A 120,000-nucleotide genomic window follows, 5' to 3' on the forward strand; every position below is an offset into this window, starting at 1 on the left:
AATACACTCGAGCTAATGCCGTTTATTCCCACTGTGCTGCTTTTGGCACTGTGTGTGATGTTTGATCTTAATTGTAGTGATTTGCACTGACGAGGGGATCAGTGCCATTTGCTTTAAAAAAAAAAAAATTATGTGGACTAGGAATGACCAATCAAACTTACTTCCTAGTATGGTTCCAGCAACCGTGGTGCGCTATGATTGGGTGGCTTGGGTAGGATTTAGGAGCCATGCTGTGTTGGGTGTCATCGTGTGTGTGGGACGCTGGTCACTTCTAATGGACTCAAACGGGACCTATGAGCCATCATGTAGCAACGATCGTTAGTGCGTGTCTGTTATACTGCTGTCATGCCAACTGTACCCAATAGCAAACTGTCAGTTAGAGTGGAGTCTGTCCTTAGACTGAGCACAAACCCAATGGCAGCATGTTTGCCTTAACATAACACAGGGATAACACACACACACACGGATACATATACACACACACGTGTGCACGCACACACAAACACACACGGATACATATATACACACACACACACACGTGTGCACACACACACACACACACATACGCACACACCTACACATGCACACACACAGTCACATCTATGCAGTCACATAACATACCTGAACACAGTTCTTCTAATATGGGGGCAGTACTAATGTTGGACCATGGGCATAAGCCCTTAAAGGCATGAAAGAGAAAGGGACCAGTCACGTCTCGCTGTTTGTTTGTTTGTTGTTGTTGTTTGTTGCTCTAGCACAGACTCTGTCTGCTTCAGCAGTTACTCCCAACACAAAAGTGCTCACTAGCAAAGCATCATGGGAAAGAGGTGTACAAGTGCACAGAGGTGCAGACGGACAGACGTGTGGATTCATTAATACATCAGAATGTTTAAGTGATAAACCCACAATACCAATGTAAATCAGATCATATGGTGCAGGGGAAACGTTTTTAGAAATGTCATACGTTGTTGATAACTGCAGAGCGCCTGTAATCCTTGACAATGTCCATGGCTACCACAGCTAGACATGTGCCAAATCCTTGACAATGTCCATGGCTACCACAGCTAGACATGTGCCAGCTTCATGAAATATACAGAATGCTCTTTGGTTAGAGTTGGGATTAACCCTAGCCCTTGAGTTAGGATTAACCCTAGCCCTTGAGTTAGGATTAACCCTAGCTTTAACTTTTGGGGAAAATGGATGACAGCATTATTTCCATATGATGATGTTATTTCCATATGATGAAGACACTGTGATTAAACTGATGTGTGATTCACACGTGTAGCTGTACCTACACACTCGTGAGTATGTCATTAAGACATGTCTGTCCCACCATAATCACATCTTGTCTTTATTTCGTGTGAAGTCAATATTAGTGTTTACGCACAGGTAAGCGCGCGCGGGCTGAAGCGGAAGTGCTTTACCGCAGCCAGTTAGTGCGCGTGAGTGAAGAGATCTAGTAGATCTATTGCGGTCGCGGTATCGACAGCGAGAAGTTCATAATACGCGGCGATTTAACAAATGAATCTTCACTGTCGTCAGGATGTCCTAACGTTAATAACATTGACACTAGGCCTATATGAAAAGACGCTCAACGCTGTAGACTGTAGTAAACATAAGTCGGCCGTGATATATTCATGTGATCTCGTTCATTCCCAGATACGCTGCACTAGTGGTGCTCACACAACACGCAGAGTCCGACACCATCGGGGTTTAGACGGCAAACATCTTCACATTTATGAACAAAGACAAGAGAGCGAGTACTCACTCTCGCAGCGAATACGCGAAAAAGACCCGCTGCGCGTGCCAGGGCTCGTGCTGTGTCCGTCCTTCCGCCTTTGCGCATCCAGCACCCGCATCTCTAGCGAACATGGCTACAACACTGATGCTCTGATCTACTAAACATCTCCCCGCAAGGACGAAACCCCCAGTGGCGCTGCTGCTGCTCGCTGCTGCCTTTGGCCCTTGTGGGTCTCCACCTGTCCCGGTAATGCTGTGGTGCTTAAAGCGCAGCGCACTGTCAACACGGTCCCGCACTAAAGCAGCAGCATGTGGCCCAGCCCGGAGCTGACAGCGTCTCTGGAGTGATGCATCTTCTCTTCACACATCACCATGATCATGACCGCACTGGGTTTGGGCCGTACCACTCCACACATCACCATGACCGCACTGGGTTTGGGCCGTACCATTACGCTGATAGAAACGGGGTCCGATTGAGACGTTGGGGCGCACAGTGTCACGCTGGGGAAGCTCTTACTGAAGAGGCTGCTGATCTGACTCACTAATAGTTATGTGGCTAAAAGACGAATATTTAATTCCAGTTATTCCTTCGCCGTATAGTTCTTCTAAATGTTTACACAAAATTAGACGAGCTTCAGGACGTTCATAAGTTTATCCTTCTAAATAAATTTGGATTTTGTAGGGCTATAATGAAATTAGAGGTCACTGCTTTCAAAACCATAAAGACAAGAGTTTAAACTATCAGAAACACGTAGAAATGACAACAATATTAAGTGTATTTACATAAGATAAAATAATACTTTACTGTTATACAATTTCCATGAAAAGTGCCTCGTGAGATTCTTGTTTATGGGAACATGCTACAGATTCTTACTTCACATATACGACTGTTGGAATATTGTACATGAGGGTATGTAGACACCGTTCAGACAAGAAGAAGTTACAAGTTTCATCTTCGAATTTAATCACATTTGAGTGTCTCGTGTTTTGAGGGCATGTCTGAAATATAGATTCCACAAATAAGGTAAACCGGTTGACATAATCTCAAGAGGACTTGGAGAAGCTAACTACTGCCACCGTGCGGTTGAACAGTGTACGGGATGGATACTGGATGGTTGCTCGGTTGCAGGACGAACGAACGGACGGACATACCGGCAGGTATAGGACTAATATCTAAATGGCTAGATATGAAAGATTATATGAAAGACTGTAACAACTACGACAGGTGTATGTTTACTTGGCTGGGACTAAGTATATTCTCACATTATTAAACTTTAGCCTACAACTCACTCTCTCTCTCTCTCTCTCTCTCTCTCTCTCTCTCTCTCTCTCTCTCTCTCTCTCTCTCTCTCTCTCTCTCTCTCTCTCTCTCTCTCTCTCTCCATGTGGTAGATACACTTGGCCACCGCATGGGGGCGCATTTGCAACGTCACGTAAACTCTCTCGTTTGACACTTTCCCCTGAAACAGGAAAGTGGGACATTCACAAGCTTTATGCAAATATCATGTAAATTAGGCACACGTGAAACAGTGAGATCACTATTATTCACCGACCAAGAGCATCACCACCCCCCCCCCCCCCCCCCCCTTAACCCCGAACCTTATCGGCCCGATAACCTCAACGTTAGCGGAACTTTTTGCATCGAACGGTCTGGCATACAGCTCAACAGCTGAATATACACCGTCACCTCCACCCAGCTGGACACGCCCCGCCCCAGGTTAAATATTCCACCTGAACGTGCGCGTGCTGCAGGTCTGATGAGAGGGGCCGAACGGTTGTCGTCTATAAAACCCCGCGCGAGCGCCGCTGAAGTCACTTGGCCGGTACGGATGGAGAACAGAACAGCTGTCTTAATCCCCTGAGGTTTTCGGCAGTTGCAAAAAATACAACAGGTAAAGGTAACTTCACAGACTTCTGTTAGCTAATTTATTTTACTAAAATAATTCATTAACTTTTAGTGAAGTTGAAGTATTTAATTTATTACAAGGTTAACATGAAAACTACATATCAAGTCGGTATATAATACGTTATGGTAGTGTTTTACATCAAATGTAAATCCTTATTTATTAATAATTCTCAATTTTTTTTTTTTTTTACAGTTTAGCTCATGGAAGGAGAGTAATGACAAAGAAAGTCGCCGTTTATGGCCCGCGGACACCTGGGACTGTCGGTAATCACACCTGTGCTTGCTTTACGTTGAGCCACGCGCACAATACCTGAAGATTTCGTTTTGTTCGTTCGGCTCGCGTTACGCAAGTGCAGACTTCCTTCAATCCCAGAAGACGTGTTCACTGTGTTTTGGATCAAATGTGAGGGAATTATGGAAATTGTATTGATCATCTGAGATATATAATTTCAACAATTTTTTGTGATAGGGTAGGACTCTGTCACAGAGGGTCCAGCTCAAAATAAGAGTCTGTCATGCTTAATTCCTTTGTTATTAATTAATTGTAAATATAAAAAGGAATTATCGGGCTGCCTTGCCATTCTAAATTGTTTCTCAGTTACTTTTCCAAGGTACTGAATTAATTCTGCATAATGTGTCTCCGCTCATAAACCCTTCAAAAGGAGTTCATGTGTTCAGTCAGGTCTGCTGTGGGAGGGATAACCCTAACCTACACAGAACAAGTCCAGTTCACGTAACCCACGAGGCCTCTGGCCATTACATCACTGTACAAACACAGAGATTGTGCTTGTGTTTCTCCCTTAAGTGTGATTCACCCGCACATCCACCTGCAACACACCTTTGGAAAGACCTTTCACATCTGAATGATAATGAATCAGTGTGTGTGTGTGTGTGTGTGCGTGTGTGTGTGTGTGTGTGTGTGTGTGTATGTGACTTTCTTTCATCAAGAGCTGTAAGTGCAGATGCCTAGGGTTGCCATGGGGATGAGGGCTGGAGTGGAATTGTTGTGGGTGCCGTGTGACTAATGTGTAAATGACACTAATAGGCAGCAGGTAAACGATTAACCACAAGAGAGCAGCGTGTGTCCCATCAGACAGGCCATCTGGACTGGGCCTTTAGATGCTGTGGTACTGGTCCGAGTGCTCCGTAGTCATGGAGCTCCTATCTCTGAAGTCAAATTGATTCAAATGAATCACTCTTGAGCGCACAGTGCACACACTGGCATACAAACACACCTGTTCCAGAGTGAGGAGTGGATCAGCACATGTTTAATACTGTCCCCTCGCACAGTGACGGGTTAGATCAGCACACGCTTTAATACCACCCTCTGCGATGCTGACACTAGCACAAACAGGCAGTGATGGGTCCTTTTTCACCAATCAACAGTCAACTGTGTAATGAAACACAAACACACACTAAACTGGGAGCACTGGCAGAAGGTCATAGATACTCCATTAAGACTGAAATCAGCGTCCCTGTTTGTTTAATCAGATCAGCAGTTTCAGGTCTGTTCAGTGGGGGCTTAAGGCCACTGACTGTCTATCCTGGGCCATGTGCTCACGTTTCATAAGACATTTACAGTGTTGTTAACCAAGCATGCAAATCGCGGTAATCTCTCTCTCATGTGCAGGCTGCCGGGGTGTGTTCATCATTCAGTGGATTCTGGGTGGTCTCAAGGTCATTTCAATATGTGAGCAGGTGATTTTAAAGGTTTATTTAGCTTTAAATTCACGATTAGCAGCATACATGTACACACATACAAACACACACACACACACACACACACACACACACACACACACACACACACACACACACACACACACACACACACACACACAAGGCTGGTAAGGTGTTTGGTGTCTGGGTTCGAGTTGTTAGGGTGTTTTTTTGCACATGCTCAGTGTAGGATTAGTTGCCATAGAAACACTGACCATATGGCACAGGTAATGTCCTAGTACACTGATTATTCAAACTGCTGCTGCAAATCCAGAAGGGTGGAAACACAACAGAACAGACCACAACACAACACAACAGAACAGACCACACCACAACACAACACAACACACCACACCACACCACACCACACCACACCACAACACAACACAACACAACACAACACACCACAACACAACACAACAACACACCACAACACAACAGAACAGACCACAACACACCACACCACAACACAACACAACAGAACAGACCACAACACAACACACCACAACACAACAGAACAGACCACAACACACCACAACACAACACACCACAACACAACAGAACAGACCACAACACAACACACCACACCACAACAGAACAGACCACAACACACCACAACACAACACAACACAACAGAACAGACCACAACACACCACAACACAACACAACACAACAGAACAGACCACAACACACCACAACACAACAGAACAGACCACAACACAACACAACACAACAGACCACAACACAACAGAACAGACCACAACACAACACAACACAACACAACACAACAGACCAGAACAGAACAGAACAGAACAGAACAGAGCACAACATATTCTCATTAGTCTAGATCCCTTTACAACGATGAGGAAATATGTCTCAGCATGGAATATAGACACATAATCATAGGACGGCCATATGAATAGTTGTTAAAACCTTTCGTGGTTCTCGTGGTTACTAGGGCGACCATCTTGCCTCTTGATTTTGCATCTCAGATGGAATCACCCAGTAGAATGCAAATAAGACATTAGGCAGTAAAATACATGTAACTGTGTGTGTGTGTGTGTGTGTGTGTGTGTATGTGTGTGTGTATGTGTGTGTGTGTGTGTGTGTGTGTGTGTGTGTGTGTGTGTGTGTGTGTGTGTGTGTGTGTGTGCGGGGTGTGTGTGTGTTTGTGTGTGTGTGTGTGCGTGTGTGTGTGCGGGTGTGTGTGCTGTGTGTGTGTGTGTGTGTGTGTGTGTGTGTGTGTGTGTTTGTGTGTGTGTGTGCGTGTGTGTGTGTGTGTGTGTGTGCGGGTGTGTGTGCTGAGTGGGGCGGAGGGTGTTTGGAACATTACCCCGACCTTCTCCTTCTTGTGAAACAGTGATCTGCACTTCACCATGAAGCAGACCAAGGTAGACAGGCAAGCAGACAAACACACAGAGATACACAGAGATGAGCAGTTAGACAGACAGACAGACAGACAGACAGACAGACAGACAGACAGAAATCAGTTCTGTTACTATAGGTGAGATGGATTTACTAAACCTACCCCAACAAACCCACATATGTACATGTGTTGGGGCAGATACACACACACATATGTACATGTGCTGGGGCAGATACACACACACACACACATATGTACATGTGCTGGGGCAGATACACACACACACACATGTACATGAGTTGACTACTCTCTTCGACTGGAAACATCTTCGACATTTCGACATCTTAACCGAAGCTAAGTATTTCATCATGTCTGAGTCGCTTGTTGCTTGTGTTGAGTGTGGCATGTATAGCTACTCTTTTTCCGTCAGTAGTGATAATAATAATTATATTTGTGTGAAGTGTAGGTTAGTTATTAGTATGACGGAGAAGATTTCGCTTTTAGAGGAGCGCATCCAGGCTTTAGAAAGTTCTAGAGAGTTTGTAGCAGCTAGCACAGCTAGCGTAGATAGCGTAGCAGGCCCGGGTTGCACAGCTGTAGCTAGCGAGCCCTCAGCTCCGACATTAGAGCCCTCGCAGCGGGGCGAATGGGTGACGTCTCGGCGGCATAACCGTAGGGCTGAGCACCGTCCTTCTTAGGTTCCCGTGTCAAACAGGTTTGCCCCACTCAGTAATACACCGACTGAGCGACCTGTTAAAAGAGCTCTGGTGATAGGAGATTCACAGCTCAGACACGTGAACGTAGCAACTAGTTTAGAGACACCAGCGGCCATAGTCAAGTGTATCCCGGGGGCTAGAGCGCCTGACATCAGGGCTAATCTTAAGGTGCTGGCTAAACGTAAATATTCTAAGATAGTTATACACGTCGGCACCAATGATGTGAGATCACCAAGGATAATGTTAAAGAGGTGTGTGAGTTAGCGGGGACGATGTCAGATGCCGTAATATGCTCTGGTCCCATTCCAGTTCGGCGTGGCGCTGAAACCTACAGCAGGTTATGGGCGTTACACCGCTGGATGTCTAAATGGTGCTCAGATAACAAAGTGGGTTATATAGATAATTGGACACGTTTTGAGGGCAGGCCTGGGCTTTTGAAGCGAGACGGCATTCACCCCTCTTGGGAGGGTGCTGCTCTCATTTCTCGTAGTATATGCTAGACTTAATAGTGGTAGTGTAGGAGTAGTTAATGGGGATTGACAAACCAGAGCCGAGGCCAGGCAGGAGACAAACAGGCTAAACCGACTGTCTGCGAGCTGCAAAGAGACGTCACCTAGGTCACACCAGATTGAAACTGTGTCTGTTCCTCGATTACCAAAAAATAATTCTTGTAAAGTTAGTAGACAAAATTTAATCAATGTTAAATTCAACTATGCTCCCTCAGAGCGCGATTTAAATCTGAAACTAGGACTACTAAATATTAGATCCCTGTCATCTAAAGCATTGCTTGTTAATGAAATGATTACCAATCATAATCTATGCATGCTTTGCTTGACGGAAACCTGGACCCGACCAGACGACTATATGGCTCTAAATGAAGCTTCTCCCTCTGGCTATAGATATGTCCATAACCCCCGTCCAAATGGTCGAGGAGGTGGGGTCGCCACAATATATGACTCTGATATAGGCATTTCTCAAAAATTTGGCTTCAATTTTAATTCTTTTGAACACCTCATCCTCACTGTATCAAATGTTTCAAATTTAACAAGCAACAAAGTGTCACAGTCGTTTATGTTAATTATTATTTACCGCCCCCCTGGTTCATACTCTGAGTTCTTGCAGGAGTTTTCAGACTTCCTGTCTCATGTAGTGCTATCAGCTGATAAGGTGATTATAGTAGGTGATTTTAATATCCATTTTGAAAATCTGTGTGACTCTCTTAGCATTCATTTTCAAGCAATTCTTGATTCAATGGGTATCACTCAGAATGTGGTGGGTCCTACGCATAACTGTAGTCATACTTTAGACTTGGTCTTGTCATTTGGTATTGACATATCCAGTTTAGCAATTCTTCCTCAGAGTGAGACTGTTTCTGACCACAGCCTCATAACGTACGAGTTGTGTTTAACTGACTGTGTTCATCGGCCACCCCGCTATCAAATTAAACGAGCTATAACACCCAGCACCATAGCCGCGCTCACTGATATTTTACCGGGTCTGACAAACACTGATCCACTTGTAGCTCCGGAAGGACTAGAGCGTTTCACCGAGCACGTCGAGACTTCCCTTCATACAGCTTTAGACAAAGTTGCACCACTACGATATAAGAGAGCCACGGAGAGAAGAATAGCGCCATGGTACAATGAGCACACGCGTAGCCTCAAACGAGCCGCGCGGATCCTGGAACGTAAATGGCGAAATATGAAGTTAGAAGTGTATAGACTATCTATAGACTAGTGTATAGACTATCTATCATGGAAAAGCAGCCTTATTGAATATAAGCATGCCCTCCATACCGCAAAGTCCGTATACTTATCGGCCTTAATAGAAAAACATAAAAACAATTCAGGACTCCTTTTTAAAACTGTTTCCAGCCTTACGAGGAATCATGAACAAAACAATTCTCTTATTCCACTAGAGTGTAGCAGTAACAATTTTATGAAATTCTTTAATGATAAGATTGATAAAATTTGGGAAAACATTAGTAGTGCTATCTCAGAGCCTGTCAACATGCCAATGCACCTTGACAGCTGTCTGGTCAGCTCTGATGCCCTGTTAGAGTCCTTCTCCCCAATTGGTCGTGAGGAGCTTATTTCACTGGTGAAATCTGCTAAACCCTCCACATGCATACTAGATGCTGTACCAACCCATCTACTTAAAGAATTACTGCACAGCAATGTAGAACCGTTGCTTACTATAATAAATTATTCTCTGAGCCTGGGCTATGTGCCCAGATCATTTAAACTTGCGGTCATCAAGCCGCTAATTAAAAAACTTGGTCTTAACCCCCAGGAACTGTCCAACTAAGGGCCAATTTCTAATCTGTCATTCATATCCAAAATTTTAGAGAAAGTAGTTTCTTCACAATTCTCTTCCTTCTTACAGACAGAACATGTCTTAGAGTTATTTCAGTCTGGATTTAGAGCTCATCACAGCACTGAAACAGCACTAACTAAAGTACTGAATGATCTCTTAATATCCTCTGATAAAGGACACATTTCGTTTCTCATACTGCTAGACCTCAGTGCTGCTTTTGACACCATTGATCATAATATTCTACTTAATAGACTGGAGACACTCATTGGCATAAGAGGTCAAGCACTCTCCTGGTTCAGGTCCTACCTGACAGATCGTTACCAATTTGTGCTAGTAAATAACGAATGCTCTGAGCATTCTAAAGTAAAGTATGGTGTCCCACAAGGATCTGTACTGGGCCCCATATTATTCTCATTATATATGAGGGGTAGTCATGGCCTAGCGGTTAGGGAACTGGTCTTGTGACTGGAGGGTCGCAGGTTCGATCCCCAGACCTGAGGCCATGACTGAGGTGCCCCTGAGCAAGGCCCTTAACCCTCAATTGCTCACTTGTATAAAAAATAAGATAAAAATGTAAGTCGCTCTGGATAAGGGTGTCTGCCAAATGCCATAAATGTAAATGTAAATATATACTACCACTGGGCACTATCATTCGTAGGCATGGTATTAGCTTCCATTGCTACGCAGATGATACTCAGTTGTATATATATCTTCTAATCCAGATGATACCACCACAACTCTCAAGATTGAGAACTGCGTCCAAGATATTAAAAACTGGATGGCGTCTAATTTTCTTAAACTAAATTCTGACAAGACTGAGGTACTGATTCTTGGGCCTAAAGCTGTTAGAAGCAATTGGGCTGATATTCCCCTTACCCTAGATGGTTTTTCAGTAACACCAAAATCTACTGCAAAAAGTTTAGGTGTCACTATTGATTCTGATCTTTCATTCGACACACATGTATGCAATGTCACTAAGGCTGCCTTTTTCCATTTACGTAATATCGCCAAGCTGAGACACTTACTTTCATTAGCTGATGCAGAGAAGCTAGTTCATGCTTTTGTCTCGTCGAGATTGGACTACTGTAATAGTCTTCTAATTGGATGCTCTAAACAGTCCATAAAGAAGCTACAACTTGTACAAAATGCCGCAGCTAGAGTCCTAACCAAGGCTAGGAAATTGGATCATATTAGTCCCACTCTCGCCGCACTACACTGGCTGCCGATTAAATATCGCATTGAATTTAAAGTTCTCCTGTTAATCTATAATGCGTTAAATGGTCTTGCCCCACAATATCTGAGTGAACTCATTGATTACTACAACCCATCTCCCCTTTGCGCTCCCAAAATGCTGGATTTCTCCTAGTTCCAAAAATTAGTAAAACTACAGCCGGAGGCAGAGCTTTCTCTTTTAAAGCCCCTCAATTATGGAATAGCCTTCCAGCTCCAATCCGAGATTCTGACACAGTTCCAATCTTTAAATCTAGACCTAAGACTCACCTGTTTAGTCAAGCCTTCAGCTAAAATTCCCCTTGTAAGGTGTAGGGGCTTGGGGGCCCCCAGACATTGAGATTTCTGGTGATCTGAGATGTTGACTATGACTTGACTGGAAAGCAATGTCTTAGTGAGCCCTCATGCCTGTGGTCACCTCTGAACCCCTCCCTTTAGTTATGCTGCTATAGATTAGTCTGCCGGAGCCACATGCTGATCACTGGCACGTGAGCTACGTACATTTAAATCAATGGTGGTTTAAATTCATGTCCACTCAGTCTGTATTTCTATCTTCTTGCCTGGCTCTACCCAAGACGATTGGATACAGGCACCTGCAGGCACCTGGGGGATGGTCTGGCTGCCGGTGGATGTGCTGATGCCGGGGTTCACCTGGGGAGTAACACTGCAGTCGGAGCCTACAATACCAGCATCACTGCTCCGACACGGAATGAAAGCCTGGCATTCATCAACAGACATTTACAGTGACAATATCAAAACCCAGAACTTTCAATTCTACCTTTTACCTAGTCTGATTGTGTGTGACTTGTGTATTTCTGTGTTAACGGGCCGCCCAATGGAGGATGGGTTCCCTTTTGAGTCTTGGTTCTCCCGAGGTTTCTTCCTATTCCCCACCATCATAGGGAGTTTTTCCTCACCACTGTCGCCTTTGGCTTGCTCATTAGGGTTCTGGACCCATAGTATTGTTAACCTTGTAAACCCTGTAAAGCTGCTTTGCGACAACTTGAGTTGTTAAAAGCGCTATACAAATAAACTTTGATTGATTGATTGATTGATGTGCTGGGGCAGACACACACACACACACATATGTACATATGCTGGGGCAGACACACACACACACACATATGTACATGTGCTGGGGCAGACACACACACACACATATGTACATGTGCTGGGGCAGATACACACACACACATATATACATGTGCTGGGGCAGATACACACACACACATATGTACATGTGCTGGGGCAGATACACACACACATATGTACATGTGCTGGGGCAGATACACACACACACATATGTACATGTGCTGGGGTAGATACACACACATATGTACATGAGCTGGGGCAGATACACACACACACATATGTACATGTGCTGGGGCAGATACACACACACACACACACATATGTACATGTGCTGGGGCAGATACACACACACATATGTACATGTGCTGGGGTAGATACACACACACACATATGTACATGTGCTGGGGTAGATACACACACACACATATGTACATGTGCTGGGGCAGATACACACACACACATATGTACATGTGCTGGGGCAGATACACACACACACACACACACACACACACTGAGGCAGTGAGAGTGGGCGGCAGATGTGTAAACAACACTGTTTACTCAGTGGGTGCTCTGAATGGCCTGAGTGCTGGTGAGCAGATGATTATCAGTGCTGTCTGTGTGTCTGTCTGTGTGTCTGTCTGTGTGTCTGTCTGTCTCTGCCTAAGCAGCTGCTGCTCCTTTGCATATGGAGAAGACCAGTACATGCAGTGACCAGTGAGTTCAGTGAAAGTGACCAGTGAGTTCAGTGAAAGTGACCAGTGAGTTCAGTGAAACTGGCTCTCAATGAAATGAATGTCTGAATTAATGTCTAACTGGTCTCAGGTCAGCAGTCATAATGCTGCCTGAGTGTCTTCCTGAATCATCACCCAAGCAGTAGTTTCCCTAAATAATTTATCATAGTGGTTATTGCGTGTGTATGTGTAGTGTGTGCACGTGTGTGTGTGTGTGTGTGTGTGTGTGTGTGTGTGTGTGTGTGTGTGTGTGTGTGTGTGTGTGTGTGTGTGTGTGTGTGTGTGCGTGTGTGCATGTGTCTATGAGTGTGCCTGCTGTGTCTGCTTGTGTGTGTGTCTGTGCTTGTGTGTGTGTCTCTGTGTGTGTTTCTGTGCTTGTGTGTGTGTTATATGTAAACGGCCTGATGAAGGAGGCTCCATGTTTGCTGAGCAATAGAGTGACAACATCTGCCACTGAATACATTCATTCTCATGATGTCTATATGAACCCTTTCATAGGTCACTATAGATTTAAATGATGTCTATATGAACACTTTCATAGGTCTTTTACAGGTTTAAAGGATGTCTATATGAACCCTTTCATAGGTCACTATAGATTTAAATGATGTCTATATGAACCCTTTCATAGGTCAGTAGAGATTTTAAAGGATGTCTATATGAACACTTTCATAGGTCAGTAGAGATTTAAATGATGTCTATATGAACCCCTTCATAGGTCTTTTACAGGTTTAAATGATGTATATATGAACCCTTTCATAGTTTTTTCTCTAATACACATTCATTTTCATGATGTCTATATGAACCCTTTTATAGGACTTTTACAGATTTTAACAGGTAATATTTTTCTCAATAATCTCTATTTGGACTTGGGGCAACCTTCTTATTTAAATAAAATATGATATTATTTTTCAACACAAATAACAAAAAACAAATCAGTTGTTTTGCCTCTTAATGCCTCAAGGTGTCAGTAGAGGAATAGCAGTTAAAACTTACAACGACACGTTTCTGATAAATACAGCAAAGAAAAATGAAGTCAACTGCTATATATAAATTTTTGTAAACTATCACAAATGAATTTCGCTTAAAGCTCATATTATGCCTTGTGTGAAAACAGAGAAAAGCATGTCAAAGTCAAAATGTATTTATACGTTTTTACAATACAAGTTGTCAAGAAGCAGCTTTATAATCACATGGGTCCAGATCCCTCGTGAACAAGCCAGGGGTGAGAGAGCCAAGTAAACCCCCCCCCCAGGTGGAGATTAGACTCGGGAGGACCAAGACTCAAGCGGGAACCCCTCCTCCACTGGGCGGCCCACTAGTAAAAGTCCATATTTATAGTTTTAATATAGTTCTATAGTTATAGTTATAATTCTAGGCAATGTAGATGTTGAGCCTCAGGTAGGAGTCTATATATATATATATATGAGATTGCGTGTGTGTGTGTGTGTGTGTGTGTGTGTGTGTGTGTGTGTGTGTGTGAGTGTGTCTGTACATATAGGCTATATATATATAACACATGTGCTAGTAATTAGCATGTGGCTCCAGCAGGCTTATCTACAGCAGTATAACTAAAGGGAGGGGCCTGGAGGTGACCACACTCATGAGGGCTCACTGAGACATTACTTTCACTACATGTCAAATGTTTCCATGAGCATCAGCAGAGGGCAGTGTCTCGCAGTCCTATAGGGCAGTGTCTCGCAGGACGCAGGGTTATTAACTGTTCCTAGGATCAAAAAGATCACAGCAGGTGGAAGAGCCTTTTCTTTTAAAGCTCCACAATTGTGGAATAATCTTCCTGCCTCTATTCGGGACTCAGACACAGTCTCAATGTTTAAAACTCAACTAAAGACTCATCTGTTTAGTTTGGCCTTTGATTAATCTGTTACATATTTACTACATCTCGTGTCTTTTCTCCGAGGTTCACCTGGAGAGTAACATTGCAGTTGGAGCCTACAATACCAGCATCGCTGCTCCGACACGGAATGAAAGCCTGGCGTTCATCATAAGACATTTACATTAACAATATCAACACCCAGAACTTTCATTCTAATTACCTTATACTGATTGTGTGATTTATTTGTAACTTGTGTATTCGTCTGTATAATTTTTGTTTTTGTGTAATTTGTGTGTTAACGGGCCGCCCAATGGAGGATGGGTTCCCTTTTGAGTCTTGGTCCTCCCGAGGTTTCTTCCTATTCCCAACCATCATAGGGAGTTTTTCCTCGCCACTGTCGCCTTTGGCTTGCTCATTAGGGATTTGGACCCATACGATTGTTAACCTTGTGAATTCTGTAAAGATTGTAAAGCTGCTTTGTGACAACTTGTGTTGTGAAAAGCACTTTACAAATAAATTTGATTTGATTTGATTTGATTTGTCTCGCAGTCCTATAGGGCAGTGTCTCGCATTCGGACAGAGGTCAAGGACCCTTCGATACCTACTTTTTGAGTTCCAGAAGTTTCCACAAGATGTACCATGGGAAGCAAATTCATTTTGTTCTTGAGCTTTTGCCATTATAATGTAACGCTTACAGCTAGTCTGGACCACAGCACACTGGTCTCCCCCTCCCCAGTGTGTGGGTGGGGCCTTGTATACCCCTCCCAAATGGGTGTGGCCTCATCTCCCGCTTCCCAGCATGTAGGCATGGAGCTGGAAGTACAACAGCTGTGATCAGACATGGCAGGGCAAGTACAACAGCTGTAATCAGACATGGCAGGGCAAGTACAACAGCTGTAATCAGACATGGCAGGGCAAGTACAACAGCTGTGATCAGACATGGCAGGGCAAGTACAACAGCTGTGATCAGACATGGCAGGGCAAGTACAACAGCTGTAATCAGACATGGCAGGGCAAGTACAACAGCTGTAATCAGACATGGCAGGACAAGTACAACAGCTGTGATCAGACATGGCAGGGCAAGTACAACAGCTGTGATCAGACATGGCAGGGCAAGTACAACAGCTGTAATCAGACATGGCAGGGCAAGTACAACAGCTGTAATCAGACATGGCAGGACAAGTACAACAGCTGTGATCAGACATGGCAGGACAAGTACAACAGCTGTGATCAGACATGGCAGGGCAAGTACAACAGCTGTGATCAGACATGGCAGGGCAAGTACAACAGCTGTAATCAGACATGGCAGGGCAAGTACAACAGCTGTGATCAGACATGGCAGGGCAAGTACAACAGCTGTGATCAGACATGGCAGGGCAAGTACAACAGCTGTGATCAGACATGGCAGGGCAAGTACAACAGCTGTGATCAGACATGGCAGGGCAAGTACAACAGCTGTGATCAGACATGGCAGGGCAAGTACAACAGCTGTAATCAGACATGGCAGGGCAAGTACAACAGCTGTAATCAGACATGGCAGGGCAAGTACAACAGCTGTGATCAGACACAGTCTGACTCCTCCTTGTGCACCTGGTGTTTTTCCTGCTCACTGTTCCAGGCCTGCTTTAGAATTACGAACAAAGCAGACAACCAACTCTTAGATTCAAACACTGCCTGATGTTCAGCAGTCACTTTAGCGCCCTCTGCTGGCTAATATTGCAAAGTATGGAAGTTTCGTTGAGATCTGTCTTTAATTTAATATTGACCTTGTGAAATTCTACTGAATTCAAGCTTCACACCATGTTACATTAAAGTAACAACTGCAGGTCAGAGCAACAATGCAGAGTTTTAAAAGAACAGAGAGATAGAGACAGACAGACAGACACAGTGCACGGTTGAATGTAAGATGGACACAAATTCAGTATTATATCTCATGGATTTGGCGCCCCCTCTAGTGCAGCGCCCCTATGCGTCGCATACGCTGCATTCCCCCTTTTTGCGCCACTGTTCACAGGAGCGTGCAGACATTAACACATCTGCTTGCCATGCTGCAGGGCTAATTACCATTTCAACCCCATTAAACAGGAGAGTTTAATCAAGGCCAAACAAACAGGTTGACTGCCCCCAGGTACCAGGTATGTGCTGATGATATGTAGGCTGTTGTATGTGTTGTTCTTTCCTTCCAAGTCTCAGAAGGTCTCGGTGCTCTGTTCATTTGTGTGTTCAGTGTTTCAGCATGTTCAGTGCCAGACGTCTCCCCTGCCCTGCCCACTCCCACTCCTGGGCCCTCCTCTCCCACTCCTGGCCCCTCCTCTCCCACTCCTGCCCTGCCCACTCCCACTCCTGGCCCCTCCTCTCCCACTCCTGGCCCCTCCTCTCCCACTCCTGCCCTGCCCACTCCCACTCCTGGCCCCTCCTCTCCCACTCCTGCCCTGCCCACTCCCACTCCTGGCCCCTCCTCTCCCACTCCTGGCCCCTCCTCTCCCACTCCTGCCCTGCCCACTACTACTCCTGTCCCCTCCTCTCCCACTCCTGGCCCCTCCTCTCCCACTCCTGGCCCCTCCTCTCCGATTCATTCCAGCTAGCTACTCGCTCTACACTAGGGTTACTACTAACAGTCCATCAACAACTCCCATGGCAGAGATGAGTCCTCTTCACACCACACTGGACATCTGTACATATCTGTAGGTATCTGTGCATGTGTACATGTCTGTACGTGTCTGTAGGTGTCTGCATGTGTCTGTATGTGTGTACGGCAGTCATGGCTGGGCGGTTAGGGAACTTACTGGAGGTTCGTGGGTTCGATTCCCAGACCTGAGGCCATGACTGAGGTGCCCCTGAGCAAGGCCCTTAACCCTCAATTGCTCACTTGGATAAAAATGTAAATGTAAATGTAAATGTAAATGTAAATGTAAATGTGTACGTGTCTGTACGTGTGTATGTGTCTGTACGTGTGTATGTGTCTGTATGTCAATCAATCAATCAATCAATCAATCAATGTGTATGTGTCTGTACGTGTGTATGTGTCTGTACGTGTGTATGTGTCTGTACGTGTCTGTACGTGTGTATGTGTCTGTATGTGTCTGTACATGTGTATGTGTCTGTACGTATGTACGTGTGTATGTGTCTGTACGTGTGTATGTGTCTGTATGTGTCTGTACGTGTGTACGTGTCTGTACGTGTGTACGTGTCTGTACGTGTGATTGTGTGTACATGTCTGTATGTGTCTGTACGTGTCTGTACGTGTGTACGTGTCTGTACGTGTGTATGTGTCTGTATGTGTCTGTACGTGTGATTGTGTGTACATGTCTGTATGTGTCTGTATGTGTCTGTACGTGTCTGTACGTGTGTATGTGTCTGTACGTGTTATTGTGTGTACATGTCTGTATGTGTGTATGTGTCTGTACGTGTCTGTAAGTGTGATTGTGTGTACATGTCTGTATGTGTCTGTACGTGTCTGTATGTGTGTATGTGTCTGTACGTGTCTGTACGTGTGATTGTGTGTACATGTCTGTATGTGTCTGTACGTGTGTACGTGTCTGTACGTGTGTACGTGTCTGTACGTGTGTATGTGTCTGTATGTGTCTGTACGTGTGTACGTGTCTGTACGTGTGTATGTGTGTACGTGTCTGTACGTGTGTATGTGTCTGTACGTGTGATTGTGTGTACATGTCTGTATGTGTCTGTACGTGTCTGTACGTGTGTATGTGTCTGTACGTGTGATTGTGTGTACATGTCTGTACGTGTCTGTACGTGTGTACGTGTCTGTACGTGTCTGTACGTGTGTACGTGTCTGTACGTGTGTATGTGTGTATGTGTGTACGTGTCTGTACGTGTGTACGTGTCTGTACGTGTGTATGTGTGTATGTGTCTGTACGTGTGTATGTGTGTATGTGTGTACGTGTGTATGTGTGTATGTGTGTATGTGTGTACGTGTCTGTACGTGTGTATGTGTGTATGTGTCTGTACGTGTGTATGTGTGTATGTGTGTATGTCTGTATGTGTGTGTGTGTATGTGTGTGTGTGTATGTGTGTGTGTGTGTGTGTGTATGTGTGTGTGTGTGTGTGTCTAAGGCAGCACAGTTTCCATCTCTTTCTGTTCTGCATGATTTATTTAGTATTTTGCTACTTTTGACTAACATCATCCTAAATCTATTAAATACATTCAGTCAGTGTTCCACAGGGTTCTACAGCTCCACCCAGGGTTCCATTGCGTTAGCTCCACCCAATATTTCACAGCTCCACCCAATATTTCACAGCTCCACCCAGGGTTCCATTGCGTTAGCTCCACCCAATATTTCACAGCTCCACCCAATATTTCACAGCTCCACCCAGTTCTACAGCTCCACCCAGGGTTCCACAGGATGTCTGCAGTCGTTTACCCCCATTAAGACACACTGTGTGAAGCAGACCTCAGGTATGTCTGTTCGTGTTCTACCTCCATTCGTCCAGGACAGGACAGGACAGGACAGGACAGGACAGGACAGGACAGGTGGTGTAGCAAGACAAAACCTCCTGATGCAGGACACCCTGTTTCAGGTTTCATAAGGGACACTAAGTAGGGGCTGAATGTTGAAGTAGTCTCAGTGTCCCCAGTGTCTCCGGTGTCCCCAGTGTCTCCAGTGTCTCCGGTGTCTCCGGTGTCCAACATGGGTTTGACACAGTGGCATAGTTCAACTGTTAATCACATGCTGTGTATTCACGGACACAAATTTAATCATTTGTTGAGTCACTCTGATTGGCACAATCACCTCCTTATTTAGTTGTGTTATTGTGTTATACAGGCCCCTGGTGCCGTGTGGGCACGACTACGTCTTCTGCTTGCTTTTGTCTAAACTTATAACTCCCTTGTCACCTGAAATAATTTTTTCTTCATAGAAGGTAGATTGTTTAAAGAATTCTTTAAGTGCAATTTGTTTTTTAACAGCAGAAGGCGAGGTGTCCAGGAACTTGGCTTATGCCTTGTTAACGAAAGTGTGTCAGCCTTCCTGACTGCTTCTTATAGAAACAGTGATGATTGCTCCATATGACATGTGTGCTGCCTCACAGATAGAGTGACACACTCAATCATGAGATCACCCCTGCGTCTGCATCTGTTACTCTGTTATCGCTTCTTTGCTCTGCCAGGTGCTCCTAATAGTGTAATATTTTCCCCTTTAATTTATCTCACCACAATCTTTTATGGTAAATCCTGATTATTAATATGCATTTCCTAATGTATTTTATGCTTATTACCCATATATAAATATAAATCTATCTGCTTGAAAAAATTGCACTGATTTATATGTAAGCAATGTATTCACTAGATCAGCTTACAGTATGTACACTGTCCTAACCCACTCTCTAACCCTACCCTATCCTAACTCTAACCCTACCCTAACCCACTCTCTAACCCTACCGTATCCTAACTCTAACCCTACCCTAACCCACTCTCTAACCCTACCCTATCCTAACTCTAACCCTACCCTAACCCACTCTCTAACCCTACCCTATCCTAACTCTAACCCTACCCTAACCCACTCTCTAACCCTACCCTAACCCACTCTCTAACCCTACCCTATCCTAACCCTAACCCTACCCTAACCCACTCTCTAACCCTACCCTATCCTAACCCTAACCCTACCCTAACCCACTCTCTAACCCTACCCTATCCTAACTCTAACCCTACCCTAACCCACTCTCTAACCCTACCCTAACCCACTCTCTAAACCTATCTTAACCCTAATCCTACACCAACCCATTCTCTAACCCTACCCTAACCTAACCCCCTCTCTAATCCTATCTTAACCCTACCCTAACCCATTCTATAACCCTACCATACCCTAACCCTCACCCTTACAGGCTGTCCATTCTCTAACCCTACCCTAACTACCCTAACTACCCTAACTACTCTAACTACTCTAACTACCCTAACTGCCCTAACTACCCTAACTACCCTAACTACTCTAACTGCCCTAACTACCCTAACTACCCTAACTACTCTAACTGCCCTAACTACCCTAACTACTCTAACTGCTGCGTTAGGCTCTGTGGTTCACACGTTGGGCTCTGTGGTTCACACGTTGGGCTCTGTGGTTCACGCGTTGGGCTCTGTGTGCTCTAGCTGATTCACTTCAGCCCACACTCACATCTGTCATTATTATTCCTTAGTTTGCTTCACACAAAGTAACGGGCACACTTTAATATGAGGTGGTATTATAGCCTAGACTAGAACACAGGAAGTGAATGTTCATGATGTAGTTCACTCAAAACTCCACTGGGTTTGTGGGAGTTTCTGCCAGTGTCATCTGGGGGGCGTGGCCATGCTTTAATGTTTTATTTTAATATTTAGTATTCATGAGTGAGGAAAAACCTGTTCTTGAAAAATATTATTTTATTCTCTATTTGGTCTGCTATTTACAATAGTTCATGAGTGTTTGCATAATATTACAGAAGCACACTATTGGCAAGTGATGATTCAAACAGTATTTGACATTTAATCCCTGTGGACTACGGACGTGTAGTGTCTGATTAGAGGAGCATCACACGTCAGAGCTGATAAACGTATGTTACTGTTAGGATTAACAATACAGTGTGTTAGTGAGCACGTCTGACATCTATGAATGTGATGTGTCTGTATCTATACGTGAAGTTGTATGTATGTATCTATGAATGTGAAGAAGACGTGTGTGTGTGTGTGTGTGTGTGTGTGTGTGTGTGTGTGTGTGTGTGTGTGTGTGTGTGTGTGTTAAACACTGTGGTGTAATAACCTTTGCATGTCTTTGTACCTGAAGACAGAGTTTACCTCTTTACCTGTAAGAGGACTTTTCAGAGTAACTAGTTCTTATTTACAGTGTCCTGAAAAATTCCACATTTCAGTTGCTATGGTGATCGCTCCTGAAAGGGTTGCATGTGCACTGACCATAAAAATAGAATTTTCATTCACTGTAATACAATAGCAGACATCAAGGACATAAGCCCACAGGGTTCGCAAAGAGCCATAAAACGCAATTAAGTATATTAAAACGGATGCAATTAAATATGTTAAAAGTAAAAATGGCAATAACGTTTGAAAATCTATCTTACTTCTTGCTAAACTATGACCAAGTAAAAATAATAAAATAGCGAAAATAGCCCCATAACACTCGTATGCCAGGTAACCCTAATCCTAACCCTAACCCTAATCCTAATCCTAACCCTTCTCAGCCTCCCACGACAGTCTGATATCGTCGTCCTCTGTAGGACCGGAGACATCAATGATACTCCATCCGCCGAGTCTACATCGCGCTTCTCTCTGCTGGCGTTTCCAAGGCAACCGCATTCCAAGCACTGCGCACATATTTAGGTGCTACAGAATAAACTTATATAACTGACACACAACACCATCTACGATCACAGTGCGAATAAATACACTGGATAGCGCGCGGATAACCCGCTCTATACGACGTATATCACGAGCTCAACCAGCTCGTTTTAGGAGCGCAACCAGCGTCTTCCTCTTCCACCACGATATGTATGATTAAAGGAGAGATTATGCTAAATAGGGAGTGTGTTCAGTGTGTTATTCCACGTGCATTATTTTAATAAGGGCTGATACGGTCGAACATGGTGGTACACGACTCGTTGTTTCTTGTTTCTGAATCGTCTCGCGCTCCACTTCTCCTGCAGCGCTTCTCACGGCCCACGCGCGCTCTCTTGCTCATGCACCTCTAATCCAGGCGTTGCCATAGAGACGGACGGCATGCGCCCGCAGAATTCCTATGGCCGCGCGTGCGGACGGTTCCGCAGCCCTCCGTCACAATGACACCTCTATCAGACTGCACCAAATTCCAGCCAATCAACTGTGTGAGCTCCGGACCCACGTGTTTTATTCACAAATTCGGGGGTTTCTCTCGATTCAAGCCATCGGCTTCGTACTCAGCCTGGAGCCATGCTCACGCTGCTAGTACCAGGTTCTGCGTACTACACGTACTGATGTGTCCAAGAACCATCTTAGTATCAAGCACGGAAAATCTGTCACGACAGGATTCTACACTAAGTGCGCTATGTAGGCTACGGGGATATTTCCCCGCTACATACACAATTTTATAGAATGGAATAAAACTACCCAGGAGAGACGTCACATGCGAACGGTTAAATGACGGTTATCGAAACATGTTGACATTAAATCACTAATAAGATAAAGAGACAACAAGTGAAAAATAGAATCTGAGCATTAGAATTTCAAAACTCTAGTCAGGCTGTTAAACGAACACTTAAATGATCAGTTCAATGGCTGTTAAATGAACAATCTGTTTATCTTTAATCACAGTCTCATTACACAACATATATGCCAGGAAGAGGCAACCTACACTGTGAATGAAACAGACCCAAAGAGGTGGCATATTAGTAATGATGTAAGAAGACTGACCTACGCTGATCGTCTGTTAAATTATGTAAATTACATATTGTTTAAATGATAATAAACAAAGAAAGGAACAAATAAATAATCAGCACCACGGTCAGCGGCCCGTACAGCGCGTTCACACGAAATTGATCCGCTCTCTCCCTCCCTCTGTCACACACACACACACACACACACACACACACACACACACACACACACACACACACACACACACACACGCGTACAAAAAGCATTTTCAGGTCATCAGTAAACAAACTGCCTTTCAACATATTACCCAGGTTTTTACATGTAACAACGTCATAACGTGATTGTTCAGTGGCATAGCAGAAGCGTACGCAATATTTAGCATGTAGTGGTCTACACAAAATACCTTAAGCAACGATGAAAGTACTGCTAGAGAATCGACAGGCGGAAGCTACGAGCAACAGTGATATATTTGTCTTTATCCGCATAATTATCTCCACCATACTTTGCCTGCCAAGCAATGACGTAAAGATTCCAGCAAACTACCCCACACTGTTGCTTCTTAAAATGCGTAAACCCGGCCTCACTAGAACAAAACTGAACGGAGCAAAGATGTAGCATTTGAATTATCCGGATTTATGATTTTTGTTCCGTTTCCATCTGGCTTAGTTTGACAAAGTAAAACCGTCGAGATGTATATTTTAGCAAAGGACAGTAGTTCAGCTGCAAGGTGCTAGGAATGTGTTATCTCTCACACAAAGGAAAGAGAAGAGTCGTGCAGTATGTGTAGTCATATATTTTCAAATATACAATATAAAACATTACGTTTTATACTTTAACAATTGGCACATTTGACTGTAGAGAATTGTTTTGTTGTAAACTAGTACATTCAGCGTCCACACAAATAGCATCAGGCGCCACGGGAGTCGCGCGAGCAGTGTCTGCTGTAGGCCAGCACCTTGGACAGCGCCGCGTCGGCGACCACACTGGATCTAGTCTCAAAAATCTAAACGAAAAGAATCCGAGCACTGACGAACAAACGAACGTTAAACAGCTCGCACTGTAGCCCGGCAGCAGGAAGCGTTTTGTTTTTTAAGCCACAATGAAGATACAATTAGAATACTTTAAGCATGCATTACGTAAACTATGAATAAACCCTAGAACACCCTTCGTGACAATCACGGGGTCAGAGTGATAGTATTATACACATACAATAACATGACACCCCTGTCCTGGAGGTGAGACAGCTGTCCGTTTTCGTTCAGCGGCAGTAGCGTGAAACACTCTTCACGCCTTCATCCGTTAGGCCTTACATTCAATCCACCCTTCGCAGCGGGTGTGGAGGTAACGGAGAACTTCTCTCTCCCGTAAAAATAAGCCAATCTTAGCGATCCAGGTTAGTTGTCCATTTTCCGTTAGTGTCCTTCGGGCCTCCTTCGTTTTTGAGGTCCTGGAAAACCTCGGTGAAGAAGTGCGGGTCGGAATTTATCAGCAGCATTTTGGCACTCATCTTGTCAATGATCCGCAGAGAGCGCTCCCAGAACACCTCCTTGTTGGTATCCACCAGGAAGGGCTTCAGCGGGTACGATATCTCGTTGCCCATGTAGGAGTATGCGAGGTACAAACAGGTGAGGTACACGGCCTGGAGCTCGTACTCGCTGGAGATGTCCTCCGTCACCGCTTCCCTGCAGAGCAGGTAGACGAACACGAGGTTCGCGGGGGTGATGAATCCTTGGTCTTGCCAGCCCTGAATCAGTAAAGAACGGTCGACATTTCGGAACCACAGGATGATCTCGTTCGGGCTCAGTTCTTTGAGCTTGTAGCACCTCCGGCACATAAACTCACTCAAGCAACGGAGCAGCTCCCCGGTCGATGCCTGGACGATCACCCGTCGAGGGGAGACGACAGAACGGCTGTTCGGCTGCCCCTGGACCGAAAGGAGCTGCTTACCACTCTGTGAGCCGTTCTGAGTTTGACTGGAGCGAACGCTTTTATCAGGAACGGTCGGCACCGGAACCGCTAGCGGTCCAGGCTTTTTACGCTCGGAACCTGACTGAGATTTTTTGAGGTTTTCCGTGTTGAGCTGGTCCACGCGGTTCTGGCACGAGGGCGGGTTCGGGTTCACTTTCTTGGCTCCCTTTTTTTTAGCCGACGCGGCCACGAGTCTCTTCCACGTGAGGGCAGATATAAGAACCGAATGACGTTTTAGACTTTTCTCTGCCTTATTGCTCGCGCCGTGTCCACCCTCCGTCTTCTCGTCGAGAATGCCTCCTTTCCTGGAGGTGGGAGAGATGGAGAGCACCGTACCCATCTTTGCGGTTGATGACCAACACCCAGCGGCCTTTCGGAATGTGATGTCTCGCCTTATATCCCGCAGACGTCCCCGGGGAGGTGCGACTTCAAAGTCAGAGATTCACGTCCATTTACGGTTCACTGGACCAGGACATAGACAGCGAGGAGAAAAAAATAGCTGTTCAATTGAAGAGGTTACGATACCTATAAAATATATGAGCCTGCAACATTCATGCGCGCGCTCCGCCACTCCTTCTGCATCCCACTGTGCGCGCAGCCTTGCGAAGCGCGAGGAATGGGCAGGACCTCAGATTTGTAGCCGGGCAAAACCACGTACGGTGTAGACTTATAAGCGTCTCCAGTCGTCCAATCGCTGGACGATGCACCATGATTGACAAACTGTTCGGCCACACAAAACACGTATAAAGAACCGTCTAGCTAGTTCTTATCTGATCATGTTTATAGTTTGGACCTTCAGTTGCAGGCTTCTGTTTTTTATTTTTGGGTTTTAACCAGTAAAAGGAAAGTGTATATAAACATTAGATGTACAGGATTACATCAAACATGCACAAGAGCATGAATTTTTAAATAAATTGTAATATATATATATATATATATATATATATATATATATATATATATATATATATATATATATACAGAAGTCACTTCACATTCATCTCAACTTTATGCAGAGAGAGACAGAATTAGGAGATAAATTGAATCGATATAGAGAATTAGGGGAAAATTAAAATGAACAATTTCTAGGATTTGCAGCTTTAATAAAATCTTTGGATATAAAATAGAGGAAAGGAAACTATTTAAAGCAGAAAAGTAGCCTATGTAGGGATATGTGTAATAGGCGACTTATAAGAATGGTTCATTATCCTTTGAAACACTGGTGTTGGAATTTAAATTATCCAGAGAAGACTTTTGGAAATTTTTACAATTACGACATTTATTGGTGAAAACTTTTGGTTCCCCCACTTCTATTCCTGCAACTTGCACTAAACTGGAGGAGATTAAAATATGTTTGGTCAAGGGCATGAAGTATCTGCCTATTATAAAATGTTGTTGACAACCATGGACTCCAATAACATGTATCTCTAGAAATCCTGGGAACAGATTTAAAACTCAATTTTACTGATGAGGAATGGAATTTGATTCTTAGGAATGGGAAAAAAATGTCAAGGGAACTAAGAATGAGAATGGTGCAATTTAAGATTTTACATAAAATATACTGGACACCATATAGATTGTACAGGCTGGCTTGTCGGATACCCTGGTGTGTTGGAAATGTCAGGAGGATAGGGACACATTAGTACACGTGCTTTGGGAGTGTTCAAAAATTCAAGAGTACTGGTCATTAATTCATGAAGTTCTAGAAAAAATAGTTGGCCAGAATTTTTCTTTTTGCAGCAAGCTCTATATTCTTGGGGAGTCGTCGTCATTGGTCCATTTGCCCTCCTCCCTATCACAATGGGTGCAGACAGCTGTTATGTTGGGGAGGAAGCTGCTGGTGGGAGTTCCTTCTTTAACTCATTGGTATAGATCCTTGGGTAAACTTGCTGCCCTAGAAAGATTATCTTACAGATTGGTGAATAAAGTTGAGGAGTGGTCCCATTATCTTTCGCATGTTAATGGCATCTCCAGCTTAAACTTAGTTTGTTGATCAGATTACACTGTAAAGATATCATAACTTAAAGGTTTTTGGTGGTAGGGCAATCTTGATTTAATTTATATTTGTAGATTTATGATTATTGGTAGAGTGTTATTGTGATTTTTTATTATTATTATTTTTTATTTTTTCTCTTTTTTTCCCCTTTTTTTCCCCAATGAAAATAATTTAATTATTGTGCTAGCACACTCTATGGGGAATCCAGAAAGTTTAATAATACTAATGTTTATGTTATATGAATCTGGAATTGTTGTATCATTTTCTTTATGGAAAACCAATAAAATTTGAGTCATAAAATAAAAAAATAAAAATAAAAGCAGAAAAGTAGCCAACGTATGAACCCTTTAGTCAATATATGTTTAATTCCAACCTACTTCCTGTTTATCATTAAGCAAGGTGCAACGATATGCCACTTATATTCTCCTGTTCTATCCTCTGAAGTCAGATAAGTGCCAGGAATTATAGAGTCGTGCAATTACTCCACCTAGTGGTCATCTTGAACAAGTCACTTTAACATACTTACAGTTTTTTGCAGTTGCTAAGACACAATTTCTGAAACTGTGTCTCTTTTGTCGAAACTTAACACACAGAAGCCAATGCTACACACACAACAGGCAAAACATCTCACACTTTTGGAAAAAGCACACACTTCAACCAAAACTCTTGCCACTCTTGCCAAAACCATATTTTTGCATCTAAACGCTACACACAAATATCAGATGATTAGCCTTCCTTATATGTGACTACACACTTATGTGATAAATAGAAAACACTACTACCATGTGTTTTTTAAATGTTCAGTGTATAGTCTGTTCCAAAAGTATATCATAGTTCACAAATACAGAGGTTTTTATGCACATTCATAAACAATAGGGTTGAGGAAAGGTGAGTATGGTGGGAGGTGAAGCACATCAAACTGTGGATGTTCGGTGAACCAATGTCGTACTTGTGTAGCACGGTGGAAACTTACGTTGTCCCAGATGACAACGTACCTGGTCTGTTCTTGTCCATCTCCCTGGTGATGTGGAATGAGTATGTTGTGTAGTGTGTTGAGAAAGGTGATGATGTGAGCAGTGTTGTAAGGACCAAAAGTAGCATGATGATGGACAACACCATTGTGGCAAATGGCTGCAAACATTGTGATGTTCCCACCATGCTGCAGGGACACTGACTATGGCACGGTGTCCTATGACGTTTCTTCCTCTGCGTCTTGTTTTGGCAAGGTTGAAGCTTCATCAATATAAAGGAACTTGTGTTCCACTGCTGCAACATCTAGCTCCATTACTCTCTGAAACCAAACATTACAGTATTACAGTACTGTATTTGACCGAATGAAATGGGCATATATCATACTCAACATTGTGTGGCACAGGACACTGGAGTAAAGTATAAGTAAGAGGATAGCAGAGCATACTTGCACATATTCATAGTGCAGTTCCTTCACACTGTCAGAGTTGTGCTGAAATGGTTCCCTGTATAGCTGCTTCATATGCACTTGATGTCTTCTCAGGAGTCGGCCCAGTGCAGATAGGCTCACTGATTGAATGTTGCTGAAAGTGATGTTGTCAGTAATGATGTGCTGTTGTAGTTGTCGTAAAGGTATACTGTTGTTTGATATGACAATGTTCACGATGGCCTCCATGGTCAACCAAAGTGGCCTGGATCTCATCCGTAATGGTTGTTTGTGTTCTTCCTCTTCCTCGTCCTCTACCTCTCTGTGAAGTATTAGCCTCCATTGTTGTGCAAACCAAGATTTGCAACTTGTGGCCTCTTTATAGGGATCAAGTTCTGATAACAATTTGTAAAAATGAGCTAGAAGTGTTGTAACATGTGAGAACTGTGTATGGTATTTTGGTATGTGAGTGTAGCAGTTGTGTGGCAGTGTTTTCTAAAAGAAACACATGGTTTTCAGTTTTGAATGTTGTGTCTTATGTGAAGAACTGTGTTTAAAGTTTTGCAAAAAGTGTGTTTTAGCATTTCTAAATGAGTGTAAGGCAGAGAATGTGCTTAAGGTTTGGCACACCCGGTCAATAGATAGGCTACATGGGTTAGTTGTTTCAGAAATTGTGCTATAAGGACCACTTTTTGTGTCTTAGCAATTGCAAAAATCTGTAAATGTCAGGCGTCAATTTTCTTATTTATATGTTGTGTATATATGTTGTGGTGTATGCGCAGCTTTAGTTTTCAGAACATTATTCACTGCATATGCATGTCTTTGTTCCTCTAGGACACTTTGAAGAGTCTGGTAACTGTTGAACTGAATATGACGTTATAACCTGTTGTACAAAAACTGATTGGTTCAGGACCATGGACAGTGCTCCCTGAACAAACATTGATTCATTGATTCAGCTCTCCAAACAAACTAGCAGTTGTCAGTTTGTGTTTCAGTACCACGGACAGCGCCTCAGACAGCGCTACCAAAAGCTTTCAGGAACCAGACTGTTAAAAGAACCTGCCATGACATTCTTTAATCATATTTGTACTTCTTTAATAAAGTCAAATTACTAACGTAAAAATAACTGTAATGGTATTTTTGTCTTTTTAAAGAATTTATATATTTTTTTTTCTGTACAGAAATAGAAACTGAACAGGTATCTACAAAACATAAATTTTCACATAATTACAGTACTCGACCAGCAGATGGCAGTATTGCATAATCTTAACGCTAGTAGAAGCCAGAAAAGAAATAAAAGCAACTACAAACATTGTTGCAAAGAAAAGGTCCATAGCACTCTGGGAGGGCACATTAATGATAGGACAGTCTTTCCATGGTCGAAAAACCACGGGGAGGTTTTTGTGTTAGATAATGTTTCCATTGCATTGATTAATAACGACGGTTGAATTTATATAGAGGCAGGTTAACTAAAGGCTGAGACACTCTTGAGTCTAGAGGCTGAGATATTCTGTCTAAAGGCTGAGACATTCTGTGTTTGAAGGCTGAGACACTCTGAGTCTAAAGGCTGAGACATTCTGTCTCTAAAGGCTGAGACATTCTGTCTCTAAAGGCTGAGAGACTCTGAGTCTAAAGGCTGAGACACTCCGAGTCTAAAGGCTGAGAGACTCTGTCTCTAAAGGCTGAGAGACTCTGAGTCTAAAGGCTGAGACATTCTGAGTCTAAAGGCTGAGACACTCTGAGTCTAAAGGCTGAGACACTCCGAGTCTAAAGGCTGAGAGACTCCGAGTCTAAAGGCTGAGAGACTCTGTCTCTAAAGGCTGAGAGACTCTGTCTCTAAAGGCTGAGACATTCTGAGTCTAAAGGCTGAGACATTCTGAGTCTAAAGGCTGAGACACTCCGAGTCTAAAGGCTGAGAGACTCTGTCTCTAAAGGCTGAGAGACTCTGAGTCTAAAGGCTGAGACATTCTGAGTCTAAAGGCTGAGACACTCTCTAAAGAGTCTAAAGGCTGAGACATTCTGTCTATAAAGGCTGAGACATTCTGAGTCTAAAGGCTGAGACACTCTCTAAAGAGTCTAAAGGCAGATGCCAACATCTTTTCGCACAGTGCACCTCTGACACTGAACCACACAGCACCAGTGGAACTGGCATTGGCAGTTCTGCTCATACACAAGTGTGTGCGCAATGAGCCCTCTGTCACAGCACAGCCAATCACAGGACGGCCCCGCCTCCATGCTGCTGCACACCCGCCCCCGTGTGCCTTCCGAGCCCGCCCTGCGATCGGCCACACAGAAGTTCGGGGATTCATCGGAGTAGATGAGGCTGTGGGTGTGTGGGGGTGGGACATCAGGGTCCAGAGGGACGAGGGATTTGCCGTCATTACTGCCCATCACGCGCACGGCCGTGTAGAAGCTGCGCATCAGGTGATCACCAACATGACGGAACAGCGGCAACTTCCTCCAGCAGCTACGCAGCGTACAGGAGCCGGACAAACCATGACATCTGCACTCAGTACGCATGTGAGCCTTCACTACCTGTACACACACACACACACACACATATATACACACACACACACACGATCATACACACACACACACACACACACACACACACACACACACACACACACACACACACACATATATACACACATACACACACACACACACATACACACATATATACAAACACATACACACATACACACACACACACATACACACATATATACAAACACATACACACATACACACACACACACACACACACACACACACACATATATACACACATACACACACACACACACACACACACACACATACACACATATATACAAACACATACACACATACACACACACACACACATATATACAAACACATACACACATACACACACACACACACATATATACACACATACACACACACACACACACACACGCACACACACACATGATCTTACACACACGCACACACACACACAATCACACACACGATCATACATACATGATCATACACACACACACACAATCACACACACACAATCATACACACACAATCACACACACACAATCACACACACACGATCATACACACACGATCATATACACACATACACACACACAAGATCATACACACACATACATCATATGTGTATGTATGTGTTCATGTGAATTGGAGAATGTTTGTTTGAATAAATTAAACATACTGAGAATATTGCTTCTATTATTATGTGAAGTTTATCTTGTACAGGCTTGAAAATAATTATAGGACAGTTGTGCAACTATTAATTTCTTTTTATATTGTGAGAATGATCAGTCAGACACTATCAGATACTGGCAGACACTATTTGGCAGACACTATCAGTAAGACTATCAGACACTGTAAGTCAGACACATTCTCAGACACTATCAGAGCCTATCAGACACTATCAGAGCCTATCAGACACTATCAGACACTATCAGACACTATCAGGGTCTGAGTGAAACTAGGAGCAGTAGGCAGCAGGACGGTGTAATTGTATTTCATTATAACCCTCACTGTGCCACTGTGATCTGCCCCACATACAATAATAAAGTCCAGGATCAACACGTCCATCTCTGCCCCTCTGTAACTGCCCAATCACAGCCAATCACACGCACACGTCCGTACCAGACGTCCCGCTTCCTTGTTGTGCAGGTCAGTCAGGGTCCTGATGTCACTCTTGCCTTTCCGCCTCCTGCTGTCCACGAACTGGCGGGACACGTCGTGGCCGAAGTCGACGTCATCCCCGCACCCCCCCCACTCCCAGCGCTGGTCCTGGTGTGCGGGGAGGTCGCCCTGCTCACGGGGCCCTTCAGGAGACCTCCTAGGGGTCACACAGCCACACTGCAGCAGCTCCCCCTGGCTGCAGGCCTGCGTCACTGCATACAGCACACCTGCAGCTGTGATGCTGTTGACAAATGCTGTCTCACGAATATCTGAGAAGAACATGAAAGATTTTAATTGACTATATATCAAAGGTGATTATTTATTATATCAATGTCTTCTATGTAAGATTAATGCGATATTACATGCTATCAGCCAGCCATGTAAAACAACTATGAAACAAACTTTCAATAAGCATTTTTCCTTTTGATGTGTTCAGAAGGGGTTACATGGCAAAACACAGGTTTACATTCTGGCATCCCAGAAGACCCACTTTCAACCCCCAATTTCCACAGTACATCCATATTTCTCTTTATCAGCCATAATTCCTCTACTCATCTACTCATACAGACCTGCCCATACAGACCTGCTGACACAGATCTACTTACACAGACCTACCTGTACAGACATGCTAACACAGATCTACTCATACAGACTTGCTGACACAGATCTTCTTATACAGACCTACCTGTACAGACCTGCTGACAGATCTACTCATACAGACATGCCCATACAGACCTGCTGACACAGATCTACTTATACAGACCTACCTGTACAGACCTGCTGACACAGATCTACTCATACAGACATGCTCATACAGACCTGCTGACACAGATCTGCCCATACAGACCTGCTGACACAGATCTACTTATACAGACCTACATGTACAGACCTGCTGACACAGATCCACCCATACAGACCTGCCAGGTGCTGCTTAGCTGAGCTGATTGTTTGTCCAAGAAATAATACATTTTGCTGTAAGACTGACAGAGAGTTCCACTTGCAAGAATTTATCAAACAAAAATTTAGCACACAATGCCTGTGTCACACAGTGATGAACACACAAACTTGCTCATACAAGCTTGTAGTATTACATATAAGTGGTTCAAGAGTAGTGTCACAATAGTGGTAAATGCTGTAGATTTTTCCTCTCTGAGCATTATATAGAAATTTTGAATGAATGAGTGACCCATGCCTTTAGTGAAGACACGCCCACACCTTTAGTGAAGACACACCCCCAACTTTAGTGAAGACACACCCACGCCTTTAGTGAAGACACACCCACGTCTTTAGTGAAGACACACCCACACCTTTAGTGAAGACACACCCCCACGTCTTTAGTGAAGACACACCCCCACCTTTAGTGAAGACACACCCCGTCTTTAGTGAAGACACACCCCGTCTTTAGTGAAGACACACCCACGTCTTTAGTGAAGACACACCCACGTCTTTAGTGAAGACACACCCCCACCTTTAGTGGACACACCCCCACCTTTAGTGAAGACACACCCACGTCTTTAGTGAAGACACACCCCCACCTTTAGTGAAGACACACCCACGTCTTTAGTGAAGACACACCCCCACCTTTAGTGAAGACACACCCCCACCTTTAGTGAAGACACACCCCACCTTTAGTGAAGACACACCCACGTCTTTAGTGAAGACACACCCCCACCTTTAGTGAAGACAAACCCACGTCTTTAGTGAAGACACACCCCCACCTTTAGTGAAGACACACCCCACCTTTAGTGAAGACACACCCACGTCTTTAGTGAAGACACACCCCCACCTTTAGTGAAGACACACCCACGTCTTTAGTGAAGACACACCCCCACCTTTAGTGAAGACACACCCACATCTTTAGTGAAGACACACCCCCACCTTTAGTGAAGACACACCCACGTCTTTAGTGAAGACACACCCCCACCTTGCAGCAGCAGCTTCCCTAGGCTCCGCCCATGGCTTGTGCAGTTCCAACGCTGGTGGTGAAACTGGTGCTGGCACTCCCGAGCTCCCAGTCGGGCGCCTCTCGCCACTTCCTGCACAATCTCAGGCTGGCTGTGGCACATGGTGGCGTACAGGCGGGGGGGTTTGGCCCTCTGGCAGATGCTGTTGGGGTCAGTGAGGAGGAGGGGGCTGCCTGCCACAGTGCGCCTGTATGCCACATGGAGCAGTGTTAGGGGGTTGAGCAGTGCTCACACACACACGGTGTGTGAACTGTGGGGTGAACTGTCATGCAGATTATCACACAGTGTTTGAGGTTAGCTGTTACATCCTTGCACATCAGTTGCTTTCTGCCTCTGTTCCTCTCTCGAGTTTTTCTGGTTTTTATTGCATACGATAAGGAAGTCAGTTGACAGACAGATGCATGGGTGTCCCCTGCACTTTTTTCCCTGCAAAAGTCGGTTTTGGTAAACCCCGTGCCCCAGTTCTCAAGCCATTTGTGTCCCCCTCACCTATGAAATCAAAATTTCGTCCATGGTGTGCACGGTCAATAGACAGACAGATACATGGGTGTGCACGTTCAGAACTCACACCATGCCACTTTGAACTAACATCTGGTTTGTAGCAAGCCTCTGCTCGCAGCCTGACCAATGTTGAGTAAGACACACAAAAGCACTTAGGCCCTGTGTCTAATGAAGGCTTATTGTATGTATTAGCTAGGCGTTTCTAACACAGAGACAGGCGAGTATAGATGCATTATGCCATGATATTAATATTTCAAGCATAAGTTCAAACGTACCCACACAGAAGAAAGATGTTGACCGGCCCCGTTAGAGCGAAGACGAGAAGTAGACGTGCTTGGACCATCACACAGGCGTTCACTGCCGTGGAGCAGCGGCGTGACCACGGAAATAAAACAAGTCAGATCCACCTGCAGCTGTACAGAGGTCAGCGACGAACCTTAGAGCTCGCATGTTTTCAACCACGAGACCAAGCAGCAACGTGGAGCTTACGCTTAGAATCCGCGGTCGAGGAATACAGACAAGCTGCTGGAAACATCTGCAGACAATAACGCGCGTTGCAGCGTTGCGAGAGCATGTGGATCAGTCCCAAAATGCACGCGGAGGTAACGCGTCTAAAGCGCAACCCGCGTGTTGTCAGAGTCACCGCGCACGCGGGTCACCATCAGAGCGCCAAACTTCGCGCGATCATGCGTTGCTGTGTATAAGATCCCCGTCGAAACCTGGAGACGTTTATAAACTCAGACGTTTTTGACAAGTCTGAAAAAAAAAACCGCTTCATACGTTTTATATCAGTTTGATGCTTGAATGTCAAATCCAGTAACCGCGGTTTTTTTTTTTATTATGGAAAACAAAAGCATTGCTTGCAATTATGCCCGCGCACACAAGTCCGCGCGCGCGCACGCTCGCACGCACGCACACCAACCAGTACTGTCTGTTTTTTTTCTGTGCTAGGTTTCATGATGACTTATGTTTAGCTTTGTATTACGACGCTCCTCTGTCAGGTCTGGAATGCTTTTCATAATATGTGCTTCGCCTTGTGTTGACCTTGGCAACTCTTCCTGCAGCTGTACTGATGTGTTTTGTTATCAGATCAAAGAATCTACGAGAACCTCTGCACGTCTTAAGAGAATGAATGTCAAATCCTGATGCCAAGTCTCGCACGCCCTCCTTGAGGCGCTGTGATTAATTCCCCAGGGGTCAGCTGTCAGGGAAGGGGTTTGGGGTGTGTCCAGTAGCCCAGAGAAAACGACACTACCGGGTCACGAAGGGTCCCAGAAATATTTACAAGAGATCATGTGTCCGAATGCGGGGAGTTCAGCTCCATGTGGAACACGTAGTTGTTTTTACAGTTTTTTTCCAATTGCTGAAACATAATTTTGCAAAGTAGTGTGGTGCTAAACTCAATTCACAAAACCACACACCCAAACTGCAAAATACCTCCTATAGCCTGCAAAACAAAACAGCATATAGCATTGTCAAAATCAAACTTTTGCACCAAGTGGCACACACGACATGCATATTACCAGATTTTTGTCTAACCAACTACACACTTTTGGGCATTATGTAAAGTACTCTCATGTAAAGTAAAGTACCCCCCCCCCCCCAACAGGACAGGGCAACAGCACATCAGATATATTTACTTTAGAATAAACAAAAAATTGCTCACAAAAAAGAACAGTAAAGAACAGTAAACAGAAAAAATGTAGGCAGCAAAAATTAGGCAATTAATTAGGCAAAAAAAATAACACCTCATCCATATCACAGGCAATATCTTCCCTTACCAGACATGGAGGGGAGAAGCGCCTTGAGTGCCTTATCCATCCCCAAATCACATCAGTTTCATATCATGACCTTCCATTGTCTGCACTGAAGGAATACACACATAGGGCTGCCGGACACACACCTTCCACCGCCATGCCGAAAAGAACGCTATAGAATTCAGAAATGGTGAGTATGGTGGGCAGTATTGTGCAGGAAACTGTGGGTGGTCAGCAAACCAGTTTTGGTCTGGGATGATGAAAGATCACATTCTGCCATACGACAACGTACAGATTTTCAAAAGGTACTTTATAAAGTTGTTTCAGTCTGATTTAGTTTTGTTTCAGAATGTGAAATCCAATGATTTTGGATTTCATTTTTTCAAAAATCAAGTTTACAGTGGCAGCTTCCTGTACCCCGGTGATCATGTGGCCTCTTCCCCCACCATGGTTGCGTCTCTCAGTCCTTTAGGAAAAAAATTATATGCCAATCATGAAGTAAACAGGTGTCACCCAACTGATACATTATGACATGAGTTATGCTACACCGTGTGAAAGACATTTTGGTTACACCTGTGCTCCAGTCTAAACGTCCAGACGACGGTGGCAACAGTAAAACGGCTCAAGTTGGGCTGCATCTGTTCAGCTTCCTGCATTGTGAGCCCATGGTTGATGACATGATCAACTAAGGTTCCTCTGATTTTATTACCAGCTCTCATTCTCCCCCCCCCCTCTCATTCTCACCCTCCTTCTTCCTCTTCCTCTCTCTGCTACGGCCTCCATTGTTGTTGTAAGAGAAAGAGGCACTCGCCCATGGCTTTTTATAGTGCTCCTGATTGGAGTGTCAACAATTACAGTTTTTTGCAGACGCTAAGACCCAATTTCCCAATGTCTCTTTTGTCGAAACTTAACACACAGCAGCCAATGCTACACACACAACAGTCAAAACATCTCACACTTTTGGGAAAAGCACACACTTCAACCAAAACTCTTGCAACTCTTGCCAAAACCATATTATTGCATCTAAACGCTACACACAAATAGCAGATGATTAGCCTTTCATATATGTGACTACACACTGAAGTGACAAATGGAAAACACTACTACCATGTGTGTTCAGTTTGTAGTCTGTTGTGAAGGTCTGTCAGAGGTCTCACATATACATGAATATTCACAAATATTGAGGTTATTTCTGCATATTCAGTACATTTACACCATAAAGTAAATCACAATTACAAGGGGAAGGTTGTTTTTGGTTTAGCATGAACACTACAACAACACATGTTGTATATACTGTAAACACATGAACAACAAAATCAACAAAAAAGATAAACAAAAAGACAAAATAACCTCAATCCTCCTCCATCACCTGCTGAATGTATTTGCACTGGGGGGGTTGGCGACCACCTCCATGCCAAAAAGAACTCAACAACAATGGAGAGTTTGGTGGAGATGAATCACAACAAATCATGGCTGTTCAGTGAACCAGTTTGTACTTGAGCAGCCCGGTGCAAACTTATGTTGTGCCAGACGACAACAAACCTGGACTGTTCTGGTTCATCCCCCTGGTGATGGAGAATGAGTGTGTTGTGCTCTGTGTTGAAGAAGGTGATGATGTACACAGTGTTGTAGGAACCAAGAGTCACTGGCCCAGTCCTGGTAGACTCACTGAATGGATGTTACTGTTACAGTATTTGCTCTGACCATATTGATGATGGTCTCTTTCTGTTCTGAGGTGGATAGCCACCCACCAAGGGGTAGTCTAGTACATGTGTAGTATGTATAGAGGGGTAGTCTAGTACATGATGTAGTGTGTATAGAGGGGTAGTCTAGTACATGTGTAGTATGTATAGAGGGGTAGTCTAGTACATGATGTAGTGTGTATAGAGGGGTAGTCTAGTACATGATGTAGTATGTATAGAGGGGTAGTCTAGTACATGATGTAGTATGTATAGAGGGGTAGTCTAGTACATGATGTAGTATGTATAGAGGGGTAGTCTAGTACATGATGTAGTATGTATAGAGGGGTAGTCTAGTACATGATGTAGTATGTATAGAGGGGTAGTCTAGTACATGATGTAGTATGTATAGAGGGGTAGTCTAGTACATGATGTAGTGTGTATAGAGGGGTAGTCTAGTACATGATGTAGTATGTATAGAGGGGTAGTCTAGTACATGATGTAGTATGTATAGAGGGGTAATCTAGTACATGATGTAGTATGTATAGAGGGGTAGTCTAATACATGATGTAGTATGTATAGAGGGGTAGTCTAGTACATGATGTGGTATGTATAGAGGGGTAGTCTAGTACATGATGTAGTATGTATAGAGGGGTAGTCTAGTACATGATGTAGTATGTATAGAGAGGTAGTCTAGTACATGATGTAGTATGTATAGAGGGGTAGTCTAGTACATGATGTAGTATGTATAGAGGGGTAGTCTAGTACATGATGTGGTATGTATAGAGGGGTAGTCTAGTACATGATGTAGTATGTATAGAGGGGTAGTCTAGTACATGATGTAGTATGTATAGAGGGGTAGTCTAGTACATGATGTAGTATGTATAGAGGGGTAGTCTAGTACATGATGTAGTATGTATAGAGGGGTAATCTAGTACATGATGTAGTATGTATAGAGGGGTAGTCTAGTACATGATGTAGTATGTATAGAGGGGTAGTCTAGTACATGATGTAGTATGTATAGAGGGGTAGTCTAGTACATGATGTAGTATGTATAGAGGGGTAGTCTAGTACATGATGTAGTATGTATAGAGAGGTAGTCTAGTACATGATGTAGTATGTATAGAGGGGTAGTCTAGTACATGATGTAGTATGTATAGAGGGGTAGTCTAGTACATGATGTAGTATGTATAGAGGGGTAGTCTAGTACATGATGTAGTATGTATAGAGGGGTAGTCTAGTACATGATGTAGTATGTATAGAGGGGTAGTCTAGTACATGATGTAGTATGTATAGAGGGGTAGTCTAGTACATGATGTAGTATGTATAGAGGGGAAGTCTAGTACATGATGTAGTATGTATAGAGGGGTAGTCTAGTACATGATGTAGTATGTATAGAGGGGTAGTCTAGTGCATGATGTAGTATGTATAGCGGGGTAGTCTAGTACATGATGTAGTATGTATAGCGGGGTAGTCTAGTACATGATGTATTATGTATAGAGGGGTAGTCTAGTACATGATGTAGTATGTATAGAGGGGTAGTCTAGTACATGATGTAGTATGTATAGCGGGGTAGTCTAGTACATGATGTAGTATGTATAGAGGGGTAGTCTAGTACATGATGTAGTATGTATAGAGGGGTAGTCTAGTACATGATGTGGTATGTATAGAGGGGTAGTCTAGTACATGATGTAGTATGTATAGAGGGGTAGTCTAGTACATGATGTAGTATGTATAGAGGGGTAGTCTAGTACATGATGTAGTATGTATAGAGGGGTAGTCTAGTACATGATGTAGTATGTATAGAGGGGTAGTCTAGTGCATGATGTAGTATGTATAGCGGGGTAGTCTAGTACATGATGTAGTATGTATAGCGGGGTAGTCTAGTACATGATGTATTATGTATAGAGGGGTAGTCTAGTACATGATGTAGTATGTATAGAGGGGTAGTCTAGTACATGATGTAGTATGTATAGCGGGGTAGTCTAGTACATGATGTAGTATGTATAGAGGGGTAGTCTAGTACATGATGTAGTATGTATAGAGGGGTAGTCTAGTACATGATGTGGTATGTATAGAGGGGTAGTCTAGTACATGATGTAGTATGTATAGAGGGGTAGTCTAGTACATGATGTAGTATGTATAGAGGGGTAGTCTAGTACATGATGTAGTATGTATAGAGGGGTAGTCTAGTACATGATGTAGTATGTATAGCGGGGTAGTCTAGTACATGATGTATTATGTATAGAGGGGTAGTCTAGTACATGATGTAGTATGTATAGAGGGGTAGTCTAGTACATGATGTAGTATGTATAGAGGGGTAGTCTAGTACATGATGTGGTATGTATAGAGGGGTAGTCTAGTACATGATGTGGTATGTATAGAGGGGTAGTCTAGTACATGATGTAGTATGTATAGAGGAGTAGTGTAGTACATGATGTAGTATATATAGGGGGTAGTCTAGTACATGATGTAGTATGTATAGAGGGGTAGTCTAGTACATGATGTAGTATATATAGAGGGGTAGTCTAGTACATGATGTAATATGTATAGAGGGGTAGTCTAGTACATGATGTAGTATGTATAGAGGGGTAGTCTAGTACATGATGTAGTATGTATAGAGGAGTAGTGTAGTACATGATGTAGTATGTATAGAGGGGTAGTCTAGTACATGATGTAGTATGTATAGAGGATGAGTCTACTTATCTATTCTCATTTTGAAATGTCTGAATGATGCTACAGTGTAGCAGCACAGATAAGGTTGGACCCTTCGTCTCCAGAAAACCCAACACATGCTTGACCACATGGTTGCTCATCCTCTTCCTCATTCTCATGCTCTTCATCGTCATCTCTATGCAGTATTGGACGCTCTACAGGGATTAAGCTTTGATGTCTAAAGATTTGTAAAAATTAGCTAGAAGTGTTGTAACGTGTGAGAACTGTGTATGGTATTTTGGTAGGTGAGTGTAGCAGTTGTGTAGCAGTGTTTTCTAAAACAAACACATGACATGGTTTTCAGTTTTGAATGTTGTGTCTTATGTAAAGAACTGTGTTTAATGTTTTGCAAAAAGTGTGTTTTAGAATTTCTAAATGAGTGTAAGGCAGAGAATGTGCATAAGGTTTAGCGCACCAGGTCAATAGATAGGCTACATGGGTTAGTTTTGTGCTATTGTGCTATAGGGACCACTTTTTGTGTCTTAGCAGCTGCAAGAAACTGTAAGCATTCAGGTGTTTTGAAATTGCAAACATGTGACTTTATGTCAGATTGTTATGGCTTATGCAGAGAACCTCATTCAGTTCATTTCAAAAGTGTCACTTTGAAAAGCAAAATGTGTGTAAAGCAGAAAATGTGTTTTGACTTTTGGAACCTTGAGATTTTGCTATTTGTGTGTCACTTATTTACAATTACAGTAATATGCTATTAGATTTTGGCCTCAAATATACAGTAGCACATACATAACTGTCCAAACGAAGATTTAGCCAATTACAGCGTCCCAAGTTCCAAGTATGTGACGTGTGTGATGTGTGTGTGAGATGAGTGTGAGATGTGTGTAATGTGTATGTGAGATGTTTTTGAGATGTGCATGATTTGTGTGTGAGAACAGAGGGTAGGCCTGTTTTGTAAATCATACACTTCAGTGCTGCACACAAACTACAATGACTATGTTCACCATGTTCACCATTATTATTATTATTACATTATGACTAAACATCTCACAACAGGAACATCTTTACACCCCTCAATCAAATCCTTTGTAAGGAGGTCCTGTGGACTGCATGGCATCGTTGCCTGGGTTACTACATTACTGTGGCATCCGATAATAAAGGTCTCTATGTAGCCGACGGACATTTGCATTCCTGCTTGCAACAGTGAAGTCGTTGAGGAGAAAGAAACCACTGTGAGTCATGTGACCACGCCAGGCGAGGGGAGGTGGCAGCACTGTGAGTCATGTGACCACGCCAGGCGAGGGGAGGTGGCAGCCCTGTGAGTCATGTGACCACAGGAAGCGAGGGGAGGTGGCAGCACTGTGAGTCATGTGACCACGCCAGGCGAGGGGAGGTGGCAGCCCTGTGAGTCATGTGATCACAGGAGCCGAGGGGAGGTGGCAGCACTGTGAGTCATGTGACCACAGGAGGCGAGGGGAGGTGGCAGCACTGTGAGTCATGTGACCACAGCAGGCAAGGGGAGGTGGCAGCACTGTGAGTCATGTGACCACAGCAGGCAAGGGGAGGTGGCAGCACTGTGAGTCATGTGACCACAGGAGGCGAGGGGAGGTGGCAGCACTGTGAGTCATGTGACCACGCCAGGCGAGGGGAGGTGGCAGCCCTGTGAATCATGTGACCACAGGAGGCAAGGGGAGGTGGCAGCACTGTGAGTCATGTGACCACAGGAGGCGAGGGGAGGTGGCAGCACTGTGAGTCATGTGACCACGCCAGGCGAGGGGAGGTGGCAGCACTGTGAGTCATGTGACCACGCCAGGCGAGGGGAGGTGGCAGCACTGTGAGTCATGTGACCACGCCAGGCGAGGGGAGGTGGCAGCACTGTGAGTCATGTGACCACGCCAGGCGAGGGGAGGTGACATTATTTGGTAAACCGTGCCGTACATTCCATGCATTTATATCAGACACAGTAAACAAGCTCCGGGTTCAGACGACAACTGTGTGCTGTGAATGGACAATGTCTGGGTGTGGGCCCACTGGGACAGCTGCCACTGAAAACTGAAGAGAGGAGCTCTGGACACTCTGGACACTCAGCTCTCTCCACCTCTGCTGATATGTCCTGCTCTCTCATCTCCAGTGTTATGGTCACTACTATATATTATATATTATATCAGATTACATTCACTAAGTCATGGCAATTCACTTGAACTTTTGATCAGTTAACTGGAATTCTAACTTACCTGGTCAGAGTTATTTGTCATTGTATATCTATTGCATGCTTGAGTAGAACTATACACTACTGTAGAGTTATTATATGCTGTAATAGGGATACACTTTAGTAGTTATAATAGTAAATTTTACCATAAAACAACAACAACAACAGCAATAATAATAATAATAATATAACAGTATTTCTAATATAAATTTTTGGTTTTGAATTGTCACTTTATCTTGTGTTTATGTTCATTACATGTTTAGTGTTCCCTCCCTCACTGTGACATATGCTGCTGTAGTATTAAATACTTTAGTAAGTTATATGTTATAGTAGAGCTATTATATGCTATCCCAGAGTAAATACATCACTGTAGAGTTATATATTATAGTGGAGTTCTACATTATAGTAGAGTTATACATCGCAGTAGAGTTACAGGCTATTGTAGAGTTATACCTCATAGTAGTTACATGTTATAGTAGTCATACATCACAGTAGAGGTGATCACCACTTTAGTAGAGATATTGAACACTACAGTAGAGTTATACTCTATAGTAGTTATACACTATAATATATTGAAGACAACAGTAGAGTTATACTCTATAGTAGAGATATTGAACTCTACAGTAGAGTTATACTCTATAGTAGAGATATTGGGAGTGGGACACAAGGCAATTAGTCAATTTGATCAATCAATGACAACAAACCAAAGTTAACTCTCAAGTAATATCTCAAATTGAGTAATATCCCAAGTCCCACTGAAATTACTCTTATGCTGCAGTATGTACCAGCAGGAAAGATGAACTATAGCTCACAGAACCACAGGGCAAGTGTTGGATTCACTGGCCTTTGGAAAAAAACACTGCCATCTAGTGTTATAACACAATCAGTGCTTTCTTTTAGAAGAATAGCCTATAAAACGTTGAACAGTGCTTTATTTACTCAAGGCAAAGCCTGATGTTTTGGCTGCAACCTACAGCCGATGACTGCCGTCCAGTGTCTGAGGTCAGGGGCTATAAGTAGGTCATCTTAAAGTGGATCTAGATCTTCACAAACCCAGATGCTGAGACAAGGCTTACCTGGAAGAGCAGAAGCCATTTCAAAATGTAATTTCTAAGTGTTTCATATGAAATGGCTTTCTGAGGTTGGTTGTCTCTCATTTGTAGGAATGATCTGGTATCACAGTTGATACTTTGCATCTGTTTGAATGTTTATTTCCATCATTGTGTGCTTATAAAATATGGGAGATTCAAAAGCATTAAAAGTAATCAGCATATGATGCTGATACATCAACTTAATACAAGCACTGTGAATTGTCTGTCTTTACAGAAAAGTTTCACTTTTATAATCAATTCATATACAATCATATATATTCATATGTGCCCCTACAATGCTACAATGATCCAGAATAGTGCTGCCACAAAACCACCTGGTGATAGTGGTGTTTGTGGTCATTGTTGTAGTTGTGGTGGTAATGGTGATTGTTGTGGTAGTGGTGATTGTGGTGTTTGTGGTGCTTGTGGTTATCGTGGTGTTCTCACATGTGACTCCTCTTCTACGCTCTCTTCACTGGCTTCCAGTAGCGGCACGCATCAGATATAAAACCTTGATGCTTACTTACAAAGCCAAAAATGGACTGGCCCCTCCTACATGATGTCCATGGTAAAAAGCTGATCTGTACAGCGAGCACTCAGAACCTCAAACTTGGCTTGAGTCGAAACTCCATGCTTAAAGTCTCATGGAGCTTAAAGCTCCAGACTATTCTCCGTCCTGGCTCCAAGATGGTGGAACGATCTTCCATTAGCTGCTAGGACTGCAGAGTCTATTGATGTCTTCAAGCATAGACTGAAAACCCACCTGTTTGTTGAGTTCTTACCAGAACACTAACTCAGCGGATACCACTTGCCGTTGTTCTTAAATTGTATGTCTGTCTATGGTTATTTGTGCTTCTTGGCAAATGTCTAACTTGTAAAACACTAGGTAATGACATTGACTCCTGTAGTTTAGTAGTAGTCTGACTCAATGGTATCTTGAATTCTGGTCTATCCGTACTATTATCTAGGATGAATTCTGTGATCAGATGCAAAGCACTTTGTAAGTCACTCTGGATAAGAACGTCTGCTAAATGCTGTAAATGTAGATGTAAATGTGGTAGTTGTGGTGATTGTAGTGGTAGTGGTGGTTGTAGTGGTAGTCGTGATTGTGATGTTTGTTGTGATAGTGGTGATTGTGGTGATTGTGGTGTTTGTGGTGATCATGGTGCTTGTGGTTATCGTGGTGGTTGTGGTGATTGTGGTGGAAGTGGTGGTTGTAGTGGTAGTGAAGATTGTGGTGTTTGTTGTGATTGCTGTGGTAGTGGTGGTTGTGGTGGTTGTGATGATTGTGGTGGTAGTGGTGGTTGTAGTGGTGATTGTGGTGGTTGTGGTGATCGTGGTGCTTGTGGTTATCGTGGTGGTTGTGGTGATTGTGGTGGTAGTGGTGGTTGTAGTGGTAGTGAAGATTGTGGTGTTTGTTGTGATTGCTGTGGTAGTGGTGGTTGTGGTGGTTGTGGTGATTGTGGTGGTAGTGGTGGTTGTAGTGGTAGTGGAGATTGTGGTGTTTGTTGTGATTGCTGTGGTAGTGGTGGTTGTGGTGGTTGTGGTGGTTGTGATGATTGTGGTGGTTGTGATGATTGTGGTGATTATGGTGGTTGTGGTGATTGTGGTGGTTGTGATGATTGTGATGATTGTGGTGATTGTGGTGGTTGTGATGATTGTGTTGATTGTGGTGATTGTGGTGGTTGTGATGATTGTGGTGATTGTGGTGATTGTGGTGGTTGTGATGATTGTGGTGGTTGTGGTGATTGTGGTGGTTGTGGTGGTTGTGGTGATTGTGGTGATTGTGGTGATTGTGGTGATTGTGGTGATTGTGGTGGTTGTGGTGATTGTGGTGGTTGTGATGATTGTGGTGATTTTGGTGATTGTGGTGGTTGTGATGATTGTGGTGGTTGTGATGATTGTGGTGATTGTGGTGGTTGTGATGATTGTGGTGGTTGTGATGATTGTGGTGATTGTGGTGGTTGTGATGATTGCGGTGGTTGTGGTGGTTGTGATGATTGCGGTGGTTGTGGTGGTTGTGATGATTGCGGTGGTTGTGGTGGTTGTGATGATTGCGGTGGTTGTGGTGGTTGTGATGATTGTGGTGGTTGTGGTGGTTGTGATGATTGTGGTGATTGTGGTGGTTGTGGTGGTAGTGGTGGTTGTGGTGATTGTGGTGGTTGTGATGATTGTGGTGGTTGTGGTGGTTGTGATGATTGTGGTGATTGTGATGGTTGTGATGATTGTGGTGATTGTGGTAGTTGTGATGATTGTGGTAGTTGTGATGATTGTGGTAGTTGTGGTGGTTGTGATTATTGTGATGATTGTGGTGATTGTGATGATTGTGGTGATTGTGGTGGTAGTGGTGGTTGTGATGATTGTGGTGATTGTGGTGGTTGTGATGATTGTGGTGATTGTGGTGGTTGTGATGATTGTGGTGATTGTGGTGGTTGTGATGATTGTGGTGATTGTGATGATTGTGGTGATTGTGGTGGTTGTGATGATTGTGGTGATTGTGGTGGTTGTGATGATTGTGGTGATTGTGGTGATTGTGATGATTGTGATGATTGTGGTGATTGTGATGATTGTGGTGATTGTGGTGGTTGTGATGATTGTGGTGATTGTGGTGGTTGTGATGATTGTGGTGATTGTGGTGATTGTGGTGGTTGTGATGGTTGTGGTGATTGTGGTGGTTGTGATGATTGTGGTGATTGTGGTGGTTGTGCGGATTGTGGGTTTATTGGGTTTGGGATGCTTTTGGTGTTTGTGGTGGCTGTCTTAAGTCGTACAGATCAGATCACACTGATTATCTGATTAGAAAGAAAGTGCTTCACTTTGTCTCCACCTGTCTGATCCAGGAGACCAGGTCCAGGTGCACATCACCCGTCTGATCCAGGAGACCAGGTCCAGGTGCACATGCTGTGTTGGGACTACGTCAGGTACGAGATTGAATTTACTGTAATTATTGTTTGTAGATTACTATTTTAGAACTGAGAGCATTTTTTAAAATAATATTTTTGGTTTTGCTAAAATATATGTAAAATGTGCATTTGTGTAGGTTTATTGTCTGTCACTAGATGGCAGTAAAGACAGCTACTTCAGTATCATAAAACATCTTCTTTGGCTTAAAACTTCAGTTTATTCAACTTGATGTTTATCTGGCCATATTCCACTTATGTCTGTTTTGTTGCATGTTAGTTAAATTATACAAGCAAAATGTATTTATGGAATCAGAGTATACAATATTCACAAATAACAAAAAAAAAACATTATTTTCCTCTACATTTTAATATGCTTTCTCTAAAAAATATTTGTAGTGATGGCTACATTGAGAGGAAATTCTGACCTTACAGGGGTTTCCTGCTGGGTGTTTGCTTTGTAAGCTACTGTTTCATTCCAAGAAAACTTAACACAGGAAAAATTAAAAAAAAGAGATTTATCAGGACACCTTGCTAGGACAATTGTAGTGGGCCACATACTTTTGATGAAATCCATGAGGTCGCCCTAACCCTAACCCTAACCCTATCTTTGACCATAAACGTAACCTTAACACTAACCCTAGATCCTAGGAAGGATGAAGACATATAGCACAGACAGTATAAAGCCTGAACAAGTGTGATGTTGTCCTAACCCTAACCCTTACCCCCTAACCCTTACCCCCTAACTCTGACCCTGACCCTAACCCCCTTACCCAAACCTAGAACCTAATCCCCTAACCCTTAACCTGACTCTATCCCCCTAACCCCTGACCACAACCATAACAGTCTTGAATGTGTGGTGTGGAATGGTCAGCAGGCAGGTTCGGAGACCTTCAGAAGGTTTCTGCCACACTTCAGGACATTTCAGATGTGCTTAAACTTCATGCGTAATGCACACCAGTTAGGTTCCTTTCCAATCGTGTGGCCTGCATGTGTAAAATATGCTGTTGTGAGGGCTGTGTGTGTAAACACTGTCACACACTCAAGTGTCCATGTCAACCATCGTCTCACCGACATTCACACAAATGTTCATCAAACCACACTAAGAAACACATACCATTGAAATCACAAGCTCACTTGAAAATCTGACTCCTGGAGTCTGAGTGTGGTTGAACGTCCAGACACATCACAGCCCACGGTGGGGGGGGGGGGGGGGGGGGGGGTGTTCATAAGCTGCTCAACAAAGCCGCTCTGGCTCTAACTACAGTGGTGATGAACATGAATACACAACTGGCCAAGTTTTTCCATTCAGAGTCCAGTGAGTGATTATTGTAGATAGTGAGGTATCTCTAGCAGACACTGTCCTGTGACAGCACCGTGTGAGTGCTGTGCTGTTTTGGGAGTAGAGGAGCAGGATACACACCGCGGGGGGGATTCATCACCAAATCACTGGCCTCCTGTGGACAAACACACACCACCACAGGACATGGTCACACATCATCGTTATTGCACTCTCATAGCTGTGCCACAGAACACAGTCAGGCTGCATTGGAGAGAGCCTCCAATCAAGTTCTGGACTAGGGTTAATTATCAACTATGTTAGGGTTAATTATCAACTATGTTAGGGTTAATTATCAACGAGCTTAGGGTTCTACCAACCATCAACATTTTAAGGTAACTAAATAATTTGAAGCATTTCACTTGTATTGTTTTACAGGAGTAATATGTGTGAAAATTAATACCCAAGACTCTTTGATTTAATGAGAGCTTTTTTTCCATAATGATATTTGTTAAAATATTGGCGATAAGAGAGACAAAGTTCGCAATATTGAAGTGGCAGATTGTGGGTGTAACGGTGGTGTACCCGAGGGTAGAGATGGATCCATACGCAGGTGTAATATATATGAAGAAGCAATAATCAGACCCCGTAGGGAAGGCAGGTACACAAAATGGCGAGGCAAAAAGGGAGAGTCAAAAACCAGGCAGCGATAATCAAAAAAACCAAAAAAGACTTCAGAAAGGCAGGCAGAGGTACAAAAGGGCTAGGCGAAACAGGAGGGTATCAAAAGGCCAGAGCAGGGATCAAAAACCAGAATCAGTCAGAGTGCAATACAAGAATAAGGCTTGGTAGAGACACTCAGAGATGCAATATTTCGCACTGGTGGCTTGTGAACAAAGTCCTTAAGTAGGGTGTGGTGAGTTGCAAATTAGAGACAAGTGTGCTGGTCAATATTTCGGTGAGGGCGCCCTCTGGCGGTCACGGATGTGACTGACATTCCTGACAGTGGGGGACGGCCAACAAGGTTAGGGTTTTATTTTCCATCTCCTGTCCTAGAGCCTATCCTAGTATTGACTTTACTTGTATTTTGAACTTGTACTTGGACTTTTGAACATCTCTGGGGTTAGGTTGGGATTAGGTGTAGGTTTAGTGTTAGGGTTAGGTTAGGATTAGGGTAGTGTTAAGGTTAGGTTAGGTTAGTTGTAGGGTTATGGCTAAGGCACAGAGCAAAATGGTTCAGCAGGATTTTGTGTGGTGGCTTTCCGTGAAGGTCTCGTAAATTAAACCAAACGATCAGTCATATCCGTCACTCCGTGTTTCTGAACTTACTTTGGCTTTGACATCCTCTAGTGTGACAGTGCAGATGCTGCTGGAGGTCCGCTGGGCCCTACAGCTTTGTTCACGCAGGTTCTTTGTTCTCTGAATCTGGTTCTGGATCAGGGTTCTCTGGTTCTGTTGGTTCTGGCTGTTCTGTGGTCTCAGAAGAGTCTTGATTCTACACTTGGCCACCTGAAAGTGGGACATACACAGATGTAAAGGCAGCAGGGTTTCTTAGGGCTGTCTAGATAATCACCAACTCTTCAGTAAGGAGGTGTCATAAACAGTACCTCATAGATGTAGTCTAGTATCTCTAATATTGTGAGAATGCTGGCTCCAATGAACAGGCCCATCTGGCCCCCGATGTCTCCTGAATGTCACACAGACCAAAAAACAACAAGAGCTCATGAACAGAGAACTACATCAACAGGAGAACTACATCTCTACACAGGACTACATCTCTACAACTACATCTCTACTATATGTACTATATGTCTACAGAGGAACTACATCTCTACAGGGGAACTACATCTCTACAGAGGAACTACACCTCTACAGAGGAACTACACCTCTACAGAGGAACTACATCTCTACAGAGGAACTACATCTCTACAGAGGAACTACATCTCCATGCATGCATATTGTGGTTCTGACCTCCATATGCATTGAGGAAATGCCCTATAGCAATGTATCAGCATGGTGAGGGTGTGAGAACCTACCTAAAAGCCCGGCTAGGTCATACGCTGTCTTCTGCTCCATCATCTCAGAGTTCAGGGCTTCAAAGTAAATGTCCAGCACAAGGAAGTTGTCTCTGAGACACCAGAGATGGTTAAATAAAGACATTTAAAATCCCATCACCCAACAGCATGAAGTCCTTACCATGAGTTGAACAGAGCCAAGCACAGTCAAAATGAACACAGGGTCGGTGAACAAAGAGTCAGAGTAAACACAGGGTCAGTGTGGAATGGACATGTTAAGCAGCTTACTTTATAGATTTTGGAATACATAGTTTATTATATTCAGGGATGGGCTCTTTACACTTTGACCAACTAGAATTGTGATTGTGGTTCTGATTTTGTATGTGAGTGGTTCTGTATTTGAGTGGTTCTGTATGTGAGTGGTTCTGTATGTGAGTGGTTCTGTATGTGAGTGGTTCTGTATGTGAGTGGTTCTGTATATTAGTGGTTTTGAATGTGAGTGGTTCTGTATTTAAGTGGTTTTATATGTGAGTGGTTCTGTATGTGAATGGTTTGTATGTGAGTGGTTCTGTATGTGAGTGGTTCTGTATGTGAGTGGTTCTGTATGTGAGTGGTTCTGTATGTGAGTGGTTCTGTATGTGAGTGTGTGAGTGAAATGTAATTAGTAAAATACCAACAAGAGTAAAACAAGCTCCATGTGCTACTCACTAACAAATCAGGTGGTACACACACAGATCTGATTTTGTTAATAAGGTAAATGTAAGGCAGGTCTGAGTTATGTCATATTTAAACACCACTAAGTCTGGAGTGTTCACCATGTTTAGCCCAGATCTGAGTGTACATCCTCACCTGATGTATTCCTCAGTTTTGTGGTACTTGCGAGACAGATAGCGTGCTGAGCCTCTACTAGGGATCTTCACCATCGAGAGCTCTTTCCCATAGCGAGTTACATTACACGGAGTGTCACAGGAACAAACGTCTCTCCTGCTCTTCTCAAGCAGAGCTTAGTACAGCACAACAGAGAGCTGACAGTGAAGCCCGAAAGCAGCAGCAGCAAAGCATTAAAAACTCTATACACACACACTCTATACACACACACACTCTATACACACACACACTCTATACACACACACACACACTCTATACACACACACACACACACACACACTCTATACACACACACTCTATACACACACACACACACTCTATACACACACACACTTTTTACACACACATCTGTAGGTTTATAGCTCATTTAGCCTGTCATGTATTCTATAAACAAAGAATGTGAGTAGAATTTAAAAAACATAAATAGGTACTTATCAATGGAGTAATCAACACTAGAGATTATGTGGTGGAGTGTGTTCATTTTGAAAGGGAGTCCTGGAGTGGGTCTTACCAAGGGCTCGGTCAGCACACAGCGCTTTGGTGGGTGTGCAGACATCTGCGTTTCCTGCCGAGACATTTCACACATGAGCGTGTGGAAAAGGGTAAAGCAGAATAGTGCATACTGAGCAGGTGGTTTTACAGGTTCACACTGCTGATGATGGCTTAACTCATCTGGAGATATAAGGTAGCTGATAAACGCCTAGATGTAGAAATATTTTATTTGCAGTCCATCTGCGAGCTGCTTAATATCATGAGTGCTGGTTACACGACTCCCAGAAACACCACATCATCTTCTGCTGGGAGCAGAAGGCACTGCTTCTAGAAGCAGTAGAGGTGCAGGGTTTATGGTTTTACACTTTGGCAGGAGGAGCGGCTCATTTTAACAGGCCAGAAAGGGTGAAGGATGAGACACACACACACACACACACACACACACACACACACACACACACACACACACACACACACACACACACACACACACACACACACACACACACACACACACACCTGGCATATGTATCATCCTGCAGTTGCATTCTCTCTGCACGTGTATGCTCTCACAGTGCAGTCTGCAGGCGCTGACGCTGTAGGTGTCGTATCCAGGGATCACGGCTTCCGTTGGTGCACGACAGTTTCCCCAAGGCTGTGGCAGGTATGACAGCTGGCAGGATGCACACACACACACACACACACACACACACACACACACACACACACACACGCATAGGTGGGCCAGCCACTTCGTCCTCACAAATATAGCAATGTTGCTGTTTTGGCTTGTGGTCCTCATGTAGAGTAATACTAGAATGTGTGTGTCCTTGGTCTGGCAGACACAGAGGAATGGGGACAGTTGAGTGTTGGGTTCAGGAAAGTATGTAGATTTATCTGATTTTACTGCAATCCACTAACTAGTGGAAAACTGGACATGAAACTAGTTTCTATCATATCCACCTTGACTGTTACATTATCTAATAAAAACAATATAGATTACAACAATATTAAAACAACAAGATTCAAAATCAGCTTCATTCTCTAGGTTAACCCTATCTGCATACTGTATATCCCAAGTCTTCACTTGCTCAAATCATACCCTCTGTTCCTGACAGGACACAAAGGTCTGGAATCCCGGAGAGACTCCAAACCCTAGCTGGTGGATGTACGGAGGCTCGTCCTGACTGTGGATCTGGACACGGATCCCCGCCTCCAGAGTTGTCTCATCTGGGGAGACAGATCGGGAGCCCTGTTACCTGAGATCATCTGTCTGCTAATGTGCTACATTATGTTACAGGCACCCACACAACACCCAGTGTGTGCAGAAGGGAGAGAACAGCTGGCTGGCTGTTTCCTGCTGAACATCTCATACCATGTGCTGCATTATTCCTGCTAAGGTTTCATTTATCTAACACAGTTGTACATTTAAATGAGAGGAATTTATTTACAGATCTATTCTAGTTACTGCAGCTTTTGAAATAACCATCACAGGTCTCAAAATCCCAAACTTGATTCGAGCACATGGTGTGGATCTGAACACCTCAGGTATTACAGTAAATGCTCAGGTGTGTGTGGAGGGTTCGGGGACTACGCACTGGTCCCAGGTGTGTGTGGAGGGTTCAGGGACTACGCACTGGTTTCAGGTGTGTGTGGAGGGTTCGGGGACTACGCACTGGTCCCAGGTGTGTGTGGAGGGTTCAGGGACTACGCACTGGTCTCAGGTGTGTGTGGAGGGTTCGGGGACTACGCACTGGTCTCAGGTGTGTGTGGAGGGTTCGGGGACTACGCACTGGTCTCAGGTGTGTGTGGAGGGTTCGGGGACTACGCACTGGTCTCCCTCCAGATGGGAAGGTACTCGTCCTGCTGCACATCCAGCATCAGCTCCAGACCACGTCCTGTCCCGCCCTGCCGCGCCTGTTTGGCCAGGGTCCTGTTCCCGTTGAATGTGTAGCACTTGCCATAGCGAGTGTATACCTGTAGGTTACAAACACACACCACGGTGCTTTATTTCACCTATAACACACACCACGGTGCGTTTTACACCCATCACACACACCACGGTGCGTTTTACACCCATCACACACACCACGGTGCGTTTTACACCTATCACACACACCACGGTGCGTTTTACACCCATCACACACACCACGGTGCCTGATTACATCACACACACCAGGGTGTGTTTTACACCTATCGCACACACCACGGTGCCTGATTACACTTATCACACACACCACGGTGCGTTTTACACCCATCACACACACCACGGTGCCTGATTACACTTATCACACACACCACGGTGCGTTTTACACCCATCACACACACCACGGTGCCTGATTACACTTATCACACACACCACGGTGCGTTTTACACCCATCACACACACCACGGTGCGTTTTACACCCATCACACACACCACGGTGCCTGATTACACTTATCACACACACCACGGTGCGTTTTACACCCATCACACACACCACGGTGCGTTTTACACCCATCACACACACCACGGTGCCTGATTACACTTATCACACACACCACGGTGCGTTTTACACCCATCACACACACCACGGTGCGTTTTACACCCATCACACACACCACGGTGCGTTTTACACTCATCACACACACCACTCTTGCTTTTCACTTCTTCCAAGACGTCCATTAACAGGCCTGTTTAAGGGTTACATTAAACCCTTAAGGGTTAAGGGTTAAGGGTTTTGAGAAAATGCAATGGCATTATTGTACGGAAAGAAAAGAGAAGAATAAAGAGAGGAGAGAGAGAGGAGAAGGAGGCGAGAGAGGGAAGAAGAGGAGAGGAAAGAGGAGAGGAGATCTGTAGTTCTGATTATGAATAGACAACAATCCCTTATTCACTGTTGTGTCCTGATTGTAGAAGTTGACTGATAGAATAGAACTAATGCTAAGTGTAGAGTAGAGAGGAGCATAAATAAGAGTAGAGTATATAAAGTATGAGTAGAGGGTATATTAAGTATGAGTAGAGAGTATAGATTAAGTAAGAGTAGAGTAGAGAGTAGACTGGGGGTTCAGGGGTGAGACTGATTGTTGAGGTAATAGGAGTAGAGAGTGTTGAGGTAATAGGAGTAGAGAGTGTTGAGGTAATAGGAGTAGAGAGTGAGGTAATAGGAGTAGAGAGTGTTGAGGTAATAGGAGTAGAGAGTGAGGTAATAGGAGTAGAGAGTGTTGAGGTAATAGGAGTAGAGAGTGTTGAGGTAATAGTATTGAGGTAAATGAAAGCCGAGCATTAATTAAAAACAGAAAATCTCATTTAAAAAACAACAAAACCCCTGCAGCAAGCCTGTTGGCAGTCTCTACCTCACACACACACACACACACACACAAACACACACACACACAAACACACACACAACACACACACACACACACACACACACACACACACACACACACACACACACACACATACACACACACACACACACACACACACACATATACACACACACAAACACACACACCCACACACACACACAAACACACACATATACACACACACAAACACACACACACACACACACACACACACACACACACACACACACACACACACACAAACACACACACACACACACACACACACATACACACACACACACACACACACACACACACACACACACACACACACACACTCACACACACACACACACACACACACACACACACACACACACACACACACACACACACAAATCTCCCAGGCATTGTCCTATCATTCTACATGAGTTAACATGTTTTTCTCAGATCCTAAGTTCCCGCCCCTCTCAAGCCCCACCCCTCTCAGGCCCCGCCTCCCTCCTGGGTTTAGAGCACTTTCACTCCCACAGCCAGAGGCACTGAGAGCACAGCACTGTCCCCAGGGTCTCATGTTCACTCTGAGTGACTGAGTGGGAGAGTCACTGCAGGGTGACCTTCACACAGACCCTCTCCATGATAAAACACGATGGGTCAGGTCCTGTTGAAGCTTGGCACTCCCTGTAAGAGAGACTGACTGCCACCCACTAATATATATATATATATATATATATATATAAACACACACACACACACACACACACACACACACACACACACACACACACACACACACATTCTTGGTTGTCTCTTTTGTTCACTTCACTTCCTCTTGCTGTGTTTTTTGAGCATTTTCCATTTGCAAAAACTGTGTGTCTGGTCACATTTGAATGTTGTCAATTTTCATTCTTATTCGGTGATTAGGACATTTTGTAACACTAGATGAGAAGCTCCTCCCCTCCCATTGAATATTATTTTGAGCTCAGGCCAATCAGTGGCTACATACACTCCATCTTTACATCTGTGATTAACATACGTGTTGAACTGACATTTGTCATATCAGTCATGTGCTTCATTTCTGAGTTTACAGGAAGATGAGGCGGCATGACTCCATGTTTAAATTAGGGTTACTTATAATTAGGGATAGTTTTAATTAGGGTTAATTATAATTAGGATCAAGCTGTAAGGGCTGGCTGCAGCGTCATACCACCACCGGCCACCAGAGGGAGCCAACGAGCCAAACGAGCTACACCTGCTTTATAAGCAGCTCCCTCTAAGATACCAGTTGCTGAACTATTGGTCAGTGTTCTGGTGTATGAGACAGCCGGTATCTTTTGGTGGAAGTTTCTGGATTTGCTCTCCAGCCTCTTGTTCCTTTTCTCTTTAGTCCCTCTCTCTATGGATTAGGGTTAGCTTTCCTAATCGGTTATAATTCTTACTTTTTTGTTACTAATTGTATATTTTATTTAACGATAAACAAACAGACAAGTTTGTTCTCTCTTCTCCCAGTTTCATTTTGTCTTCTTTTGTTGGAGAGTTTATTTCTGTTTTTTCTCTACCCTAAACCCCTGTGGTGGCTCATGCTGTTCTTCCCTGGTTAGCCACCACGTTACAAAAGCATGTAGCACGGGAAGAGCTAGAGCTGAACCTGTACGTGGGTCAGCTCCATTAGCTCAGTGGGTTGAGCAAGGTTCTCCCAGTGACACTTCGCAACACATAGACATATGGAGTTCAAACCCTGTGTTGGGAAGCCTTCTTGTTGTGAAACTTAAATGTTAACATGTCATGTATTCCACTTTGAAAATTAAATATTCAAACTTAAATTTTGCATTCCATTCATAATAAACGGCCTTCCATACATTACTAAGGCCCTTTATACCATTCTTAAACCTGGGATCACTGCTTGTGGCTATATATTTTTTAACTTTGTTAATAGCAATTGAAATTCCATCCATCCATCCATCCATTGTGGTCCACTTATCGCTTATTCGGGTCGCGGGGGCAGTAGCCTAAGCAAAGAGGCCCAGGCTTCCCTCTCTCCAGTGGGGAATCCCAGGCATTCCCAGGACAGCAGAGCGATATAATCTCTCCAGTGTGTCTTGGGTCTTCTCTGGGGTCTCCTCCCAGTTGGACATGCCCTGAACGCATCACCACGAAGACACCCAGGGGACATCCGGACAAGATGTCCGAACCACCTCAACTGGCTCCTCTCTACATGGAGGGGCAGTGACTCTACTTCGAGTCTCTCCTGGATGACTGAACTCCTCACCTTATCTCTAAGGGAGAGCCCAGAAACCCTGCAGAGGAAACTTATTTCAGCCACTTGTATATGAGATCTCATTCTTGAATGCCTTCTCCAAATTCACAAAACACATGTGGACTGGTTGAGCTCCCACACGCCCTCTAGACGCTGATCCAGTGTTCCACCACCAGGACGGAACCACATCATTCCTCTTGAAACCGAGATTCGACTATCGAGTGGATTCTCTTCTCCAGCACCGCTGTGTAGACCTTACCGGGGAGATGAGTGTGATCTCTAGTAGATGGTAACTGTATATGCATTTTGTACATACAATGAAATACTCATTTACAAAAACTTGCCCCTTTAAATATATTGTTAACAGCAATAAGAACTGGTGTATGCACTGTAAAGCAATTTAAAAGTTCTGAGAATCAGGTAAACTTTGTAGCACAAACACACACACACATACTCATGCATGCGCACACATCTGCACACACACACACACACACACACACACACACACACACACACACACACACACATCACATCCCCTCGAGCCTCCTTCCTCTATACTTGGCCAGCTGCCAATCAGGTCTGTCAATGCAGAGTTGCTCCGTGTGTGTGTGTACATGTGTGTGTGTGTGTGTGTGTATAGGGTCTGGTGCACCCATCTGCCCACATGCGTGAGTTTGTTTAGTTTGCCATGAGCTCACGTTCACCTGTTTCATTTTCTGCTCGACTGCGTTTGGAGGTAATGACGCTGTAGAACGTTCTGGGTCTCTCCCACAGCGCTCTCTGCTCCTGCTGTGTGCCATGAATGCACAGCGTCGTACTTAATAATCAGCATGATTGATTCCCCGACGAGTTCCTGGCCTCTGCATCCCGCTGACGTCCTGTGCCACAAAGGCCATCCTGGCTTCTCTTTCCTGTCATCACGATTCTACAGTGCTCTAATCGTTATTCAGTTTTAGACAGTGTTTGAAATATTTAAGTTAATGACAAACGGACCACTATATCAAATTGTGCCAATTTACATGCAGAAACGTCATTTTTGCTCCTAGGTGAACCTTAGAAATATTGGTTATGGCAATTCTCCAAACAGCCAGTAAATAGCAAGGTGATAAAAATGATTGTGATCAAAAAAAGTGTGATTTCTGAAGTTAAAAAATGACTTCACTCTAACGGGAACTCTCATTTTCGCATTTAAAACAACACCAACAATAATAAAAAACACTAACAACATGTCCTGTCTCGTGACTGTCTGGCTGCAAGCCTTTGCTTAGAGAAGTTATGGGAAGGCAGCAAAACTCTATTGTCTTTACAGTTATCTTTTACAAATGTTAGAGCTTGAAATATGAAAAACATCACAGAATAAATGTTAAATGAAGTCCAGTCACAAACACAAAGATCCTTGAGTCTGAGTTGAATTCCTGCAAAGAGCTGCCAGGAGTGTAAATTTATATTAAACTTAGTCTCATCACCACCTTACTGTTAGCAAAGCTGCGTGAACAATGTAGCTTTCAGATTATATCAGATATGATCTGTTACTGTAACTTCAACTTGTAACTTCAAATTTGGTGCTCCATTATAGCCACACGTTCACACACACACACACACACACTCACACACACACACACACACACACACACACACACACACACACACACACACACACACACACACACACACACACACACACGTGTGCTCAACACCTTCCCTTTGTCAAAGAACAATCGCTGATTCCCAGAAGACGAGACCACACGGCATAAGTGAGAAACATGTTCATTCTTCATGTGCTCAGAACCCCGTTTATTGTTGTGTGTGTGCGTGTGTGTGCACGTATGTGTACAGTATGTGTGTGTGTTGTTTGGAGTGTATACTATGAAGTGGGTCGACAGAACTCAACAAAGATATATGACAGTCAGTGTGTGTGCACACTACTGGTGGAGTCATGCATCACACGCACAATGATACAAACCACATGCACATACAAACATTATTTACACATACATTACACTTTTTACATATACATTAACTTACACCTGCGTAAAACTGTACATGCACTTGCACTAGGCTTGTATGTAAGTAGGTGCGTGTGTGTAGATAAATTTAGCATGCCTGGAAGGCATCGTAACAATGCGTAGTGATCCGACATTTGTGTTGAGTCGCAAACAGGCTAAAACGGCCTTACTATATAAGACATCCTGATGAGTTAATAAGGTCTGATGAGTTATGGACATCTGAAAGATTACAGAGTATTGATCGGTCAAAGCTCCAATTAGAAATGATAAAATATGTGCTACTTTACTTTAGTAAATGTTCGCAATAAACGTCACTGGCACTGGGAGTGTGTTCTAAAAACTGATTAGATATATGTTCTGAACATTTCTTCCCCCACACGTCTACCCTGACCTCTTTCTTTACCATCCCCACCCACCCCCTCTCAACCGTGTGTGTGCGTGTGTGTGTGTGCGTGTGTGTGTGTGTGTGTGTGTGTGTGTGTGTGTGTGTGTGTGTGTGTGTGTGTGTGTGATTGTAAGTTTAAATTGAAGCATTAAAATAATTGTCCCTATAATCTCAGCTTGCTTCAGGCAACATTTTGACCAAGTCCTATTCCACTTAATCAGAGCAGATATATATCATGTGCTCCAGTAAACCAGCAAATAATTTCATTTTTGAATTGACCATGCACACCAGGCGGTAAAACTGGGTGAGTTTACCACCCTAACCCTAACCTTAACCCTACCCCAACCCCAAAACCTAACCATCCCCCTCCACCAGTCCTAAAACCTAACCTATGCCCTTTCATATTCCAAATATAACCTATCCTTCCCCTCCCCTAGCCCCTAACTTAGCCTGCTCCCCTCCCCCAACCCCTGACTTAACCTACTCCCCTCCCCCAGCCCCTAACTTAACCTACTCCCCTCCCCCAGCCCCTAACTTAACCTACTCCCCTCCCCCAACCCCTGACTTAACCTACTCCCCTCCCCCAGCCCCTGACTTAACCTACTCCCCTCCCCCAGCCCCTAACTTAACCTACTCCCCTCCCCCAGCCCCTGACTTAACCTACTCCCCTCCCCCAACCCCTGACTTAACCTACTCCCCTCCCCCAGCCCCTAACTTAACCTACTCCCCTCCCCCAACCCCTGACTTAACCTACTCCACTCCCCCAGCCCCTGACTTAACCTACTCCCCTCCCCCAGCCCCTGACTTAACCTACTCCCCTCCCCCAACCCCTGACTTAACCTACTCCCCTCCCCCAACCCCTGACTTAACCTATTCCCCTCCCCCAGCCCCTAACTTAACCTACTCCCCTCCCCCAGCCCCTAACTTAACCTACTCCCCTCCCCCAACCCCTGACTTAACCTATTCCCCTCCCCCAACCCCTGACTTAACCTACTCCCCTCCCCCAACCCCTGACTTAACCTATTCCCCTCCCCCAACCCCTGACTTAACCTACTCCCCTCCCCCAGCCCCTAACTTAACCTACTCCCCTCCCCCAACCCCTAACTTAACCTACTCCCCTCCCCCAGCCCTTGACTTAACCTACTCCCCATACCGTCCCTCAGGTTTTAACGCCACACTTCTCCCCGGGCTGCCAGCTACATCCCTCCAAGACCTACTCTACCTGTGTGCCTGTGCACATAAAGGCTTTTAACCCTTTTATTAGAAACCCTAATCCCAAAACCTAACCCTAAACCCTAACATTAACCCTAACAATTACTCTACCACCCAGTCACACAATACACACACACAGACACGCGCACACACACTCTGTGCAGTACACACGACAACTGAAGTGTGGACTGAGGACTTTGGTGAAGCGCTTCAGTGTATGAATGCACAGGAGTGTTAGGGTAAGGTTTAACTCAGAGTTCCTCCCTCTGCCCGATTTTGTTCCACTGTTAACATGATTGAGTAAGAGGTGAACATGGCAATTATGTTGAGCAACTTGAACACACACTGAATTTCCCGCTGGTCCAGAAATATAATCTGAAATCCATTTGCTATGTGCCTTTTTACATTTACATTTATGGCATTTGGCAGACGCCCTTATCCAGAGCGACTTACATTTTTATCTCATTTTTTATACAAGTGAGCAATTGAGGGTCAGGTGCCTTGCTCAGGGGAACCTCAGTCATGGCCTGGGGATCGAACCTGCGACCCTCCGGTCACAAGACCAGTTCCTTAACCACCAGGCCATGACAGGCCATTAGCTTTGAATATCTGCCTCCTTCCACCATGGCGGAAACCCGTGACCCGTTAGTGAACCACATTGGTCACCTTGGAGTTTTCAGAGCACTAAAAGCACAAATTACTTATTTGTGGTAATTTAAAATAACCACTAATCCTAAAAACTGTTGAAGGACAAGAAGAAGAAACACTGAATACATAATTCACAGCTCGCTGCTCGTGGTGCCGACCGGCCGGCTTGCAGAGCAAACTTTATATCTTTTATTGTTTTTAATCTTATAGTGTTTTTAGTGATTCTCTTAGTTTCTAAGTGTTCTATTTGCTCCTGACTCCGGTGAATACACTCTTGCCACCGTGCAACCTGTGTACTCACTAGCGCTAGCTTCTCTACAAACGCTAAGATCACAAATTACTTAAGATATGATATGAAATTACTGGCATATCCCCATCACTATGGACATTTACAGACTCCTCTGGACATTACTTCTGTTGTACTTTCTCCTCTCACAAAGGGATTACTTCCACCAATGGATTACATATCCCCGTCAACCAGCTCATTGTTTACTCCAGAGAGTTCCTGCTGTAGCTCGGCATAAAAAATCAACACACCATCAATACAGACTCTATTCCCGAGAAAATACTCCTTAAGGATTCATCTCACCATAATAACTCCACTCACCACAATCAGAAAGTAACCAGAACAAAAAGGCGGAATCAGAGCCAGACTAAAGCGGGAGACATGTACACAACAGCCGCTCAGCAAACGTGCGCTCACTCCATAACAAGTTAGATGAGCTACAAGCTCACTATGCACCACAGACATCAAACTATTGGCTGTCTCTCTCCGCCCCTACTATGTCCCTAGGGAATTTCCACAGCTATGTCTCATCCTGGTCTACATTCATCCCAGAGCTAATGATGCTACTGCTACGGAACATATCACAAACTCACTGAATAAGATGGAAACATGGAACACATCTCCACCGATGCACATAAATGTATCCTGGGTGACCACTGCTTCCCTGGTAAAGCCTTCAAAGGCTTTCAGCAATATATTACATGTACCACACATATGGGGAAGACACTTGAAAAATGTTTTGGGTCAGTCCCAAATGCATACAGGCCGGTTGCTCTCCCCCCTCTGGGCTCTGCTGAACTTGTTCCAACATACATTCCAGCCATAAGAAGAGTTAAGAAAGTTGTGCGTAACATCAGGCAGAGGACCAAAGACAGTATCTTGGCTCTCCAGGGATGTTTTGAATCAACAGACTGGACCAACCTGTCAAAAACATGGTGGCTGTGAACACTGTCACCAACCACTGCCCCGACACCATCCATGTAGATGGCAGCAGCCTTACTCCCCCCCCCCCCCCCCCCCCAATGACCTCAACCGCTTCTACAGCAGGTTTGAGAAAGATAATTCGACCCAGCTGGAAGAGATCAAGATTACACTCAAATCTACAAGCATGCATTTACCTTCTGCATTGCTGAGGTGACGAGAGCCCTGAAGAGGACCAGAGAGACCAGCTCACCTGGCCTGGATAACATCAGTGGTCGTGTGCTGCACAGAACAGTTAAGTGGCTTTTTTTTTTACCCTGTTCCAAAGCACCCTTGACAGTTGCACAGTCCCACAGCTATGGAAATACTCAACAGTCATTCCTATCCCCAAGAAGAGTACAGCCAAGTTACTCAATAACTTCAGACCTGTGGCTCTCACCTTCGTTGTGATGAAAGCATGGAGAGGATTGTTAAACATCACATCATCAACATCACCAACTGACAGATAGACCCTCTCGAGTTTGCTTATCACAAAACTCACATCCTGGCCCACAAACTTTCATCCCACTTTTACTTGGAGAATCAGGTTATTCTGTGATTACTGGAGTTTTTAATCAGAGAGAGTGCTGGTCAAAAATGTCTATTCCAACCAACTACACACATCCACTGGTTCTCCTTTTCTCTGCTCTTCATCCTGTACACAGACGACTGCAGATCCACTCAACCCAGTTCTTTCCTGGTCAAGTATGCAGACGATACAGTTCTCCTGTCCATGTTGTCGGGCCCATCACAGTCCCATGGTGCAGCCCTCCAGGGGTTTGTTGACTTGTGTGACAACTTATGTCTTGAGCTGAATGTCAGCAAAACCAAGGTGATAACCTTCTCCAAAAAACAGCTGGTGCCGGCTTCTTCAGTCACCACCTCAATGCCTGTCAAACTGGTGGAGGGCTACAAATATCTGAGTACCATCTTCGATGAATTTCAGCCACCTGAAATTCTCAGCCAACATGGAGGAGATTCTCTGGAAATGTCATCAGAGACAGTACCTCCTCAGGAAGCTCAACTCCTTGGGGTGAATATAGACATCATGCAGGCATTTTACTACTCTTTCATTGAGAGTATCACCACCTTCTCCATTACCTGCTGGTTCCACTCAACCAGTCTTTAGAACAGGAACTGCCTGCAGAGGAACATCACAATCTGTGGTGAAATCATTGGACTGCCACTCAGGAATCTGTCCACATTGTACGAACATTTAACACAGGCCAGCATACCAGATCACCCAAGACCCCTCCCACACTCTCTACACAGCGTTTGAATGGCCCTCAGGACGCCGGCTTCGTTGTCCAGCATGCAAGACACAGAGGAGAAGGGCGACCTTTGTACCCAGAGCTGTCCAACTCCTCAACTCATAACCCTTCAACTCCACCCCATAACATCAGTATGCTGTCTTTGCTAAAGTTCATTGCAAACAACTACGATTTAGCTATCCAGCTAGCGAACAACAATACACTCTTCACTTGCATCCTCCAAGGAACAGACAGTTGTTGTATTTGGGAGGATTTAATAAGGACAAATGTAATCTCATTTTTCTTCCTTTTCTCCTTCTTTTTATCATCTACATGCTTCCACTTGGTGATATTATCCGACAACATGGTCTTCAGTTCCATTGCTATGCAGATGACACACAAATATACATCAGCACGAAGCCTTCTGACCCATTGCCTCCTGATGCGTTGGTCAGCTGTTTAGTTGACATTAAAAGATGGATGAATAACAACTTCCTGAAACTGAACAGTAATAAATCCGAAGCCATTATTGTGGCCTCACCTTCCACACTCATGAAGATTGGCCAACCAACTATATCACTTCCAGGTTTCATCACATCCTCGGTGGCACAGGTTCGCAATTTGGGTGTTATTTTAGACTCCACACTCTCTCTGGACGCTCGCATAAAGAATGTCACCAAAATAGCTTTTTTCCATCTTAAAAACATCGCCAGACTGCGCCCCTCTCTTACTGACTCTGTGGCGGAGACATTTATACATGCTTTTATTACTTCTAGACTTGACTACTGTAACTCTGTTTTAATTGGGCTCCCTACGAGTAGCCTCAAGAAGTTGCAGTATGTCCAGAATTCAGCAGCTAGACTACTCACGTGCACCAGGACATGGGAACACATTACCCCCATATTAAAAGACCTGCACTGGCTTCCGGTCCATTACCGTATACAGTATAAAATACTACTTTTGGTTTTTAAATCCCTGCATAGTCTGGCTCCTTGTTACCTTTCTGGCTTACTGTCTACATATACTCCATCACGCTCACTTCGGTCTGCAGATGCTCACCTACTATCTGTACGCTCTGCAAAACTCAACACGTATGGTAGAAGAGTGTAGTGTTGTTGGTCCAAAACTCAACACGTATGGTAGAAGAGTGTAGTGTTGTTGGTCCTAAACTCAACACGTATGGTAGAAGAGTGTAGTGTTGTTGGTCCAAAACTCAACACGTATGGTAGAAGAGTGTAGTGTTGTTGGTCCAAAACTCAACACGTATGGTAGAAGAGTGTAGTGTTGTTGGTCCTAAACTCAACACGTATGGTAGAAGAGCATTTAGTGTTGTTGGTCCTAAACTCAACACGTATGGTAGAAGAGCATTTAGTGTTGTTGGTCCTAAACTCAACACGTATGGTAGAAGAGCATTTAGTGTTGTTGGTCCTAAACTCAACACGTATGGTAGAAGAGCATTTAGTGTTGTTGGTCCTAAACTCAACACGTATGGTAGAAGAGCATTTAGTGTTGTTGGTCCTAAACTCAACACGTATGGTAGAAGAGCATTTAGTGTTGTTGGTCCTAAACTCAACACGTATGGTAGAAGAGCATTTAGTGTTGTTGGTCCTAAGTTATGGAACTCTGTCCCCCTCTATCTCCGCACATGTACAACCCTAACTACTTTTAAGAAGCTCTTAAAAACGTACCTTTTTAGTATTGCCTTCTTAAATATGTAGGTTCACATGTGTATGTGTTTATGTATATGTGTGTGTTTATGTATATGTGTGTATATGTATATGTGTGTATGTGTGTGTCTATGTATATGTGTGTATGTGTGTGTCTATGTATATGTGTGTATGTATGTGTCTATGTATAAGTGTGTATGTGTGTGTCTATCTATATGTGTGTATGTGTGTGTGTGTGTATGTGTGTGTCTTTTCTCATCTGCTGCTTCTTTCTAATGTTTTTATTTATTTAATAATTTATTTTAAATTGTAATTTATTTTAAATTGTTGGTGATTTATTCTAATCCTTTTTAGTTATTATATAAGCTCTTGGTGCTTATTATATTGTAGTGTCCTTGTGTGTCTTGAAAGATGCTTATAAATAAAATTCTATTATTATTATTATTCTTGTAAAAAGATGAAGCTGATTTTGTGGACTTTAAGACAACAGATTAATATTGCTTACAGAATTACACACTTGGAGAACCCATGTGAATAAAACAATTTTTGCACTACTTCCTGTTTATGCCAATCCACTTACTGACTTCCCTTCCAGATTACCTATTCACAAACCATAAAAATAAACCATTGAATCTGAATCCAATACAATCAGACTGATGTATAGCGGACTCATAATAATTCCAACACTACAGACACACATACACACACATACACAATACACTTGCTACCTCACTGCAATTTCCACCCCCTGTATACACCTCTAACACTCAGTGACGTAATTTTTTTTATCATTCAGATGTGACATTGCACTATTTAGTTAATTTATATTGACTTTATTTCATATTTATATTTCTTATGTCATTGCTGCACTATGTGCCCTCAATTGCCCCACGGGGATGAATAAAGTTTTCTGAATCAGAATAATTGCTCTGCCACCCAAATCTTAACCCTGTATGTGACCCTGCACTTTCCTGAGTTTAGTTTGGATAACAAGCCAATGACAGCGAGACCTTATGAAACAGCCTCAAGGTGTTCTCCCAATGTCCTGGGGCTGTTGAGTCCTGTCCTGCTCCCACTGGGAGATTAGCCGTTCATGCACAATTACAATCCCCAGGACCCCCTTCTTATTGTACAGTCCCTGTCTCACACCGTTATACTTATCTACATCTCAATTACAACTGTTATTTTCCAAGGGGGTTATAGAGTAACAGTACATCAGGGAGATGTGATAGTAGAGTAAGTACACCAAGGAGATGGGATTATAGAGTAAGAGTAAATCAAGGAGATGGGATTATAGAGTAAGAGTAAATCAAGGAGATGGGATTATAGAGTAAGAGTAAATCAAGGAGATGGGATTAGGGTGTCCATCAAGGCCCATGCACTGGAAGCTTCGATGATTGTCTCCTACAAGTTCCATGGTTTCCTGATCCCTGGATCACCTGATCACCTGATCACCTGATCAAGTGTTTATGCTGACATGACACCTGTTTGCTTCTCCCAGGGGCAGTAAGTAGATTCCTGTAATTTCATTGTGATAGTAATTTGTCTTTTAGATTTCGGGACTATTTAACTAAATACTAATACTCAGTAGATTAGAGTTGAAGACACCATTGAACTAGGATGCTGTTGAAATACAGGAACCAATACTGATACTTAGAAGTGTAAAATAAGTATGAGCTCTATATCAGACAATGATGAGTACAATAACAAAGTTAAGCAATATGTAATAGATTTCAGCTGCTCAACAATCCTCAAATACATAAATCTTCAGTCTGTGTTTGAAGACTGCAAGGGACTGCAAGCTGTCCAGACAGTCAATGGAAGATTGTCCCACCATCTGTGAGCAGGACAGAGAAAATTGTCCATGACTGAAACTGCAGCGTGATGCTTCAAACTGCACTGCTCTTGAGGATGTAAGTTCTTGAGGTCAGATCAGGCTTTGTGTCTGTTGTTGATTTAGTTTGGTATTTAGTCCCTGTCGTTTGTATGACATGGTGTAGCACATTGAATTGAATTAATTTATTAATGACCGTTTGAATTAATTCATGATTGATTCAAAGATTGGAAGTTTATTTGTCGATGTACGATTGTCTGTGCACTTCGCTAGTTCCCTGTTCAGTTGACTTGCATTTTTCATGGTTTATGGTTGGTTCTGAACTCCCTGTTCACCTTCTCATGTCTTTCCTGTCTCTGTAGTGATTACCTTTCCTAGTTCAAGTTTGCTGAGTTTAGACTCCTGGTTCGTGTTTAAGCCTTCTAGGTGGTATATTGCTCTGTTTATGGATTATGTTGAATGGTTATATTCTCTGTTCAGTTTCCCATTAGTCCCATTTCCATTAGTCTCGTTAGTGCATGCTCCTGTACCTGATAGATGTTCAAAGTCTAGAATCCTTGATATTATACTCCCCTCACTTGTTATTGTCTTGAACATTGAAGACCAAAGGTTGAAGACCAGGAGGTTGAAGTGCTTCTATTTTCAGTTGTAGAGAGAAACCAGCAAGCACAAAGTTGTACTAGTTGATCTTTGACCTGACGAGACTACACACACAACTGGGCAGCTTCCTGTGAGACAACAGAGTGAATCCTTCATATGTTACAAAGGAGAAATCTGCAAAAATGGGTCAGATTTGAAATATGAGATGAGACTGACAACTGGTTGTTCAAATTTATGCCCAGGCCTCTTCAGATAGTAATACCAGGGAACTGTAGAAGGAAACTTTAAGGTCATGGCGAGGTAATCAAGTGCTTTGAGAAGTTCTCAGCCATAGGAAGGTAGACCTTCCACTATTGCTGGATCTCCACCAGTCTGCATATGGCTGGGAGAGACTGAGGCATTCTCCCCTACATTCTGATGTAGGGGTGTGAACACTGGTGGGAGCACAGGGAAAGGACTGGTGGATTACTACAACCTTCTCCTCAAAGAAGTGATGACGGAGGATTTGGTCTGTATTCTAAATCTTGTCTGCTACTTTCTCTAAGAGCTCATCTAAGGCACATTTGGGATGAAAAGGTTATATGTCAAACAAATTAGGAAGATTTTGGGGTAACAAAACCCTAAAAGTTATGCGTTTAGGAATCATCTTGCTGCTACAAGGATGAAAAAGTGTTCTACAACAAAAAGATTTTAAAGATTTTAAAGATTTTAAAATGTAACTGACTTCTGCAGAACTTCTTGAATAGAGGACTATGTATGTACATGAGAAAATATCCCAGATAAAAATATTTATCTTGGCCTTCGCCCGATGATGCTGAGATTGGCTCCAGCCCCCCTGTGACCCATAGGAAAGATAATGGACTGATGGATGGATGAAATATATTCTTTGTGACAAAAGTACCCAAACCCTCCTAACAGATTAGGTTTTTAGATATTTTGTCAAACTGGTTGGAAGAACAAAACAGAGTTTTTGCAAACTTAGCATGAGCAGAAGTGTGCTTGTCTGAGCATGTGAGCGGAGATTAGTAACACAAGAGGAGATTAGTAATGTGAGCGGAGATTAGTAATATGAGAGGAGATTAGCAATGCAATAGGAGATTAGTAATGTGAGCGGAGATTAGTAATATGAGAGGAGATTAGCAATGCAAGATGAGATTAGTAATGCGAGCAGAGATTAGGGACGTAAGAGGAGATTAAAACTCAGATGATTTGGCCATTCTGACAGTCCCATCCATTACTAGCTCCTCTTGTGAGAACTTTGATTAATGTTTTACATGACATTCATTAATTTATGCAGCTCTAATATGAAAATTCAACCCCACAAAATGATTGCAGTGCTAGTGGACAGCAGTGGAGGAGCTGGATTTATGTTTTGAGTTTCTGTCGATCTGCAGGGGGCTTGTTGCTTTATTTGTCTCCATGGCTGCTGTGCATAGTCATTATTCACAGAACAGATCCACACACACACACACACACACACACACACACACACACACACACACACACACACACACACACACACACACACACACACACACACACATTGACACGCCTAGAACTAAGACAAAACAAAAGGTTTTGCTAATTACGGGTACAAAAGCTTCTTGCTTGGAACTGTTCCAAATCTGATTCCTACACCAAACTTAACGTTAACCCTACATGAGCCTTACAATAACCTTAACCCTACATGAGCCTTACATTACATCTAACCCAACCCTACATGATCCCTACAATAACCTTAACCCTACATGAGCCTTACATTACATCTAACCCAACCCTACATGATCCCTACAATAACCTTAACCCTACATGAGCCTTACATTACATCTAACCCAACCCTACATGATCCCTACAATAACCTTAACTCTACATGATCCCTACTCTAATTCTACCTTAACCCTAATCATTCTGGTGAAGAACAAAAATGGATCTGAAATGTTTGAGATGTCGTGTTTTAACACCAGTCTGGGATCAAACTTGAACCTCACTATCTCACAGAGCACACACTAATCACCATCTCACAGAGCACACACACTAATCACCATCTCACAGAGCACACACACTAATCACCATCTCACAGAGCACACACACTAATCACCATCTCATAGAGCACACACACACTAATCACCATCTCACAGAGCACACACACACTAATCACCATCTCTCAGAGCACACACTAATCACAATCTCTCTGAGCACAAACTAATCACCATCTCTCAGAGCACACACACTAATCACCATCTCACAGAGCACACACACACTAATCACCATCTCTCAGAGCACACACTAATCACAATCTCTCTGAGCACGAACTAATCACCATCTCACAGAGCACACACACTAATCACCATCTCACAGAGCACACACACTAATCACCATCTCTCAGAGCACACACAAACTAATCACCATCTCTCAGAGCACACACTAATCACAATCTCTGAGCACGAACTAATCACCATCTCTCAGAGCACACACACTAATCACCAACTCTCAGAGCACACACACTAATCACCATCTCACAGAGCACACACACTAATCACCATCTCACAGAGCACACACACACTAATCACCATCTCTCAGAGCAAGAACTAATCACCATCTCTCAGAGCACACACACTAATCACCATCTCTCAGAGCACACACACACACTACTCACCATCTCACAGAGCACACACACACTACTCACCATCTCACAGAGCACACACACACACTACTAACCATATCTCAGAGCACACACACACTAATCACCATCTCACAGAGCACAAACACTAATCACCATCTCTCAGAGCACACACACACTAATCACCATCTCACAGAGCACACACACTAATCACCATCTCTCAGAGCACACACACTAATCACCATCTCTCAGAGCACACACACACTAATCACCATCTCACAGAGCACACAATAATCACCATCTCTCAGAGCACACACACACTAATCACCATCTCTCAGAGCACACACACACTAATCACCATCTCTCAGAGCACACACACTAATCACCATCTCTTAGAGCACACACACTAATCACCATCTCTTAGAGTACACACACTAATCACCATTTCTCAGAGCACACACACTAATCACCATCTCTCAGAGCACACACACACTAATCACCATCTCTCAGAGCACACACACTAATCACCATCTCTTAGAGCACACACACTAATCACCATCTCTTAGAGTACACACACTAATCACCATCTCTCAGAGCACACACACTAATCACCATCTCTCAGAGCACACACGAATCACCATCTCTCAGAGCAAGAACTAATCACCATCTCTCAGAGCACACACACTAATCACCATCTCACAGAGCACACACACTAATCACCATCTCTCAGAGCACACACACACTACTCACCATCTCACAGAGCACACACACTAATCACCATCTCATAGAGCACACACACACTAATCACCATCTCACAGAGCACACACACACTAATCACCATCTCTCAGAGCACAACGTTGTCATCATATCTCTGAGCACACACTAATCACTATCTCTCTGAGCACACACTAATCACTATCTCTCTGAGCACACAATAATCACTATCTCTCTGAGCACAAACAATGTAAAACAGCTGATGTCATAATGGTTCAGTCTAATCTTGGCAGACGCTGTCCCAGAGTGCTACTGAATTCACCCACCAGATCTGATCCATAAATGACCAAACATCATTCCACCATAATCAGACCTCACCAACAATAACTAGCACATACTGTAAGGCACAACACCAAATGTACACAAACAAATGTATACACACACACACACACACACACACACACACACACACACACACACACACACACACACACACACACACACACACACACACACACACACACACACACACACACACACACACATACAAATGTAGCAGGAGCACACTAATCACCCACTCTACCTGGAGCACACACTAATCGCCCACTCCACCATATCCTGACTGCGACCAACCTGGGTCACCTGGAGATTGACGAATGGAGTCCTCTTTACAGTAATAGGTGCATTTGTGGGAGCTTAACGAAGTGAGGCGTAATTTGGGCAGATGGGTTCTGCCAGTGGTATCACATGCATTCATTTCAAAGACAATGAAAATTGAAAATCTTTTTCTCTCCTCCAAGCTGGTTTTGTTAATGCATAAATCCTGTCCATATCCTGCATATTTCATCTGTCTTATGGCCAAAACAACTTTTCCATCAGGAGAGACAAACTGACCTTACAGAAATAGAAAGAGATGGTAAAAAGTGATAAAACTGCTTGTCTGAGTGAGCACCAGATACAGATGTAAACCAGCAACAGTGCAGATCAACCACAGAACAACTTTGTGTCTTTGTCAGGATTCCTCAGAGAAGCCCTAATTGACTGAAGATTTCACAGAGCAGCACACTTGACTGTGTTAGGGTTAGTGACCTAATAAGGTCTGTCAGTAAACGTTGTTAATGTTTTACAATATTACAAAGAAAACTCTGGATGGCAACAGGTGGTGTAGTATAGTGTATTGTAGTGTAGTGTGGTATAGTATGCTGTGGTGTAGTGTAGTGTAGTGTAGTGTAGTGTGCTGTGATGTCGTGTAGTGTAACAGAAATATCTTGGCTAACTGCAGTTTAAGGGCTCATTGACACAGTGTGTTCCCACATGCAGTTACAACACAAACCACAAAACAACACTAATACAGCCAATGTAGTGTCAGGTGTTATGATTTGATCCTTCCCTGTTCTCAGGAAGGCCCACCAGCAGCAGGGATCATTAGAGGGGAAGCTGTCAGGAGGCAGGTGCACATTTACAACACTTGTAATGGGAACTGATTTAAATACTACTGCAGTCAGCTAGTCACAGTGGATGAGAAATTAAATTCATGTGGTTCAACCCAAGCTGCATGCGACTGCCCTCTCTAATGTGGATCACTTTCACATCCTCCCGTGATCACTTCACAGTGAGAACCACAATCCCTAGCCCGAACACCCTAACCCTAACACTCTAACCCTAACCCTTTAACCCTGCTATTTCCTGGTAAAATAAAGTTAAAATTAAAAAATTAAAAATAACTACAACACTCTAACCCTAACGCCCAAACTCTTACACTCTAGCATTTGTTTCTTCCCAATCCAGAGAATATCTGTCTGTATCAGATACACACTGTGCCAAAAGGCCTGAGGCTTCACCCATAACCCAACAACAAGTACAATGTAGCCTGTCAGAGAGAAACAGCAGGCTCAAATGAGCCAATCAGCACTCACCACACTGAAGTCATGTACAGAGCAGTTCTGGCCACTGAAGTTGCAGCTCTTTAGCATGTCCTCCAGCTGGTGGCCTGTGCGCTGGAAGATATCCAACATGTCAGGTGGTGGGTACTGCAGTTCGCCCGGCCGGTGCCCACGATGGCTCTTGGGCGGCAGGCCCGTGAGGTTGGTCAGGTGGTAGATGTCGGCATCGGTCAGGGCGGAGAAGCGGAAGCGGTTGACGTTACAGAGCGTCACGGCGGGGAAGGTGAGTTCACGCCGGCTCTCCTCGCTCAGCGCAGCCAGGTGTGGGTGTTGGAGGTACATGGTGGTGCTCTGTGAAGCCTGGTACAGGAAGGCCGTCAGTGATGCCAACAACGCCAGGGCCCACGCCACCTGCCTCGCCCCCATTCGCCCTGACCCTGCTTGTACCAGAACCTGGGACAGGCCATGCAAGGAAGACGAGCTGGCGAAGGCAGCCAGGTCTGCCACGCCTCCCCTGGGTCGGCTGAGGCACTCTTCTGATGTTCTGGCCCCTCCCTCTTTGGACCGGCCCACCTTGGACTCATCCTCCTTGGCGAACTTGATTTTGCAGACAAACTCGATGGGCATGTGGCTCGCCAGGGCTGTGCTTGCAGAGCCCACCGCGGAAGCCTCCGGTCTCTCCTGGTAACGTCTCCGGTCTCTCCTGGCGACGCCTCTCTGAGTTCGGCCACTCGCTCCTTTTTTACCTGCTGCAGTGCACTCTGGTTCCACTGCACTCTGATCTCTCTCACGTTCTGTCTGATCTCTCTTCTTTACAGTAAGCTGGTATCTCCGAATATTTCCCGCTCTAGGTGCTCTCACTTTCCTTTATGTCTGTCCACTGTAGGCAGGTGGAAGTGTGGCACTGAGCTTCAGGGAGGAGAAAGTCGAGTTTGCTCTGCTGGCAGGAAGTGTGCGGGCAGTGGGCAGGACGGGGAGCACGGAGAGGTTTGGAGAAAGTGAAGAGGCACACAGCACCAGCGGTCCCTGCTGCTCCTGGCAACTGCGACGGTGAGAGCCGTGTAGGTTCCAGAGCGAGAATACGAGTGTGGGCTGGAGATGCTCACTGAGAGTGAGAGACAGAAAGAGGAGGGGGAGAAGAGGAAAAGAGAGAGAGGAGAGAGAGGGAGTGGAGAGAAAGAGAGGGAGGGAGGGACACGGGATAGAGAGCAGAGAGAGAAGGAATGAGAGAGAGGAAGAGGAAGAGATGGAGTGAGAGAGAGAGAGAGAGAGAGAGAGAGAGAGAGAGAGAGAGAGAGAGAGAGAGAGAGAAAGGAGGGGAGTAACCGCTTTGCTTGTCAGCTCCACATTTTGTTTCTCTTACTCTCTGCCCCTGATCCAGCCATTGCCCGGTGTCCCTCACACACATTACTGAGGGAGAGAGGACAGAGTGAGAGAGTGATGACAAGACACACTTTCTAAACACAGCCATGCTCTCCTCTCAAGGACCGGATATAGAGCAGATGCAGACGGAGAGTTATTTAATAATCCATAAGTGAAGCTGGCTTGGGTTATTTTCCTCTCAGTGGAGACCACACCCACCTCCACAGATTATTACATCTGTGATCTCACAGATTATTACATCCACTTAAAGAGAATCTCACAGATTATTACATCTGTGATCTCACAGATTATTACATTCACTTAAAGAGAATCTCACAGATTATTACATCTGTGATCTCACAGATTATTACATCCACTTAAACAGAAGCTCAGATTATCACATCCACTTAAAGAAGATTTTCACTCTCTTCTTCCTACACATGCTTCCTACACTCTCTCTCTGCACCAACCCTGCCCAAATTCCTGAAGGTGGGCGCATGTGCGTGAGTTATCTGCCCCCTAACACAAAAACAACTCCATCACTGTGTGTGTGTGTGTGTGTGTGTGTGTGTGTGTGTGTGTGTGAAACACATACTGTGATGGTCTAGGTAATGAAGACTGAGGGACGTGTACAGGGGTGTGTTGATCAGTCCTTCTCTCTCTCTCTCTCTCTCTCTCTCTCTCTCTCTCTCTCAGGCAGAGGCTGGGCTATTGATCAGACGTGAATAAGTAATGAAGAAGCATGATCCTGACGTTCAGACACCCACATGCCAAGCAGGCAGCATCTGGACAGGTTTATTCTCTGTTAAATGTATCCAATCATACAGCCATTTATGGCTCCCAGTCATCATAAATGATGCACATAATGATGCCCATAACAATGTCCATAAAGTCAGCTGTGTGGAGCAGCACTAACCCTAACCCTGGTCTCTGGGGTTTTCACTGCTTTGTCCCTCGAGTCCATTTACAGCATATGACTTACAGTGCTACCTGGTCTCTGTACTGAAAACAACAGAGAGAAACAGATGTAGCTGTTTGTGTAGTGTGTGTTATTTCTTCACACTCTGGAAATAACATGCTGTTACACCGAAATGGCTGCAGGTCCTGTGTGCCTTTAAATGAGTCAGGATTAACGCGGGCAGAACACATGAAGACAGGACTGACATTTTCATTTACAGAATGCAACAAAATGAGGCATTCTTTCAAAACTACATGCTTGCCTATAATGTTCCTTAGATCTCGAAATGTGACTGGACAGCCTTTTACATACACTCCAGCTGTGAGCTCATGAAGTGGACCTAGGGAAAGACCACAGGGTTAGGGACCTAGGGTTAGACCATGGTGTTAGGGACCTAGGGTTAGACCACAAGGTTAGTGGACCACAGCAGTAAAAGAGATTAAAAGAAAAGACACTGTTCTGTCTTCCTAACCCTAAGTGACGTTAAGATAAGTAGTCAGTAGTCAGATGAATGCCACTCAACTCCAAGCACATTTAAGGGAGGTGAGTGTCATGTCAGACCATTCAAAACTGTTAACATCAGAGTGATCAGCGTGCTAGATGACCTGCAAGGGTACCTGACCACACCACCAGACACAGGCGTCATCATCTTACATGGGCCAGGGAACATTTATGCTGGATGAGGGACCAGTGGGCCTCAGTGTTGTTCATTGATGGAAGTCGATTCACACTGAGCAGAAACGATGCCGTCAACGATGTAGACGTCAAGGAGAGCACCATCAGCCACTGATGTCACCAGATGAGCGTTTGGTGGTGGTGGATGTGGAAGTCATAGTGGTGGTGGTGGTGGTGTTACAGTGTGGGCAGGTGTGTCTAATCAATACAGAACTTCCCTACACTTTCCCTACGGTGACAAGCCCATACTACTTAAATAACAACATTAATCCTGCAAACACCTGCCCTGATCCACCATGTAGAAGCTCATATCTTCGTACCCCAGAACCTCAATGACCCGAGGGCCCTTCAGGAAGAGCGGGACGCCATGGCTCAGCAGACAATAAATCAACTTGTGAACAGCACGAGACGTCGTCGTCAAGCTGTAATTGATTCTGAAGGGCACATAAGTTATTGAGACATTGACATTTTTGTTGGGTAAACTTACCACTGTTGTTGGCTGTTGTTTCAATAAATTGTGTGAAATGAGGCAATCACCTTTGCATGCCCCACTTTCGTGATATATCATTGTAGCATGAAACTTTTTACATTTTCCATACACTTCACCCAAAATCCAAATATCCCTAACCTTTTGTGAGTAGTGTACTTTTGATATTTATAAATATCTACAAGGGTTCTACATCATTTGCCGTATGCTGTGTGTACCACAGCGAACAGAGGAACGTTAACAGGCAACAAAAGCCTGACGAGAAAAATTCAAGTCTAACTGAGTTTCTAATGAATTATTAAATTGCCCTCAGGTAATGACACACGCTCGTACAGAGAAAGATTTAAGATGAAAGTAAGTGTTGCGTGACTACCAGCGGCCGCCCGACACCACGCCGCTCCGTTTCGCCACACGACTTTGAGTGACAGGCTGATTTGTCTGCTTTTGCAGTTAGAAGCCCTCACACGCCAGTTTAACCGTGATGGTTCCTTCCAAGCACGCTCTGACGCACCCGCATTACTAATGGAAATATGTATGACTAAAAGTAAGATCTAAACTTTTGACATGATTTAATTTAAAGACAGATAAAAGTTGTACGAATACCAGTTCTCGTGTGTTGTTCTAAATAGTTCATAGAGATGGAGCAAAATCGTTTTTGGCAGTGTTGTTTCTTGTAAGTAACTGTCCCACCAAGTCAGTTAGTTTTAAGGTTCCTGAAATCATAGATCATAGCCTTCAGGGTTCATAAACAGGATTATAAATTTGTTCAGCCCTCAGTGTTCTGTAGCTGGTACCAGGAGAACAGATTCATAACACACGGAAAGAAAGTTCAGGAAAAGTGTCAGGAAAGAGTTTCAAAGTTTAATAATAATATATGTAGTTAAATACAGAACAAAGATGTGTCTTAACACAATTGGGTAAGAATAATAAAACAAATGTATGATTGGTGTTCTTATCAGGAGAGGAGGTACAGTGGACTGGATGGAGAGAGAGAGAGAGAGAGAGAGAGAGAGAGAGAGAGAGAGAGATTCTAACTGAGGAGATATGGGAATGAATAACAAGTCAGAGTGTTCTGACTGAAGGTCACAGACAGTAAATCACAAAATCCCTTACAGTTAGCATTTAAAAACAGTTGCTCTGCTGTGCTGTTTCACAGAAATGTTCCGATGTTCAGATGACAGCTCGGTTTGTAGATCTCAATGACGCTCAGAAAATGCTTTCATCTGTCGTGACGGAAAGACAAGGGCATGACGAGTAGAACGAAGAGACAGGAGACTGGAGCCTCCTGCAGTGGGAAACATCTCACGTGTTCGCTGCTACCTGGAGAAATGTCAATCACACAGATGAACACACACATACACAGGAAAGGGGGGAGTGGGAGAGAGAGAAGAAGAGAAAGATACAGAGAGAATAGATGACCTGTCTCTTCTGGATGCAAAATAGAAAACTTGTGATTAGTCAGGCTAGATTAGAGGAGAGACATGAAGGGTCACACAGAAGAAGAAGATAACCCCGCCCTTTTCATGCTGTTTCATTAGTTTTGTTATATGATATCAACGTGTTTCTTATCGATTTTTATCTATAAATTGCTGATTCAATCCACCACTTGCATTTTTATGATTTATAATTTTCAATACTGATATATTTTCAGTGAAGAACCGGCCTTAACAGAAATGAACACTTCTCAGCATACATGTAAAGTTTAAAGTGCTCCTCTAATAGCTCAAACATCTAAAATAAAAAGTGCTCCTCTCAAAACATCTCAAACATCTAAATGTAAGGAGTTTTGATAAAATTCCCTTTTTCTGCCTGACTTACTCTAGTGCTCGCTGCTGTAGAATTGTAATATTGTTGTCTCGGTGATGTTTCTGTATTGAGCCTCTGCTCGTGTGGTCTGTTGTTCTGTGTACTGATGATTGTAATCTTTTGGGTTTTAGAAAAGTGCTATATAAAAATAAAGTTTCATTGTTGTTATTATTATTATTATTATTATTATTATTATTATTAATAAAGTGCTCCTCTCCAACACATCAAACACCTAAAGTGTTTAATGCTCCTCTCCAACACCCCAAACATTTAAAGTGATCTTTTCGAACACATCAGATAGATGGTAGCAGTGCAAGTGTCTGCAGCAGGATCAAACGCCAGTCAATCAGCCTGTCTTTGTGCTCCAGGTGGAGGACGTTTATTGGGCCTGCACCTCTCTAAAATAAAGGTGTTTCATATTTATGCAAATGGTTTCTGTTTATCGGCCTGCCTCAGGCACACAGGTCTTTAATGAGGTGGTGAAGCCATTGTTGATGCACTGAGGGAAAAAATAATAATAAAAAGGGAAAGGAGGGAGAATATGTGAATATATTAACTTGTAAATCAGCATTCAGCATGCAGTGGGGTGTAGCTGTGAGCACAGTGCTCTTCACGTGGGGATGTGTGTATGGCTACTGAAAGAGCAAAAGCTCTGTGTGAAATATGACAAGCGACTGATGCTTCACACGGACATGTTTATGTTCTCCTCCACACAGACTTGAATGTTCATCATGTGTGTGAGAAGCAGCAGTAACATCAGGTTTCACTGGAAAGCAATTAATTGGGCATAATCAGGTTTAATCCAGTGAAATGGTGGACAACATGAGATCCAGAATGTTCTGCGTATTGTTGCCAACCCTAACAACCATAACCCTAACAACCGTAACCCTAACAACCCTAAAACTAACAACCATATCCCTAACAACCATATCCCTTCAGCTACTGAGACTGCTATACAGGAAGGAAAGCAGGACATTAGACCAAGGGTGTCAAACCGCATGCAGCTCTTGGCCATTAAGAATGCAGCCCTCCCACTTGTATTTAAAAAATGCCTCTCACTCCACGTATGCTTTTCAAAATAAGAACCTGCCCATCCGCCCCATAGGGGTAAAGTTCCCTATCCCTAAACCCACATCCACATTCTAGGGTTAAGGTTAAGGTGACCTAACCCTAAACCCACATCCACATTCTAGGGTTAGGGTTAAGGTGACCTATTCCTAAACCCACATTCCGACAAAACAACCCTCACCCGTGTGAGTGTTCAGTTCTATCACTGGTGTGGGGGGACGCACACGGGTCATGACGCAAGTTTATACAGGAGATCAGAGCGCTGGTTAGAGTGTGATTGATATGGGCATAACTGTGGTGTCTCCTGGGGCTGTTGGCCAGATGGGGCTCTCTGACCACACGCTAGGCAGGTAATCTCCATACATACCGTCTGTCAAATTCAGCTGCGCACAGTGAAGTCAGAGAGAGATGATGTTTTGCTTTGGATAGAGTGGGGTGAAAATTGTTCTGACACTGTGGTTATTTGGAGACTTACCTTACTGAGTATTCTGACACAGCATGTCAGTTATCATGAGAGAGAGAAACAGAGACACAGTTATCATGAGAGAAAGACAGAGACACAGTTATCATGAGAGAGAGACACAGTTATCATGAGAGAGAGAGACAGAGACACAGTTATCACAAGAGACAGAGACACAGTTATCATGAGAGAGAGAGACAGAGACACAGTTATGAGAGACACAGAGACACAGTTATCATGAGAGAAAGAGACAGAGACACAGTTATCATGAGAGGGAGACACAGAGACACCGTTATCATGAGAGAGAGGGACAAAGACACAGTTATCATGACAGATACAGATACACAATTATCATAAGAGAGAGAGACACACACAGACACCGTTATCATGAGAGAGAGAAAGAGAGAGAGAGAGAGAGAGTGAGAGAGAGAGAGAGAGAGAGCTGCAGAATGCCACAAGTACTGCTGCATTTTAAGTTTTAAGGGAGAAACTCAGAGAAAGCAGAGTTCAAAGGTAAAGACAACCCTTCAGGTCTGTCCAGGTCTGAATCACACAAGCCTCGTTCCTGTGCCCATCCCAACTCCTTTTCACCTTTTGTAGTGGTTGTACCTGCCCAACCTTAACCTAATCCTAACCCCAACAACAACCCTAATAATAACCCTAACCCTAATAATAACCCTAATCCCAGCCATTAGCTCATGTGGGGTGATTTGAAGTTCCTTCTACTTCCTGTTTGAACATGCTGCTGTTACTCACCCCGCACTGCACTGACACGTTGGTCACTGGTCTGGGAAGGTGATGAAGTGCATACATGCTGAGATCTCCAGATCAGTCTGGTTAACCTCGTCTATTAGAGGCCTGTGGGGAAAAGCGCAGATGTTCAGTAGGACTGACCCTCATCACCACTAACCCTGACTGAGAGCCGCCGCTGGCTTTGGGCCCCAGCCCAACCTGGTATCCTGTGCGGTAATGAGATTCACACTGGGTACAGATACATAAATAGAATCTTATATAACACGATGTAACGGATTCTCCAGCCTCAGAATCAAAGCGCTTGTGGGAACCACGCCAAGAACAAAGAGAGCATTGCACTTGTGGACACCACACCAACACATCTGAACAGAAACTTGAACAGCACTGGATCACCTCTGATTAGAGCTCAGCCTGTTCTTTAAATTATACATGAAATGCTGAAAAAGCACATGGGGTCACTGTTATGTCATTGGTGCACTGGAATAAACAAACACACAAACAAATAACACATTTCTATTTCTATTAACAAGAACTATGGATCACAACAACATAGAGATAGAATATGATATAATTATCACATAAAACTACAAACTAGTCCAAAACTATTAAACATCCTAGATCAAGGAAGCCCATCTTGCCAACCTTGCGGTGTGATACTGTCTGAACAGACTATAACAGAGAGCACTGCATTTGTTACGGCCTTACGGAGGGGGGAACCACGATTCACTATGGACAACTTATCTGGGAGCCCTGTTCTTTCTTCCTCCTGATCCCAACCAGTATTGAAGATGTCGTCTCTGCCGTGGGTCACTGACTGTGATAGCATAAACAGCCACAGCTATCGATTTACTGTCACAGCAACATGCAAACAGTGCAACACTGTTGCTATGGTGACTAATGGACACTCTAAGGCGCCCGGAGGGGCCAGTGAGTTCACACACCTGTGCGTAAACACAGACGAACACGTGAGCGCACAGAGCACCGGCAGCCAGCACCAGGTCTTGTGTTGCACTGTGCTGTCTCCTTTATGGGAAGCCTTTTATTGAATTGTGTCCAGAGGAAAAGCTATTTGGGGCCCATACAAGGACAAACATATGATAATCTGACATTTCACTCCTGCCCTGTCAACAGATCTATTCTGGCATTTGCCATGAAATGTTAGGCAAACACATCCAGTGCCAAACCTATCCATATTAATAAAACTTTAGATTCAATTAATGAATCAGCTGCTCATATTACATTCATACATACAAATAATAATTGATCTCTACCCGATTGTTCAATAACACAACTCAAGTCAATTAGAAGGTCATTAAGGCACTTTTCTTAGTCAGTCCTAATTACCCTCATAAATTCTCCCTAAAGGCAATATTAGTCTGCAGCAGATTGATTTAATGAGGGTAAAAATGAACCATTGTTTTCATCGGATGAATGGAGTACATGAGGCATGACTGCAGTTCAGACAAGAGCAAACAAACATACAGCGTTTCCAGAACGAGTGTATAGACATGTATGTATAGTGTATAGACATGTATGGTGTATAGACATATATGTATAGTGTATAGACATGTACGTATAGTGGACAAGCCCTAGTAGAATTTGCTGAATCGCTCGACCTCATTGCTACAAACACCAGATTCAAGCATAAAGCAAGCCACAGAACAACATGGGCAAGCAAGAGGACTGATCCACGCACCAACACGGAAGTCAATATCTACAACCAAATTGATTACATATTTGTGTCCAGGCAACAAATACAACTCACCATAAACGCACGCAGCTACATGGGCACAACCGTGTACTCCGATCATCGATTAGTCATCACCACTATCATGATCAAGCCAAATTACTTAAGACGGCAAGGAGCAAATAAAAAACAAGCAAAACTCAACGTATCAAGGCTGGCAAACAACGACTCAGACCAACACAGATTTCAAGCTGAGCTAGATAAAGCACTGAACTCGATCGACAACACAGCCACAACAAAAACAGCGTTCGACCAATGGTGTGAAATCAGAAGCTCGCTTGTCAATGCGGCCACACTAACAGTTAGTACGATTGAGAAGAAAGGCGCAAAACAACAATGTCCGATCGTGCAGGAGCTCTCAGAAAAGCAAAAAGAGCTGAGAATTGCATTGAACAATTCAAATATAACTGACAATCAAAGTCAGCAGCTCAAAAAAGAACGCAACAAGACGCTTAACAAGATACATAAGCATCTAAAACATCTCAGAGAGAAAGAGATCGAAGAAAAAACAGCGGAAATCGACTCCCTCAAGAATAATGCACAAATGTACCAAGCAGTGAGAGAGCTAGCGAGAGACAAACCTGCAACAGTCGTCATCAAGAAGCAGGACAACACCATCGCTCAACCAGAAGAAGCGGCCAAAATAGTAGCAGGGCACTTCCATCAACTGCTCTACGACAAAAAGAAATCAAAACTGGAAGAACGAGAAAATGGACCATTACAAAAACCAATCACAGCGGAAGAAGTGGCTGCCGCTGCCAAAAAGCTGAATAACAACAGAGCAGCAGGTCCAGATGAATTACCAGGCGAACTACTAAAATATGGCTCCGATTTACTATATCAAAACATCGCAAAAACACTAAATCAGATGATTGAGAAGAACGAAGACCTCCAAATTGGTACAGGTACTCTCATTGTACTGCAAAAACCTGGCAAACCAGCAGGATTGATGAGTAGTCTTAGACCAATTGTTCTACTCAACACACTTAGAAAAGTCCTGTCAACAATCACTCTGAACCGCATCAGACCAACAATTGAGTCATTTTTGTCACCAGGCCAAAGCGGTTTCAGACGTGAACGTAGCACAACGGATGCAGTATGGGCACACAAATGGATGATTTCAAGAATAATGAAGGCTAAAGAGATAGTTTACATCCTTGGTATAGATCTCAGTAGAGCATTCAACACAATTGATCGCAACGAATTGCTCAAGGAGCTACGCCACATCGTAGACGAGGATAGCTGGAGACTATCTCACATCCTGCTTGACAAGACCACGCTAGTCGCTCGAATAAAAGGTGCTCTCTCAAATCCAGTAGACACCAATATCGGTTCACCACAAGGAGACGCGCTTGTCCAGTTCTATTCGCCATCTATCTAGAAATTGCACTCAGACAACTGCGTTCAGCATGTCCACGTCTCAAAGAAGATGAAGCACTACCAGAAGAAATCGAGTACGCAGATGATACAGACTTCATCAGTAGCAACAAAGCCTACATTGACAAAATTGAAGCAACAGCACCAGGCATCCTTGCACAATGGAATCTCACGATGAACCAGGATAAAACAGAACATACAGTCCTGAGACGGGAGAAAAAAAAGAGGATGAAAACTGGCGAAAAGTCAAGAAATTAGGCACTCTGCTAGGTGATTATGAAGAAATGCAGAGACGCAAACAACTTGCAACTTCATCCATGAAAAGTATGTGGAGGTTGTGGAGCAATAAGCACAACAAGATCAGCTTAAATAAGAAGATCCAGCTCTACAATACATACATCACACCAATTCTCACATACAATGCAAGTACATGGGCCTTAACCAAGCTAGAAATGGAAGAATTCAACATATTCCATAGAAAACAACTGAGATCGGTAATAGGGGTATATTACCCGAATAGAATCTCCAACATCAAGCTCTACGAGACTTGTCAAACTGATAAAATCTCGAAGACAATTAAAAGTGCCAGATGGAGAATGCTTGGTCATGTACTAAGAATGGAAGATAAGATCCCAGCTAAAGCTACAATGATAAACTATTTTCGAGAGGTAAAAAAAGGAGATGGTTTTAGAGGTGCCCCTAGAACGACACTAGCGACAATCATCAACAACGACCTTAAGGAAATAACGAGCAGCATAATCACGCCAGCAATATCACAATTGCCAAAACAACTGAAGACAATTGACGACTTGAGAATGCTTGAAAAACAGGCACGCCAAAGAAAGAATTGGAAAGAAATCATGCGAGACATGCAAGTTCTCGAGTAGTACCAAATACAACTGTATCGCTATTAGCTGGTTGTATGTTGGCTGTTAGAGAACGAACGCAATTATTATTATTATTATAGTGTATAAACATGTATGTATAGTGTATAGACATGTATGGTGTATAGACATGTATGTATAGTGTATAAACATGTATGTATAGTGTATAAACATGTATGTATAGTGTATAGACATGTATGTATAGTGTATAGACATGTATGGTGTATAGACATGTATGGTGTATAGACATGTATGTATAGTGTATAGACATGTATGTATAGTGTATAGACATGTATGTATGGTGTATAGATATGTACGTATGGTGTATAGACATGTATGTATGGTGTATAGACATGTATGTATAGTGTATAGACATGTACGTATGGTTTATAGACATGTATGGTGTATAGACATGTATGTATTGTGTATAGACATGTTTGGTGTATAGACATGTACGTATAGTGTATAAACATGTATGTATAGTGTATAAACATGTATGTATAGTGTATAGACATGTATGGTGTATAGACATGTATGTATGGTGTATAGACATGTATGTATAGTCATGTACGTATAATGTATAGACATGTACGTATAGTGTATAGACATGTACGTATAGTGTATAGACATGTATGGTGTATAGACATGTATGGTGTATAAACATGTACATATAGTGTACAGACATGTACATATAGTGTATAGACATGTATGTATAGTGTATAAACATGTATGTATAGTGTATAGACATGTATGTATAGTGTATAAACATGTATGTATAGTGTATAGACAAGTATGGTGTATAAACATGTACGTATAGTGTATAGACATGTATGGTGTATAGACATGTACATATAGTGTACAGACATGTACGTATAGTGTATAGACATGTACGTATAGTGTATAGACATGTATGGTGTATAAACATGTACGTATAGTGTATAGACATGTATGGTGTATAAACATGTACTTATAGTGTATAGACATGTATGGTGTATAGACATGTACATATAGTGTACAGACATGTACGTATAGTGTATAGACATGTACGTATAGTGTATAAACATGTACGTATAGTGTATAGACATGTATGTATAGTGTATAAACATGTATGTATAGTGTATAGACATGTATGTATAGTGTATAGACAAGTATGGTGTATAGACATGTATGTATGGTGTATAGACATGTATGTATGGTGTATAGACATGTTTGGTGTATAGACATGTACGTATAGTGTATAAACATGTATGTATAGTGTATAGACATGTATGGTGTATAGACATGTATGTATGGTGTATAGACATGTATGTATAGTCATGTACGTATAATGTATAGACATGTACGTATAGTGTATAGACATGTATGGTGTATAGACATGTATGGTGTATAGACATGTACGGTGTATAGACATGTACATATAGTGTATAGACATGTATGGTGTATAGACATGTATGTATAGTGTATAGACATGTATGTATAGTGTATAGACATGTATAGTGCATAAACATGTATGGTGTATAGACATGTACATATAGTGTACAGACATGTATGTATAGTGTTTAGACATGTATGGTGTATAAACATGTACGTATAGTGTATAGACATGTATGGTGAATAGACATGTACATATAGTGTACAGACATGTATGTATAGTGTATAGACATGTATGTATAGTGTATAGACATGTATGTATAGTGTATAAACATGTATGTATAGTGTATAGACATGTATGTATAGTGTATAGACATGTATGGTGTATAGACATGTATGTATGGTGTATAGACATGTTTGGTGTATAGACATGTACGTATAGTGTATAAACATGTATGTATAGTGTATAGACATGTATAGTCTATAGACATGTATGTATGGTGTATAGACATGTATGTATAGTCATGTACGTATAATGTATAGTCATGTACGTATAGTGTATAGACATGTACGTATGGTGTATAGACATACATGTATGGTGTATAGACATGTATGGTGTATAGACATGTACGGTGTATAGACATGTACATATAGTGTATAGACATGTATGGTGTATAGACATGTATGGTGTACAAACATGTATGTATAGTGTATAGACATGTATGGTGTATAGACATGTACATATAGTGTACAGACATGTACGTATAGTGTATAGACATGTATGTATAGTGCATAAACATGTATGTATAGTGTATAGACATGTATGGTGTATAGACATGTATGGTGTATAGACATGTACATATAGTGTACAGACATGTATGTATAGTGTTTAGACATGTATGGTGTATAAACATGTATGTATAGTGTTCCGTTCACACATTAAAGGGTTTCAGTCTTCATGGGTTTATAATCATTATAGTCATCATTAGAGCCGTGATAAGGGCTTCTTTGACTGAACTACATGTTGGACAAGACCTTGTACTCTTTTTTACAATTTAAATCTACACCATATGCAAATCATCAAAATGTTCAAACGTTCAGCTTTTAAAAACATTTGTTCAATATTCTTTTAATAGTTTTAAACTATTATTTCACACATTTCTCCAAACTACTGTTTTACAAACCTCTCTGTTTTATTTCCATGAAAAATGAAGGTGCTTCTCTAGCCAGGCTCATGTGTGCTGTCACCCCAAACACAATAAGGCCTGGTTGAGTTTTAGAGTGAATTTGAGGGCTTTCATATGGCCTCCAGGCATCACATCAACACAGACTCTGAAAAATTACATTTGTGCGCTCAAACGCTGCCTGTTGTACACCAGCTCCTGCGGGCCACTCCACCCACACCCTACTGCACACAGAAACATGATGAGGAGGAATCACTCCTGATCTAATACTGCATGTTTACATCCAGCAGGAAACATTAAGAATTCAGCATCTTGGATTGGCCTTGAAGAATCACTTTTACAAGACAAGTGCAGTTTGAAAGCAGTGAGAACTAGCTATGGAGGCTACAGACTTCACTACAGAAATCACTATAGCCTTCACTACAGCCCTCACTACAGAAATCACTACAGTCCTCACTACTGAAATAACTACAGACCTCACTACAGAAATCATTACAGACCTCACTACAGAAATCACTATAGCCTTCACTACAGCCCTCACTACAGAAATCACTACAGCCCTCACTACAGAAATCACTACAGTCCTCACTACTGAAATAACTACAGACCTCACTACAGAAATCATTACAGACCTCACTACAGAAATCACTACAGCCCTCACTACAGAAATCACTACAGTCCTCACTACTGAAATAACTACAGACCTCACTACAGAAATCATTACAGACCTCACTACAGAAATCACTATAGCCTTCACTACAGAAATCCCTACAGTCCTCACTACTGCCCTCACTACAGAAATCATTACAGACCTCAATACAGAAATCACTATAGCCTTCACTAAAGTCCTCACTACTGAAATAACTACAGACCTCACTACAGAAATCACTATAGCCTTCACTACAGCCCTCACTACAGAAATCACTACAGCCCTCACTACAGAAATCACTATAGCCTTCACTACAGTCATCACTACAGAAATCACTACAGTCCTCACTACTGAAATAACTACAGACCTCAATACTGTCCTCACTACAGAAATCATTACAGACCTCAATACAGAAAACACTAGGCTACAGCCTTCACTACAGCCCTCACTACAGAAATCACTATAGCCTTCACTACAGCCCTTACTACAGAAATCACTATAGCCTTCACTACAGCCCTTACTACAGAAATCATTACAGCCCTCACTACAGAAATCACTATAGCCTTCACTACAGCCCTCACTACAGAAATCACTACAGTCCTCACTACTGAAATAACTACAGACCTGACTACAGAAATCATTACAGACCTCACTACAGAAATCACTACAGTCCTCACTACTGCCCTCACTACAGAAATCATTACAGACCTCAATACAGAAATCACTATAGCCTTCACTACAGTCATCACTACAGAAATCACTACAGTCCTCACTACTGAAATAACTACAGACCTCAATACTGTCCTCACCAGTGATGCCGGTAACGCGTTACTTAGTAACGCGTTACTGTAGTCGGACTACTTTTTTCAGTAACGAGTAGTCTAACGCAACTACTATTTAAAAACTAGTAGTCAGATTAAAGTTACTTATCTAAAACATCGTGCGTTACTATTTCTGCATTTCGGGGGAACGTAGGTTATATTTATTCATTCTTATTTTTTGGCTACACGTTTCTTACGCGGTTACGTCATCTCTGCTCTGCTGCGCCAAAGTCAGATGTGAACAATATGGAAGTTGAGGTTCGCCTTTAGCAGCTGGAAATACAGGCATTATTTTGATTTTATTTCGGCTAAGGAAGACAACATTAAGGTCCGTTGTACACTCTGTGCTGGCAACAGAGTGCTGTCTACTTTCAAAAACACAACGTCAAACCTGAAAAAAAAACCGGGGCTTGGCGGCGAACGTAAATTGTTACCGGGCGGGGTGTAAAATGGACTAAATTCAGTGTTATATCGCGATCGATCGATCGCCGGTGGTTGGCGCCAGATCGAACTAGTAACTCATTGAATCATAGATGTGGATCAGAGGTAAATAAACTAGATTTATTTTTTTTCGGCGTGAGATATCGGAAGTGTGGCGTGTAAGCGTGTGAAGACAGTCAAATGCGTATGTCTCAATGCGTGAGAGTTGGCAACCCTGTAAGTGGGCGGAGTTGAACAGAAAGACTGTCTTATTTATTTATTTAAAAAACATGTAAGCCTATTTCAAGAAAAAGTTTACAAATGCCAGTGTCATTTTTGATGTTCCGGTTAAAATACATGTCAATAAAGTTAGTATTGGCAGAACTGGTAGTCATTTTCATGTTATAGGGGCCGGGGATCAGCCTCTGCTGAAAGTAACTAAAAGTAATCTAACTTAGTTACTTTTAAAAGCAAGTAGTCAGTAACTTAACTGAGTTACTTTTTAAAGAAGTAGTCAGTAGTCAGTAGTCGGATTACTGTTTCAAAGTAACTATGGCAACACTGGTCCTCACTACAGAAATCATTACAGACCTCAATACAGAAAACACTAGGCTACAGCCTTCACTACAGCCCTCACTACAGAAATCACTATAGCCTTCACTACAGCCCTCACTAGATTCCTCACTACAGCCCTCATTAGAGCCTTGTGTTTAGGGATGGGGAATCTCCAGTTTTATTCATTGTTGTATTATTTTTGTTATTGTTTTTGGTCTGTTATGTGTGAATGAAGCTTTGCCATTTTACCTGCCCTCAGCTCTGACTGTGTACCTGAGGCACTGATGGGTGGTATGTTCAGTTGTGACCCCAGCAAACAGGGCATTTGTCACTGACCTATTGACCTTGTGACTGCCCATCTTTGTATAAAGCACAGCAGTAATGGTTCCATTCCATGGTTCCACAGTGTTCTATCATGTCAGCAGTAATAAGAGTAAACATCACATTTAAAACACACTGCTGGCTGCTTATAGATAACACCAAAGACCAAAGGGGGCGGAGCCTATGCCACAGTTCACAACTCTGTGGGTCAGCTCTGTACACCCCTGTTCAATTATCACAGTGGTTCCTGCTTTGACGGATCCAACACTATTATAATAGATCGTGTTCCTACCAACAGTGACACTCTGTGTTTCAAGGAAAACATTTGTGCTGGTCCACTCAAATATTTTTAAAAAGCTGCTCTCAGAAAACGTTTAATTTGATTTATCATGAATTACACTATCGGTCAAAAGTTTTAGAACACCACAAATGTTTCAGTTTTTTTATTGGAAATTATTCAGTTTAATTGTCACATTTGGATCCGCCCTTTCTGTCAGTCTTGTTCATGTCTTACATTTAGCCACACCTCCTCATCTGTCACAACATGTTGGTCACGCCCCTCTTTATTTTCTTTCAGGTGTATCTCATTAGTGGTTTTATTTGTTTGGTATATATTCCCTGTTTTTCAGATCCTTCTTTGTAAGAATGTGTTTGCATGTTTGTTTCCAGGTTGTGCTATCTTACCAACTGCTTAAATATTCTGCATAATTATATTGAGGTCACTAATTAAGTTCCATGTTACAGTACATGGTCTCTTCCTCTGTAATATCTTAGCATATGTTTGTGTTCCCTTAGTCCAGCGTTTCTCAAAGTGTGGGGTGCGAATTTCTCCTTCTTCTGAGGTGGGGAAAAAGTTGGAGAACCACTGACTTAGTCTAGTGATCCTTTATGCTAATTTCCCAGCTCTGTCTCCCTTGCCTGCCACTCTGGGTTGCCCGGTTAATTTCCTTAATATCTTCATGCTTATTTGTACATCTATCTGCAATTTTGTTATGGTTTTTGGTCTATTGTTTTGTAATGTATAAAGGAAATTTGCCTCCGTGTAGGTACCCTAAACCTCCGTGCAGCCCAGCTAATAAATCCAGCTCTCCTCAACACTTGTAATGGCTTCTTAGCTCCATATTGTTACGCCAATGTCTCATTGCACTAGAGGTCTGCACTCCCTCATATATTGCTGATTTAATAAATACATAAGAAAATTTCAAGTACTAAATTTAATTAATTCAATTCATATTAGGATTGCGGTCCTAAGCAGTCCCGCGCAGACCTCTACACTGAAATGAAGACGCAAAAAAGCAATTGGAGTAAAAAAATAAAATAAAATCACACAATCCATTTATAGATCAAAATGTATTCTAAATGTTTGACTCCTTAAGTAGATCAAATAAGCCACCCTTGGCAGATATAACAGCTCCACACATTCATGGATTTCTTTCTACAATAGAAATCAAATGTTCTTTCCAAATCTGTTGCAGATGGTCCCAGAAATGTGTGGCACTTGTAGGTCACTTTGCTTTCAGTCTTTATTTCACCCCAGACCAGCTCAATGAAGATTGTCTGGAGATTGAGAAGACACCCCATGTGTTCAAGCTCACCATCTTGTTCTTTTTTTTCTAAGGTAGTTCTGGCATAGCTTGGAAGGTGTTTTGGGTCATTATCCTGTTGTTGGATGAACCTCTAACCAACTAGTACCAATCCAGAGGGTACAGCATGGCTCTGCAGAATGCTGTGCTGGCCTTTTTGACTCAGAGTGTCTCTCACTCTGTACAGGTCACCCTGGATCCATCAAAACACCCCCAGACCATTTCCTCCTCCATGTTTGACAGGTGATGTCACACACTGTGATACTGTCCTGTTGCCTAAGCGATAGTGTTTTTGGTTACATTAACATTTTTCTACCTCTGGCAGTTCAGCACATTTGTACTATTTGAAGCTCTTAGAGCTGAATGACTTGAATTGCAATAAACTTTGGACCGGCACTATGTGTACCAGTGTGTGTGTATATATAAACACTTCAGAAATCTGTTGCAATAAGATAACTACCAAAGAAATACCCCCAGAGTCAATAAAATATTTATGATTCTGAAGAATCACAATAGCAGATGGCAGATGGACTTAACTCAGAAATTTTCATTACTTCATCTGTTACTACATCAGCATCTTAGTATATCATCAGTTACTCAATCATAGTTGATCAATGTCAAAGTCTCCAAAGACAGACATGTCCCCACTCTGTCCTCTGGCCCTGATGCTGTCTTTATCACTGCCGCCACTCTGTTGGTTACACTCTATTGTCTCTGTTATCTATATTCTACTGGTTGCTTTGACTTTAGTGGTTTGCCTACCAGTTTACCAGGTGACCCCTGCTTCCTGCCTCCCAGTTTACTATGATGTGACCCTGACTGGCTGTATGTTGGACTCCTATTTACACCCACCTGCCTCGGGCTCCGTTGCATTAAAGAAAAGTTTTAGACACGAGACAAAATGAGAAAAGCAGGTGTATAACAGCTGGTTTCATCATTCCACTCATCACTCTTCCACCGGTGAAGTGAGAACTTTTCCCTTAGATCCCTCCACTAATTTCTGGTGATTTCGTCACTGTTCTCCTGTTACCTGTCGCTAATCATCAGTGCTGGTTTAAAGGAGAAGAACTCGAGGGCAGGTAAGTGGGAGGGACACTAAATGTCTGGTGAAAGGAAGAGTGCGTGGGGCCGAGGCTGGAGAGTGAGAGATTGAGAGGATGAAAGTGCCATCATGTCCACATAACCCCCCCCACCCATCCATACAACCACCCCAGGCCTTAAGGCCTGATCCTCTGTGATTACCCTCTGTGATCCTCTTTCCTTTTTAGAATTATGGCCAATTTTTACCTGCCTTACACACCTCCTGCACTTTGCAGAGGAAAGAGACGTGTTTTTAAAGCCCAGACAATTTCTGATTCACTTAAGACTTTTAGGAATGGGAACATTGATTTCATTCTCTGCTTGCTTCATGGAGCAATCTGAAGGGCTTCTGTCTAAAGCTTTATGCTGCATGTTGAATACAGAGGTCACTGCAGTAGTAATGTGGATGTTCCTCCACTAATAGAAGACTCAGAAACCTCAAGGCTTAAACAAGGATATGCAGTGAGGTGGAATGATCAGAAAGTCCAAGAAATTTACGTTTGTCTTTATATCACATGTAGAGACTGAGATGTTGTGTGAGGTCCTCACCCTGTTTGAAAGGGCTGGTCCTCTCACCAAGGATCCTGAGCATCTGGAAATGGCCGAGCCCATACAGCTTGCTTTCAGGCTCTGAGAGCATCTGTATGCAACCTGCCCACAGAATGAATAATCTATTACAGAATGAAAAATCTACTCCAACCACATACAGCCGTTTGTGATTTCACGTGTCAATTTCAGAGAATATAGAAGCTCCACAGTCAAGAATGTTGTTTTACTCTACATACAATGTTTCTCTATTTCCTCCCTCTCTCTCTAATAATAATACTTTATTTTTATATAGCTTTTCTAAAACCCAAAGACACTTACAACCATCAGTACATAGTACACACAAAACACAGAGAGCAGAGGCTCAATAGTTATAATAGACACCACTAAGCCAACAATATCACATGAAAACATCAACAGTGGGTAGTCAGTTGTGGATCAGGCAGAAGAAAAGAAGATAGTTTGATCCCAGTTGGGAGGGAGTTCCACAGGCAAAGACCAAGTCTGGAAAATGCCTGATCACCAAAGCCACGTTTAGATGGCGGGACAATTAATAGCCCAGCAGTAGAAGACCTGACTTTACGAGATGGTTTGTGGAGATGAAGTATGGACATATAAGAAGGTGCAAGATTGTTTAGAGCCTTATAAGTGAATAGAAAAGTCTTGAATTGGATCCAGTATTTGATGGGGAGTCAGTGAAGTTGGTCAGTTGGTCAGTGAACCATTGAGATGTGGTCTCGGGTGCGGGTGTAAGTGAGTAGCCAAGCAGCAGTTAGGTACTGTTTTTAGGTGTAGTTGCTAGGTACTCTTGTTAGGTGTAGTTGTTAGGTACTGTTGTTAGGTATATGTTATGGTACAGCCCATGACCACTCCATTTGGGAGTGTGTATGTGTAGTCTGCGTCTGCTTATGTCCATATATGTCTTTCTTTTGGGTGTGGTTCAACATGCGTGTGTACATCTGTCTCACCTGTGTCTTGTCTCGGTAACTTCATTCAGTTCACTCTGGTCTTGCTTATTTTAAGATATGTGTGTGTGTGTGTGTGTGTGTGTGTGTGTGTGTGTGTGTGTGTGTGTGTGCTGTGAATGTCACTCATCTTTGTTGAGTTTACCTCATGTTTGAAGTCGAGCTCCATTATATGTTTAATGTCTGCTTATGCAATAACTGCACAGTATTATTGTGAATAAAACTCCTGCCCGATCCTCGCCATCACAGAAAGACGAGCCAACAAGGATGCCAAAAGGCAAGCATGGTTGGAAGATACCCGGGGGCAAGAAGAAGGGGCGGGGGCAGCACATGTGCATGTTCTCCCCCGTGCCACCCCCCCCCCCCCATGTAGCCACCGAAATCGCCTCAGGGAGAGAGGCAGATGTCATACAAGATTATCTGCCCAAGCACGCTCTCGAGGCAGAAGAGGAGGGGATGGTTCTATATGAGCCTGGCAAGGCACAACAGACGAGGGTCTCGTGGGCACAAAGAAGATGCTTGTGCTCTGCACTGGCTTGGTAATACAGACCCCTCTGGAATACCAACTTTTAGAGGAAGACTCAGAGGAAGAGGGTAGTCTGCTCCCCTCTGTGCGCTCGGAGAAGACACTGGACTACCTGGGCCTGGGGAATAGCCCACTGCCTTCAGAGTACTCAGCGGAAATGAAGTACTATGCGGAGAAGGAAGTTAGCCCCCTGCCATTGGAGTTCTCCGTGGAGATGGTTAAGTGTTGTGGTCGGGGCCCCCCTTTCTCGGAGGGTTCGATGGAGAGCCTTGACAAACTCTCGGCTAGCCCTCAGCAGGGGGCGAGAGAAGAATGTTGAGCGAGAGAAGAACGCCTCCTTGGGGAGTTTTGCACCCTCAGTTTTGTGCCTTGTGTGTCTTGGGCTCTACAGCACACTCTGGGAGGAGCTATGGAGTGCCAGTCTAAGAGTCCTCATTGCTAAATCTGCTGGCTTCCACACTGCAAAATGCTCTCCACATATCAGTCAGAGTATAAGAGGGTAGTGTATAAGAGTCCTGTGTATAACAGGGTATTGTATAAGAGTCCCGTGTATAAGGGGGTAGTGTATAAGAATCCTGTGTATAAAAGGGTAGTGTATAAGAGTCCTGTGTATAAGAGGGTAGTGTATAAGAGTCCTGTGTATAAGAGGGTAGTGTATAAGAGTCCTGTATATTAGAGGGTAGTGTATAAGAGTCCTGTATATTAGAGGCTAGCGTAAAGTCAGGCAGTAAGGCAGTGCCATAGCATACCTAATTCAATTCTGTTATGCTTTAATTTTAGCTAATTAATGCTCCTTTGTCTAATCAGGATAACATGAGGATAGCTTTAGGTAAGCGTGTTGAAGCATGCAGCTTACAAGACCAATCAAAAGCTGTGACCCATTTCAAGCACAGTCCTGGGATGAGGACCAGAGTGAGGGTTGTCTTACACAAGATGGCCGTGCTGTTATGCTGCATGCTCCACTGTGGGAGTCACACTCTGTCTGCCTAACTAATGTGCCCGCAGACGTGACTATGCCTCCAGCAAAACAGCTGGTCAGATAACACACAGTGTCAGACCAACCGGGATCAATGATTAATCAGGACAACAAAAAACGATCAGTCAAGGAAGCTAATTTGCCCCAGCTGGGGTGGTGGCAATGATTCTTCATTGTGTAGAATGTCAGATAAACTTTTTCCTGAAATTGGTTAAATGGGACTAAATTACAGTGATGCCTGTGTGTGTCTGTGTGTGTCTGTATGCACACTTAACTAGCTATCAGCTGATGGATAACCACAGGAAACATACCATTCATGATGCGAGTGAAGTTATATGAACATAATAATAATGCACCACAAGGAATGAGTTAAACTTCTGTGTATTCAAACATGTGAACAAACACACTCACTGTGCACAGGCACAGCACATACTCACACCACATTAACAAATTCACCAGGGGTCCTAACATAATAGTTTTCATGCATTCACCAGGGGACAGTGTTTTGTAACTATCGTTAACCCATTCACTAAGGGGTGGAATTATTAACCTAGAATGAATGTATTCACCAGAGGGTGATGTTATGTTGAGTTCTGTTTGCCCAACGTTTTTAGGGATACTTCTCTCTTCTCAATCAGAATGGACTTCAAACATAGCCCAGCAGATGTGTGTGATCAATCCATCCATCCATTTTTATCTGCTTATCTGAGTCGAGGGGCAGTAGCCTAAGCAAAGAGGCCCAGGTTTCCCTCTCTCCAGCCACCTCTTCCAGGGGATACTGAGGTGTTCCCAGGACAGCAGAGTGATATAATCTCTCCAGCGTGTCCTGGGTCTTCCCTGGGGTCTCCTCCCAGTTAGACATGCCTGGAGTACCTTACCAAGGAGGCACCCAGGGGACATCCGGACCAGATGTCTGAACCACCTCAACTGGCTCCTCTCTATATAGAGATGATCAAACTCTTCACCTTATTTCTAAGGGAGAGCCCAGAAGCCCTGTGGAGAAAACTCATTTCAGCCGCTTGTATTCGCGATCTCATTGTATCTGTAGGGGTTTCACCTACAAATCCTTTAAAGTAGATATAATTTGTTTTACCTTATAATTTAGAATTCTAAATTATAGAATCAGTCTCATATTCTAATTAAACCAGAACCACAACATTTATTTCTCAACTAAAGGTAATTGTCACAGTGGGTCAGCCTAGATGTCACCAGAGGGCACACCCCACATTCCTGGTCACTCCCCTTATCACAGTCACCCCAGGACTGACACCTGTTCCTCATCAGTACTGGGCCCAATAAAAGCCCACAGATCACGCTGTCCAGTGTTGCCCATTCAACCTTCACCTTGCTACGTTGGAAGTAGCTGCTCTACACTGAAGCCTCAGTCACCTGTGGACACTCTCTCTCCTTTTGGACTCCTGAGTATACGTTTTGTGTTACATTTGCCAAATGGCCAGAGTTCCTATGTTCTTTGTGTAATGGATAATGAAGCCTTTTGGTTACAGCCTCTGTCTCCGCGTCACAGTAATTAATGGTTTGGTATCTGAAGGATTTAACTATGAATTCTTTGGAGGTTTTGCCAACAACCACTTTTGAATTACATCAACAGACAATTTGGTGAAAATAAATGATACATTTATTTAAAACCAACTATTCTAAAACAAACGGCATCAACAAGCAGGCCCGTTGACAGTCTTGCTAGGGCCCGGGACAAGAAAGTTTAATGTGCCCCCCCCCCCCCCTTCCCCCGGCGCACGTCATTTGAATTTCGTCATTTGACAATCCTTCTGTTAGGTCATATAGTATATAATATAGCCACACATCAAAGCTGTTTCTGACAGCTGACTTGTTTATATTTGACGCGTCGCGAGCGGCGCGAGGGTTCGCGCGAAAATGACGTAATCGCAGTGGCACCGGCCGTGTGCGAGGGCCTCGCGCGCTGTCCATTCGCGAGGTCGTGCACCTCTTGATTTTTGTAACTTCGCGCGCGACGTGCTTCAGCGCAATGAACAAAGTCATGTTTGCAGGGTTCATACACCTTTATAATGTGGAATTAAATCACTTGTACTTCACTTTAAAGGTCCATTTCAATAATTTCCAGCACGTTAAACTTAATTAAGTTAAATATTTATACATATACTCGAAATAATTCGCTTTTTATCACATTATTTAATGGTTGTTTATTTTCAAAACGCCCAATCTTAACGTCTTCACGAGAACTGTTCAGTCAGACAGCTATTTGTTGTGAAACGAAGTAGTTACAATTTCAAGCATTTTCAAGTACTTTAGCCTAAATTCCAGCACTTTTGAAACCTGGAACACAATGCAACATTAAAATTCGTCAGGTAAATGTTTTCCTTTCTTTTCTGCGCTCCAGATTTCTGTATTTACTTTAACTATCCACCACTGTATTTCCTGCTGTTGTGCGGGTACCAGCCGGTTACGGTCGGTGCTGGATCAAACCATTTTCAGTGGGATGCGGGGGTGTATGCACTTAATGGAAAATATGCAGATAGGTAAAAAAAAACATATATATTTTAGCCATTGAGTTTATTTTGAGTACAGAATTTTATATTCATGAAAGATTTCAAGATTATTTAAAAATTATAGACTTTAAATAAAAAATAAATTGCTGGGCTCTTTGATGGGCCCCCCTGGCCCTGGGGCCCGGGACAACAGACCCGGTTGTCCCCCCCTGTCGACGGGGCTGTCAACAAGGATCAGTATATTTACAGTGAAGACTCGGTATCTAGTGTGTGTGTGTGTGTAGAATGGGGAGGAGAGTAAGTGTGTGCGCACGGTTGTGCGGGCGCGCGTGTTTGAGGAGGCGGGAGTTGTAGTCTCAGTTCTCCTATGGAGAACAAAGCAACTAAATTGGCGCCGACTTTAAACAGTAGAGCAGCGCGACTGTATGTTAATGAGCTCAGCTGGTTTATTCCAATGTGGTCAGAACAAAGAGTAATGCAGCTGGCTAAATAACTAAAAATTAATGTGGTGTGTCTGAGAATGGGGAAGACTATCAGTTATCAGCAATGTTGACGACTGTCCAACAAACTTCAAAGTCATCGAGAGGCAGAATAGGAGAAACTAATGCCCGATGCGTTAGCTGTTCAAAACATAAATCCAAGCTTCAGTTAGCATTGCTTTATTTTTTATCAAATCAAATATTCAAGAATTAAAACATCAGCGTCCACAGATCTCCACAATCCACAAACGGTATAAAATCCAGAAACAAGCAATAATCCTTAGGCAATGTTCACGTCAGCGACTTACAGCGTTTAAACGGTCAGCAAAAGTAGGCTTCCCAGTAAATTGAGAGCTTTGCCTTTTGGCTCAGCCATCTCATCACCACAACGGTCCGGTACAGCGTCTGCAACACTGCGGCCACCGCACCTATCTATCTACCTATCAATTTCTCATACCATCTTTCCCTCACTCGTGAACAAGAACCCGGGATACTTGAACTTCTCCACTTGAGGCAAGGACTCACTCCTGACCCGGAGAGGACATTCTACGTGCGTGATGTGTAGCTGATATTGTTGAGGGTGCATATCAGCTCCTCTGAGATCTTCTGCAAGCTATGATTGCCTATAAACCAATTCACTCTGTTACACCAACATATTTATGTGAATCTTTAGCAGAAGTATAAAGCCTGGCAACAACTATATCTCCAACGTTGAACTACTCAGCCTGCACATCCTTGGCTTGAAGCAATGGGGGTGTGGGGTGTCAGGTTGGTGCAGGGGGTTGGGGGGTGGGGTGGTGTGAGGGGTCAGGGGGAGAGAGAGAGAGAGAGAGAGAGAGAGAGAGAGAAAAAAAACCCCTAACCCTAACCCCTACCCCAACCATAACCTTAACCCCTAAGTCAAACCCATCTTACCCTGATCCCTACCCTCAGCGTTCGCTATATTCCTAACTCATAACCCCATCCCCTCCTTCCCTAACCCCAACTACAACCCAACCCTAACCCCAAACTGTCTCCTGACTGGTTCCAAATCCCAGGGCCTGCATTAATAAATAAAATTGACAAAGTAAATGATTAAAATAATTAATATAAAGAAAGTAGCTGCATTTGAGAGCAGGGAGGAGTGTAAAGTCATCAGAGAGAATAAGAACGAGGGTCACTGGGCTGATCCTGAGATCAAACATACTGTCACGTATAACTAAGGACAAATCACTAGTGATCCTCTAAGAGTTTAAGGAAGTGAAGTGCTGAGCCCTTAGAACTAAAGTGTGTAGATGCACGTGACTCTAATGAGAACACAGCATGTAGGGAGAATGTTAATGCCGACTAAACTGTGTGCTGCATACAAACAGATGTAGGGGCATCGCAACACACCAATCAGAGATGTAGGGGCATCGCAACACACCAATCAGAGATGTAGGGGCATCGCAACACACCAATCAGAGATGTAGGGGCATCGCAACATACCAATCAGAGATGTAGGAACATCGCAACATACCAATCAGAGATGTAGGAACATCGCAACATACCAATCACAGATGTAGGGGCATCGCAACACACCAATCACAGATGTAGGGACATCGCAACACACCAATCACAGATTTAGGAACATCGCAACATACCAATCACAGATGTAGGAACATCGCAACATACCAATCAGAGATGTAGGAGCATCGCAACACACCAATCAGAGATGTAGGAACATCGCAACATACCAATCACAGATGTAGGAACATCACAACATACCAATCAGAGATGTAGGAGCATCGCAACACACCAATCAGAGATGTAGGGGCATCGCAACACACCAATCAGAGATGTAGGAGCATCGCAACACACCAATCAGAGATGTAGGGACATCGCAACACACCAATCAGAGATGTAGGGACATCGCAACACACCAATCAGAGATGTAGGGACATCGCAACACACCAATCAGAGATGTAGGAACATCGCAACATACCAATCACAGATGTAGGAACATCGCAACATACCAATCAGAGATGTAGGAGCATCGCAACCTACCAATCAGAGATGTAGGAGCATCGCAACATACCAATCAGAGATGTAGGAACATCACAACATACCAATCACAGATGTAGGAACATCACAACATACCAATACTTGCAAACCCTAACTCTAACCCTATGCTCAGCTAACCCTAAATCCTAAACCCAAACCCTAGGATGCTCTGCTAACCCTAAACCATAAACCCAAACCCTAGGATGCTAAGCTGCTAATCCCCATGAACTAGCCTGGAAATGAATTAGATGTATTTATTCCATTGTATTTATTTATTACAATTACAGACAAAAATGTTGACTGTCTACAATATTTCAAACACAGAATATCCATGCAGTTATTTCTGTTTGAAACATGATGCACCTGCATTCATGGGTGAACTGGTCATCTCCACTGATGAGAAGATACAGCAGGATTTCCTCTGCATCTGTGTCTAGATTGCGTGGATCTCCTTGACATGCTGAACACTCAGATTCCTGGTGGAAGTGTTGTCCTATGGGGGTTGTTTGGTTAAAACATTTAATCTCTCCGCTAGGGTTGCCACCTGTCCCGGTTTTCCTTCTTTTTAATATTCGGTCCCGGCAAAAAAAATCATTTAATGTCCCGGTTTTCACCAAGTTAGTTCAAACGACTATTTAGACTGTTTCTGCACACTTTAAATCCTTTTTTTCTCGCTGTGTCCATTTTACAACCTCCCACCCGGTAACATTTTACATTCGCTATTAACTATTGTATAATACACTGAGTAGGCAGAGAGTGACCCATTATTTCACAAATGTTTGTAAAAACAGTCTGCATGCCTAGGTGCTTAATTTTATACACCTGTAGCCATGAAAGTGATTGGAACACCTGATTCCAATAATTTGGATGGGTGAGCAAATACTTTTGGCAATATAGTGTAAATGTGGGGTCTCTGGAGTTCATCAAATTTACCGGTGACTTTATAAATTTACCTGCATTTGACCAGTGGCACGTGCTAATTTCCCACCCTGCCTGTATCCTTCCTTATACCACTTAATAAGGCAGTAGCATAACAGATCCACAACCCACATATCCACAATCCCAGGCTGACAAACTGAATGGTACCAGATAGGCTACAATCTGTAATAAACTTTAATCTATAAAATTAAAAAATCTAAACGCACCCAAAGTTGTACTTAATACTGCAACAGTGAGATTAGATGTAGTGTTAAGTGTGCCCAATATAGTGAGATTACATGTAGTGTTAGGTGTGCCTAATATAGTGAGATTACATGTAGTGTTAGTTGTGCCTAATATAGTGAGATTACATGCAGTGTTAGGTGTGCCCAATATAGTGAGATTAGATGCAGTGTTAGGTGTGCCTAATATAGTGAGATTAGATGTAGTGTTAGGTGTGCCTAATATAGTGAGATTAGATGCAGTGTTAGGTGTGCCCAATATAGTGAGATTAGATGTAGTGTTAGGTGTGCCTAATATAGTGAGATTAGATGTAGTGTTAGGTGTGCCCAATATAGTGAGATTAGATGTAGTGTTAGGAGTGCCCAATATAGTGAGATTAGATGTAGTGTTAGGTGTGCCCAATATAGTGAGATTAGATGTAGTGTTAGGTGTGCCCAATATAGTGAGATTAGATGTAGTGTTAGGTGTGCCCAATATAGTGACCAGATAGGGAATATTGTAGCAAGTAAGGGGTTAAATCATTCTTATTCCATTGATGCTGTACTTCTAACAGACTCTAAGAAGCTTTAGTTAAAATGTTTGATTCAATAAATATTTATTTCTGGCCACTCATTAAATCGATTAGAACTGTAGCTGGAAATCTATGCTATCAGGTGAAACATATCACCACCTGAACTCTCAAAGTTAGTTTAACCCATCGTTGACCATATTAGTGTGCAATGCAGCCCTGGGCGTGTGAAACGCATGTCCGTAATGCCAGGCGGCCCACACATACTCCCCTAATGAAGTGAAGTAGCATGCTGCTTTTGCCTGCGGTGCACAGTGTGCAAATCTGTCGCTTTGACATATCATGGCGGAATAAATCCACTTAATCTCGTCTTTGCTGAACTTTCTGCAGTTGCTTTAAGTGGCACCCACCACTCTACCACCCACACAAATGGATTCAGGCAGGTTAATGTGGTTTAAGCAGCACTCTCTCTGTCTTTCGCTGCGATACAGATCATTGCAGGTTGGTGTAATGTAGTTGTAGGCTGTATGCGGTAATTTAATTTTTTTTAAACCCCTCCCCACCCCCATGTAACTTGGTAGAACGTCTTAGGGCTAGTCTGAGGGAAAGATAAATGACCCACAATAATCGAACTCCATTATCTGTCCACGAAAACCTCCCCTTCAAGCCGAGTTGGTTGTGCATTTCAGTATGCACTCATGCAGCTTCTGTAGCTGCACACAAACTTGTGAGAACCTTTAGCGCCACCTGCTGGTTATGGAACATCTGGGGCTACCAGTAAACACTAATCAAAACAAACCCATAAAGGAGGATCTCTAGATGAAGCTCCTACACACACCATTATTCAAACGTTCAAAAGCAGGCCAAAGTAGCCTCCTGCAGACAAACATCACACACAACATAAACACAACGCACAACTGGACTGTTTAAAACTAGTCTTTTCCCTGATACAATCACTTGATTAGGAGACTAAAGGTGTCTAACATAAAACATAATAAATTATTTAGGCCAACTAGAAAAGATGACTCAAAAGTCATTTAGATATTCAAACAGAAAACTATTAACTTATAAAGTTTCCCAATAATGTACTAGAAGAAGGACATATATAATAATAAACACAAGCACACCAAACAAACACACCAAATGTCTGATAAAAAATATTACATCAAATCAGTATATCCTTGTTCACATTATTTTTGATCATTCTGTGCATTTCTCAAAGAGGAGATGGCGCCCTCTAGAGGATGATCTGGTTTTTGAAGCTCCTATTAAGATCCTTGTGAGGGAGCACAATTGAGTTTCGAATAATGACCTCTGATGGAATGTTCACATTGCAACCTGTGTAGAAACAAAGTACATCAAGTTACATAAATGTACATTACAAAATTACATTACAAAATTACATTACATAAATTACATTATATAAATTACATTAATGTACATTAATGCCAGATTAATGTGCCATATTTTGTCAATTGTGATTTTTACACCCCAATCGAAATTTGTCCTCCGCTTTTAACCCATCTGTGCAGTCAGAACACACACACAGACTAGTGATTACTAGGGGGCTGTGGATCACACGTGCCCAGAGCGGTGTGCAGATTACTGCAAAAACTCGAATAAACAGCTGTGTTTAGATTCTGACCGACTTCTAACCTAGTTTAACAGAAGGCAATGGGGCATTCAACAGGTAAAGATTGCATTTTTACATCAAATTAATAAAGAAAAGTTGCTCCAGAAACAGCAATAACAATGGCGATGAATGTCCTAACCAGTGGTGGACAGTAACTAAGTAAATGTAATTCGTTACTGTACTTAAGTAACATTTCCATGTATCTGTACTTTACTCAAGTACTTTTATTTGGTAAGACTTTATACTTTTACTTCACTACATTTCAAAGCGAAAATTTGTACTTTTCACTTCGTTACATTTACAGAAACATCTCGTTCCTTTTTCATTTTTAAATCAACGTTTAATAAAATACCGAAAGGTAAAAGTGTACCATGTCACAGACTATAACCAATCAGCGCTCAGTAAGAGATTAAGATTTGTACGCTAAATGGCTGAGGATCTGACATGGCTGCAACAGATGTCTTCCCCCAACACCCCTGGCCTTATTTAGCCGAAGTGTTTGTATTCCTCGAAAAGAAGAATTATTCGCATTCCGAAGAACACATCGCTGTCATCATTTATGAACTCGCTGTCAAACTTGAAAAAACACATCGAAGTAAGTTCACCATTAGATTTATATATATATATATATATATATATATATATATATATTAGGTTTATATACCCCAGTTAATTATATCACATTGAAGTACACTACATTTAACAGATGCTTTTATCCAAAGCAATGTGCTAGTACCCGAATTGCAATCTGTGGAGATGCTAAGCGCCAGTTTAACAGGAGACTCCCACATCAAACGTTAAAGCCGGGGACACATACACGCGAATTTGGCCAAGCGAAGCGAACTTCGCAATTTATTCATATGAGGGAGGCGAAGGCAAGTAAATATGAGCGAAGCAAAATTATTAAAATTATTATTAAAATTATTATTATCAGGGTTGGGGGGCGGGGCGGCGGCATGTGTGTAAAATGTTGGCGGGGGTGGCGGCGAGTGTAAATTGTTGGACACAAATTAAGTATTATGTCGCGATCGATCGCCAGTGGTTGGCGCCACAGCGAACTAGTAACTCATTGAATCATAGATGTAGATCAGAGGTAAATAAACTATATTTTTTTTCAGTGTGAGAAATCGGATGTATGTGAAGTGTAGTGCGAGTGAAAACGGTCTCTGGTAAAGACAGTCAATGCGTGTGTCTCACGCTCATTGCGTGAGAGTTGGCAACTCTGATTATTATTATATTAATTATTCGGCCAAGTTTAATATTATGAGTTCAGTTGGTAGGGCTGCACACAGTTCTAGTTCTAGGTGCTAGAGCTTCTTCCTTCCCTGTCCCGCCATGTGGTGGACAACGTAGAACCTCAGAAAAAGTCCCCCAAGCTAGAACTGAAGTGGCCAGTTCGAAATTATTGTTCTGTTTGGTGGTGAATTATGTTTTTATATAAAACTGTTTGTCCACTTGTCTACCTTTCTAGTGTGAATTATTAATATGGATAAAGTTTGGAGATGAATGTTGTGAGGATAATATAGGCTAGTTTTGTGTATTTTGTGTTTGCTAGGCAAATGTAAGGCACTGTTTCCTGTTCACCTTTTGATCGAGTAGGCCTAGGGGTTTTGATGTGACGCTAAGAAAAAAAAGGTTTTTACTTTTACTTTTAATACTTAAGTATTTTTGAAGGCAGATACTTTTGTACTTCTACTCAAGTAAAAAATTGAGGTGAATACTTTTACTTTTACTTGAGTAATATTCAATGCAAGGTAACTGTACTTTTACTCAAGTACATAATTGGTGTACTTCGTCCACCACTGGTCCTAACCCTAACCTACTGCACTAAATACATGTAAATAACGGCAAAATTGTAAATTCCCAAGCCATGTGAAATATAACCCATGTAAATATTGCCCACGTGCAATATGTGCAATATTTGTAATATGTGCAATACTTGTAACATACATTGTAATATAGCTTGTGCAATATTCAAAATAACACGCAAGCAATGTACGAACCATGTATATGTGGCACTACCTCAACTTATAGATTTATGTTTTATGTTGTGTGTGTATTTACTGTACTGGCAAGCACCTTGGAGGAGAATCTAATTTCATTGTAATGTAAATTTTAATGACAATAAAGGCGATTCTGATTCTGATTCTAACTCACAGGTACTTATTCAAGGTCCTTGGTTACAAGCTGCATTTTTTCTTTATTTTTCTCACCTTTCCAGATTTTTTAACATAAACATCCAAACAGGTTAAACAGTGATGTAGTGGAGCTTGTGCTAGCGTGACTTACCCAGGATGGTGATGGAGGGAGTTAAACTCCCATCCCTGAACAGAGTCTCAGTGTCCACTTTAGCGTAGGGGTCGTTGGGGTTGGGGTCACTTGGGGTCCCCTCTACTCTTGCCCACTTTCCAATGACACTGTCCCAACCAACAATGCTGTTCAGCACACAGCAGTGGTCCTATAACAGAGACCAAGGCAAAGCATATCAGAACCATCGCAGAGCACACCGCAGACCACACCCCACCCCAGACCACACCCACACTTCAGACCACACCTCAGACCACACCCCACCCCACACCCACACTTCAGACCACACCCCACCCCAGACCACACCCACACTTCAGACCACACCCCACCCCAGACCACACCCACACTTCAGACCACACCCCACCCCAGACCACATCCACACTTCAGACCACACCTCAGACCACACCCCACCCCACACCCACACTTCAGACCACACCCCACCCCAGACCACACCCACACCGCAGACCACACCCCATACCCCAGACCACACCCTGCCCCTTAACCCTAACCCTGACCCCAACTCTATCCCTAACCCTAACCCTGAATTAAACAAGACACCTTTACCTGTAGCACAGCTCCATGCAAAACAATAGACTCCCTCACTCGGACTCCAGCTCCGATCCAGACTCCCTTACCCACTGAGACATTGGGACCCAACTGTAGACGAACATGCAGTTTTAAGCAAATGTCTACTGCTCATCTTTAATCTTTAATAGCATGTGTTTGTAACATTGGGATGTGCTTACCACAGCTGTGGGGTCAACATTAGCTGTCTGATGAATGAAAACATCCCCTAAGGGTAGGAAATATTAATTTATAGTCAGTAATCAACACAAATAATAATTAATTATTGTTCTTATTTTTGTTGCATTACGTATTCTTAAATGTAGCAGAGTTAGCAGTATTGCTACTATTATGCTAGTATATAATAGTACCTATTATTTTTTGAGCCCCTTCCTGGTTTGCAGCCAGTCTCTCTGGGTGGGTCTCATGATACTGGTTCAGGTACAAACGACTGGCATATATCGCTGATCTGTCAATCAGATTCAGGTTTGGTCACACAGAGAGAGAGAGAGAGAGAGAGAGAGAGAGAGAGAGAGAGAGAGAGAGAGAGAGAGAGAGAGAGTGTGTGTGTGTGAGAGAGAGAGAGAGAGAGAGAGAGAGAGAGTAAGAGAGAGAGTGTGAGAGAGTGAGTAAGAGTGAGAGTGTGAGGGAGTGAGTAAGAGTGAGAGAGAAAGAGAGAGAGAGAGTGTGAGAGAGTGAGAGAGAGAGAGAGAGTGTGAGAGAGTGAGTAAGAGTGAGAGTGTGAGAGAGTGAGTAAGAGTGCGAGAGAGAGAGAGAGAGAGAGAGAGAGAGAGAGAGAGAGAGTAAGAGAGTGAGAGGGAGAGAATATGAGAGAGAGAGGCAGAGAGTGGGATAGTGGATACCCTGCAGATTTGATCTGGCTCCAGAAGTGGTGTGTCTTGTACACGTAAAGCTGTTTCTGTGCGGCCAGCATGGTAAAGATGTCCTGCTCCAGGTGGATGACTTCAGCCATCTGTCGTGTGCATGGAGGATCCTCTCTGTGCCAACAGCAGGACTCGTCTTAGTGTGAGTCAGTACCAAAGCTCCTTCACACAGGTGGGCACGTTCACCTACTTACTGCAGTTCATCCTGCTTCCTCTGAAACACTTTCCCCAGGTGCACAAAAATCTCAGGTGTGAACAGGTAAATCCCACAGTTGATGATGTCACTTACAAAAGTGCTGGGTTTTTCAACAAAATGAAGGACCTGATGATAAAATAATAAGAAATTACATTTACAGCTTCTGGATGACACTTATCACAGCACTTTACATGGCTATTGTGAACCATCACCTTGGTCTTGAAGTAGCTTCCTAGGGTTAGGGGATAGGGAATAGGGGATAAAGGGTAGGAATAAGGGCATAGGGGTGCACTGCAGAAACACTATAAATGTTACTGTTTGTTGCTTTGTGAGGGTGAGATATGGTCAGTGTTATTGGTATTACAGGGTCAGTGTTATTGGTATTACAGGGTCAGTGTTATTGGTATTACAGGGTCAGTGTTATTGGTATTACAGGGTCAGTGTTATTGGTATTACAGGGTCAGTGTTATTGGTATTACTGGGTCAGTGTTATTGGTATTACAGGGTCAGTGTTGTTGGTATTACAGGGTCAGTGTTATTGGTATTATAGAGTCAGTGTTATTGGTATTACAGGGTCAGTGTTATTGGTATTACAGGGTCAGTGTTATTGGTATTACAGGGTCAGTGTTATTGGTATTACAGGGTCAGTGTTGTTGGTATTACAGGGTCAGTGTTATTGGTATTATAGAGTCAGTGTTATTGGTATTACAGGGTCAGTGTTATTGGTATTATAGAGTCAGTGTTATTGGTATTACTGGGTCAGTGTTATTGGTATTACAGGGTCAATGTTATTGGTATTACAGGGTCAGTGTTATTGGTATTACTGGGTCAATGTTATTGGTATTATAGAGTCAGTGTTATTGGTATTATAGAGTCAGTGTTATTGGTATTATAGAGTCAGTGTTATTGGTATTATAGAATCAGTGTTATTGGTATTACAGGGTCAGTGTTATTGGTATTACAGGGTCAGTGTTATTGGTATTACAGGGTCAGTGTTATTGGTATTACAGGGTCAGTGTTATTGGTATTATAGAGTCAGTGTTATTGGTATTACAGAGTCAGTGTTATTGGTATTACAGGGTCAGTGTTATTGGTATTACAGGGTCAGTGTTATTGGTATTACAGGGTCAGTGTTATTGGTATTACAGGGTCAGTGTTATTGGTATTATAGAGTCAGTGTTATTGGTATTACTGGGTCAGTGTTATTGGTATTACTGGGTCAGTGTTATTGGTATTACAGGGTCAGTGTTATTGGTATTACAGGGTCAGTGTTATTGGTATTATAGAGTCAGTGTTATTGGTATTACAGGGTCAGTGTTATTGGTATTACAGGGTCAGTGTTATTGGTATTACAGGGTCAGTGTTGTTGGTATTACAGGGTCAGTGTTATTGGTATTATAGAGTCAGTGTTATTGGTATTACAGGGTCAGTGTTATTGGTATTATAGAGTCAGTGTTATTGGTATTATAGAGTCAGTGTTATTGGTATTACTGGGTCAGTGTTATTGGTATTACAGGGTCAGTGTTATTGGTATTACAGGGTCAGTGTTATTGGTATTACAGGGTCAGTGTTATTGGTATTATAGAGTCAGTGTTATTGGTATTACAGAGTCAGTGTTATTGGTATTACAGAGTCAGTGTTATTGGTATTACTGGGTCAGTGTTATTGGTATTATAGAGTCAGTATTATTGGTATTACAGGGTCAGTGTTATTGGTATTACAGGGTCAGTGTTATTGGTATTACAGGGTCAGTGTTATTGGTATTACAGGGTCAGTGTTATTGGTATTATAGAGTCAGTATTATTGGTATTATAGAGTCAGTGTTATTGGTATTATAGAGTCAGTGTTATTGGTATTACAGGGTCAGTGTTATTGGTATTACAGGGTCAGTGTTATTGGTATTATAGAGTCAGTGTTATTGGTATTACAGGGTCAGTGTTATTGGTATTATAGAGTCAGTGTTATTGGTATTATAGAGTCAGTGTTATTGGTATTATAGAGTCAGTGTTATTGGTATTACAGGGTCAGAGTTATTGGTATTATAGAGTCAGTGTTATTGGTATTACAGGGTCAGTGTTATTGGTATTACTGGGTCAATGTTATTGGTATTATAGAGTCAGTGTTATTGGTATTACAGGGTCAGTGTTATTGGTATTATAGAGTCAGTGTTATTGGTATTATAGAGTCAGTGTTATTGGTATTATAGAGTCAGTGTTATTGGTATTACAGGGTCAGAGTTATTGGTATTATAGAGTCAGTGTTATTGGTATTACAGAGTCAGTGTTATTGGTATTACAGGGTCAGTGTTATTGGTATTACAGAGTCAGTGTTATTGGTATTACAGGGTCAGTGTTATTGGTATTACAGGGTCAGTGTTATTGGTATTACTGGGTCAGTGTTATTGGTATTACAGATTCAGTGTTATTGGTATTACAGGGTCAGTGTTATTGGTATTACAGGGTCAGTGTTATTGGTATTACAGGGTCAGTGTTATTGGTATTACAGGGTCAGTGTTATTGGTATTACAGGGTCAGTGTTATTGGTATTACAGGGTCAGTGTTATTGGTATTACAGGGTCAGTGTTATTGGTATTACTGGGTCAGTGTTATTGGTATTACAGATTCAGTGTTATTGGTATTATAGAGTCAGTGTTATTGGTATTACAGGGTCAGTGTTATTGGTATTACAGGGTCAGTGTTATTGGTATTACAGGGTCAGTGTTATTGGTATTACAGGGTCAGTGTTATTGGTATTATAGAGTCAGTGTTATTGGTATTATAGAGTCAGTGTTATTGGTACCTCATTTGTTTCTTGATTTTCTACGATGCAGCCGTAATTCAGTGACTGTTCCCTGTTAGCCTGGTGAAATGTGAAACAAACACTATCACAATCCTGTGAAACAGACACATCGTGGTTGACACGTGTGTGTGGCCCCACGTGTGTACATGTGTGTGTGGCCCCACGTGTGTACGGCCCCACGTGTGTACGGCCCCACGTGTGTACGGCCCCAGCTCACATCTCTGGTCAGTTTACCGTGGTTCCCAGAATGATTCCACAGTGGGAATCTCCATGGCGATGATGGAAGCGGAGCATCTCTGCCAGGGGGAAGATGGAGCAGACGTCAGCGTTCATCAGGAAAAAGGCACACGGCCCCCCGGACAGGATCTGGTCTCGGAAGTGATAAATCCCACCCCCAGTCCCAAGCCCAGCAAACTCCTGCAGGTACCTGAATGTGAAAACATTAGACATGGGGGTCAGTATACATCATATCAGCTAAGCTGGCTGGTGTTCCAGAAAGCACCTTTAATAAATCTTCTACTGAACCATGAAGTCTGAGTTGACCGAACTTGACTCAATATAGCCAGAGTAATTAGTTCCTGGACAGCTGGATCAAATTTGAACGATTTAAGTTAATAAAAACTGAGCAGACTCTTTGTGAAGGGCATTTAGAGAACCAGAAATTATATGTCTTGTGCAAATATAGTCTATGCTTTTTACAGAGCATAATTAAATAATAATTAATAGCCTGGTCTTTTTGGTAACCTTAACCCCTAACCCTGGTCCCTAACCCTAACTCTTCCAGTATCCTGTTTTTAAGTGTACTATATATTTTAAATACAAGCTCCACCCCGTTAGAATTGATGTGCTGGCCATAATTGACTCCTTCACTCTCAGCTAATAATTCATATTTATTTTTAAGCAGCACAAGCTTGATATACTGCTGATGCTGTTTTCTAATTACCCTTTAATATGCTATTTAATGATTCCTTGAGTGTTCATGAGATCAGCCAGTGACTTAAACAGTATGCAACATATTACACCCTATAATCTAATGTCTTTACCTTTGAGTTGTGTGTGCTTGTGTGCCCAGAAGTTGCTGTGCTGTAGTTTTGGCAGTTCTAGAAATGTCTGCGCTCCAGTGTTCTGACGATTAACATACAACTAACAACTAACCTACCTTTATTTTGAGTAAGAGTTTTCCCCAAACTCAAGAGTTAACAGATCTAAATCAACTTTCTATTAATGAGCTATTTTTTCTACTAAATAATAAGATTTTTTTTCACAAAAAGTTTAAACAGTGCAAATGTACATTGCTACTTTTATCTGTTAATTAGATTATGGTTGAGCTTTCCCTTTAAGTGGGTATTATTTCAACCTCAGCTGTCATAATGCCTTAAATGGGACAATGCATTAAAACGGGTTCTCTATTAAATAAAAGTTAGTGTACACCTACCTTAAAGAGATTTTAAATTCTTGCTGGGCAGAGGCCAGAAATCGACTAAGCTCTTCGTTAGGCTGATAAAACCCAATCAGAATGATTTCCTTTATCTCAGGAACCTGTCAAAGAAAATCAGCCTCTTCAGTGTCTCTGCATTAATGCCGTGTGGGTCAGGAATATCATGTCATCACTTCACACAGCATCCAGTTTCTGCTTCAGGTTAAGTGTAATAGGCTGGAGTATCAATAGACAGGTAGTGCATTATATAGAACAGTATTTACTAGCCTTAGCGCAGGCCTCTACGTGATGCTGTAACATGGGAATCCCTGCCACAGGGAACAGCGGTTTGGCCACCTCGAACGACAGGGGGCGGAAGCGAGTTCCTGAACGAGGAAACAGAAGTATTTACACGTCTGCATGATAGTAACCTACTAATAGCCTTTATCAATAGATAATCATAACATTTATACCAGAAAATGTACTGATATCTTAACCGGGGAACTTCATGACTTTAATGTTACAATTAAAGTTTGATATCTGATATACAATTAGACTTAAATTTCCCGTCGTAGAATCCCAGAGCTTTGTGTACAAACTGTCATTCATGTTTCCTTCGTCGCCACGTCACCGTGAATCCCTAAACATTTAGTTCAGATTTAACTGGGTTAGTCCAGCACTAACACAAGCGTCTCACCTTTTTGAGGACCTCCAATTAGTACGACTGCTTTCAACATTTTCCTTTTTGTTCAGTTACTCTGTCAGCTATTACCCAAAATAAAAACGAAAATGTTTCGTTTACTTTTTTGTCACCTGTATAGGAATATCCCCTGAATTAGATAAGTAAACGGATTTGCTCCGCACGTTTTTGAAGTTACACTCAAAAGCTTAAAATCTTCAGCTAAGAAAACAGCGCACCCTGAATTCATTGGCACGACAATTTCATTGAACACAGTAAATCCAATCATGCGGAAGTTTGCTTGTCACCCGAGTGTGAGCAGCAGTTGAAACCGCCTCTCCCCGCATCTCCGCCTCCCAAGAGTTCTGGGTTAGGCGCCCTCTGCAGGAACGTAGAAGAACCTGATAGTGAGAGAACATTGAGTTTGAACATTGCGAGTTTCTACGTGGAAGGATGGGTGGGTGGACGCACGAATGGATGCATGGATGGATGGATATATATAAAATATACATATATAACCTTTTGTATATTTGAAAAATTCACATTAAAAAAAAAATTCACATTTGATGTCACCTATTTTAAATTACTACTGCTCTTTTTGGCATTTAATTTTGTTTGTTTGTTTGTTTTCTTGTTATTGTTGAATGGTTTGGCAATTTTGTGCTCATGTCAGTAATGCCAAGAAAGCTCATTTTAATCTATACATACATACATACACACATACATACACATACATGCATACATACACACACATACATACACATACATACACACATATACATACATATACATACATATATATATATACATACATACAAATACATACATACACATACATACACACATATACATACATACACATACATATATATATACATACATACACATACATACACACATATACATACATACACATACATACATACAAATACATACATACACACATATACATACATACACACATATACATACACACACACATATACATTTATACATACAGACTGTAGCATTGTAAAAAAGCTGAGTGAGAGAAACAAATGTACAGTAAACATGACAAAGATACAATTATATAAACACGATCTGTAGGTGAGTATACATACACACTAACATACTTCTGTAGGTGAGTATACATACACACTAACATACTTCTGTAGGTGAGTATACATACACACTAACATACTTCTGTAGGTGAGTATACAGACACATTAACATACTTCTGTAGGTGAGTATACAGACACACTAACATACTTCTGTAGGTGAGTATACAGACACACTAACATACTTCTGTAGGTGAGTATACATACACACTAACATACTTCTGTAGGTGAGTATACAGACACACTAACATACTTCTGTAGGTGAGTATACAGACACACTAACATACTTCTGTAGGTGAGTATACATACACACTAACATACTTCTGTAGGTGAGTATACATACACACTAACATACTTCTGTAGGTGAGTATACAGACACATTAACATACTTCTGTAGGTGAGTATACATACACACTAACATACTTCTGTAGGTGAGTATACAGACACACTAACATACTTCTGTAGGTGAGTATACATACACACTAACATACTTCTGTAGGTGAGTATACAGACACACTAACATACTTCTGTAGGTGAGTATACAGACACACTAACATACTTCTGTAGGTGAGTATACATACACACTAACATACTTCTGTAGGTGAGTATACATACACACTAACATACTTCTGTAGGTGAGTATACATACACACTAACATACTTCTGTAGGTGAGTATACATACACACTAACATACTTCTGTAGGTGAGTATACATACACACTAACATACTTCTGTAGGTGAGTATACATACACACTAACATACTTCTGTAGGTGAGTATACATACACACTAACATACTTCTGTAGGTGAGTATACAGACACACTAACATACTTCTGTAGGTGAGTATACATACACACTAACATACTTCTGTAGGTAAGTATACATACACACTAACATACTTCTGTAGGTGAGTATACATACACACTAACATACTTCTGTAGGTGAGTATACAGACACACTAACATACTTCTGTAGGTGAGTATACAGACACACTAACATACTTCTGTAGGTGAGTATACATACACACTAACATACTTCTGTAGGTGAGTATACAGACACACTAACATACTTCTGTAGGTGAGTATACAGACACACTAACATACTTCTGTAGGTGAGTATACATACACACTAACATACTTCTGTAGGTGAGTATACAGACACACTAACATACTTCTGTAGGTGAGTATACAGACACATTAACATACTTCTGTAGGTGAGTATACAGACACACTAACATACTTCTGTAGGTGAGTATACAGACACACTAACATACTTCTGTAGGTGAGTATACAGACACACTAACATACTTCTGTAGGTGAGTATACAGACACATTAACATACTTCTGTAGGTGAGTATACAGACACACTAACATACTTCTGTAGGTGAATATACATACACACTAACATACTTCTGTAGGTGAGTATACATACACACTAACATACTTCTGTAGGTGAGTATACAGACACATTAACATACTTCTGTAGGTGAGTATACAGACACACTAACATACTTCTGTAGGTGAGTATACATACACACTAACATACTTCTGTAGGTGAGTATACAGACACACTAACATACTTCTGTAGGTGAGTATACAGACACACTAACGTACTTCTGTAGGTGAGTATACAGACACACTAACATACTTCTTAAATGCCATGGTTTAATCCACCAACTGGATTCTGATATGTTTCAATTCATGGTTTGCACTAAAATAAGAAGTTGGCTAGGATTAAGAAAAAGGATAGAAAACAATACCGTGCTTGTACTACTGTTAAACAGTGGGAGAGTTGTCACTATTCCAGTGATTTGGAATGAATTTCTCTGGACAGTGGGTCACTAAAATAGTCATATTAGGCTAGCCAACACTAGCGATACACCACAAGATGGCAGACCTGATATTACAATGTTCATAAATATTTTCAGTTCATTCATTGTAAGCATTCATTTGTTTTTCACATTTCACATGTTGTGCTATTGTTATAGGAAGCTGACTGTTCCTGTTGTTTTAATGACATAAATAAGATAACATTGCATTTTTCATTAGCTTACAAACAGTTAGAACTTGTCCTATTATTCAAATGGCTGAAAGCACTGGACCTTGTTTGAACCATTAAATCTCATCTCTGTCCACAGCTGGAGAAGTGAAGCAACCACAAGCAGTTTGATCAATCAGGAGATGGAGTTCAGTGTGGACATATATGGTGTTCAACCCAGACAGACCACACGTGCTAATCTCTAAACATCTCACACATGTCTCTAGAACCTTCTCAACACTTAGGGTTACAGTTACGGTTAGGGTCTCCCTTCTCAATCTATGACTTAGGTTTAGGCTTAGGATTAGTATGTCCTTCAATTTATAAATTACACTTTATGAGTTTAATCTTTTTATTTAAGAGGATTTTTAACCCATCATATTTTAACCCACTTTAAACCCACTTTAAACTCAGCAAAGTTTTAAACCCACTTTAAACCCATCAGCTTTTTAAACCCACTTTAAACCCATCAGGTGTTTAAACCCACTTTAAACCCATCAGCTTTTAAACCCACTTTAAACCCATGAGATTTTTAAACCCACTTTAAACCCATACAATTTTTAAATCCACTTTAAACCCAGCAGAGTTATCCTGCATCTCCACTCCTAAAAGACAGCAGGAGTCCCCTGCAGAGCTGCATATTTGGAATATTAATCAGACTCACCTATTTCTTATTTGTTTATTTGTATTTAAGCAGGTTCAGGATGCTTGAACACTGAACAGCTGGACTTTGGTCCTGCATGTGGGGTGGATTGATTCTGTTTGTTAGGTTTTTCCCTGGCGATAAAGGTTTTCTGCCTACCTGGTTTGATCTAAATCTGTTTTTGTTTTCCTTTGTGAAACTCCTGTATGGTTTTGGCTCTCTAAGGGTTTAGCCTTAGTCTTCGTGTTGGATTTGTCTGTTCGTCCATGTTGGATTTATTAGCCTGTTAACGCTAAATTCTCTCAGCAAGCATCATAGTGTCTTTGACCCTTTACACTGTTACCTGTTTAGATACTGTGTCCTTGTAACTCACTGGAAAAAGATGATAAAGAAGTACCTTCCTGTAGAACCTGTGTTGAATGTTACGATGTTACAATCTTGCTGTTGGATCTGAAGGATTTGCTCTCTCTGCTGTTCCCGCACTTTATGAGGTACCAGTGTTTTCTGGGTTTGGATTAATGCTCCACACAACAGCTACAGCTAGAGCAACTGTCTCTTACCTTCAGCACTGATCAGTCTCTGAACACACAACTATTGCTGACCAGATATCATTTGTCAGAGTTGACAAGATAGGTTCATGGTTGGTAATATTAAGCATTTTCAAGTTTGAATTAAATGTGTGTTTTTACATGTCGATGTCACTGCTGGTCTTAGAGTAGAATAGCATCCTCCCCAAACCCCAACATGAACTACCAGAGCTGTGACCGCTGAAAAAGCACTTCTGCACAGCTAACCAACACCACATGCGCATAGATGTTTCTACTAAAATGATGTTTCTAATAAAATGTTTGGTTTGTGTATACTAAATGTAAGTACATGATGCATGTGTGTCTACATGCACACGTTTAAGAGTCTCTACGTCTTGACCGCTGACAGTTGAGTTGAAAATGAGTTTGTATGTTTGACAGAAGAATCTCACTGCAGTGGGCGGCGTTTGTTTATTAGCTTGCAGTGTGAGTGCAGAGGTCTGAGACATGCTGGTTATGTATACAGACTCCATGCGCCATTTAAAAGGAACGCAGTCTCGTCTGTGGCACCAATGCGGATGGAAGATCCGTATATATGTTCAGTGTAAACCACAAAGCTCTGGCCTTCTTTAGTGCTTTGGAGATTCACTCCAATATCGGATTCAAAAGAAGAAAATAATTGTTGCTATAACCAACTGGCTTGTAGGACAGAGTCTCACAGTCATCGCTTGTAGGTCCTGGTCTTCCCAATTCTGGAACATTCTGTGGTCAGTTATTCTCTGTTTTTGCTCTGACCTAGCGAACTGCCACAGTGTCCAAACTATGTAGTCAGTAAGGGCTCACCATTATTATCACCATTAAAGATACAGCTTTAAAAAGGACTCATCTCGGATCTGTTTAAACTCAGCTGTCTTATCCATGTGACAGTGAAAATGGTTCTGGCTGGAAGCTTATGAATCATATCTTGTGAATCATACCTTGAAGGACAAAGAAAACTTCATAGAACTAGCGAAACAAAACATGTTTTGACTGTTATGCCAGCTTATACAGCTTGTCAGTTTTAGTTGATTATGGACTATAGGTGTATAGGTGGTGTAGGTAGTATATGGTGGTGTGGGTGGTGTATGTCGGTAGTTTAGGCATTATAGGTGGTGTATATAGTAGGCATATGGTGAGGTATGTGGGAATTTTAGGTAGTATAGGTGGTAGTCCTGTGGTGTAGGTGAATTAATGAATTAATTTATATAGTGCCTTTCAAGATACCCAAGGTCGCTTTAAAACTTTAACATGGGTACAAGTCTTACACAACCAATCAAACACCAGTGAGAATCGGCAGCCAATTGCACACAGCGTACTCTCTACCAGAAGCCACAGTCCCGTGGGACTGAATCAGGTGCAGGAAGGGGAGAGAGGACAGACCACCACCATTCACCACTGGGCACACAAGCATACACATGCACAGACACGCAGACAACTGTTTTTATTGAACATGAAGAGACACACAGAATTTTTCAGGGAATTCCAATTTACCTAACCTCCATGTTTTTGGACTGTGGGAGGAAACCCACACAGACACGGGGAGAACATGGAAACACTACTCAGATAGGGACTTGAACCCAAGACCCCAGTGCTGAGAGGCAAACGTGCTAACCACCAAGCCACAATGTTGCCCACGGCGATGGTGGCAGGCTTTAGTTTGGCTTTATTTACTACACAGTGTAACAGTGGTATGTGCCGAAAATGTCTTTGGGTTGGGGTTAATGTTGTGGTTCATCTCATCCAGCCAGAGATGACTGTATTAGGTAACGCATTTGTGACCAGCTGGTCACTTACTGTGTTCCTGGAGAATTTATCTGCCTAACTGAGTGAGCTGTTTGGAGAGAGACTGCACCCAAGCCTAATCCCAACCCTAAACCAAAACCTAACCCCAACCACATAAATGTTTATAGAATCAGTTTGTAGAACAGAAAAAACTGCACACAAAAATTCTCACACAAATGAAGTCAAAGAATGCTGCTTATAGCATGTTAACATAATATAACAACATGAATTTGAAGTTGCAGAATAAAATAAGAACGTTTGACAAAGGAATTGTGACAAAGATCAAGTGCACCATGGCATTACATGGTATTATATCAATCTGATTACACAGAGTCTGATTACACAGAGACAAACCACAGACCATTGTTCTTAATCATGACCCTGTAGGGTAACTTGCACAAAAATACAAAAATATGTGAATTGATTTGCTGCAGCTATGTCATACCTGGAACACACCAAGAACGCCAAACGCTTCAGATTAGAATGTCTGTGGTAGGTCATTAAACTCTATAGCTGTGACAGACATGCATAGTTTAGCAGTGGAGCGATAAGTCTCTGACATTTCCCATCTACAGTCTGAATTATGAGACATTCCTCTTTTTTTCTGCAGTACAACAAATTTACCAACACACTTGTCAAAGTACTAACAATGCTGGTCTAGTATATTAACTCTTCTACCCCTCTAAGTCCATCCTTTGCGAAGACACTCTCATACGTGCACTCCAGCTCTGAGGGTAACCGAGATGTGTATGTCCATATAAGGCAGCCAATGTAACATTTTAACATAAACTGTGGGAGACATGCAACTCGATCCTGATTGGTGGAATGCATCTCTAGACGGTCCAATAAGAGGCTCCTGTTTGTGGAGAGGTCAATGGGTTAGGCACATCCAAACAAACACCCATGGAAAGTCCAGAACACTTCTCTTCTGGTTTCTGTCCAAATGCAAAGAGAACATGGTCTCAAATCCCACCCAGCCTGTCTCTGTCTCTCCCTCTCTTTCT

At 42.7% G+C, this 120,000-nt stretch overlaps 4 protein-coding genes across 4 annotated transcripts; all 4 read right to left on the bottom strand.

The window, feature by feature from the left end:
• Window positions 1-22,896: 22,896 nt before the first annotated feature.
• On the bottom strand, window positions 22,897-25,597 carry cdk5r2a (cyclin dependent kinase 5, regulatory subunit 2a (p39)). Its single transcript, XM_076992660.1, has one exon. The coding sequence runs from the start codon at window positions 25,309-25,311 to the stop codon at window positions 24,385-24,387; it is 927 nt and encodes a 308-aa protein (XP_076848775.1). The 5' UTR covers window positions 25,312-25,597; the 3' UTR covers window positions 22,897-24,384.
• Window positions 25,598-29,505: 3,908 nt separating this feature from the next.
• On the bottom strand, window positions 29,506-35,408 carry wnt6a (wingless-type MMTV integration site family, member 6a). Its single transcript, XM_076992657.1, has 4 exons — window positions 34,803-35,408; window positions 33,987-34,213; window positions 32,024-32,331; window positions 29,506-30,898 (listed from the first exon to the last, which is right to left on the bottom strand). Exons 1-4 carry the CDS (start codon window positions 34,868-34,870, stop codon window positions 30,440-30,442), a joined length of 1,062 nt encoding a protein of 353 aa, XP_076848772.1. The 5' UTR covers window positions 34,871-35,408; the 3' UTR covers window positions 29,506-30,439.
• Window positions 35,409-48,033: 12,625 nt separating this feature from the next.
• On the bottom strand, window positions 48,034-75,496 carry asic4b (acid-sensing (proton-gated) ion channel family member 4b). The gene is made up of 12 exons (XM_076992658.1): window positions 75,441-75,496; window positions 75,120-75,232; window positions 73,196-74,267; window positions 53,337-53,481; window positions 52,607-52,734; window positions 52,024-52,177; window positions 51,524-51,577; window positions 50,974-51,127; window positions 50,146-50,237; window positions 49,717-49,796; window positions 49,439-49,618; window positions 48,034-48,287 (listed from the first exon to the last, which is right to left on the bottom strand). Exons 3-12 carry the CDS (start codon window positions 73,787-73,789, stop codon window positions 48,180-48,182), a joined length of 1,689 nt encoding a protein of 562 aa, XP_076848773.1. The 5' UTR covers window positions 73,790-74,267; window positions 75,120-75,232; window positions 75,441-75,496; the 3' UTR covers window positions 48,034-48,179.
• A 28,107-nt stretch (window positions 75,497-103,603) lies between these two features.
• gmppab (GDP-mannose pyrophosphorylase Ab) lies at window positions 103,604-113,226 on the bottom strand. Its single transcript, XM_076992616.1, has 12 exons — window positions 112,890-113,226; window positions 112,481-112,578; window positions 112,211-112,314; window positions 111,010-111,202; window positions 110,776-110,835; window positions 107,975-108,102; window positions 107,760-107,894; window positions 107,268-107,365; window positions 107,079-107,125; window positions 106,897-106,989; window positions 106,315-106,483; window positions 103,604-103,730 (listed from the first exon to the last, which is right to left on the bottom strand). Exons 1-12 carry the CDS (start codon window positions 112,927-112,929, stop codon window positions 103,630-103,632), a joined length of 1,266 nt encoding a protein of 421 aa, XP_076848731.1. The 5' UTR covers window positions 112,930-113,226; the 3' UTR covers window positions 103,604-103,629.
• Between the last annotated feature and the right edge of the window lie 6,774 nt (window positions 113,227-120,000).

This window comes from Brachyhypopomus gauderio, unplaced genomic scaffold (genome assembly GCF_052324685.1).
Source record: "Brachyhypopomus gauderio isolate BG-103 unplaced genomic scaffold, BGAUD_0.2 sc95, whole genome shotgun sequence".
NCBI classification, from domain to species: Eukaryota; Metazoa; Chordata; class Actinopteri; order Gymnotiformes; family Hypopomidae; genus Brachyhypopomus; species Brachyhypopomus gauderio.

Excerpts from the sequence above, each read along its gene's own strand:
- cdk5r2a (XM_076992660.1), bottom strand. The coding sequence starts at position 25,311 with ATGGGTACGGTGCTCTCCATCTCTCCCACCTCCAGGAAAGGAGGCATT.
- wnt6a (XM_076992657.1), bottom strand. The coding sequence starts at position 34,870 with ATGGTCCAAGCACGTCTACTTCTCGTCTTCGCTCTAACGGGGCCGGTC. Across the intron at positions 34,214-34,802 it reads AACATCTTTCTTCTGTGTGG|GCGCACTGTGGCAGGCAGCC; the intron begins GTACGTTTGAAC and ends TGTGGCATACAG. Across the intron at positions 30,899-32,023 it reads ACAAGGAAGCGGGACGTCTG|GTAGTGAAGGCTCACATGCG; the intron begins GTACGGACGTGT and ends GTGTGTGTACAG.
- asic4b (XM_076992658.1), bottom strand. The coding sequence starts at position 73,789 with ATGCCCATCGAGTTTGTCTGCAAAATCAAGTTCGCCAAGGAGGATGAG. Across the intron at positions 51,128-51,523 it reads GTGTGCTGACCGAGCCCTTG|CTCTGCTTGAGAAGAGCAGG; the intron begins GTAAGACCCACT and ends TGCTGTACTAAG. Across the intron at positions 48,288-49,438 it reads TAGAGGATGTCAAAGCCAAA|GAGGCCAGTGATTTGGTGAT; the intron begins GTAAGTTCAGAA and ends GTTTGTCCACAG.
- gmppab (XM_076992616.1), bottom strand. The coding sequence starts at position 112,929 with ATGTTGAAAGCAGTCGTACTAATTGGAGGTCCTCAAAAAG. Across the intron at positions 110,836-111,009 it reads GAATCATTCTGGGAACCACG|GCTAACAGGGAACAGTCACT; the intron begins GTAAACTGACCA and ends ACATTTCACCAG. Across the intron at positions 106,990-107,078 it reads ATGTTGACCCCACAGCTGTG|TTGGGTCCCAATGTCTCAGT; the intron begins GTAAGCACATCC and ends GTTCGTCTACAG.